We start from the raw sequence: 142,931 nt of genomic DNA on the forward strand, positions 1-142,931 counted from the left end.
TCAGATAAGTTTCCTCCTCCAATACTGGCTTCTCATCTATTGACACAGAATATTCTTTAAGTTCTTTGCTATTCCTTTTCCCAGCTGCCGAGTTCTTATCGTTTACAGTTCAAGTTACAACAGAATATGGCAGGATTTCTAGCTCTTTCTATCAACGTGCTTTTCAAAGGACTTGTTTCTTTTTGTTAGACTTTTTTCCTTACCCTGATGAAACTAGGTTCTACATTCAATGTGATTTGTATTCAGTTCAAGAACTGAGGCCATCGGAGGAGCAAGTGATTCACCAAAAATGAAGTTAGAACTGTGATCTCCTCTGTATTGTGGTGCTTTATTTATACATTTGTTATAGTGTAACCCAGTTCAACCTGAGGGTTGATATGAGGGTCTATGTCATGACTATGAGTAACATAAGAGCATCCTTAAAAGCTAGAAAACAGACTACTCATCTGATTTTGGTTCCGGTTTGTATCGTTCTTCATTTGGCATACACCCATATACAGATTGACAAGTGAGGCTTAAGGGCCTTGCTCAAGGGCCCGGCAGTAGTAGTCTGGTCATCCTAGGATTCAAACTAACAACCCTCCAATCAGCAGTCCAACACCTTAACCACTGAGATACCACTTCCCCCACATCTTTATTCTCTATGGATAACCCAAACTGGCACAAACTCAAAGCAATCCCTTCGAACGCTGAACAATACTTTCCTCTGCAATTTTGTTGCTATTTCTGAGTTTTGTCAGGTTTGCAAAAATGAGCCCTATGCAGGATGACAGGGTGCTGTTTTTCCTGGCACTATCAAAAGAAGCTAATTTTAAGACACTATTTTTAGTAACTTTCCTATCCCGCAGGTCAGCCACACAGAGTATTACATACGTCTCTTATCAGCACTCCATTAATTCTGTGTGAAAAATATCTCTAAAATGAATGTTTCTGAAGTCCAGACAAATGGATATAGATACACTAAAGCTAATCACTTTGTCCAAATCCATGTAAAGTTGGTCTGGAGTATGCAAGATACAGATTAGAAATTAGATAAGTGCATTTACTCTACTGAAGCCTCATCCTGTGTCCCTTAAATACAAAGACACACTCCAGACAACAGTTATTAGTTTAGTACTTAATGCTTTTAGAAATGGCCAAAGTCCTTGTAGCAATTTGGGTTGTGATGTAGCATGGGACTGCACCAGGAGAGATTTTTTTGGGGATGAACTAGAATGTGGATTTGGCCTTGAGTACAAACTGCACCAGTCTGAGTATTGCACAAGGAGTTTTTTGATAGCAGCAGAAAACAATAACCAAGATGAAAAAAGAATTATAAAAAAATTCCATGATGCTACTGATTGCTTAATAATAAGTATGAATGTTACTTTCTTTTGTGTAAGTACCAGGAAAAGTAAAAAGCATTTGCTGATGCTCACACGTTGTCTGAAATGAAAAAATGACATATTGTTATTGTGACATATTGGATCTTTGTAAATCAATAGAAAGAACATGAGTGTACCTTTAAATCTGTCTATATGCCTAAGCAACATATGCCTTAAAGGGATTTCAAGTTGCAGCGCTTGTGCTTATTTAATAAGGACAACCAGGTGGGTTGAAAATAGTGCCTCATGTGAACTAGAGGGAAGGTGAATACACCTTCCTCTTCCCTCCTTTAGTGGATTATTTAGAGTCAGTATTGATTATTGATTGTCTAACTGTATCCCATGGCTCAAAATAAATTGCCTGTCCTTTAAATGAGAAGCCCTTTTGATCCTGAAGGTAAAAATATGAAGATGTGAACTTAATTAAGTGACATAATGCCAATATTCAATCCACCACCCAAATCAATAGCAGAACAACAAATCCATTTCATTTAATGTTAAGTGTAATTAAGCAATGTCTGATAAACTATAGAATATAATATAATCGTTGAAACTCTATTAGAAAGTTTTCATCAGTTAAAGAACCTCAATCTTCTGAACTTGTTCTGATTTTCCAGCTCTCCCTCCATAATTGCATGCAGCAAAGCTTACATCAGACTAATAAATTTTATTATGTCCAAGTGTTTTGTAAGCCGTTGGGCCACTACAGTTTCCAACGCTCCAATGCACCTTAGATACACTCAACACCTCTCTGGAATTGTACTGTATCAATAAATATCATTCTTGTGCAAGATATTCCATCAATCTGTGTTTTAATTATAGTCAGATTGTTGTAGTTGTTGTAGTTAAACAGTAAGTGCTGCCTAGAATATTGCTCCAAAAATCTCCCATAGCTGTTCTACTGGGTTGAGGTCTGGTGCTTTCATAAGGCTTACATCATTTTCTTATTGATCAAACCTTTCAATGAGCCCTTGTGGATGAAGAGATGCATGAGACTACTGTATATGCATCCGCAAAGAAACATTTCCTAATAGGAATGATTTGCCATGACCCTACTCTCTGAGGGCCTTTTTACACCTGGTCACTTCATGTGTTTTCTCTGATCCAATAGCTATCTGATTTGTTAAAACTGTTCCATTTACATTAGGCCACATAAATGCGTCTTGGCGAATCGGATATCAATCCGATATTTCTACTCCCGCCCAAAATGCAAATATATTTTACCTCATTTCCGGGGTAACTGAAATGGAACACACCTTGGTGTATGCGGTTGCTACAAAAAACAGCATTTACTGTGTGCTGCATTTTCGCTGGCGGCAGCAGTGCATTTTAAGACCCAACGAGACACCTGGGTGAAAGATCGGAGCCAGCGCTGGTGGGAAAACATGTTTGTTTCTGGCGCGATGCACGACTCGCGAGTCACCTGCGAGTGCCGTACTTCCGTTTGGGAGGATTACAGCTCTGACGTATGTGGCTTGAACAACCACATGCATTTACACCTGTCCATTTTCATCTGAAATGCGTCCCAGACCACCTCCTGAAGTGGTTTGAACCATTGGATTTATATCCGTCTCAAAACCATTTCAGAGGGCATTTAGACCTGGTCTTTTTACAATCGGATAGCTATCGGATCACAGAAAACGCATGAAGTGACCAGGTGTAAAAACCCCCTGAGGGGACACATGGACATAGACCATGCCAGCAAAATCCTCTACAGTATAATAAAGCCATGTGTATTTGTTTGAGACATCACCTCATCACTGGCTGAGTCAATAAGCAAAAAGCAAAAACTTAGCCATTTGTGCTGAGTCAGACTGCTAAATTTTTTATTGTAGATCCCAAGGGCTGCCAGAACAATGTAATAGTTTAAAAGGTCTTGAAAGAGTGCAGCATTTGGTCTTGCTATGCTTTGTTTCACACATGGTTGCTCTGGAGTTCATTGAGATGGACAGAGCAGAGAAGAATGTGATTAGATGAATAGAAATAGTCAGACAGGATCTTCTTCAGCAATTTAACAAAAGAAAAAACATGAAAGATATGCAGCATAATAGAACACAGTAAAAAAAATTGTAATTTCTCAATGCTGGTCCAAATAATTTGTTCATTTTACATCAGGTTGATGGTCAAGCATTTCAATTCATTTACATTCAATCTCATTATCCGTTCAATAATACTGTCAGCTGCTGGATGTAGCTAGATGTTCTACTGCTGGTAAGGAGAGCTAATCCATTTTATGGGAAGCTAATACAATAGAGCCATCAAATTATTACATAAAGCAAGGGTATTATACTTTGACAACAATGTTAAAGATTTATTTTCTGTGTCAAAAACCAGGCTCAAACATATTGCTTTATTGTTCGTTTTGATTTTTGGATCTCATGCTATATGCTATCATCCAAAGCTCAGCTTTTACTTTTATACCCATCATAAATGAATGCTGAAAAAAAAAAACAGTGCAATTTTCTTTAATCTGATCTCATGCAAAACATGTAAGAATTTGAACATATAAAATCTCATAAACTCCTAAGTTCCTTCAACATGAGACATACAGATTTGTTTTTTCCTTCTGGAAGCTCATCCCTTTTTCAGCCAGTCGTGTTTGATTTCTCTTCTCACCAGTTTTCCCTTGATAATCTCTGTGAAGCCTTTCACGCAGGAACATTCCATAATTAAATCAGTCTGATTTACCTGTCAGTCTCAAATCCAGAACTGACAACAAGAAGACAATGTCATGCTCGTGTGATAATCGCCCACCTCTAGTCAAGGACAGGTTGTAAAAAATCAATTAGGGTTATGTGGAGAAACACAGGGGTTCTTGAGGCAATTGCACAAATTGCTTTATACTGCACTTCATAATTGCTGATGTGGAAGAGGACAGGGAAGGGGAAATCTTCATTGGTTTTCATTTATTTTCGCTTGGCATGTTGCAAATCAAGTCTTCATTTTAGGAAGAAAAAAAAATTAACCAAAGGGGAATTTCTCATCTGTCAGTTGCATGCATTTTTATGGAAAGCAATGCATTTAAATGTGCTTTTCTCAATACAATTTTAAATGTATACAACAGCTTCTCTAAAATCAATCGGTTTAAACTGGCATAGCCCTAATATTTATGCATTGGTTTTAGAGTGTACAGTACAGTATCACAGAGCGAACATTACAGTCAGAAAGCAGCTGACATCCTGGACTTTCGATTATTTTTATAGGCAAAATCAATTTTACATGACTGGCACTTTCTAGAAAGAAACACCTCTGATAGAGCCAAAAGCAAGATAGCAAAAAAAAAAAAAAAAAAAAAAAAACGAAATTTTGAGAATTTTATATCACTTTAATACACTCACTCATATTAACTATGCATTGTATTTGTATTAACACAAACTGACAAAAAGAACCAGTCACCTCCACCAAAAAATGAAGCTATCAGGCCAGACAGCAGTTCGGTCTACTGTGATTTCCTGATTTAGGTATTATTTATAATATCTGTGTCACTCTACAGCAGGAGATTAATGTTACCGTGTGCGTTCCCCTCCTGTGGAACTTGCTCTGCTGGGCCACATTTGCTTTGTGAATCACCATAACCCTCATGAGGAACTATTTCGTCATTTTAATAATAAGACCACAGGCCTAAGCTTATTCTGAGATAATGCTATGGGGGACATTACACAGCAGAGAGAGTGTGACACCAAAAATCCACTTACTGAATTATAATATACATCCCATAAATTCCCTCTGGCATCATTCTATTCACCAATTTTCCTCACAGCTAACAAGCTATTGCGCCAACAATATTGAAGGAGATGAGCAGGCAATGAAAATTTGTATACAGACTCCGCAAATGAGGCTGCTGTGCACAGAATCACATTTCCTGAACTGAAAACAATCCTGAGGTATTTCTGAGATCTCTTCTCACATCTTAAGGTGTTCCACGCACCACAGATGTATAATCAACTACAATCTTCCCACACTTTCCAAAGCTAATGAGTAGCATGCAAGTGCTTTCTCTGACTCCTATGGCAGCATCCTCAGAAGTCTGTACAGGTATAAATGGTGTTGGTTTCTTTTCTGTTTGATCAAAACACAGCTCTAGGACTCCTGTGAACACTGGCAGAAAAAAACAGCTGATCTCTGTGAAAAGAAAAACTATATTTTGTTTTTACTAATGTTTTGATGTAAAGTAACAGGCAGGCCTGAACTCACAGGTGCTTTATTCCACTCCAACACAACTACAGGAATATAGAATAAGCATTAGGTTTAACATTTACCAGCTTTAAAGTCTGTTTTATTATACAGAACTTTCACTGCAGCGACACTGCAGAATCACACAATTTAAAATTGTATATTTTACAATAAACTCAAGTCACAAAGTTTTATCCCTCTTTTAGTACAGTAATTTGACAACAGTTACAATACTCTTATTGATTAATGGATGACAAATCATATTTTTGAACTATTAACCTATCTAGACATACAGTAGCACGTATACCATCTATAAACAATGGTCCTTTCACCAGCCACTCCCTTTTATTAATAAAACAAATCTCCTGAAGTTGTAAAAAAATTGTAAAAATCCTAGTACTCTGTACACCTCCTGAAGACCTTGCCGTGGCACAAAACATACTGACCGTCTCCTTACAAAAAGCTTCACAATATCAGTGATCATTCTTACATTTTGAGTGCTATGTACACTCTTCCACATACATTAGTTCAAAGATGCCCAGATTGACCAGTGTCACTCTGACTGACATGAGAGAGAAGCAAGAACAGTTTTGCTGTCCTGGCCACAAACATTTCTGGTGATTGCATTCTGTTGCAATCTATTATACTTCTGTTGTGCCACTCGTGAGCCAACAATTTATTATTAGTAGTTTTTATATTATGTTGCACATCTGTCATACAGGTCCTTGTGAATTAGCTGTTATAATAACACACTGTAATATAAATCTGTAATTTGAATTATGGCCTGACCAATTGACAGAGTTGCTGTGTATGGCAATATAACATTTATTAAGTAGGCCAGAAAATCTGTCACTACATTGGGTCACTGCCTTTCTGATTTTCAATCTCAATTCATTGTTCATATTATTGAGAAGAAACAATATTATAGCTGCTTTTACAGTCTTATTATATTGTATAATGTTTTTGAGTTGGCAGTTGTTCCATACAACATTCATGACAGCATTTTTATTTTTAACAGTGAGATATTTTCATTTATGATGCAGTTATTGCCACAGAGAGAACATGCCATAGCAGCTGACATTCCCGTTCCACTATAATACTGTCCTATCATCTAACCTATGAGCTTCTAAAGTGACACTTCTATTAAGTTTCAGTTGACTCAGTGAAATTACACTATCAAAGCTGCGTTGACATGGTCATTATTTTATCTTTCTATATCATGCTCTGCACTGCTCTCTGTAGTGACTGGTGCAGACATATTAAACCTGAGACCAAGGTGAACTCCTGATAAGAATGATTATCATATTAGTCCCGTAGTGGCTTGGGGAGCCTCCGAGCAGCAGTACAGCTATGCATAGATTTGAATTACATAGAACACTCACATGAGTGTTTCACTTTACAATTAGTTAGATTTCTCCCAGGTATATACTTCCTGCCCACTTTAATAGGAACACCTGTACCACTGCTCATTCATACAATTATAAATCTGGTCAATCATATGGCAGCAGTGCAATGCATAAGATTATGCATGCAGGACAGGAGCTTCAATTAATAACCATCAGAATAGAGGAAAAAGGACTGATCTAAGTTATTTTGACCTGTTTGTTGGTGCAAGATGAGCTGGTTTGAGTATGTTTCTGTCTTTGGAGAATGACAGAGCAGCAGAACAATGGATTGCTGAGGAGAATGGCCAGACTAGTTTGAACTGAAAGAAGGAAAAAACTCAAATAACCACTCTTTACATCATTGGTGAACAGAATTGTATCTCAAAGTGTGCAAAATATTGAGATTTGACATGAATGTGCTACAACAGCCAAAGACCATGTTGGATTCCACTTCTGTCAGGAAATACAAGAGTCTGAGGCTACATCAGGCAAAGGCTCTGAACATGGACAACTGAAAACTCGAAAAAGTCCAGGCAATCTTTTTCCATTTTTCAACCGTCTAGTTTCGGTTACTGCAGATTTCATGTCAGTTTGAACCAGTTTGGTCATTCTCCTCTGACCTCTCTCATAAACAAAACATTTTCACCCACAGTAATGTGATTTGCTGGACTGAAACTCTTGACCTGTATTTCCATGATTTTATGATTTTATGCATTGCACTGCTGTGACGTGATTGGCAGATCATTTCTGACCACAGCACTGCTGTTAGCTGGATATTTCTGATTAATGAATTCTCAATAAGGCACTGAGATGCTTACAAACTCTAGCAACTAGCAACACTGCTATTCCTTAAAGACTTCGTTACCACTGCCATGTCACTTGTGGTCATCAGCCTTACAGTGGTCCCTTTCCACTGATGTAAAAATAGGGCTGTTTATATTTTACCCTGGAAACTTACTTCTTATTAAAGACTTCTGATAAATATGCAACAACTGCTAAATATTCAGCTAGGGCATGCATATGACCTATTGCAAATTTAGCTTGATTAAGTGTCAAAATTTAATGAGATGAGCTATTATCAGCCCAAACTTAATCTAATGTGATTAGGAAAACAAAATGTAAATTATGCATTTATGTTTATATGCTGTGAGCATTTGACATGGCTACTGATGCAAGGGATTACTTCAAGAAATGATTAGAACCTATGGCCAATGGTTATCGCCAGATTTCTAATAAGAATGCTCTTGGGAATGCACACATCAATAACTTTCTGAAGTATTCCTGGCTACTCTCGTTTGACTGACAGTTGAGTTTACTAGCTCCCCAGGCCAGAATTAAATCGAGTTGAGTGCTGGAAGACTTGCAAGGAAATTGAGTGTAGATTCAGCCGGAGATTTATTTCAAGAAAAATATCTGAACATTAAGGCTCAGTGTTCTATCATGTGCAAAACATCGGTTCACAATAGATCATAATGTCATTGGCCTTCACACTCACTTGTTCCAATGACAATATTTTTCAACCAATGTGGTGGGAGGAGTTGAATGTAAACTATACATTCAACTGAAAATCTTCTATAAAAGATCCCTCACTAGGGAACAAATATATAGCAAAAGAAGATGCACACAGTGATCTCCTTCCCCAAATTATTTCTTCCTTGAATATCTATACTAGATTTTTGGATTTTCAAAAAATAGAAATAAAAAATGTTTAAGACATTCATGATGAACCACTTTCAATTATTTGGAGGGCAGTTAATGGAACAAATAGTGGACTTTGCTCTCACTTAGATAAAGTTGCTGTTTGAACAGAGAGCAGATAGCAAAGTGCCAGTGATTAATGAGAAACATTCTTTTCTACATTGACCCAAAAAGGCCATTAAGATTGTCACCCAAGCGTTTAGCATTAATTATGAGAATCCCCTATAAGCTTCCTTGAAATTCAATGACCAATGCAGACTCTCAACTGTAAAATGAAGCAGGGCAATTCAGCAGGGATGCTGAGTCAACTGCCACATCTCATTTGTTTCTGCTCATTTCCACTTTTATTTCATACATAACCTGAGATGTTATGGTTCCTATCTCCAGACTTTCATATTTGAAAGCTAAATATAATTAAATCTGTAGATAGTCCACGTGCAGAGTTCTTAATGTACAAGTAAACACACACACACACACACACACACACACACACACACACACACACACACACACACACACACACACACACACACACACACACACACACACACACACACACACGCATACACACACACACACACTAATCACCATCACAGGGATTAGTAGATGACCATGTGCTGCTTAACTGCTCTCTGTGCCATCTGCTACATGAAAAACAACACAGAGACAGTATTCTAAAGTGAACGCTGTGAGGATTAACCCAAAAAGCAAAAGGGCTGTGACATGAAGGACACTAAACAGCCATGACATTCAGAGTTGAATAGGTTTTCGTGTAATATTATGCACTAGGAATCTGTAATCTAAAAATCCAGAAATCCAGGGGGCTTCTAATGTAACTCGTAGTAAAGTCCTATCTGCTACATTAAGAACAATTTGTGCATCAAATGAAAAGGACTTGAGGATATTAATTTTACAAATAAGAACAGAATAGAATGAGAAAGATTAGATTAAAGATTGAGAAAGTAATTAATCTTTAAAATGATCAAACAGAGCAAATAAGTCATTCCTGTTCTTTAAATGTCCTTCTCGCTGAGCTAAAAGCAGACAGCATAAAATTATCCTACTGTCTGTCCAGCATACACATGCACTACAAGGCCAAACGTTTGTGTACACCTGATTATCAAACTTACATTTTGGGTCTTCCCCAATCTGTTGTTACAAAGACAGAAGTACAAACATGTATGGATGTATTTGTATGATAACAAAGCATAACAAAGCATAAACATTTCCCTAAACTAAAAATAAGGAGCCTAAACATGGTAATGGTTCTGTGCAAAAAAAAGTCCATGAAGATACTCTCTGCCAAAATTGGTGTAGACGGACTCAAGTGTCCTGCACAGTGCCCTAGCCCCGGAAGACCACATTGAAATACAGCCTGCAAGCCAGAACTCTTCTCCCATCATCAGTGGGATCACTTTCAGCTACATCACTTTCAGTTGAATGGTCAAATCCCATAGCCATGCTACAAAATCTAGAGAACTTAAGGGGGACAACATCTGTAATGGGATGATCAAAAACATATGGTGTGTGATGGTCAGGTGTCCAAAATCTATAAGCCAGAAAGTGTACCAATGCTTAGAATTAAAACATCATATAACTGGATTTAATCACAAAATAAATGATTATTGAATCATGCTTTGATTTGATCTTGAACGGACAGATAAATTTATCCATTTAGCTCTGCTTAATAGCTTCAAACTTAATGTCCTCCACGTCCGTGCTCTTTCCTGTTAAATTCATCAATGGCCAATGTGTCTAAACTGATGCTTACTTTATCAGTCAACATTTGACGCAGTGAGGAAATTACTGTCATGAATCACTTGAGACAAGTTGTAAAGTAAGTGGAATGTCTTGATGCAGCGAAGTGTAGAGTTTAAAGCTATCAAAATGCACTTTACGTGAACTTATCTGCTTAATGTATGCAGATTTCCCTGGGGGAGAAAAAAAAAGCTGCAACTTTAGAAATAGATGCATTTGAAAAAACTCATCACTGCAGCGTATGAAGAATTTATGTGACCAATAAGGAGCATACGATGAAGAAAAATGATACTTGTTACTACATTAAGGTCATAATATGGTCGTTATGCCATTATATTAATAACAGTCATTAATTAAGCCACTTGTTCTGTTCACTAGAATGGATGCACTTTTCACCAGGTCATCTATCTCATTAGCTCCAAAAACTGCAATGTATTTCATTACTCATATATCTCAATACATCATACGTTTGCTCACTTTTTTTTTTTTTTTTTTTTTTACAAAACCCTTTTCTCATGGGGGATTTTCCTGTTGGCAGGAGTGTGTGAACAGGTGTGAGCACAAATTAGAGCTGGAGGGAATGTGACAGGAACTAAATATCACATTTTGTCTAATATTTAAAAAGAGCAATAATTAGTGAGCATGCTTATTTTGCCTTCTTACAATCTGCACAAAATGACCTGAACAGTCTCAGTAAATGATTCTGTTATAAAAGCTCTAGTGGTTATTAGTAAAATTGTGTCCAACACATAAAAGATTGTCTTGTTAAATTATGGACAGAAAAAAAAATTATCATGCAGAATTCAGTGCAATCAAAACTAATGCAAGGAGGAAAATGAGAGAAGAATTGGGTCAGGGGGAATCTGAAAAGAATTAATGTCACTTTTATTTAGATTTAAAAAACAAAAGATGGTTCTTTTTTAAAAAAAAAAACAAAATATACTTTAATTTGACACAATTTGATCTTTGATAAACAGATGCTTTTCATTCTCTCATTCTTAATGTCTGTAAAAGGTGAAATGCAAATACAACATGCTTTTAAAGAGTCTCGTGTTCTAAAGAATACCCTCGGCTTGTCTTTTTTTTTTTCCAAAGGTGTTTCCTAGCGTCCCACAGCGATGCTTTCAGTATGCGCTATAATGAGCCTGGCTTTTGGAAAAGAGCTCCTTGAGAGAGTATGCCTGGAGACAGAAAGAATAACGCTTTGTAAAAGAGTAGCTTAATAAAGATCAAAATGTGAACTCATTGTGCCTGTCACTGCATAAAAATCAACCCATATAGTAGAGGCAACCGTTTGCTCAACACCTTTAAGTGCAAACGTATGCAGGATTCATATTGACTTTGCATATGGCTTAATGATTTCCTCTGATTCTTGAATGGGTGTTTGCCATGTTCAAACTTATCCAACAGGCTTTTGTTTTACACAGAGACGATTGTATCACAGTGCTATACCTCATATGAGGCCTACATTCCTTTAACATGACAACCCAAGAATGGCTCTCTTTGAGTCTGTGCTGAACTGCCAATTTCTGTAACCCTGTGTTATTAACCCACAGTCATCGACTGATCACACAATGGTACAGACGCCTTTTAAAGTGTCTGCTAAAACTTCACAGAAATGTCAGAATAGTTTCTTTCAATGGGATGAGCAGATGTTCCCGATCTTTAATAATTACTGTTTTGAGCACTGGCGCATTATAATTGTACTATTTTGATCAGTGCACATTGAAAATGTTTCTCACGAAACTGTAATTCTCAATTCTCTGTGGTTTTCTAAACCACAGAGAGGAAAGATTTCAAGCTAAAGCTGTATAGATACAGAGGATTTCACAGTAATCTTCAAAGAGGGCAGCGTTCCTCCAATGGACAGTCACACACAGGATTTAAGGTCACAGCATGTATATACTATATATATATATATATATATATATATATATATATATATATATATATATATATATATGTATATTTATATATGTGTGTGTGTGTGTGTGTGTGTGTGTGTGTGTGTGTGTGTGTGTGTGTGTGTGTGTGTGTGTGTGTGTCTGATGTGAAAAAACAAGAGCAATGGATGTACCAAATCTGTCACTAGATATGACCCAGCTTAACATATATTCTGCTGTGCTGTGCTTAAGATACAAAGCAATGCATAACAACCTTCAGTGAGGTTAAGGATGCTGTCTCTTTTCAAAGGATAGTTCTTTGTCAGATAAAAGGAATGAGTGTGCACATGAGCTCATTATTATATTGTTTTCATCAATGCACACTGAAAAAATAAATAAATAAATGATTCCCACGAGACGGTGGCTCTCTAATGGAGACCACTGAGGGGAATTCAAGGCTAAAGTCTAACTGAACACAGTGGTGTACTAGTTAATGGTCCAAATCCCTGGCGGGATAGAAGGCAACTTACCACATATTCTGCTGTGCAGTTCTAAAGATGCAGAGCATTTCGGTGTGGGAAAGAGTGCAGCTTTCCTCATGCATCAGATGAAAGGAAAAGGGGTGCAAATGTGGAATAATCCTGTTTATTCCTTGGCGCTGTTGAATTCTCAAATCTGATTGGTCAGTAGGTTTTTATTCATTTTCTATAACAGCACAGCTCTGAGAGGAGTGCCAGCTGTGATTCCTGTAATCCCAGGTTTATGTTCATGCACTTGTCCTAATATGTTATTGTTTCTATAGTAACGTCTCATTCAAGGGATTTGTGTCAAGGGCACTACATAATCTAACACTATTAATAACTGGATTAAAAAATGTGTTATTAAACTTTTGAATCTTTGATAGCTGGATACTTTCTTTTATTTAACATTTAGAAAAGGCTGCTCAAGTGTCAGTGCTTTGTCTGTTTTCTGAGTCCTAATGGGCCTAATTTCTGTAACAACACAGCACGCTGTGTCACTCTAGGACAGTGGAACTCTCTGCTGTGAGAATTTTCTGAGTCTCCAGGACATACGACTGTCAATAACATGACAAATGCTGCACCAGCTATAAGGACATTATAGGTCATACATAGGTCTTAGGTATAATATGTTATACATAGGATCTGTTTGTAATTGAAGAATGTGGTATCAGAAGAATAAAACACTTTAGGTGGTGTTATAGGATTATAATCAGGTTTGTGGTGGTAACAGCTCTCTGCTTCACATCAATTATTTTCTAGTTACAGCACACTCCAGTGTGTTTTATTCCTTATGTATTAGCTTCACTGTCATTAGATAGACAGTTGTGGAGCGTAAAATCAAATACTTTTTTCACATGGCACTGTGTAAGGAATCATATGGCAAACCAGGCATGGGTAAGGAGAAAGCACCAAACTGTAACAGCATGGTAGCTCTAGTACTTGAACTCAAACTTGACATTTGAATTTCATTTTAATTTGCATTGAACTTACCTCCTTGACTCCTAAGCCGCTGCTGTCCTACAGACACTCTATACCAGTCTGGGTTAAAAATAAATTCATACTGAAAGCAGAGAACATGCATTTGTACATACTAAATGTATGTCAGCTTTTACTGATTGTTTCATCTTCAATATCCAAAAACTTGTCAGGACAATTAGAGTTACAGGAGAGAAATAGGCTTACATACTTAATCATATTTTACAGTGTTTAATATTATACTATCATACAAACAGCCTTTAGTATTTTTTTGTTTCTATATTATTGAAAATATTAAGATGCAAAGTAAAAACTTGCTTACAAAAGCTATAAAGCTGTAAGGTGATAAAAGTTGCTGAATGTATATATAACTTTAAAAAAAGTAACTAGAAATCTGTGTTCCTATTTAAAAAGTTTCCTAAAATAACCGGTAGCATGCTTGCAAATAATCTATGCTTGAGCAAGTGCTTAACTCAGTGAAGGGATAATGGCTAAAAAAAAAAAACATAATTATAATTCAACATAATTGTTGTAAATGAACTGAAACAAACTAAGGAAACAGCATAACGATTATTCTAGTGTAATTTTTCCAAAAGTATCGCTAAGTATTTGTTTTTCTATGAGAGCATCATAACAAGCTCTAACACACCATTGGGCCACTCGAGAAAATTAGTGAACTCTCTCATCCTTTTGATTAAATTGAGAAAGTAGCTATTTCACATCTGGGCTGATACTGATGTCAATTAGTCACAGTCATCCTCTGCTCCTAATGGGCCTAATTTCTGTAACAACACAGCACGCTGTGTCACTCTAGGACAGCGGAACTCTCTGGGGAAAAAAAGAGCAAAGCACTTTCAAGCAAAGGATTCTACAGAAATAAAATTTAAGTACAAAAAAAAAAAACTTGCATGGATTTTCATGCGGCTCACTGTACCATTGTTTGTTTGAGAATGACACACAAATTGATGAAAAGCATTCTAAACAAGGGAACAAGGTGTTTATCACACAAGTCCCTGGGCAGAATCATTCTTTCCAATGAACAATTTGAACAATCCAGAAATTATCATCTATGCTAAACTCTCTCCTCTGGTCTACGGATGAAACGAAAGCACAGCTGTGGATCTAAGTTGAAATGGAACCCCCTATCTTTCCTGCGTTAGCTCAGAAATGGCTGGAAGGAAAAACTAAGGGTACAATAGGTTGGCCGAAGGGATGTTGGCTTGAGCGTTGCAGGTGGATGTGCTGCAGCCTGGCAACACAGACATACTCTGAGTCTCTCTCTCTCTCTCTCTCTCTCTCTCTCTCTCTCTCTCTTTCTCTCACTCACACACACACACACACACACACACACACACACACACACACACACACACACACAAACACACACTTTTGTTTTGCTATCTTTGTGAGGACCTTCCACTGGCATAATTAGAAATGCAGCTAATTGAATCTATGCCTACACAAAAATGTAACACTAACCTTAATCTCAGTAACCAAAAGGCTCTTCTATTATATTAAAATAAGTATTCTATTTTAAATTTAAAAATGTACTCAATATGCATTTTCTATGATCGAATTACTATTATCGAAACATTTAAAAACATGACGCACTCTTATCCTCCCAATACCCACACCCTGCTCCCCCCCAAACACACACACACACACACACACACACACACACACACACACACACACACACACACACACACACACACACACATTGCCATCTGCACTCTCTCATTCTTTCAATTTTTGTCTCCCTGTCTCTCACTTTTAGTCTAATTATCTCATTCACAGTATACAAGCAACTCCTGAACACCTGACAATCAGTTATTGTCATAATAGCAACACCCTTACAAACATATCCACACATAACGTACACACACATCCATGTTTAAACCAGGGGGTTTCACAGACAAGGATAGCAGAAAACCACCAAGGACGCACGTCTGGGCTCCATTCACTGTTCTAAATATCACAAGTAAACTCAATCATAGACTGTAATAAAACATTACACTATCAACAGTTTACAACACATGTTGGACAATTAAGGCATAACATACCATTGATTACAATACAACTATGAATCAGATTCAATGCAATTCTGAAGAAGAGGTATAGGTTAATATTCATTCATAAAAACACATCCAAGTTCAATGAGTAAATATTATCAGGATTGTTTAGTTTTGATGTCATTCATATATACTATGGAGTGCATTTTGGTTCGTGTCTACACGTCCTGCTTTAAGTCTTAAATAGGACATTATTTTTGACAGCTATGTAAGATATTATTATTATTATTATTATTATTATTATTATTATTATTATTATTATTATTATTATTTAGGGTTTTCTCGCAGTTACTATTATGTACAATGCACCGGAAAGTCGCAAAATAAAAGCAACAAGTAAATTGTCACGTCCTTTAGATTGATAGTTTCAGGAAGCATTTGTTAAACTTTTCCTGCAGTATGGAGCACACACACACACACACACACACACACACACACACACACACACACACACGCACACACGTACGCACGCGCGCGCGCGCTTACACACACACACACACACACACACACACACACACACACACACACACACACATACACACACACAGCGGATAAATTCCCGACATGTGAAGCCGCATCACCTTGGAGTGACACTCTGCTGATCTGAGCTCTGCCTCTTTAGTTACAAAGATCTCCCAGCATGAGATGTTCAGGGTCACACACACACACACACACACACACACACACACACACACACACACACACACACACACACACACACACGATGCGTTTTAAACCTAAAGTGACGGTTATCTGAAGTAACGGTCATCTCCAAACCCCTTCCTTACCTCGTTGTATTAAAGCGATGGCCATTCCGAACAGGACCGCCCAGTACGCAGGACTCTTCATGGTGGTTTCAAGGAGACGGCAGGAAAAAGCGCTGTCTGTTTGTTTTGTTTTAAACAGCGGAAACTGGAACACAAATCCTGCTAAGAGAAGAGCGGAGCGCAGCGCAAAATCCCAGCTCGCTTTGACTGTGAAAGGGGACAGAGAGGCGCGCGCGCCGACAAACTCGCTCCGTGATTGGCTGCGACGTGCGCGCGAGCCTGCTTGCATTCGATATGGTCTTCCTCGAGATGACAAAGGCGACGCTGTCTAAGAAACCGAGTGCGCACTCAGTGCCAATGACCTTAATTGACAAAAGAACTTATTCGATTTTAAAACCAGCAGCACGTATAAAAGGTTACTTTTATTTATTTATTTATTTTTCTTTTAGAAAACTTCAAAACTTATTTCTGAGTACTGTATTTATTGGCAAAGCTTGCACGAGATGTTCATTCCCTGTTATTCTGTCCATCTTTAATAAAGCTTGAAAATCTGGAAATCAGGGAGTCTGTACGGTCATGTCATTATTGCAAAGAAACTAGCTTAATGCATTTTCATTGCAATATCATTAATACTAATGCAAGTAGTTGCATAACTAATCTGATTGGATGAGCAGTGTTGCAATACAACAAGTCTGAAAATGAAATGTTTCATTTTCCATGAACATAACTTAAAAGCGAAGAAAACTGCTGCAAGCTTGTTGGATTAAAAAAAGAATGTACTCTGGTTATCTACAAATCTTCAGTGAGTGTGGCTTTTCTTCTGGCTCTTTTCCATTCTCAAAGCAGAAATAAAAAATTATTTGGCATGAAAAAAAAATGCCATTTATTCAATCTTACTATAGTATGTATTATATTGTGGCATGAATTCGAGGAACACTGGGTGCAAGAAAGAAATTACACCCCGATTGTCACAGTAGTCCATCACACAGAACTATGCAAACATATTCACATGCTCATATACACATAGGGGCAATGTTTCATAGCTAATTCACCAATATTCTGTGAAGGTGGGAGAGGACCAGACAACCCAAAGGAAAACAAGAAATAAACTGGGAAAGTGTGTGAAACTAGTCAGGCTCAGGATTATACCAAGGACCCTCGTGCCATTAAGCAGGAATGCTACCTGTTGCATTGCCATACCAGCCCCCTAAATGACATTACATTTCAAACAAAAAGCAGCATTAATTAAGTTTATCTTCCAAACATGTTATATGCTAATAAATTAATGTCTGCTTTGTTATAGGACGTATTGTCAAGTCAGTTCACTTTGCATCCATGTTGTGCTAAAAGGTTCCTCATTAGTAGCAGCTGTGGGAAAATGAATGCTTAGGTTCTAAAGAATATTAAGCCAATTAGAGTTTCGACTAACTAACGCACAAACAGCTCTCCAAATATAAAAATGATACGATGTTTTCAAAATGCTCACTTAACATGTCAACAGAGCGCTGCACAATGGACACCGCTAATCAGTTGCGTTAGTGATGCACACTAATGATTTGCTTCTGAGTCACTTATAAGCATAGCATGAACACTGTAAAAATGTACTTTGAATCATTTCCATTGTCCTTTGAACAATTTTATGGAAGAGAAAGCCAGAATGAATGCATCAAAGGATTAACAGTATAGATGGGGCCAAAGCAAAGAAATGAGGCTAGCCATCATTCCACACTGTCATTTCATTAGGAATTCAGGAGATCATAAACCAATTAGTGGCATAAGTATTTAATTAATTAACTAATTAATTAATTGATAAATAAATAATACAGGGATTTAACATGATTATTATTTGAGACTGCTGCTCAAATGTTAATGGAAAACTCTGGAGGTCTAAATGAGACAGATGCCAGCAGAAACCTCGAACTATATTGCAGAAAATGAACCACGAAGAGAACATTGATTATTTGAAAGTCCTGCTCAACAGTGCATGTCAAGGCAGGCCATAACGATGATTATATTTATTGACAACTCGTTGACACAAATACTTTGCCAAAACCCCTAGAACGAGTAGTGACTTTAGCAGACAGACTTTAGCAGAGAAGACCTGTCACTTGGGGAAATCTCTAGTAAAGTGACAAAATCTGTAAGAAGTAGTATAATTTTTGTCAAAGCATTGAGTCACAACCTGATCCCCAGCTAAATTCTGCAGCATGAATCTCCTATACTTTAGCATAGGACTGCATTTTTTATTAAACTATGTAAAACAAGTAAAACAGCCTGTTTTAGTAGACATAAATAGCTCTTCTTGGAGCAGCAGCCAGTTCTTTAGTAACGTAATTGCTGCTTTAGTGTGTATGCAGCAAGTTGATGACAGTCAGATGAGCTTATACACTCAGTATCCTGCTGTTTAAATGAGACTGCATATGTGTTAATGGAGTGCATATGTCTGCTAACAGAATGCCAAACCTGAAAGCTTCTGTTAAAGTGTGTGTAAGATGCACAGTTTGCTGCTGCTGCATATGGATACCCTAAAGATTTGTGCAGTTTTCATAATCATTGCCCTGTATTAATTCCAGGACTCTTACTTACTCCATGTTTAAACTGCACAACTTTTCAAAACACTTGCTACTTTTTGACTATATAGCATTTAGTTTAAGAAAAGTGATGAGATAAAATTCCACTTTCCAATGTAACCTAAAAGAGGATTGTTTCCCTTTTGTGTCTGATTCCTCTCATACTTTCTTCTTCATGTCATCTCATGGAGTTTTTTTGCCTCTGGCTTGCCCATTATGGCTTTAAATATCTCTCCAGATTTCTGTAAAGCTGCTTTGTGGAAATTTTCATTGTTAAACACACGCAAATAAAACTGAATTGAATTTATTGAATTGATGCAGCACAGCTGCTGGCTCCAGTTCTATTTTGAGTTTGGGTTATGATAGAGTAGAGACTCCCTTGTATGAAATTTCTTATGGGTCTCCAGTTTGCTCCCACCTTCATACACTTTGCCAGTAAGTGGATTAATGAATCAAAATTGCACATATGTATGAATAGGCTTGTAAATGTGTGTGCATTGTGTCCTAGGATTAACAGTTATACCATCCAGGGTGTTTTCTCTCCTTATGTTCCCAGGATATACTGAGGAATACCACAATTAGGATAAAAGAGATTACAAAAGATGGATGAATAGAATAGAATAGAATAGAATAGAATAGAATAGAATAGAATAGAATAGAATAGAATAGAAAATTGTTAAACTTCAGCAACTACTATAACAAATCTCAGTACATACTTAATTATTCTGTTTAAGCAAAAAATCTACTGTGAAATCCCAGAGTTCAGTTCTGGGACACTTGGTGTTCAGAAGGTCACCTTGTTCATTCAGTGATCTGTTAAATCATTTCTGTCACTGCTGACCTGAGCACAGTCCTCCGACACTCTTGAGAGCACCGAGGGCGACATTACTCAGCAACTTTTTATATCAGAGGTAGTACAGTTCAACCAGTCTAGCTGTATGTCTTTTTCTGCCAATAGTGATAGTGGAAAATGTTCAATATTTGGCCATCTGAGGTGACAGCCTACGGTAACACACAGCTTTCTGTGAGACATTGCAAATGTTTATAGTCAGAAAGTTAGGATATTTTCATGTGTATAAAATTTAGCTATAGATATAGAAAGGCATTCATTGTTTTCCCTTTTTTCACTTTATGTTTTCTGGATCAATATTTTGTAGTAGACCTCTACTATACCCACTGACTACTGAATGGAGGGTAATTCTGTATTCATGAGCCATGGACAGAATACAGGACGTGGAGATGTTCTCATTAGCATACCTGAAATTACACTAGATCTCAACCCATGAAATATTATGAGTTACTACAAAGAGAGAGAGAGAGAGAGAGAGAGAGAGAGAGAGAGAGAGAGAGAGAGACAGAGAGACAGAGAGACAGAGAGAGATAGTGGGTAAGTAAGTGAAATAGAGAGACAGAGACTATTTAATAAAGCCAAATGCATTCAATATTAATCAGCAGGACAGCATTCAAAAGCACCGGAGTCCCATTATTCCACATCGAAATGTATGTGCCAGTTCTCTGAGGTTTGTCTGTATGGAAATTGTTAAACCTCTGGTAGAACTCAAAAAGTAGTAGGCCTAGAATCTACAGAGAAATGTGGATTTGCTCACTTATTTATAAGCTTGTAGTGCTAATGTAGGATCAGGTCTTTAAGAAGAGAAAAGTGATTATATTGCTTGAGGTTTAGTAAGTCTTTTACAGGCATGTAAGAAGTAAAAGTATGAAGTATGAGTATGAAGGTGAATGCAACTGCTCTTCATAAACATAGATTTTTTTTAAAAAATAAATGAAAGAAAGAGACAGGCAGACAGTCAGACAGACAGATATAGAGATAGATAGAAAGACAGACAGATATCCTCTCTGTTTAGAGTGAGTAATGCCCTCATTTGTCTGCTGCTGTACTCACAAGCACATATCCTAGATCACCATTCTTCCTCCAAGAGCACTTTCAGATATAAAATTCACCTATCTGCCACTGTGTTATGGAGCATTTGTGATGATTTACTGCTATATTATGTGTCCTGTCTGGGCACATCTGGGGTAAAAAAGAATTTTATATTATCTTCCTTAACTTCTTTTCATTCACTTTTCCTTTTTTAGAATATGTTCCATGCATGTTAGTCTATTGCATCAGTGTAGGTACAGGATCCTGCATGCAGCAGGATTTGTTCTTGTATCCCTTTTCTATCAGCTTCCCAGGAAGTAGATGAAACAGTTACATGTGAAGACACATCTCTGATGCTTGAAGAATGGCAGCTTTTACCCACAGGTATCATGCTTTATGAATCGCAGACCTGGATTAGTGAGATTCTTCTCAAAGAAAAATATCCCGTTCGTGAATCAACTCCAAACTGAGACTACGAATCACTTCATTAAGATAAGAGAATAGAAAAACAGACACTAGTTCAGAACAGCTGCTCCGCCGTACTGTATGAATGCTTGACTTTCTCCTCCTGAGTTCACAAGGAATCCGAGAGCAGGTGAGCTGATGTGGGATCAGATTTTTGTGCATTTTTATCTTAGGCACTATGTGCTAAAAAGAATTCCTCTTAAATCTGTCTTTTTCTCAGCTTTGAGACAGTCACATGCCATGAGTCCCATTAGTGTCAAAAGCGACCCCTCTTTTACATCTTCAATTTGTAAAAAAGTTTCTGAAGTATCTTATTTGCTCTGAATCGCACGTAGTTGTTTTGGGAGCTGATGATTGATGTGGATTCACGCTAGAGAGACTGAGATGTGATTTAATATTTTTATGGTAAATGAATCTGCAACATAGAAGTAGGCATGAGAACTGGCTTGGGAGACATTTCTGATGTTTCTCTTCATTGGACTCTTGAACATGCGATAATTGGCAGTTATATATTAAGACTGGATATTACAGCAACATCCTCGTAGGTCTGCAGGAATCTAAACAGGGAGGTCAGATTAAAATTCAAGTCACTGCATGAACAGGCAACACAAGGCAGAGCAGTGGCTTTTGATTGAATTAGACATCAAATACATAACATATATAACATGTTTGATTGCATTTGATATGAGTACCTCAGCAGTCAATCATGACACATTAAAACAAAGGATGCGTACAATTGACTGATCATGTAAAACTCCATTAGAGGTCCACATGCCGTCAGGGATTTTTTTTTTTGTTCTATTTCACACTGCACTATTATATTGCTCAGTACTTCAGCAAGTCATTAAGGTGTTGGAAGCTGAATAAAAATCCAAAGCTTGGGGGAGCTGAGTGTTCATGTCAACTGAATTGAATTGAATACCTCTGATTTTAGATCATGCTGCAACAAAGAATTTATTTTGGAACCAGAACCCGGATATAAAATAAGTATTTCTGCACAAAGAGAAGCATAAGCCACCTCATGCACCTTTTTCTTAGTCATCTTACCAAAGAGATGTTGTTCTAAATTTACTAAAGAGGTTTTACACAATAGATCTGCCTCACAGAGAATAAGACCACTCAAACTAAAAATACTGCATGACTAAATGCAATATCCACCACCATTAGACTGGGAAAAGATGGGGAATGTGTCAGAAATGCTTTCAAAGGAACTGCCAAAAATCTGTCAGAATGTTGGGCATCAGTGATATATGACACACTTTCTCTCAATAAAAGGACATTGCCAGCTATGGGCTCAAACTCACAGCCAGTCTTTTTTATTAAGAGATTCATTCTGATAGAGTCTGTGCTCGATTTGGTTCAAAGCCTTTGTAATTTTCCATATGAATGATATGAATGTTCATAGAGTGATGTCTTTCTGTGCATTGGCATTGCCACATTGAGTAATGTGAAAGCCTATATCTGCATTCTACAGCAGTAAAATGGGCATTAAATCCAAAGGACATAAAGAATCCCAACCATATTATAGACTAATTATTTCAAACCAAGTGAGCAAATCTAAATCTGTAAATCTGTGCTATTATACGTTTACTGTAATTTTATGACATTCACATGTCATTACCTCTCCATCCATCTGCTCTGATTATTTACATCTATTACAATTAAAATACTGTCTTTTATTTTGTGTAGAAAAACTTTCTTTGCGGATTTTATATTCTTGTGATCTTATAGCACCCTCTGCAGGAAACAGATAGGAACATACCAGGAACATACACAGGAACATACACAGGAGCATAATATCCTGTATTAAGGACCAAGGCAAACGGTTCTTTTAGGTAAATCTCTAATTTTGCTTTTAAATATTCAGATTTCGACTATTATCTAAATTTGACGATTTTGCTGTTCATCACTTTAAATTGATATGTAATGGGTGTAAATTGTGGACGTTTAAAAGCATGTTAATTACATAATTGTTATACACTTACAGTTTGCTTTATTATGGATACCCTGCTCATTCAAATAATCAGGTGGTCATCTGTAAAATCATGCAGACACAGATTAAGAGCTCCAGAGTAAACTGAATTTGGAAATGATGTGTTCTCTCAGACTTTAGCTCTGGTGTCAGACAGGCTGATTTGAATATTTTTGTGCACAGCAGCCACAAGGGTTTATACAGTATGGAAAACCAATAAGCATCTATGAGAGGCAGTTGTATGGGTAGAAAGGCCTGGTTGATGAGAAAGGTCCTAGGAGAATGGTCAGACTGATTCAAGCTGACAGGAAGTCTACTGAAATTCAGAGAGCATAGCATGGATTATTAAAACTATGGGTGTAAGAATATAACATACCAGTAAAAGAGTAATACTTTTAATATTAGCAGCATAGGTAACGCTCTCTGTAAAACTGACATTTCCATGCATCTCTTAAAAATATGCTATGTATTATTAAAGAAATGATCTTACCTTTTATTTAATTTATAAACTGCTACAGGCTTATACTGTTCAGCAAATTGCATGTATATATATATATATATATATATATATATATATATATATATATATATATATATAGAGAGAGAGAGAGAGAGAGAGAGAGAGAGAGAGAGAGAGAGAGAGAGAGAGAGAGCAGCCGTTCTTTATTTGTGCACCAGTGTTAAATGTTGTTTAACGAATTCCCTTTAAAAATAGAAAGTGTTGCAGGTACTGCACTACACTGAACATCAGGATAATAGACTATGTGATTACCATATTGCAATTTTCTTCCTGTCATGCCCTAATTACCACATAGACAAGTTAAATATCATATCAAGTGTAATGTTCAACCTAGGAAATGAGCAGAAAACAAAACCTTGTGTTTTTTTTTTTAAACCTAATAGAATCTAATGTAACAACAGTAATTAACAGTTATTATTATATTTATCAATTAAATTATAGTTATCAATTAAAATAATGATCATTAAAACATTATCACTAACGCTAACCCTTACTCTAATCCTAATTTTTCATAGTACTTTTTTAATTTACTTTTACAGTTTTTAGCAGACACCCTTATCCAAAGTGACTTATATTTTTCTTACATTATACACTCTTTCTGAGCATCTGAGGGTTAAAGGCCTTGCTCAAGGGCCCTGAAGTGACAGCTTAGCAGTGTTGGGATTTGAACTCATGACCTTCCAGATCCATCAGTAGTCCAACATTTCTAAGCACAGAGCAATGACTGGCACTTTTTCAAACTGTATTAGTTTTACAGGTACATGCAAAAAAAAGTATAAATTCTGCTTTTAATGAAGCTTTTTTTGCAGACGCAGGGCAAGCAATGAAATATGCCAACTTAGCTGTTAAGTTTTAGGAGCTGGTGTGTGAACGAGCAAGTGAGTTCAAATATCAGGGCTGCCAGTAGCCCTCTTGAGTAAAGCCCTTAATCCTCAATTTCTTGACTATATGATTTGATTGTTTTCTTTCTCTCTTGCCACCGTGTCACGCCGGCTCTGCCAAATGAATAATGCACATCTAAGCATCACCAGTCACGGATTCTCAATTCACTCAGTTCTGCAAACACTTTGCTAATTGCACTGCCTTCAATAGACTTGCACTAGAATTTCACTAGACTAACATCTTTTCAGAAGAGCCGATACACTGTTTAGTGTTTGAAAGTGTAAAAACTTTAAGGGCTGTCAGCACAAAATACTGCAAAAATGTGAAAATATTAAGATGACATATTACAGCAGAGTCCAAGAACAGCCTTGTGCACAGAGCATTACTAGCAATAAGAATGATTACAAAGTACTATAAAGTGCCAAATATAAAGGTCATTTTGAGTGTGGAAGAGTAACGTGAGCATACAGAGAACACATGTGAGAGCACTTTAGTTCTATAACAGGAACGCTTCCTTTCCCCTTGCACACTAGGCCCTATGCCAGCACCTTGCGTTCATTTTTCATGATCTGTTTGTTGATTCTGCTCTGCAGGTTAGCCAACCTCTTGCACTCTATTAAAGATACTGTTTAAACACATCTTAATCACAGTATATGGCAGCAACCAACATAAATAGAGTTAAAAGTTTTATGATTACCGTGATTGCTTAATATTAAGTAGGTTAATCGCTTCACTGTCAGTAATCAGTCTTGTTATCAGTGCCTATAAGTACCAGAAAATATGCAGTTGTACTCATACTTAACCTTTAGTGATATAACTAATTATACTTCTAGGATTAACTTAAGCAACTTTCATTAGTTCAGAAATATGGAAATACTTTCAAAACTAATTGCAAATTTTACCTTTAATCACTTAAATTTGTTCACAATATATTTCACAATGTACATGTCCACAAATAGAAAATGCAACTGCAAATAATACAATTTTAAAAACAGTCAGGAAAATACATCCATACACAAAGAGTAGAGCAAGAGAAACTTTTAAATACAAGTCACTCATGGTCTTCTTTCACATTTGTATTCCCGTTAATCTTTTCCCTATAGGTTTTCTCCTCCTCTAGGTTTAATATGCATAACAAATCCAATCTACTCTTCTCATCTCTACAGTAAATACTCAAAACTGCTGTTCATCAAAACAGTTTGACACTCATTTACTAATCATAAAATTATGATGAGGCTTTCTGAGGTGACACAGACTGTCTACTTTTGTATATTTGGAAATTGTGTAGAGGTTGTATTTAAAGACCGATCTGAAAATGTTTCCAGCTCTGCATAGAGCAGTAAGGTTATAAGGAAGAGAACGATGAGCTGAATATGAGCTCCCAGAGTGCTGGGCAAAATGCTGCCAAACTATTTGGTAGAATTGAATCTGCTGCATGGGCACTTTAAACTATGTGTTTGAGGGACATCCTGCTGAGACCATAGCTCAGTGGCAGTCGGAGGGCTTTTTAGAGCAAGAGAAAAAAGAGCAAGAGAGTCGGGTTATTGGGGAATAAAATGCAGAAAAGGCCTGTCACAATGACTATGCTGGATTTTTTAAAACAGCCTAAATAATACAAACTAGAGTTCTGGGTGTATATAACTGTAGACATGGCATAACACTTAACCTGCCACTCTGTTTATTTCATTGGAAAAATGTCATTCAAATTATCTTTCTAGATTAAAATATCTCAAATATTTCCTACCTTAAATATTTTACATGCAGATCTGACTGAATATCTGACTGAACTGAATATTTCAGCATTTAGAATATACTGTTTCTTAAAAGAAAATGGCTATAAAATCTATAATAGCCAAAGATATGGTGTTCGTCCATACCACAATTCATCAGGTTTGAATATGTGTGTGTGTGTGTGTGTGTGTGTGTGTGTGTGTGTGTGTGTGTGTGTGTGTGTGTGTGTGTGTGTGTGTGTGTGTGTGTGTGTGTGTCTGTGTGTCTGTGTGTGTGTGTGTGTGTGTGTGTGTGTGTGTGTGTGTGTGTGTGTGTGTGTGTGTGTGTGTGTGTGTGTGTGTGTGTGTGTGTGTGTGTGTGTGTGTGTGTGTGTGTGTGTGTGTGTGTGTGTGTGTGTTACCAGCACAGACCATTAGACCATATGGCTCCAGTCCTCATCAGGATGAAGCAAGAGGAACAAATCTACAGTGATTACCTCATACATCTTTTCTTCCCAAACAGTTGTTTCAAAGCACCTGCCGCTGCACCCCATGATCATCTCCCTGTCTCCCGTCAGATTCTGCCCATTAATTCCAGATTAACTGTGGAAGCAAACAGGGTGAGCACTCTTGGCCCCATCCTTAATGCCTACAGGAAGATTTGGATAGAGAGAGAGAGAGAGAGAGAGAGAGAGAGAGAGAGAGAGAGAGAGAGAGAGAGAGAGAGAGAGAGAGAGAATAATCTTTGGAGAAGGAGGGATGAAGGAAGAGGTTAAAGGTTGCTCTGCAGAATTAGTTTTAATAAGGGGCTAAGTTTAACTATAAATATAGTCAAAACAAAGCAGCATTAAGGAGAACGAGAATGTTGAGGGATAATGGAACAGGGACAGAAGGTGAGAGGTCAGTGTGGAATTAGAAAGAAATTGAATTAGACAGGATGAGTGTGAGTGTGGGAGAAGATGACAAGAATGGCCAGAGGCCAGAGTCCAACTTATTCACTTCAAAGAAAAAATTTCTCTCTCTCTCTCTCTCTCTCTCTCTCTCTCTCTCTCTCTCTCTCTCTCTCTCTCTCTCTCTCTCTCTCTCTCTCTCTCTCTCTGTCTCTCTCTCTCTCTCTCTCTCACACACACACACACACACACACACACACACACACACACACACACACACACACACACATATGTATATATACTCTGTCACAAGAACCTTCTTGTTTTGGAAGATATGTGGGTTCAATTATAAAATTTATGGATATTTTTTGCATGTCCACTAGAGGGCAGTGACTTTTTTTTTTATTTAAATCAGCATGCCAGTGTACTATACTGTACTACTTTGCTTAATGATAGTCAAATGTTACATTTACACAATATTCTCTTACACCCAATATTGTCAATCACCTACAACATGTTTGCTCTTTACCAGTGCACATAGGACACAAGGCTAATTTATACAAGTACCCATGTGACATAGAGAAAACTGAAAAACTGCATCCCTGTGGCATTCCTTACTCAAACATCACACTGTTAAAATAACAGTGTGTAGGATTATTTTTGTAAAAGATTAAAACCTTGACACTCATGTAGTAACTGCTTCGGGTCTGAAAAGGTGGTAAACTTTTGCTCCTATTCACTTCAATTCAATTCCAATTTATTTGTACAGCGCTTTTAACAATGGACATTGCCTCAAAGCAGCTTTACAGAACAAAAGAAACATAATACCAGAAAAGTAATATTATACAAAAATAAATATGATTAAAAAAAATTCAAGATTAATATTAGACATATTATATTTTTAAATGTGTTTGTATTTATACCCAATGAGCAAGGTTGAGGTGAGTGAGTTGACTGTGGCAAGGAAAAACTCCCTAAATGGAGGAGGAAGAAACCTTGAGAGGAACCAGACTCAAAAGGGAACCCATCCTCATTTGGGTGACACTGTAGGGTGTGATTATAAATATACAGTCCCGCAATTGTGTATTGATGAGGAGGTTGTTGTCCTCAAAGACCACATGGAGTTGGCATCTCCTCTTAGAATATCCAAATACTTCATGAAGCAGAGTCCAACTGGAGCTGGTGCATCTTTAGATGCCTCAGGATCCTTACAGGGTTGGCCTCATCTAAATGAAAGTCCAAAATCTTCATGACCCGGAACACAACTGGAGCTGGTACAAAAAAAGAAAGCTGGGTAGAAAAAGAAAAGCAGTGGAGAGAAATTAATGTAGCTGCTATTCATAATATAAGCAAGCACTAGATGATAATGTGCATTTAATCAGATGTACTAGAGCACAAGATTACAAGAAGTATTATGTGAACGCCTGACTGAAGAGATATGTCTTTAATCTACATATAAATTGGGAAATATGTGCCAGCTTCAAGCATGAAAGTCATCAGACTACACAACAGTCATGAGTCAAACAATTGAGAGAAAGAGAGCGACAAAGTTTAAGAAGATTAAGTGGATTCCTTTAGTTAAGTAGATTAATGCAACAGGATTCAACAGAATTGAGTTGAAGAAGTTTTAGCTAATTTCTCGACAAACATGAAAAGATATTTATTTGTTCTCTAAATTGCTAGGAATGGAGGGATTGATACATAATATTCAGATGATAATACTCTTGTGCATAAGATGTATTTTTGTTTTAACTTCATGTATATTGGGTGTGATTGTGTGTGATGTGTGTGTATATATATATATATATATATATATATATATATATATATATATATATATATATATATATATATATATATATATATATATAATTATATATATAGTAAAGTAAGTAAGTAAGTAAGTAAAGTTTATTTATATAGCACCTTTCACAGATAAAATCACAAAGTGCTTTACAAAATATAACAATAAAACAAATGTACAACAAAACAATCTTACAAAGTAAAAAAGAGAAATTTTTAGAGACGATAAAACTTCAACTCTAAAATATTAAAATACACAACAACAGAGATGAAACCATAAAAGCCCAGTCAGCTAAAAGCTTGTCTAAATAAGAGTGTCTTCAGTTGCTTTTTATATATAGTAACTGACCAGGCATTATACTTTTGGTTGTTATCTACACTATATTTTAACTTGCTAGTTAGAAATAGTGAGCTAGTTGCATCATCAGCTCCCCCTAGTGGAAAGAGCCCAAAAAAATATTTTGACTACTTTATGTATGCAGCACCAAAAACATTTGAACTAGCTAGCTAGCATTAACTTGGTCACTTTGTAGTTTCTGTGATGAATAAGATCATAATGAGCCGAGTTACACTGCAGCAGGTCAGAAATCTGTGCTGCTAATTCATTACACAGTCACTGTGTACACTAAACTATTTATACTAAAATACAGTACAGTACTTGGACTAATAGTCATGCATTTTCATTTTCTTTTCAAATAATGGCACCTATTTATTTATTTATTTATTTATTTATTTATTTATTTATTTATTTATTTATTTATTTTATAGCTTATTAACCTCTGGCTTAAATAAGAATGCTGTACGCAATGTACCAAGCACCATTTTTTTGTTTGCTACACACTTTTAGCTGCAGTTTAAAAAGAAAGAATGTGGTATCATCAATCCTAATGCGTGTATTTGGAGATTTAGTTGATACTTAGGGTTAGCAATAAAGAAAACAAGAACCCCTTCAAAACTCTTTTTCTGTGTGTCTGTGTTTTTGGGAAATAGCAGCTTAACCTGACCTTTATCCCTTATGTTTGAGAAGACGTTTTTGTCCTAACTGTGAAGTTAAAAAGCTTTTTGCACTAGCAGTGTCCCCCTTTGTCATCAAAATACATCAACAACTAACAAATTTACACCACAATCACTAAGTGCATCACTGACATTTACACAAATATATACAATTGGTCATTTGAATTGTTAGAAATGTGGAAGCTTTGAGGGCCATGTTGATTGAAAATCCTGATGCACTTCTCGGTTTTGACACCAGAGGGCAGGCTTATTGTGTTTATTATCTGGAAGTGCATGGACTTACCTTGCTGAGGTTCTTCGTTCAGAGTTAATAATAAACAAATGGATAAATAAATATATGAGAGAGATAGTGCAAAGTAAAGCAGGTGAATTACACAATCAGGCATACAATCAGAACTTGTTAATATAAAATTTTGGAGATTATACAATGAAATAATTTGATTTAATTTGCTTAGACAGTTGCAGTAAAACACGCCCTATAGTGCTGAGACTAATAAAACGTGTTGCATGTCATTATTCCATCAGTTTCAGCTACTATCTTCTAGTTAGAACAGTTTGTCTTAGTCTTATGTCAGAGTTGAAACTTTAATTACCTTAGGTTTTAGTAAAGACTCGATCAGGAGTGACTCAATTTAGTTCAACTCAGTTTTATATGTATAGTGATTTAAGCAATAGAAATTGTTACAAATCAGCATTCCAGAAATCTATAAATTCAAAATTCTTCTATCACTAATGAGCAAGCGACACTGACAAAAGTGATACGATAGGAAGAAGAAACCATGAGAGGAACCAGACTCAGAATTTGGGTGACAGCAGATTGGGTGACAGTGCAATAATAAATAAATCCCTTATAACTGTGTACCATATGGTCAAGTGCAATTGTGTAACCAGGATAATTATTCTAGATTTAACATTAGTTTAACCTTATTCACACTGTAGATATCTCCTTTTTTTAACCATTTGTAGAAAAGTAAATGATGCTTGTCAGTGGATCAGTAGATCATCTGTTGTGTGTGAAGACTCCATTGCTGACCGCTATAAATACATGAATGAACACATTGGCATTGTATCCATTGTGTTGTTGGTATTAAACCAACTGTTACAGAACAATGTACCACACAGCCTGACTCACACCAATGAAGCTTGACACTAAATAGGCATATATTTACAAACAACCACTTAAGTCTAATTGAATTCATTTACATTTTTATGAGCTGTTCCATTCCGGCAACAGGCATCTGGGGAAAACAGATGGGACGAGAATTAAAGAGTGAATAGCCACATTATGAGTGTTCAAAGGGAATGAGTCTGGGTTCATTTCTGGCTTGCCTTCATAAGGACACTAGATGTTGCTGATAGTTGTCAGCTAATGACTGAATCATATGGACATGGAGAAGGGATGCTGCCAGCCTCCATCCTACATCAGTCACCAGTCCAGAGTGGTGGTTAATGCAAAGGAGTGGAACTGCACACAAAGACGGCAAAGGAAAGGGGTAAGGGGGAGTCAGTGGGCGTTCAGGCCAGGGCAGAGGTGCATTAGAGGGAGGGTTGCTTTCTGAGAGGGCACTTAACTGGCTAAGAATGCACAGGAGAGGAAAAGGGTGGGGGATACACCAGCAAAGAAAGGCAACAAGTACAAAGACTAGTAATAGGCATGAGTTTTTGCTGTCTCCTACTTTGAAAGCTTTACAGTACGCGTATTTGGTCCAGAGATGGCTTGCATTGTATTGAAATAATCCACATCAGCAGGACCCATATGGTTCGGCCATTTAACTGAACAGATTGGCGCTTTTTGTAGCACAGACTGAATGCTAATCCCTTGCTTTTTGAGCCTCACATGGAGTCCAGACCCTATTAACAGGAATGTGCCTAGTGTCGGCGGTCTGTAGCTCCTCAGGCCGCAGGACGCGATGATGGGCAGCACAGCTGATCCCCACGTGACCACCTCACTCATATTGATTCCCCTCCAATGCCTAATTCTATTAATCAGAGCAATTTCCCTGTGGGCAGTGGTTTATTTCACTCATCAAATGCCTGATGAAATCTTTAGACACCATGAATTAGGGCCAATCACAACAAATAGCTGATAGTGTTAACCAGTCACAAGCTGAGCAGAGGCAGCGGTCCACTCTAATTTGAAAGCTAGTGAGGTGATAATGCGGTGTGTCATCCTTTTGTGGGCACGCATTAATGCAGCTGCCTGAGATGGCAATTGACAGCAAATCGACTGCTTCCAGAGCCAGAAGAAGGAGATAAAATTGGAGTGATGCTGAAAATAAAGAACATTGACTGGCAAACTGTGGAGTGACTGTGGACTTTAATCCATTATTGCTCCAGATGGGGAGGGCTTAATGCATCCCTGTCTTACACAGCATTTACATGTCGCGCCGCACTCCTCTCAGTCTCCGTGTAGAACTAAAGTCGACGGCAGAGTCACAGCATTAAGTGACTGACTGCATCTAATTGATTAGCCAGTAGAAGGGTCAAAGTTGGCTATAGCTTGTTGGAACTATAGATTTTTTTTCTAAAGAGGATATTTGTACAACAAGTATGCATAGACATACCCAGATGTGCCCAGGCATGCTATAAATAAATATCAAATATAGTAATTTCCAAACAATCTGGTGTGGGTATTAAATGTGAAAATCCCATTTTTGGACAGACTGATGTAAAGTCAGAGCCACCTGTAAACACAGAACATAAAATATGCCTTATCCAAATGTATTGTCATATTTACATTCACAAGGGACACCAATTTAGTCTGTTCCATCTTCAAACACTACTTCAATATTCCATAAATACAGTATGAATATAAAGCCTGAATAAGAAAGTGCAGCAGGCTCTGGCCTCCACAATACAAAAAAACAGATATAGAATATCTAGCTGAGGATTCTGGGTGATGAGCTTCAATCAAGCTAGAAGATGAACTACACACATTTCAAGAATCTCACAAATATACTTTCATTACTACATTAAACTATGTCTATCTTATGATTGCTAAGGTTTAGATAGCATATCCCTGTCCTAAGAATCCCTGATGCACACACAGGTTCCTTATTTGCCTACAAGGACCACCTGTGTAATAGGCAATTGCTTATAAATCCCAGCAAATAAACTACAGGAGCCAAGAAAGGCTATTTGCCTAGAGTGGGTGTATGCCTCATTGTCTTCCTATATCGAGTACTTCTAAATACATAGCTGATGATTGGGCAAGCTTCAGAAATAATTGTGTGTAGAATGGAAGAGATATGCAGAGGTCTTGCCCCCAGTTGAACATGCATACTTTTGCATCAGTGTGAGAGGGAGGGGATGCTGTGAGAGCTCTGGCATGCCTGTGTGTGTGTGTGTGTGTGTGTGTGTGTGTGTGTGTGTGTGTGTGTGTGTGTGTGTGTGTGTGTGTGTGTGTGTGTGTGTGTGTGTGTGTGTGTGTGTGTGTGTGTGTGTGTGTGTGTGTGTGTGTGTGTGTGTGTGTGTGTGTGTGTGTGTGTGTGTGTGTGTCTTCTCACTACATGTTGTTAGCAGGAAACAGCTGTTCATTTGGAGCTGCCTGCACCTTTCCTTGACCCCAGTTTGGGCTGCGTGGAACAGGAATTAGCCGCATTACGCCGGCCCTGCTGCATGCTGCCTCCGTGTGATTCTGGTCACATTCTCTCCATTACCAAGGCCCCTCTCTCTGATTAAGCATGACACACTCACTAACATGCCAAATCACTGCCTCAGAGTCCTGGGCTGTACACACACACATGCCTGCACACTCAGCTACTCCCACACCCACCGTGGCACGCGTACAGCACTTGCCAAATCTTGTCACAAGCCTAAAATACCAACCTGAATAGAAAACAAGCTATTACTGTCTAGTCATTTCATTTACTTATGTTTGATTTGAGATTTATGGCTCTGTACTGATCTTGCAAACTTGTGAACCTACAAAATAGGCACAGAGAAATTCAACAGGAATACAGGGGATCTGGGGAAAATGTGCCATATTTTGAATGGGAAAGAATGATATGACATTGAGAACTAAAGATCTCTTTTTCTGAATAATATTTAAAATATGATTTTGTCTATAACTAAAGATTTTAGAACATAATGATCGCACCAGTACTAAATTTAAATATCAGTATGACATTTGTAGACGCTACTCTCCTATAATTTCTCCTAGAACCTCAGAATACAGAAAACATATGCTCAGCTATTTTCAAATAATAATAAAATCTTAACAATGATTTGTTTCTGGTTTATTAAATGAATTTTAGTAGTATTTGTATTGGGCAAAAACTGTACAGTGGCTTTATACATTCATAATTCATGTTTCTAGTGTTTATTAAAGACAGTGTATGCACTTGTTCTCTCCTGCCATATTACATACATCTGTGTGTCTGATGAGGCAAATGTTGTCTGTTAAACTGCTCGTGCAAGACAGCACCCCTGCACCAATACACAGTAAAAATATATTTAGAAAAATCCATTCACACACTTTTATTGACTTGCGATTTCAAAGAATAAAAAAAAAAAATCCACAGAATCACGTATTTCCTTTTTAATATTCCCTTAAACAATCGCCGGCAAAGTCTTATTGATTGGGCTGATTTAAAAGTACCTGAGGCAGGGTGTCTTTAATCTGAGAGCTCTTTTAAAAATCACCTGGTCCGACAAATGGGACCTTTTAAAGGAGTATAATGTGTTCTTAAATTATTTTATTGATGGGAAGTGGTATGGTCGCTGCAGGTACCTATACAAATGCCCATGGCATGCTGTGAAAGGGTCAATTTGTGCTCCATTTTCCATTTCTTCATTATCTGCCTTTAAAACCATGCTGTGCGGCTCAATAGGGCTGCAAGAAACTTCAACCCTCACGCATTTACTACTGCCTACAACTACTTGAATGCAGATTATGAAACATTTCAATGTTAAATAATGATTTAGCATGAATGGGTATGGTGAAGTGGGTGTAGTGGTCTTTTATAATAGGAAAGATTTTGAGAAATGTGTAGATGGTTATGAAGGTAATTAAATATCTGGAGGCAATAACAGGTATGTGTATGTTTCAATTGACACTATAATACTAATTCTTTTATATAGCAGAATAGTAATTTGGACCTTAGGAAAAAATTGAACTGGATAATTAGCACAGTTTTTGCTTCTGGATTTGCGCACAAGGTTTACAGGGTGTATTGACATTATTGTAACTGTTTTTTTATAACTAGAAGACACGATTCATCGTGCATTTGCTTATTTTAAATTAACTGCATCAAATCTCATTTTGAAAACAAATGAAATGGTTTGAAATTTGACATGTGTGGGAAATTAGGACTAATCCTCTAATTAGCAATGCTGCTTGTCAAATAAATCAATTGCAAAGCACAAATAGACACAAAACCATTATGCCAACCTCATTATCCAAACAATGGTGTTGTATCTATGTTAATTCTTGCTCACTTGCCACACACAGTGTAGCTGTCAGCTGTGTTTTAAGTAAGTGTGAAAAAGGGCAGTTTCACAATCTAGCATACATTACACCAGGCTAGGAATTGTATGTCATTTTCAATTTTATCTCAAGCTAATCTATAAACCATCCTTACATCTGCTGTAAATTTGCTATAACTGTATTGTAAATTTGTAATAACACACATCATAGCTAATGCACTACATGCTTTAAAATGATGGAGTTGAAGCAAAAGGTTTATTAGTGTAAAAGTCAGCAAGGCCTTTCTACATCAGTGTGAATAAAAGTCTAAAATGACAGGTTAAAATGCTCTTTCACTTACATTTAACCCTGCAGGCAAGCACTTCAATTTAATAATGCAGTTCATGTTGGTAAATGAGTCCTCTCTTAGAGTGCATTAAGGAATCAAGCACGATGCATTCTCTATTTTTTCTATCAAACTGAGAATCAATAGGCATGTGATAAGAAAGTGCAGTCCATGCAATGAACAGTGAAGGGCGACTAATAGGCCAGACTGTTTTACGAACTGGCTAATTAACCGCCGCTGTCCCTGACAGGCACTAAAGTGGTGCTTTTGTGCTTCAGCAGCCGCCATCTCGGGATTGACAGAGGAACGCACTGCAGATCAGAGGGGAAATGCACTCTCGAGTAGGTGCTAACTGCAGGTAACACTTACAAATGAGGAACAAGTTGGCCATCACTTAGTGACAGTTAAAACCCCCATTTGTTGCCATGGAGGAAAAAATCTGCATTGATGAATGATGAGGAATTTTTATCAAAATTAATTTCACCCATTAAATGATTGCATAGCATTTTATTTATAATGTGTTGTACAACTGACATAACTATGCCACAGACATCTAGGAATTATTGACATCCTATGTAACTGGGAAGAATATTTAAAATAAAGACAAACAAATTACCCTCGACAATTTTTTTCATCCAACACAATGGAAAAGGTTTTAACAATGTTAAACTTTTAATACAAAACATATATATGATTATTGACCTGAATATAATGACTCAATAAAGCTATATAAACGGTTAGGTGTACAATCAAAGTACAAATAGGATCATAGTAAAAACGTTTATGCTGATTGAGGGGGTAGATAAATAAATATAAAAATGGCAATAATATTGTCAAAAGAAGAACTGCAAAAATAATGCATTACTTGACCATCAATAGTGTGTTGTGGTAAGAAAATTGCAAATATTCTTGAAGAAAGGGATGCAATGTAAAATATGACGGCAGGTAAATGATGCTTTGGGTTTGTTCGTGAACCTAGTGGTAAAATGTGTTGAGGTCACATCAAACATCGGAAAGGAAGAGATTGTGAGTTCTCTGTAACTTTAACCATGGTATGGGCTGGTTTGGGTATTCCAGAAACTGCTGAACTCCTGGCATTCAAAACTGACTATTTTAAGCAGTAACTCTTTACAACTGTGGTAAGGATTAAAGCATCTCTGCATGCACAAAACATGAAACCTCGAGGGGGATGGGATACAACAGTATAAGATCACATCGAGTTACACTCCTGTCAGCCAAGAACAGGAATCTGAGGTTATCATGAGTACAGACTCGCCCAAACATCACCAGTGTTAGTGAGTCTGTGCCCAGTATATCCTCAGGACATCAGTTCTGAATATCTATGAGTTTGTTGTGAACAATAACTGAAGCTCTTGACATGTAACTGCTTAATTTTGTTTTTTGCATTATGCTGCAGCCATATGATTGGCTGATTACATAACAACATTAACGTATATTAAACTGGGTACTGTGTGCATAAATAAACGCATATCATCACATATTGTATATTTATAAAGTGGTTCTTCCATTTCTATTATATTTTAACATTTACTTGTAAAACAAATACTTTTTCTTCACAGGGTGAACGGATGGCTTTATTCTTGCCAGATCAGTACAATATGCCCATAACAATTAGTTCATTTTTGACCTGCTATATTCAAACAGCTTAATAAAAATGAATAAATGCTACAGCAAAGGCGGAGCATGGTGAGCAGTTGAGACGCTGCACTAAAGCACTGGTTGGAAAAAGCACAAGCAACATTGACTACACTGTTCCACCATTGCAACAATGGTCTGAAGGTAATTTTCCTACCGTGAAGCTGTTGAGGCTGCACCGGAGTTCAGTGTGCAGGGATGCAGCATGTTTGGCTGTGAGAACATGCTGCACAGCAAGAGATTGAGTGCTAAATGGACTGCAGTGGGCTCACACAAAACCCCAGCCTGTTGGGTGGATACAACCAGTGACCTGTGACGATCTTTCTTTATTCTTTTTTTTTTTTTTTTTTTGGACAAAGATAAAAGGGTGGCAACAGAAGCCAAATCTGAATAAAGCAAGAAAGTGCTCACTTTGGGGTTGTGCAATCCTTATATACAATTATATGAATGGGAACTATCTGGAATACTAAGATTTTAAACTGGATTTGGAGAGCGGTTTTGTAATTAAACTCATATCTTGAGTTGAATCATTTAAAAAAAAATTTTTTTAGTCTAATTTGAAGCTGAGTATGAGTTTCATAAAAAGGTTTGTGTTTTTATCTCACAAACTATGGAATATGTTACTGAACCATGAAGGTGAGTGTTTCTCATCAAGCACCAATTCATTCGGACAAAATAAAAAAATCAATACGCTGAATGAAAATATTGATGTTCGCTGTGCTGTAATTCTCCCCATAAATGTTTGAATGTTTTATGAGGCAAGCGCCTGTATGAGAACCTGCACTATGCATTTTTCCTCTGCTTGGTGACAGAGTGCTTTTATAGCAATAACTCAACGTGGCATGGGGAGTTAGCTGAAAGAAAGGTCATGCAGCTTTGCATGAGGCCTGCTGAAAGGCCCACCGGTGCGATTCTAAGCCTTGTTTGCTCTCTGCTTCCTGCTGGATTACTTGCTCCTCTGGACCAGACTGAGAAAGTCCTTTCTCAAACTCCACATCAACAGATGCAGCCTCTTTTTTTATCTTGCTCACTTAGAGGGATTAAATTGACCAGTGAGAATTAGCAACATGTCTCCCCCAGCTAGGAGTCCATGGTGAGGTATTAGTTCGCCTCCATGCGTGACCTGGAGCTACACAGAGCCAAGATTTACTTAATTGTGTATGACACTAACTATTAAAGGAAGCTGCGACCATGGCAGTGTTTCTCTGGTCCACTGGCTGTACTCCAACTCTAACTGCTGCTAGTGAATAAAATGCTTATAGCTGCTTAAGCAGTCTCTTGTAGGACCCCATGAGTCCCCAGGATCAACAATGGCAACATTAATGGGTAAAGCGCAATGAGAATGTCACCATGGCAGGGGGCAAATGCTGAACAGAGGGCTGTTCCTGAGGTGATTTGTGTTTCTCAGCATCTAAAACAAGGTCGTGTTTGTTTATGTGCACTTTCAAGTGAGTCCATTTTATTTTTTTGATTGCCAGTTGCTTTTTTTTAATTCAATGTCTACCTTTTCACTGTAATATGAGAAACCATCATTAATACTATGAAGTGTTTCAAATATAATTAAAAGTATGTATTTGCATATACATTCTGTATAATTCAAACAAAAATGATTAAACCCTGCCACTGTGACCACTGTGAAAAACACTGAAAAACAAACAAATCTGAAATACCAGCTCTGTGAGCATAATTGGCCTTGACTTAAGATGTGCTCACACAGATAATATTTTTGTTTGTACTTGGCTACAATATTTTCAAACATAAATATTTTCTATAAAAGCAGCCTAATGTAAAGCTCCACAACTCTGACCAAGACCATGAATGAAGCTACACCGTAAATGTAAGTGCACTCTATGTTGATGAATTTTCCTGCAAGTTTCATATCTGATTGCATGCTTGGCCAAATGTAAAAACATCCAGCTCACATGAATTTATTTTGGCACACGATCCTGATACATACATCCCACCTCAACCAGATAAACAAACAAATATGAAAAATAACTAATACACCTCGTATTCATATCTCTATGTCTTTTAAGAACTCATAATCGATTCATTCCAAATAATGGATTCATATTTGATTATATACCTTTATTTCATAAATCAAATATATCTGTACTAAAAGTAATCGTTTTATGCTGTAGTACAACAGTGCAACATGGTTAAGCATGGTACGCTGCTGTGTTAAATACACCTGATTCTATTCATTAAGCACCATTGTAAATCACCAAGACAGCAGTTCGATGAGTAGAAATGAAAGTCACACCAGTTTTTCTAACCATATATAAAACTACATGATGGCATAAGATGACGCACGTTCTCAGACAGACTCTCTTTCCAGACATCTCTCAGACTACAGCAGAAAAGTTGCCTAACTGCAGAGAACTCCTAAGCATCTGTCCATCAGACCTAGTTATCTCCTAATGATGTGTCCATTTTGACACTTCAGAATCAGTCACAGAAAATAGCTACAGCGAGAGGGAACACATAGAGAGAGATAGCTTCCCCTCTGATATAATTTGTTGCTGCAAATTACAAAACAGAGGAGGGAATAATGTGCAAAGTCAAGTTTAGTGAGAGAGAAAATGGAAAAATTTAGGGCTGTGAGCCACCTTAATGGATATCCTTGCAGCTGCCGGAGAATGGGCTTCAGTAATGCGCCCTTAATGCGCCACAGCCGTATTTCTCGGAGTGTATCAGGAGAAATGTGCCCTGTCATTTCAGCTAGCAATCACTTAATGGCCCTGCTAAAGCTCAGCAAAATGGACAGGCACTGCACTATTTCTGGCTTTGGGAGATGGAATAAAGCTTTAGCAACTGTAAGTGTGAGGGGAAAAAAATAAAAAACAAACAAGGTAAAAGTAACTTTAAAACAAAAACAAAAAAAAATAGAAAGTAGAGAGAGTAAAAGGCAATTCCTTCCATCTCTGGTGTGACTAATGTTTGTGTTTTGCTAAAGTGTAGAGACAGTGACAGGAATTTCAATTATCTAATTACGGTGAAATGAAAAGACTTAAGTGTTGTGATTTCTGCAGTCTTTCATAGATCAATCTAATGTGCGCTCACATTGGAAATGAACCAAAATGGAAGAGGCAAAGGAAGGCAGCACCTCCTCAAATCATGCAATTAAAATGACAAATGAGTTTCTTGATATATTCATCTAAGTGGTTAAGTGGAAGGGTTTTATTCCACATCCACAGCGCTGTCTGGCAGCGACGAGAGGGGGAATCGGCTGCATGCTCTTTTGATTAAGGCCGTTGCTTAAATGCTGGGGAAACGCTGAAAGCACTTGCTGTACAAATTAGCCAACCGATGGATGCAAAATGAAATTCTAAAGAGTTGATTTAGGCATTTAGGGGGGATGCGGCTGGCAACTTAAAGGCCTCAAATACATTTTTGAGGCTGCATGCATTATGTTTAAGAGGTCAGAGTCTGGAAACAGGTTTTTATTGTGTGCTCTAATGAAAGTGGTACTGAAAGGGGCACACAAAATAAAACACAACAATCAGTCTGATATCCATTCTGACCTTTTGGGGAAACTTGTAGACATGTTAGCTAAGGATAGTAAGGCAATCTGCAAAGGAGGGGTAGACTAGAAGTCAGCAAATGATAATTATTTCGAGCTAAAAAACATAGCCTCAATTAATCGTATTCGGCAAATAATTTGGAAAGGTTGTCTTGTTCTGATTGTTGGCAGCTAACAATAAAATGTGTTTTTCCCAATGTAGGGTGGTGAACCTACACAGAGTGCACCACGAACTAATATTACATTTTAATGGTTATCTTTACTTTATTGTAGTAAGGCAATCTGTAAGCTTGCAAATAGTTTGACTAGTTTCAAATTCATGAACCTATTCAAAGAAATTACCAGTGTTTATAAACAGAAATCTTACCAAGATGAAGTACTAGCTAATTACTGGTTCCCAGTTTGTTAGGGTTAGGTTTATACTGCATTTATGGGTTTTTAAATGTCTTAATACCTTGGTCACAATGTATTAAGACACAATGTTTACATTGCTAAAAAGACAACATGTTTGTTTAGTCAGAAATCCTTATTTATTTATATATAGTGCTCTCATTTTGTAGAACCTGTTTACCATTCCATAGGTTTAAGTTCTAGAAATAGATCTACATCTTGACTACTATTAGACAAACAGCCTCGATTTCCATTTTCAGACCTGGACTTAAAACCTACTTTTTAAATGTCTCAGTAGGAGATATTTGTTTCCATTTTACAGTTGTTACAGGTGCTGTAAGGTTTGTCTAGTGTTTTCTGTTTTATTCTATGCACAAACACATCAGGAAATATTTGACTGGCCACATAAGGTTTTATAGGAAAAGGAATTTGACTTGCAATTGACAAAGTAAGGCTAGAAGTAAAAATAGACAAAAAAAAACCTGAGGTTTTGAGGTTATTGAGGTCTGAGTTATAAAAAAAATCTAAATCGATTAGGAAAAAAATAACTAAATCAATTTCTCAATTTTGAAAATGCAATTAATTACTTAAAAAATATATTTAACTTTTTTATTGGAAATAACTTTATTTATTTAAGTAACTATGTAAATTGAACCAAATCTATTGATGTGCATCCAGTGACAGGGATTTAATCCAAACTGGATCATTTTCATAAACTTCAGCAGATCCTGTGTCAGCTCTTATTGTTATTATAAAGTACAAGGGATATGTACCAAATACTACAAAATGCTGACATTCAAGTAAATATTTCTAAGATTCTAGTTTCAATTATTTTTTTGCTGATAGTAAAAATTGTATTTTGTAGCTAGATGTTTTTGTAACTATACAGTGTGAGCAATCTGCAAAATACTGTGCTGTTTAAATACATTTTACTTTTACATTTTACAAAATAAGAATTTACAAATGAATTCAATATTGTAGGAGACACTCCAGAAGGTTTTTTGCACCACTGGGGGAATTTGTGTAAAATATGTATTATTTATATACAAACTGCAGGTTTTATTGCTCTTGAGGACTTTTCAGGGAATATTCTTAACCGTGGGAATTAAAGTGCAAAAATGCAGCAAATAACCTGACTGGGCAATTATATTGTAATGGCTAACAAAAATGAAGAAAGTAAAAGATCCTTCGCTAAACCTATCTAGATGTGATTTTTCAGAATGTGCATGCATTCTTTTTTTTTTCATTCCATTAACGTGCTTTAATACACATGCGGCATAACAAATTCATCTTTGAAAAGCCAGCTGTATCGGGGGAAGAATTGCTCCTCTCTCTAGTTGAGACATATTGCCCACTTTGATAGTTCGGGATGATATCAAATGCCTCTCTGCCAGCTCAGTTGAAATGGAACAAAATAGGCGGTGGTCTATAAAAATGAAGTTAGACGCAAGTACGCCACTCACGTCCCTGGAAGGGAAAAAAGAGCCTTTCCTGTTGCATTTTGTAGTCGTCAATTGGTCCGAGAAACTTGCTCTAATGCAGGTAATGGAGCCACTGAGGTGCTTTCATCTTCAGACCCTGTGAGCAGAAGAGAGGACAGACTCCCCCAGCCCACCCCACTAACACACAGTCTGTAACACACATAAGAGCTAAACCAAGCATAGCTGAACTCCCTTGAAGAGGCCAGTTTTTATGGAAGCTTATTTGCTATCCAGTGTCTAATAAATGAGGGGCATTTTATTCTATTCTGCATTATCTACTACAATGGTTGCTTATGCTGTGATTTATTGTTCACTGGATGTTATGTGCTCAGGGTTGAGAATATTGAGAATGCTTCCAAACAAAAGGAGACAACACTGTAGTGTCTACTTCGTCTATCTTTTCTATCTTAACTCCACATCTTTGTCTTTTTCCTTCTATGTTCTTCAATTCACCTGCTGCATAAAGCTATTTTTGTCTGTGTGCTTATTTCATTATTTGTTAGTTTATTTGCTTGCTTATTTATTTATTTGATTGTATCTTTATACACATTTGTATGTAAATGTGTAATAAATACATATTTTTTATGTATTAGAATTTATTTTTAAAATCATTCCATTTAAACATTTTAGCATTATTGAATGACTTTTATTTTGAATAATTTTTTTCCCTTAATTATTTTATTTATTATCTAAATTCAATTGATGAATATGTATCCTGCAGCTTAAAAAGCATTTTAAACAAATTGATGCACAAATTACGCTGCAGGCTGGAATCTGCCCATATTTTGCCTGTGATGATTGGGTGGCTTTGCCTTTGTCTCTGCACTGTATTTGTGTTTGTTACTGTTCCCTGACTAATCACATGTAGTAAAAAGATGCTGGGATCTCCACCAGCACTGACATTACTAATCCTTGATGGTGTTTGACAAATAATCCACACGTTCTCTTTTAGCACAGAGTTGAAAAGTGTTACGAATAAAGGTAGGTCTGATCATTTCAAAAATTGTTTATTATCAATAAATCATTTGTAGTTACTGTAAGTTATGGGAAAAACTGAACTTGATGTGTTGTCAGTTACGTACAGAAAAGAGACAGTCAGTTGATGTGTTGTCAGTTACGTACATGAAGAGAGGAACAGATACAAAATATAAGTATGGCCACATTTTAAAATTGTTTTTAGAAAAAATTATGTGCCATTCGGTCATTTATTGTCATTTAGTGTTTTATATATAACAATATATTGTTATACAAATCTATAACCCAGGGTCATATAAATTTGTTATGAAATTTTATGAAATATTAATTATGAAAGCATGTTGTGGTCCTGAAAAGATTTTTTTAAATTTTTTGTCTTAATTCATAATTGTTTAAGTAACGATTGATCAACTTGTTTATGCTTTTGTATAAGCAAATGTACTGGATTGGAGATGTCATATCTCTTAAATGAATGCAAGGTTAATAACACAGCATATATATATATATATATATATATATATATATATATATATATATATATATATATATATATATATATATATATATATTAGCATCAAACACTTACTCGAGTGTGGCAGGCAAAAATGGGATGCCCCCTCCTGGCAGTTGACTACAAGGTTAAGACTTTCTTCTGCCTTATGTGACAGTGGGTGTGTTCTGAGGAGTCTGAACAGAGCACCAGGGCTATTTTAGTGTAACAGAGTAACTACACCAGCCAACTAGATTTAATAATAGTAAGGCATTATTATGTGGAAGTGAAGTTTTGTCTGCTTTGTGGTCTGTAAAATGGTTTTTACAGTAAAGTAAAATATTAAAATTGATATAATTTTCCCCTTTTTTCATAAATCTTATAGCTGCTAATGGTAATAGGCTATATGTGCTCTATGTTTTTCCATCCAGTGCAAAGTCATTTTATAGGAGAGGCAGAAATATGGACATAGAGACAGAAAGATGAGATGAGATTTCATGATTGTGACCTCTCGGTTCACTCTGTGGAAATAATGTGTTCATTACAACGCAATTACAGACACTTAGGCCCCTCAGAGTGAAGAGCTGAGCTGCTGAGAGAGGCCAGCGCTGGCCCTTGATGCCAACGTAACCTGCGTGTGTGCATGTGTGTGTGCACATGTTATTTTGTCTGCGTATATACCTCTGTGTGTGTGTAGAGTTTTTCTGCAGTCACAGAATGTGCAGTTTTATGGGAGGGCTTTTCTGTGCCGGAGTGAGGAATATACTCCTGATCGTTTCCACAGCAACAGATTATTGGATGCAGTACCATCACTCAAGCAGCTACAGTATATGCACCAGGGTCTGGGGAGATGCTACACACATGGGAAATGCCTCACACACACCCACACACACACACACAAACACAGGGACAACACTGGTGAGCTTTACACTCTTTTTGATAAACAGAGAAAAATATAGAAAAATATACTAAAATATTGTGTACGTATAAAAACAAATACTCATAATAGGATTTTTTTGTTGTTAATGTATTGTTCTTTTAGTTTTGTCTGAAATTATTAAAACTGAAGCAATTGTAATTGTATGTTTCTGAATGATAAACAAGCATTTTGCTTCACCTTAGTTTTTACACGAACAGTCTCACTTAGACTCACAGCAGCTTTACACAATGTTTCTTCATTAACAAACTGTGTTCTACACTTCATTCTCTTAATATTTTCCTCTGCATTCTGGCAAAGATAAAGGTACTGATTGTGGTTATGTGTGGTCATGGTATTTATAATATCTTAAACATTCTAGTGATTAAATACAATATCTGATACAACATGCTGTAAAAATTGGACTAAAAGTTTCAGTTGACCCAAAGAGAGTCTTAAAATTGAACTGAAATTAACTGACTTCTGTGTGTCTTATACAGAAGCCGAAAACAAGGATATATTATCGTACCTATTAGGATTCTCTTTCGTGGCATTATCCTGTCTATCATTGGATTTTCTCAGTCCTTCTTCATAGTTCTCTGTTAATAAATTTTTAAACCTCTCCCTGCAAACATGCTTATCTTAATAATGGAAATGCAGTGATCTTTTAAATAATAATAATAATAATAATAATAATAATAATAATAATAATAATAATAATAATAATAATAATAATAATAATTCAAAAATTGCATGTATGTGTACATAAATTACTATGCCAGGTGCTATGTTCATCAGTCATCCTCTTTGTCCTATATTATCAACTGCCTGACATTCAGCTTTTTTTCAGGTGTCTCACACACAATTATGTATTTATATTTATATTTTATATATATATTTGTGAAAAAAATAAATAAGTAAAACTAAAAAATAAGCATTATTGATTCAATATTTGCAGTATTTTAAACAGGTCCAAGTGGATACAAATGATCATTCGCAAGTGTTCAAGGTTTACTTTTGGTGTTTAATCAAGATTTGTTTCTTGTAGTGTGTATGCTATAACTGTGAAGTAGTGTCTGTAATGTTGGCACTTTTTTCACTGACTGTAGAAAATGTTGTCGTATCCTCTTCATGATTTAAAGTCTCTTTTATAAGATGTGTGTGCATATAAAATATAATATTGTTCCAGAACCCAGTCTCTCCAGAGAAGTATGAAATAACAAAAGTGTCAGATAATACAATAACTATCGCATTTTATAACAGCTCCAAATTAAGCCATATCCATATTTTATTCAAGCACTAATTTTGGTAACATGACTACGTTTATGACATAAAAGACAATTAATTTTTTAATCTAATTTCCATGTCAGTAGGTTTGTTTAATGTGATGTGCATAAAAAATACCTGTGTCAGATCCTTAAGGAAAAGTTCTTTATGAATATGGGTACTATTTTAAATGATTACAGAGTTTATTTAAGGCCAGTACATTTAATCAAAGTCCATGAAACTGGGTGGTTCAAGATCTGAGGCTCATCATAAGATTAAACAGCCATGTTTATTATTCTCCATTTGATGTTAATGAAATACATAATGGATAAATTTTGAGATCAGCAATCTATCAAACATGATTGCTAATAGAAATTTTGAACAATTTTTTATCTCATAGCACATTTTTTTCTTTTGTTTTTCAGAACAGTGCCAATGAATAGCCATTTTGGTTCATTGAAGAACCTTTTGATAGACGAGACGGTCACCATTTTTGTTGATGCAACAATGACCTGCATTCTCTCAACATGTTAACACATAATGGGATAATGTACTCCTGCAGTTCTTCGAATAAAATCTTAACGAACAATTGATCTTCTCTAGATGGAATTTTATTTTGATTATTTGTTTATTAATATTTGTTTATTACATCTGTATTACGCAAAATGTCCCATAAGCATCCAGATAAACAAGAAAACGATGATCAGGGACTTTTATGTGTTTCTAGGACTCTAGGACAAGTAAAACCATGGGTGTCAAAGTGTGCCGTGTTGTTCTCAGCATATGCGTCTATGCGTAATACCGCAATCCTCTTACAGCAGCGCGCCGCTCAGGTGGGTCGCTGCAGTGAGCGCGCTTCCAATTTCACTTGATTAAATGGCTGTTTAAAAGCCGCTTTACTGCGCCGATTCCATCGACCCGCAAAGCAAAGGCGATTTCATCACCATTAATTCATTTACTTACTCAGATTGTCTCAAAAAGCAACTAGTTACCACCTATTGTCTAATAAGCAGCTGCAATAAAGGTAGCGGTTATACGAGGATTGGAGCTCATGAGTAATTATATGTACAAATCAAGCCAGTTAATTTTTTTTTATTTATTTAACATCCGTAACTTGTGCTATTCGTGTGCACAACATTTCTGTTTTATTATTATTATTATTATTATTATTATTATTATTATTATTATTATTATTATTATTATTATTGTTATTATTAATCCACCAGTTGCGTCATTGGATACTGCGTCATAAGTAAGTGTGAAACAGATAACAGGAGTAAATCTACTGCTTATATAAACACAGCTCCACTACTTTTTTAATGGCGAGCTTTGTTTCTGAAATGCTGTCAAACAAAACAGACAAAAGTTGAGCTTGTAATGATTAATTGAACGCAATGATTTTTTTCGCTCTACCCACCTGATCAGATGAAAATCCTTTAGCGCGCGCCTGAGGATTACAACTTCCGCTGTAACATCTTCCCTAATTACCTAATAGCATTGCTGCAAGACTCCTGCCAATAATGAAACACTTTTGAGCGTTAACCGCAGTGATTGGAGATGTGATGACAACAAGATAGCAGCAAATTACGCCCCCTCAGCTGAGACGCAGCTCAAGCACACTTGTCTCTGCGCGGGTTTCAATATCTACAATTAAACCCAATCTCACAGTGACAAACCACGGATTAGGATCTCAACTGTGTGCTTTGTAGAAAAGAAGAACATTTTCACCAGGAAAAAAAACCCCTACAATGGATGCATTCTGTAACTGAGAACACAAATCTCACATGAAAGCAACAGGCTACATTAATGATTGCGCATTTATTCGTGTAATTAAACTACATCACAGGCTTTTCGGTTTTCAGCACAATAAGTCTAATAATTGTATAATAATTCTAAATCTCTCTCTAAATCATTGTACTAGTTGAAGAATAAAAATGGTTGTCCCTACATTGTGTATCAGACATTTTAAAAACGCTGGGGAAATAAATCAGGTATATCTTCTACAGTCCACAGTAATAAATCAGGTATATCTTCTACAGTCCACAAAAATGATCGAAGCAGCGTTTTAAAAAAAAATAAACACGGCCTATCTAACGTGCAAAAAGCTGCAGAAGTCGAGTTGTAGTACATGAGCTTTTTTCGGCCTCCCTTCGCGCTGCCACCCCTCTAATTAATCCATAGAGGACTAATTCAATTCTCCGCCCCGCGGGCCTCTGATTGGCCGAGCGCACATTCTACACCACAATTTGCCGCTTGTCACTCACCTCCCAATAAATAGTAATGCACCTGGCATTGGGTAGACGGAGAGATTTATGTTTCTGCGTTTTTTTCTCCTACGGTTTGCAGACGAAGGTAAGCGGCCTGGAGGTTTTGATTTTGCCCAAACAAGCGGCAAGAACTGCGTTCCGGCCGAGCTCTTTCAAGATGAACCTGAACTACACGTCTCCGGGCGCGCAGATACCCACCCAAAGGTCAACGTCCTTCTTCATTGAAGACATTTTGCTCCACAAGCCTAAGCCTTTGCGGGATGTGTTTTCGTCGCCTTTCTCCAACTCGCTCACATCCCGGATGCCTCTGCTTGAATACGGATACCCCCTCATGCCCACCCCGATCCTCGCCTCTCATCCACACCATCCGCTGCACAAACCAGAACATCACCCATACTTTTTCACCTCTGGTAAGAACTCTCTTTCTGCACCACACAGTGTGCATCAAATGCGGGGTATTAAATTCATGCTTGGGCGTTCTTCTGTTTATTAAAAAAAATTCTACTTTGTTCTTCTTGTGGTTTGTAATTTTAGTTGTTTCCTGTAATGCAACGAATTCGAATTAAATCCCACATGTAAATGATACAAGGTCGACATCATTTCTAAATGAAGTCACGATATGCAGATATTTTTTTCTGTTTTGAGGAATATTGTGTGCTGGAATACAAGGCCTTGTAGAAACTTTGCTTATCATATCAGTATATTAAAATATTAATATAATAAGATATTCGAATTTCAAATCGATTTATCACAAAATACAAATACATTTTAAATCTTTATATTTTTACATTAAATCCTTTATTGGAAAAGAACTTTAAAATAACTAAACTATCAAACAGTAGTTATAGACTTTTGTAGGATACTTATATTGAAATATCTGGTTTTATTAATGTTAAATGTTTTACCCTCGTAAAGGAGTGCAGATGCCATCGTTGTTCCAGCATCACCCGGAATTGCCAGGGAAACACTGCCGGCGCAGAAAAGCGCGCACCGTTTTCTCGGACTCGCAGCTCTCCGGACTGGAAAAACGCTTTGAGATGCAGCGGTACCTCTCAACACCAGAACGCGTGGAGCTGGCCACAGCACTCAGCCTCTCAGAAACACAGGTAAAACACGAGAACTTAAAAAATCACCTTGATCTTATATGTCCCTGCAGTCTAAACCGCATAACGTGGTCAGAATAGTATATAACGACTTTCTCTAAATCCATTTGCGTAGGTGAAAACCTGGTTTCAGAACCGGAGAATGAAGCACAAAAAGCAATTGAGGAAAACTCAGGAGGAGCAGAAGACCCCAGGGGACTCGGACAGATCTCTGGAAAATTCCAGCGCCAGCGAGCTGCATGACCGCGAGACGCAAGGAGACGCAAAAGACGGAATGAGTCCGGATAGATACACGGTGGACGAAAACGAAGATGAGGTCGACATTGAGGACGACATCTGCTCCCCTGAACATTTACTATAGACCCAAACACATGAACTAAACCACCAATGTACATACCGATTACTGTATTTTAGATAGGAAATTCTATTTAGTAATTTTCTTTTTATATTTAATGACCATCTAAAATATACTAATCAAGCGCTTATGACATGCGTTTTCAGCAAAAAGACTCATGTATCCAGGTTCCAGGAAGAATTTCGATTCTAAAATAATGTATTATTATTATTATTATTATTATTATTATTATTATTATTATTATTATTATTATTATTATTATTATTAATACATACCGCTCATACCGTGGACTACAATGAAATGATCGGATTTGAAATATCACTCCACAATGACTCTTTTTTGTGAATATGGGAGGGGTAGTAAATATTGTATTTGACAATCTGTAAATATAATCATGGTATATAGCACTTGTTCAATCCGATAATTGAGCAAGAGCGCGGCAATGATTTCGGATGTTGTTGGCGCATCGTGTTCATCAGCTCCAAACCTGTGATGTGTCTTTTGTTAATGCGAAACATGTTCAAAATAATGTACAGTAAATTCATTATCAAAGAAATTATGATTTGGTCAAAGCAAACTATGATCACTTTGAACTCTTTTGGCATCTTTTTTGTCATTTTAACAGTAAAACTATAAAGGAAAACTATTATTATTATTATTATTATTATTATTATTATTATTATTATTATTATTATTATTATTATTACGGAATTACGGAAGTACTTAATATTTTGTGCTGGAAAAATTTTTCTAAATTCTAGCTGACATAATTGCTTATTATTTACGCGTTAATGCATTACGCGTGCGTTTATTACGACCCTTAATTATTTAGTTTTCAAAAATACTTCCAAACATAATCAGTAGATAAAAAAATTCAAAAGCAAGTTTTTAAACAAAAATAACGTTTTCGTCGTTTTTGTTTGTGTATTTATATTAATAAACACATAAAGCAATATTTAGATAAATTACTTATAAGCTTGTTTTTTTTTTTTACTGCTGAATAAGTACACTAAACCATGAGCAATTATACACACATATTTCTCTCTTTTAAAGATGTATTTTGTTTTGTTTTGTTTATGCTTTACTTAACGACAGGTCTCAGATATGAAATCTTTAAGCAGGCCAAAAGGCCAATCATTGCGCATCACCCACTTGTACAGAAGTTTACACTCCTCTAAGCAGAATATATCTTATTGTGCATTGATTTCTTTCTTTCTTTCTTTCTTTCTTTCTTTCTTTCTTTCTTTCTTTCTTTCTTTCTTTCTTTCTTTCTTTTGAATCAGACAGCTATACACAACACGTCACCAGAAAAATATCAGTAAAATCGAATACATTTACTCATATCCAAAAGTTTAATTTTAAAATAAAAATAGCCATCAATATCAACCAGTTAATGAAAGTAAGTGCAACAGGCGGAAGTACGCACTCATTTCAAGGCTTTAATGGGGATGTGCGCTATTTCACCCTTCGAAAAAAAATTTTTTAATGCCGTTTGGATTCTAAAAGATATAAATAAATTGGTAAAAGCTGGCGGAGCAAAGCAGGCCGTGCGGAAGGTGATCAATTAAAAGATTAAGCGTTCGATTAGAGCGCCGCTCTCTCTAATGGCGGTCTCATCAGCTCATTTGCAAAGGCCGTGGCGCCGCACGCACATCAAAGCCTGGGAGCAAAAAAAAGAGGGGGATGCTAATGCAACCTCCTTCATGAGAGAGAAAGATAGAGGGAGAGACTCCTTCAATTAACCGATTTCTATGGCACGAAAGAGAGTGTGTGTGTGTGTGTGTGTGTGTGTGTGTGTGTGTGTGTGTGTGTGTGTGTGTGTGTGTGTGTGTGTGTGTGTGTGTGTGTGTGTGCGCGCGCGTGTGTGTGTAAGACAGAGAGAGAGAGTGTGTGTGTGTGTGTGTGTGTGTGAGAGAGAGAGAGAGAGAGAGAGAGAGAGAGAGAGAGAGAGAGAGAGAGAGAGAGAGCGCAACGTAAAGAGAGTCGGTCTGGAAAGTCTCATTAATTCAAAAGGCTGTGCGTTTATGAGGCTCGCGCACGGAGGCTTGACGCCGCAAACAACACAGCATCAAAGCGGACATGATGGGTTAAATAGAGGCTATAATCTAATTAAAATATTACATGCGAGCAAATAGCTCTTTGATAACGATCTAAGGCTTCCATTAAAGGGGTAGGTGCTCGAGATTGTTTTAAGGGGGAGGGAATTATCACTTTCAAAATATAGACAACAGGTTTACAGGCTCTAATCAGAGGAGGCTTCAAAGTGGCTTCTTCTCTTTTTTTGACCCTCTTTTTTTCTCAGTTAGAGAAAAGGAAATGGGTAAAGTAGGAATAATCAGACTAATGGGCAGGAAGTGACTGAAAAATCAGCACAGTGGTGGGATCAGTGCAGCCAGGTGTCTTCACAAAATAACAACCGAAGCAAAATGCATGATGCTATAATCTGGAAAAATTGCATGTCCACTCACACCTGTTATTATAGAAAAAATAAATGCATATATTATATATGTTTAATCATTTATTCTTATCAGTTCAGTGGCTGCCGACAGAGTGTGATGAGCTGCCATTGATGTTGGTAAAGCGGGCCACATGCAGTTTCTCCTGCTCATGCCGTTTGATCAGCATCTCTACAATAGAGAGCTGGGTGTAATCCACTCTTAACTGGAGATCAGCAGAGTGCTCAAACTCTCTATCGCTCTTATATTTGTCTTTGGGTCTCTCCTTCAACTGCTGAGATGACTTTGGTTTTGAAATAGTTTTGGCATACTCTAGGGCCTGGAAAGAGACAAAGATTTAATGGTAAAAATGTAACACTGTTCTAGGTAGGAATTTCAATAAAAATTCAGCAAATACTGTGTAAAAAAAATACCTGCAGATAATGTCTATTGAATTAACTCTTACACTGTAGACTAAATTAACACCTGTATCAACTTGCAAGTAAGGGAAAAATTGAATGCGGATTAATTATAGGAAAATACATTTCTATTATTATATGATTGCATAATTATAGGAACTACTTGATGATGTGATATGTTCTGAGGTGAAGTGAAGTGTTATTGTTACTAATGGTTTTTTTTTTTGTTTGTTTTTTTATTATTCTGCTTTCATTGAATCCAGAGTTAATCTTTTCATGCAAACTTATAATTTGTTGCTATAGAGCTAATAACATTAGAACGAGTGCATTAATATTATCAGAATTACATCTAAACTGTGCTGTTAAAATTAAATTATGTACATCTATTATTGCATTATTTTCATAATGCAGCACCACCTGGAGTGTGTTATTTCGCGTCTACCACAGAGATCTGCTGTGTTTATCTATTAATGAACGCACATTTTAGTGGTTTTTAAAGTTGTGGAATGTCCGAGACAAGTTCCTGATCTCACCTACACCTACTTGTGATAAACATTCATTCCCTCACTAGTACCACACTTTTTATCTTTTGTCAATGAGTTGTTACTATAGAAACAAATTAGAAGAAGTGCATTAATATTAACCTATGGAACACGTTGCAATCAAAACTATTTTCCAAGCTGTTATGGGAAAATAATGCAGGTGTGTCTGACCAATCAGATCAAAACACGGTAGTATAAAAATAATTCATAAATACTTTCTGACCAATTTCCTTCTTGGGATAAGGACATACAGAATAGGTATCACAATAAAGAACCAGACATGAGAATAAATATATAAATATATATTATATATATATAAGTATAGATAAATCTTTGAGAGGTAATGATGACATAACTGACCAAACGTCTGAGAAATAGAGACACTACCAGCTACATGACAATTCCAGTGTTGTTTAAGGCTTTCTTCACCTTGTTCCTGGGAGTGTTGCTCTTGTTGTCTCTGCCCACCAGGTTCCTGGTTGGCAGAGCGGGAATCTTACTTATCTTCTTGTTCTTCTCACGGACCACATTTGAATACAGCTTCTGTTGACTAATTTTCTTAGCCTGACAGCAGAGAGAGAGAGAGAGCAGCAGCAGATTACAAAAGAGAGGTTTAATTACCTAAGCCGTTTTCTCCCTTAAGGCCCCTCTGCCCTATTGTGTCTCTCTCTCGGTGGCCACTTCACAGCAGCAAACAAAACTAAATAAATCTCATCATCTCCCTGGAACCTGTGTCAAACACATATAACTGTCTGCCTTACCAAAAAGCCTGAAAAAGAGATTCATTGAAGGTTTTGCTATTGATGACAAAAGAAAAACAGGAAAATGCCCCACTCCTATGCGTGCACTTATTAGGTTTGTAAATTCCTTTCTGTTCTGTTTGTAGTGATGTCACATTCATGAGAACGACAGGAGGAGACCATACAACATTTAATAGAAGGTAATAGTTGTTCAGGATTAGTTAAACCAACAAAAAAAAACAGGGAAGGCATGATTTAATTAAACCCATGTAATTATAGATCTGCGGTTTCCCCCCAGATGTTATGCTATTACAGCACTTACCACATCTTCAGCAATAATGTTGGATGGTCCGAGACCTCTGAGCTTCACATCCCGATTTAAGCTCTTGTAGTCTTTCAGCGTGTATGCCTAAATGGAGAGAACAGGTGAAAATTGTCAATATGCATAAAGTATTTTTTAAAGCCAGATAAACCTAAAAGTTAACACAGCTTTGATCAATATGTTGCATTAATACAATGATAATCATTAATACAATGTTGCATTAATACAATGCTAATCATTATAGAGATTTAAGAATAAATCAGTACTCAATCAGTATATAACAATAAATCAGTATATATTTGCGTAACCATTCCCAGAAGAATAGAAGAAGAAATTGAAGCTAGAGCACATTGAAAGAGTAAGCAGTTAATCCTTTATAGATGTCTAAGATGCACTCGAGCAGCAATCCACAAGCTCTTCCAAAGAAAAAAGGGCTAATCAGGCCAGATCAAGCCGGCTCCTTCAGGCCCTATTGCCTGTCTCGGATCAGCCATTGGTCATGGACACTGCAGGATGCTTACTTTCTCCACTGATCTGTTCCCCCTGTTTTACAAATTTATCCCATAATCCTATGAGACATGATGGCAGCTATGGTTGCGGTGAAGAGAAGAGGCAATCTGTTTTATGGTGTAAAGATGACTTAATCCTGAGACGACATCAAGTGGATGTGCTACATGACATAATGACCCCTCACTGGTTCTATGTATCTACCACTGAGCTGTTTGTATGGCTGTTGTCGCAATGTTCATATTATTTTAGAAGCACTCAGGAGAAAATAGATGCTCCATGTAACTTTTTTTCTTCTTAAATTTGTCCACAAGCCAATTCCTCCAGATGTTTTAAAAATAAAAGCATAAAAATAAATAATATTAAATGAATTAAAATAAAGTATACAAATAAAAACATTAGTTTTTATTAGCTCCACTAATTTAGAACCTATTAGTTTCTTGAATATAATGTAATTATGTTGGTTTCTTGTGTAAAATGTTTCTCTAGTTTGTTGTTGTCATCCTTGAAAATGAAAACCTATACTATGTTATCCTTAGAATTAAAAATCAGCTCTATATCTTTTATGCCTATATGCTTGTGAGTAGAAGTTAGCAGATGCTTGTTTAGGAAGGCAGATCTGATCTGATTTTCAGCAGGCCACACCTGCAGACCTCATGCTGCCACAGGACAAAGAGGCTGTGGTTAAATGCAAATGAGCATCCCAGCAGCCCAGTGTGACACATGGCACATAATCACATCGTACTTGAATTCAGTTTAGCATCATTATGGTTACCGCCCCTCATATCATCATGTCAATGCAATTAACAGCATCTTCAATTAGTTGTACAATTAACCTAAAGATCTACACACAGCATAATAATCATTACACCCATCAAGGAGGAGGAGGAGGATTTTACACCATGCTAGGTCTGCTAAGCCAACTTTCACACCAATTCCAATTTAGTGCATTAAGCAATTAGGACAGATCTGGTATATTTGGCGTTATTATCAAAAATCTGATTCTACAATTATAAAGGTAGCAAATTATATGCAGAACTGAATTGGGAGACCATAAAGCAATGTATAAGAAACAAATTACACTCCATTAGACAGACTTCCACAAATATATTTGCAGGTACACAAATGTTTGCATCTCAAAATAGTAATAAATGTATTATTTTCCTTATTATCCAGTTTCTCCAAATTTAACCTGTCTCTCCCCATCCAGCAACAATTAACAGCCAATTATTGTGAGTGTTAATAAGTGCCTTCTTTCCAGGACACATAAAGCCAGCAATTGTATCTTTTTCCAACTGCTTGTTCTGTGTCTCTGGGCAGCTGAACAATAACTGCCCTTTTCCCCATGACTGGCTACTATCATAGTGATTGACAGGGCAGACATCAATGTCATTCATTTGACCCAGTGAGCATGGACAATTTGGAGAGTTAAACGCTACAGAATCCAGTCTAATTGGTGGGAAATGTACTTGATCCCACTTCTCTTCTAATTTTAACCATAATCCCTTACCCCTAACCTCTAATAATAATCCACAAGACACAATGCATTGATGCCACCACCAGGACTTCAGGTTTGACTCCACTTATGTAGGATGGACTGGAGCTGGTCTGACTTAATTTCACTTTCGTGGACTAGTGATACACCAGTGATCTCCTGAATGTATTTATACAATTAATCTGACATTTAGGCTTATAAATGGTTAAACACACATAAGAACATGCAATATCATATTGGTGGGATATTTCAGTAGATTTGCATATTACTGTTACTAATGGTGTTCCCAGCGATATCCTAAATCTTAAATAAACTGCAAATAATAGCCAAATTATTTAGCTTTTTTAATTTTCGATCACACAAACACCACTACAATATTGAAACTGTTGTGCATTCCTTTCAGAGGATAAATCCATACCCATTCCATTTCACACACATATACCTTATAAGTTGTTTTCCCATTTATTTGTTTTTGCTTCATTAGCTGTGCCAGGTACCCCTCTGAACTGCTCCTGTGTATAGTATTTGTAGCTTCCTCTGGTCTGCCACTGCATAGTTCAGTGTCACTGGTGTTAGAGACACCTATTGGAGGAAGCACTGGATAGACACCAGTGTAAATTTGGCGTGCATGAGCAGGATTACTACTTTCCTCCCCATGCTGAGGGGCATTCAAGGTAAAGCTTTCGTGAAATGGTGGCTGTGTTGGAGGAATCCTTAAAAAAAAGAAACAGAGATAAGCAATGTTGTATAGGGACCGGAAGCAATGTAGTATAACTTGTTAAATAAGGCATATAAAAGAAGCTAGCTGTCATTTTCATGTTATACATCTACAGTATATAAAAATTTGTCTGTTTAAACAGGACTGAAAACTGACCTGATGTTGTTCTTATTAGTCATTTTTATGCTCTCATGGTCCACAGTACCACCAGTAGGGACAGGAAGACATGAAGTATAACTGGACCCTTTAAAGCGCAAGTTAAGCTCATCATTCCTGATCTTCCAGTGTGGTGAAGGAGAAAGTGAATAGAGCTGCTTCTGTGGCTCATGGTCGATAAAAGTTTCAGCAAGTGTGACTGGAGTGAGGGTGTTGATGTTGATGTTAAGGCTGACAGTTGGAGCTGATAAGAATGAGGAATGTGAGCCACTGCCAGAGTCAGATGGGCTGACACACTGTTTTTCAGAGAGAGTCTGTGAGTGCTGTTTCTCAACTAGTTGATTCAGGTGACCTCTGGGTTTGGTTCGGTGGTGGGGAGGTCTAGCTCTGTCCAAGTGCTTACTCTGGTTGTGCGTCTAATTGGGTAGAGATTAAGAAAATGCAATTTTACATTTAAACTCAAACTGAAGCGTACACCGGTTATTAGTCTGCTTGTGTTCTGATACACCAGGCTTGATACAGTGCACTCGAAGAAATTATTACCTTGCTTTCCCTAAAGAACTCAATGTTAACATGAATAAGATCATTACAGCAAATATGATCAGGATGCTGAGCATATTTATTTCAAACAGACGCTAAGAGAATAAGAGTCCACATGACATGAAGTCTAATTAAAAATGTTTTAAGGGCAGGAGCTGAAACATTCCAACCTTTTGTATTGAAACATTTTATAAATGTCTTATAAAACAGCAGCTTTGTGGCTATTGTCATAGCCTGAAGAGGAGCAGGGCATACAGATGACGATTTTGTGCTGTAGGCCTGGCAATGCACAGCGCTCTGCCACACATTATTCGGTGAGGTCTGGGGCTGTGTCGCAGCATGTAATGCCTCTGATTTAGCCAACACCAGCTTTCACCATTCTAATGGGAAAATATTTACTCTCCTCTGCCTGCCAGCATTAGGGGGACCGCTCAAGTGCTCAAAATAATGATGCTTCTCCATTCCCCCTCTCTCTGCAGCACGGGCTCCTTTTCAAGACGTTTCAGAGGCTCCATTGTGCCTGAACAACTCTATCAGAAATTGCGTCCATCACAGGGAAAATGAAATCCCGGGTGACAGTGCGCCCACTGTGTAGACATTTTCATCTTGAGAGGAAGCCCTTGCTGACAGTTATGCATTAGGGCAATGGATTGTGCCAAGCAACCCTACCTATATCCACGGGACGAGAGGAATGAGAGAGAAAGAGAGATGGATGAAATCAATAAAGTGAACAAGGGTCCTACCTTTAGTTTTTGAGTTTTTTGTATCCACATCAGCTCCAGGTTGAGGGCATTGACTGGGCTTCCTGGGCTGTCAGTGCTTGCATCGTCCTCAGGTGACTGTAGGGGCTGGAAAGGGGAAAAAGAGAGAAAGTAAGAGAAAGAGAGAGAAAGGGGACAAAAAGCAAAGGAAAAAAGGGGACTAAATAAATGATAAATCTATTCAGAATGGTGGTTGATAGAAATGCCCAGGATTCACTAATTATAAATTGTGAAGCCCATAAAACATCATGTCTATTTTTTTTTATCCTACTAATATTAACCTTAAAGAAATTTACTTAACCATGAAACAAATTACTACTCAAGACAGGTTATGTACATGTAAACAAAATTGTGTTCAACTTAAATAAAATCACAAGCTCTAGTTTACTCTAAACTGTCTAACCTACAAACTGCTTGAACACAATTCTCTCATATCTGTCTCTGGCACGTTTTGGAGGCCTATTGATCCTTTTTGCCACAGTCCTTTCAGAACAATTTGAGGATAATTACATCAATTCACTCTTCATTTTTTTAATGCACCCATTCAACGAGAGCATATTTGCAGCTAATACTGTAATGAAAATCATTTAGTAAACTTGGAGTCACTTTGGCTTCTGAGGACAATCCAGCCTGATCGATGCTATTGACGGCTTGAAGAGTCCCCGAATGAATGTGGCTAATTCTGAAAGCGCAAATAGAGGAAGGTCAAAAAAGAAGCATGCTGCAGTGAGTGGATTGAGTTGTAACATATCCATCAATAAACACACAGCCATGCTGGCTTATCTGTTCACTGAAAGGCCAGGAATGCAAAGAGATGAATCTCAACACTGCACATAAGAGCCACCATTTACAAGAGCAGTGTCTGAGCAGGCAATTTACAAGCTGTTGCAAAAAAGGTTCTGACAGCTCTGAAAAGTCTGAAAAGACAAAGACAAAAATCCTTAAATATGAGTCAGTTTCTTTTAATATGATGATCTTTATAATGAAGATTTGGTCAAAAGTAGGGTGTTAATGGTAGATTATACCAATTAGCAGGATTTTTGATATATCGTATATACTATATACTGTGCGACATTGCCATTGTGCAGTAACAGGTGTGTGTGTGTGTGTGTGTGTGTGTGTGTGTGTGTGTGTGTGTGTGTGTGTGAGAGAGAGAGAGAGAGAGAGACAGAGAGAGAGAGAGAGAGAGAGAGAGAGAGAGAGAGAGACAGAGAGAGAGGGGCAGACATCACAGACCAGCACTTCATGGTCTCTCTGAGGCAGCAGGCCACAGCCTCTGCCCGAGCTACTGCCACTGCCTTTTGTCCACCATTTTAATAATCTCAATCAAATTGAGAAAATGATCAAACAAAATTGCATTTTGAGCTTCATAAGCTGTGTAATATCTATTCTGTTAAATTGGGGGTCCATAATTGCCTCTTGGTGAAAGATGAGGCAACAACAAAGTCAGGCGATCTGAGCTTGCCATTTTCCTCAAGACTGAGAAACACAGCTTTTGCAATGAGGACTTCAAAGGCTTGCAGTTCTTGAATTGCATTTGGTTGCTATTGTGGCCGCCCAGGCAATCTTGATTAGGTGTTTACTCTGAGGCAGGGTGTACAGTGGCAGAGAGCCGTGGAGCCACAGTCTAGAGCTATTAAGAGATTGTACATTATGTTCCTGGCTTTGAAGTGAGGGTCTGGGAGATGACGAGGGACTCTGGCTGAGTGCAATGGCAGAAGATTGCTCTGCTACTTCTGTCTTTATCAAAGGAGCCTCTGAGCGGCCTCGGGCTTTGCTTTGCCACTCGCCAACACAAAGTTGGCACATTATGAGATTGTGTACGTTTAATAACATGGCTAATTGTCAGCAGTAAGAAGCCCATTAAACAGAAAATTGTGGCTTTTTAAAATGAACCAAAAACATATGCACCTGAGGCCAGATAATGAAGCAGAAACTGATGTGATTTAATAGGAGCCTTTGTCTTCCTTTGAAGAAAAAAGGAAATAAATAAAAAGCACAGTCAAGGGCAAATATCAGAATATGTGAACGGATAGATGGGAGCAGGGTAGGGTCTTGTGATCTTTTTTTCAGGTCATAAAAAGACTTAAAATAAACAAACAAAATATAGAATAAATTGTGAATAAAAGAGATTTAGATCATCATAACATCTTTCCAGAATACCGATCTTACCTGTAAGACTTGGGACTGTGTTACAATTGGCGCAGCGTTTAGGGAGGAAAACCTTCCCTCTGTTTACCGTGTCACAATGCTAACAGCTCTTCACTATGCTAATGCGGCTGACATGAGAGATTAAGGTGGGTATGGGCTCAGATGGGCCAGGAAAGGCCTGAAATGTTGCAAATCCTCATGTAGTGCAGGCCACAGACAGGCCGAGGCTGCCAATTACACGGCAGGGCCAGGTGCACTGATAGCTAAGAGCCTATTGGTAACCATGCCTCTCTGATGTTCTTAATAGCTACTGTTGTGCAGATCAACTCATAATAGGCACTACATAGCCAGACATGCTTCCTATTCCCTTTTCTGCTCCCAGTGGTTGCCAAATTAATTTCTGAGCTATAGCTAGATTAGGCTGCTTATTCCCTTTCACAGTGAGAGCACAACAATAGCGAGGTCACTTGTAAATTCTGATTTATTAAAAAAATAATAATAATAAAAAAAACAGCAACACTAAATGTCAGGTCATGTTAAATATGGCACATTCGTTGAGAGAAAACAATGTAGAATTTTGCTTACAATGGATTTAATAAAGAGTGCTGTAAATTAAAACATCTCTTAAAAAATTTTGTAATGTTATTAATGATAAGATATTGTGGGCTATTGTTTTACATACACAGTGTCAGAAACTTGAGTGAAAATGTATTATTTAAATGTATGGACACTATATGAACTCATACAAGTTCATTCTCAAATGTGTGGCCTTATTATTCAATTCATCTTCAAAAATTGCTTTATCCTGGTCATAGTGAAATCAGAGCATATCCATGAAACCCTGGGTGCAGTTTGCAAGAAGTCACCCTAGATGGGATGTAGGACACCTTCCGCACAGACATTTACACACTCATTCACACATAATGGCAATTTTAAGCCACTGATGGACTTACTGGCATGTTTTTAAACAGTGCAAGGAAACACAACCCATTACAACCATGTTATATGTATACTAATATGCAGCACCAGAGAATAAATAAGGCAATAAAATGGGATTTAAATAATCCTATTTGTGGTCTTTCAGGCTAGAATGAAAACATGGAGTAAGAAAACAAAAAGAGGTTGGCTGAGAAATGCTGTGTTATTGCATCCCCTAGTGGTTTACTGAGAGAATACATACAACATAGTTGTAGTGATATATGTATTGTACCTCCAAAAGTTTTATTTAATCCTGAACTTTCCTATCATTAGTCTGTTATTTATAGGCTCATGAATGCTTGGATTAAACCCATTCATTTCAAATGACCAGTCAAAATGGCTGCTACCAATGCAAACTCAAAAGTAAATAGAATAAATTGAAGTTATCAGTGAACACTTACCTGATTTGAATCATCTGATTTTCTTCCTCTTTGCTCATATGCCTTCAGATATGACCCTTGTTTGTGATTCATACCCAGAGAGGCTTTATTGCGCTCCACTATGTCTTCTTTCATCTTGGTTGGTCTGACTTTTCGGATGAGTTTCCTCTGCACAGCTACTGCGTTATGGTTGTTTCTGTTTTGTTCCTGAGCAATGCTTTGCTCCTCTCCATCATTCTGCCTCTCGTGTGGAGAAGAAAATGGTAGAATTCCAGCCTCACCTTGCTGATGGTTAATTTTGTGCTTAACATTCATGGGTTTATCTGAATTTGAACACGGAATGGTTCCTAAGGACACAGATGTGCTTTGGGGTACCGGATGTAGGTGAAAGGAGGACTGTGGAAGTCTGTTGTGAACAGTGTCTTTTTCAGATAAAACAGGACTATGAACTACTGCATATTCATGCCTTCCCCTTGGAGACACATGTTCTGTGTGTCTCAGTGTGACTGCAGGATCCTCATTGGTGTTAAACAAGACGTCCGTCTGCAGAAACTCAGACCTTGGCAGCTTCTTTCTCCAGTCTGGATCATAGCGCAAGTCAGCATATTCATCCAAAGGAGACATCTGTCTGGAAATATTGGAAAATAACTGTTTATATGAATTAAAGAGACATATATAACTTAAACCTGAACGAGAGATTGGAGGCTGAAACAATTATGCAAATATGAATGAAAAGGTCTGGCACATCCGACAAGATAAGCTTGTCGATTCTTTTGCCTCATCCTTGTGTTTCCCCCAGCTTAGCCCCTAATCACTAAGGGTCTAGAGCCCACAATTGTGCTATAGTATTGAAAATGGCAGATTCAAGAGTATAAAATAGGTTGAAATTGCTACCTAATGTGTTCCTTGCATCACCAGATGAAAAGATCTCATTAAAATAATTAGAAGAGTGCCTCTTTGTTGCACAGCTCTGAATACTACAAGATGCTCTTCACGTCTCATGATGCCAAATACAGTGTTGGCGAGGCGTACGGCTCTTCAGCCAACGAGGGCAAGGGGCATCGAATGACTCAGTAATGACTCAATGAAATGAGCTTGAGAATGCAGTGTGGGCTCACAACTGGGGAGGCTCCTTAACATACGAAAACCCACTCAAAGCTTTTTGAGTTACAATAAAATCTAGTCGTAGCTGAAACACTGCTGTTTGCTTCTTTCAAACAGGTTCCTACTTCCCAAACATAGGAATCTCCAATCACAACAAATATGGTGTCCTACCGTGTCAATGTAATGGATAGAAAGTAAGGTTTAACATGTAAAGCCACTACCAAAGATTATATTCATATTCAGTCAGTTACAAATTAAAAAATTGCAAATTTGTATAACCCCACAAACATTTTTAATGATATGGTTGGGATGGACTAATAGTCATTATCAGGTAAAATACAAAAATGACCACTGTGTTAGGTGAAAACATACAACTAATAAAACAATGTAGTTTATCCTAACATCTTTTGGTTATTTGTGGTTATTTGCTTATTTATTTTAATAATATATTAAGATTTATTAAATCCATTAAATTAATTTAATAATGAAATAAAAACAACCTACTTGATAGTAGACCATGCTAAATCTATTTATTTCATATTTATGCTTCTTCTCTATTATTACAAAATGCACCAACATGACAAGACAAATTCCTATACATGTAGACCCTACAATACCTGGCAATAAACCTGATTCTGATCTGTTTAGGAATGTGATAATTATGTCATTTGAGAATATAAAAATATTTGCAATTTTTACAATGTAAACAATGAAGTGAGATCAGTAGTATATGGCTAATAAATTTACTATGTGAACATTCATTGCCTCCTCATAGTCCAAAATTAGGAATGTGTGTGACGGCCTGCAATGGACTGGCATCGCATCCACAGGGTATTTTCCCCTGTGCCCAGTGTTCTGTAGACCCATGCCACTCTGAGGAGGATAAAATGATTACTGAAGTTGAATTAATAAATGTAAAAAATAATCTCATTCTGTGTAAACTGAAGGTGGACGAGTTGAGACAGATGCTGCAATGAACACTTCAGATTCCAGCATCTGTGCTTCTGTTGCACACAAAGGCCTCCTATTTAATGCACAACAAAGCATCCGCTTTTTTTTAATGGACTTCAAAATGAGGCCTTATTGTGATAACCTTCTGCAGAATAAAAATCTAATTTCCTTTAAATGAGGGTAGTTATATGGAAAGTGGCAAAATTAGAGGTCTTTCAAATTAATTAGAATGCATGTACTCTAACATCATTTTCAAAGACTGCCATTATCTGTTAGGCAAGTGAATACAAGCTGTTAATCATTTCCATTATGTTTCCCAGGCCACTCTTCAATAAAAAGGCTTCATCGTTTCAGGAATGATCTAGGCTGTTTCAGAGAGCCTAATTACTCACATCCACTAATAATGGTACAGTATTATACTCAACAGGGCATTCAGGTTGATGGAGAATTTTAAAGAATGACATGAATATTTAGGAATTAGTCTGTCCACTGTTGTCATTAACCATTTCACATCATCCCATACTGTAAACAAAGGAGTGTTAATAAGACAGAGAAGGAAAAAAATAGAAGCAAAGTACATTCAGGTGCTTTTGGAGTTTGAGCCTCAGAGACTTCCATATGGCAGTGAGCTAAGTCTGAAGGCTAATAAATTGATAACAGATTAATCTAAGGCACAAAATATGACTCATAAGGAGTTATATGTCATACATGTGGCTATAATCAATAACAGTGGTTACAGGGTACTAAACAGATTATGTATAGGGCTTTTTAGGTTAGGCTACCTTGAATAGTTGATGTTTTGCTCTCCAAATGTTTCAGTGATAGCAGGTTTTGGGGCAAAGGCAAAGTCCTCTTCATGCTTCGATCTCTCGATGTTGTCATCATAAGAGGAGCTGCTTTCACCAACACCGTTCAGTATGCGCATCTGAAGCTCTCTGTGGTGAGCTTTGTCCTGCACCAAACTCTCAGTGTCTGAGTCTAAGGAATCTAAAAGATCATGAGATACATCTTTATCGCTTGGACTACGGTCACGGTATAAATATATACGTTCTGTGTCTCTATTGTTCATTACGGAAAATGCATCGACATAGCATTCACAAATTACTGGTGATGTACACATTCGGAACACTGGTTCCAGAAGCTTTGAGTCGTTTGAACCAGGGATTCGGTTCGCGTACCGAATGCGTCACGTGATTTCATCGAACGAGGCTTCGTTAGGTGTTGATCTCAAAGTGAACCCGTGAACCACTGTTTACTACGGTTTTCACTGATTTGAGTCAGTTATGAAATCGGAATGTGTCCATTTTGTTTGTGCTAATCCAGGATCAGTGCACTCTTCAGCCAGGCTAGTTTGAATTTAGCATTTTCTAACGTTAGCTAGATAATAGAGAATTGTCATAATATACTAACCAATTTCCATTACAATGTACTGAATACATCAAAATGTCTTAAATACCCGATAGCTAATTAATAATGTAAATACTGTAGCCGCTCCAAAGACTTACCCACTTCGTCTGTGCTTGTGAACGTTGCCATGGTGACGCAGACGCAATGATACCTTGCACACGCGCACTAAGAATGGGAGTGTCTATTCAGTAATAGTGTGTAGGCTTACTTATTTTTAATCATATGCCTGCAAGTATACACACACACACACACACACACACACACACACATTAAAATAAATGTAATTTTTTACATGAATTTAAACAAAATAGCCTAGAACATTTAAGGGAAATCTATTTATCGATTGATATATACAAATTAACACATTTATAAATACACTGCCAAAAAATTAAGAGAACACAATCATCACAGATGATATACAATCAAGTCAGTTAAACCTCGAGAACATCAATCCATCTAGACATCCTAATTCCTATTACTAAAATCCTATTATTTGTCTCTAGTTTTGTCTTTTGTTAAGGTCCTTGTCTCTGTTTGTAGCATGAGGCAGTACCAGCAACCCAGTAACATTGCACAGGTAGTCCATATGTCACCAGTTTCAATAGCATGGAGAAGATACTGGGAGACTGGCTATTACACAAGGATCGCTGGAGGGGGCCATAGGAGCAGTGGTCTACGTAATACGCAGGTATACGCCGTATACCCACTAGGAAAGGCCAAGGATTTCCGTATACCCACTTAAAAAGCGTGAGGATACGTAATAATATCGTTTTGTGACAGAACTTTCATAAATTCAACTGTGGTTGCAATTGCGAATCAATAACATTTTTGGACTTCCGTGGCCTGTGACCTGATCTGATGTCACCTAACGAGGAGGAAAATGAGTTGCTTGGCGGTGTTTTTTGGCGCAAATTTGAAATTAACTAACTACTGTAAAAGAAGATATGAAACGAAAGCAGACTCAAACTACACTCTGAGTGTTTTCGGAAGCCTGCGCCTAAAGCTACAGCAGCTTCGGGTGACATTTCACCCCCAGCCCAAGTATAAATGTATTTGGAAAGCTTTGTAAACTACCAGTTCATTCAGTTCATAATATTCTGCAATGAAAGAGTTTTGGTGATAGAACTGAACAAATGTTTATTGTTCCCTCTTAAATGTACATTGAAAATTGACAGCTGATAAAACCTGTGCTCCAGGTCCCATATTCATATAACATTTAAGGCTAAATGTAGCTCTTAAAGGTAAAGTTCACCCAAAAATGAAAATTGTGTTATTTTTTATAAAATATCAAAATATCATGCGTTGTGTTAAACAGAAGAAAGAAATTCATACAGTTTTGGAACAAATTGAGGGTGAGGAAATAACACAATTTTCATTTTTGGGTGAACTATACCTTTAAGAGCTATATTTAGCCTTAAATGTTATATGAATATGGGACCTGGAGCAAAGGTTTTATCAGCTGACTGTCTTTTGTTGCTTATAATAAATTGGAATGTTGATAACACATAAGCAGTCTTTAATAATGCTCTAAATTACATGTAGATGCATATTTTATGCATTAGTGAGTGTGGTGGTGCCTATGGGGTGTCGCTCTAGGATGGGTGCGTAAGAGGCTGGGAGGGGGGAAAAAATCACAGTATACTCACTACAAAAAACTAGACTACACCACTGCATAGGAGGGCAACAACCCAGCAGCAGGACCTGTATGAGCTTCTTTGTTTAAAGAGAAACAGGAGCACTGGCAGAGCCCTACAAAATGTGCTCCAGTAGGCTACTGGTGTACATGTTTCTAAACAAAATGGTCAGAAACAGATTTCATGAGGGTGGCATGAGGGCCTGACAGCCTCTAGTGGGACCAGTGTTTAAAGCCCAGCACCATGCAGCTTCATTAGCATTTGCCAGAGAACACCAGAAGTGGTGAACAGATATTAACAGATATTCAGTTAACTTTTGAGCAAAGTACTTTCTCACTTTGTTTCTGACCAGCCATTTTAAGCAATGCAGTGCTTTTTATTATTATTATTTTTTTTTTTTTTTAAGAAAAACTAATGACTTTCAGGGAAGAATAAAAGCTCTATATGTTCTTAATTCAGCCAGCCCTGTATAGGATGGATGGGATATTGGTCATCAATCCTAGAACAACTCCAATACATCAGACCCAACGTGAAAGAAGTTTAATTGCATGTGTGAAGGAGCCTTCTCAAATCAGAAGAAAGTATAATTAAGAGCTGGTGCATGGGAAATAATTATTTTATACTAAGAAAAGGAAAAAGAATTCAGACATGAGAATTTTTCAGTGTTGTAATGTAACGGAGTAAAAATACTTCGTTACTGTACGTAAGTAGAAATTTCACGTCGCTATTTAAAATCACTTTCACTTTTACTCCACTACATTTCTTAGATAAAATGTATACTTTTACTCCGTTATATTTCCACTAAGCATATTCGTTGCTACAAAATAAAATAAGAAATGTGTGCGACTGCAACAAGGGAGGTTTGGCCAATCACTGCTCCTAGATTGCATTACGCTCCGCACGCTCTACGGAGCACAGGTACACGCAGCGTGCACGCGCAGTCAGAGCTGGGGGCCGAAAAGACGGCAAACAAAAGCAGTGACTTTTCACTATTCTTATTACCAGAGTTGAAGCACAAACAAAATATTAATGCAAACAATCCATTAATTACTAAATAAAAATAACATTTATTGATTTGGTCTTGTGAATATTTGTTTATTAATGACTGCATTCATTGGACACACTGTAGAGAATGCACACATACATGAACTGATTTTATTCAGGACTGGCATCATTACATCATTCATAAAATTTGTGCCCACTTTTGCCATTTAATACCATAACATTTGGCTTACTATGTAGTCATATAATAAAAAACTCTTCGTTTTAAATTCTCACTGAGGGCTAAAACTCCCTTATGCCTACCGAAAATCACAGAAATTTTATTTTTTACTTCAAATACTTAAGTACATTAAATATCAGAAAATGACTTGATACTACAGTACATAGATACTTTAAGACTTACTTGAGTAATATTCTAAAAGGCAACTTTCACATACCAGTCTTTTTCTCGTACAATACTTATATTCACGTATTGCTTTCTAGTACTTTATACAACACAAGTTTTCCACTAAGCTGGTAAGATGTAATTTGGTGGAAAGATGATCTACTAGTTAGAAAATTTACATCACTGATCAATAGTATTACTCTGCTAGTTAGTGAACTTCTGCTCAATTGTAAAGTTCATTTCAGTATAAAAGAAGGCTGATCAGCTTTGTTAAATTGACAGATCTACAAGAAGTCTAGACCCACTAAACTTGAATGCCAGGAATTATGGAAAATATTCAGACACCTTCATAGTTGCAATGTTTACTTTGAATTAAGTAAAATGTTTCCTTAATACCCCTTCCCTAGTAGTATTAAATATTGCAAGATATGTTGACTTAGAACAAGCATTACTAATGTGCACAAACTAAATCATGTGGAGATGACAACACAATGAAAGCACACCTACAGGACAATTAAACAATAGACAGGGATGGGAAAAAGTGCTCACTTTATTTCAGATTTACTTCAAGGCAAACCAGGCATTTGCAAAAGGCTTATGCATCATTTTAACAGTTGATAAATTGTGCATTCAAGTAGAAAAGAAGCTGTTCCCTGTGATGATCCCTTAATCCCAGTTTTTATAAATATGTAGTCACTCCATAGCAGAAACAACCAAAACCCACCAGTCTCAGCTATTCTGCTACAGAGGGCACAATAGTAAACATTGGAGAGGTAGAATGAGTTGGTATGGCTTAATCAACCTCCTCAATGGTGGGACCAGAAGATCCACCACCAGGAGCAGCTCCAGCTCCTGGAAAGCCACCTGGCATTCCATCAGGCATACCACCTGGCATACCGCCAGCACTCTGGTACAGTTTGGTGATGATTGGGTTACAGACCTTCTCCACCTCCTTCTGCTGGTGTTCATACTCCTCCTTCTCAGCAGTCTAATTAAAAAAAAAAAAAAAGTTGAATGCATTATAAAACCCTAAAATAACACTGCACACATTTGTAGTACCCATACAAAAACTTTCCTGTGACCCAATTAAACTACTGCTTTACATTTATGTAAAAAAGGCTTACCTGGTTTTTGTCAAGCCAGCTGATGACTTCATTGCATTTGTCCAGGATCTTCTGTTTGTCCTCATCACTGATCTTTCCCTTCAGCTTCTCATCCTCTACAGTGGACTTCATATTGAAAGCATAGGACTCCAGACCATTCTTGGCAGACACCTTGTCACGCTGAACATCATCCTCAGCCTTGTATTTCTCAGCCTCCTGCACCATGCGCTCAATGTCCTCCTTACTGAGACGACCTAATACATAATAAAAAGAGTCTAAGAAACCAGAACAAAACTAAACAGGCACTAAATCTGCAGAATAATTCAGGCAAAATCAACCCACCCTTGTCATTGGTGATGGTGATCTTGTTCTCTTTGCCAGTGCTCTTGTCAACAGCAGAGACATTAAGAATGCCATTAGCATCAATGTCAAATGTAACCTCAATCTGAGGAACACCACGAGGAGCAGGTGGGATTCCAGTGAGCTCAAATTTTCCCAACAGGTTGTTGTCCTTGGTCATGGCACGCTCACCCTCATAAACCTGTGAGGGGGAGGGAGAATTATTTGTATGCATGTGTAAGGCTTTAAACCATGTTTAGCAGTTTTAAAAAAAATCACTCAGACATCCAAGGAAGGTACTTGGGCCATCTTTGGTTTTTCAACCTCTGGTGGAAACTACGAATGGCAGGAATAAACTTCATCATAGTGATAAATTAAATAATATGCTTTATAAATTTGATTCCAACCTGAATCAGCACACCAGGCTGGTTGTCAGAGTAGGTGGTGAAAGTCTGAGTCTGCTTAGTTGGAATGGTGGTATTACGCTTGATCAGAGCAGTCATCACACCACCAGCAGTCTCAATTCCAAGAGACAGAGGGGTGACATCCAGAAGCAGCAGGTCCTGAACATTCTCAGACTTGTCCCCAGAAAGGATGGCAGCCTGGACAGCTGCAAAAAGTAAAAAAAGGATTAAAAGCTGCAAATGGTAATTGGCAAGCAATTCTATCCCTTGCTGTCGCTCAGACATCCAAGGAAGGAACTTGGGCCATCTTTGGTTTTTCAACCTCTGGTGGAAACTACGAATGGCAGGAATAAACTTCATCATTGCGAAACCATAAATTTGAATTAATAAAATCTATTGTAACCAACCTGCTCCGTAAGCCACAGCCTCATCAGGGTTGATACTCTTATTGAGCTCCTTGCCATTGAAGAAATCTTGGAGAAGTTTCTGGATCTTAGGGATGCGGGTAGAGCCACCGACCAGGACGATGTCATGAATCTGTGCTTTGTCCATTTTGGCATCTCGGAGTGACTTCTCAACAGGGTCCAGGGTTCCACGGAAGAGGTCAGCATTGAGCTCCTCAAAGCGAGCTCTTGTGATGGAGGTGTAGAAATCAACACCCTCATAAAGGGAGTCGATCTCAATACTGGCCTGAGTGCTAGAGGACAGTGTGCGCTTGGCCCGCTCGCAGGCAGTGCGCAGACGGCGAACAGCTCTCTTGTTGTCACTGATGTCCTTCTTGTGTTTGCGTTTGAATTCTGCAATAAAGTGGTTCACCATGCGGTTGTCAAAGTCTTCACCACCCAGGTGAGTGTCACCAGCAGTGGATTTGACCTCAAAGATGCCATCTTCAATTGTCAGAATAGAAACATCGAAGGTGCCACCACCAAGATCAAAGATGAGGACATTCCTCTCAGAGCCAACCTATTTAGAAAATGGAGAGAAAGGAGAGAGGTTACACATCTAAACAAAACACAAGATAAATGACAGAAAAGCATAATTTCGCTCAGACATCCAAGGAAGGAACTTGGGCCATCTTTGGTTTTACAACCTCTGGTGGAAACTACGAATGGCAGGAATAAACTTCATCATAGCAATTTCTGTACAGAAAAGCAAAAGCAGCTTCAGAACCTACCTTCTTGTCCAGACCATATGCAATAGCAGCAGCAGTAGGTTCATTAATTATTCGGAGTACATTCAGTCCAGAAATGGTGCCAGCATCTTTTGTGGCTTGACGCTGAGAGTCGTTGAAGTAAGCTGGCACTGTGATCACAGCATTGCTGACAGTCTAGGGACAGGAGGGAAGGGTGAGTCAAGTAATTATATAAACACAAATAAAAAAGCCTCGATATACAAATACACACTTTTCCAAGGTAGGCTTCAGCAATTTCCTTCATCTTCACCAACACCATGGATGAGATTTCCTCAGGATAGAAGCTCTTTGTCTCTGCTTTATATTCAACCTCCACTTTCGGCCTTCCACCATCACTGATAACCTTGAAAGGCCAATGTTTCATGTCAGCCTGAACAATGGAGTCCTCAAACCTTCTTCCAATGAGGCGCTTGGCATCTGAAATGAGACCAATCAGACAAACAGCAAATTACTCAATGTTATCAGAATGAATTTACTTGGTGGAATAGGTCTTGCTCAAAACATGAATGTGGAAATAGATCAAAAACATCCTACAAACCAAAGATTGTGTTGGTGGGGTTCATGGCCACTTGGTTCTTGGCTGCATCACCAATCAACCTTTCAGAGTCAGTGAAGGCCACATAGCTTGGTGTGGTCCGGTTTCCTTGGTCATTGGCAATGATTTCAACTTTACCATGCTGGAAGACTCCAACACAGGAGTAGGTGGTCCCCAGGTCAATGCCAACAGCTGGTCCCTTAGACATGGTTACTGTCTAAACAGAACCACAGGTTAAACATTTTATTGATTAAACCATTGTTGATGTAAAACATTCAACTGAACGGTATTGCACCACCGTAATACCAAAGCTATAATGGCCGCGAGACTAGACCACGTGGTCCGGCCTACCAGAACGTTCCACGGCACGCAACTTCCGGGAATATTAGCGAGCTAACAAAATGGCATTCAATTAAAAAAAAATATATACACACACACCTCAATATTTGAGACATTATACCAACGTTAATTTGAGACATTATAGACGTTATTTTCGTATTATCACATTTAAAAAGACTCAAACTACAAATAGGTCTAATCTTTCACAGTCCCTTAAATATGTAGATTGTTAATTGTCTGACAAATAGCAGCCCAAGTGTCCATGAGGATTATAAGCATTAATCTCAAAGCGCGTTTTAATTTCCTTTGTTTCAGCCAGAGAGATTACTCTCGCTAGCCTGCTAGCTTTGCTAAAACCGCAATTAAATTTTAGGACACGAGGAAACCGATTGTGCCTCAAAATTAAAATACCTCGATATAATTACTATTTGACGAATTATTTTGACAAATAATGCTCCAAGTAAAAAAAAAAAAAAAACCGAACTACAGGCCAGAACGAGGCCAGTCGACCCCAGACCGGGACTCGTCCATAAAATAGCAATAGCATCTTCATTTACAGCTTTCCGTAATTTAATTAAAATTAATAAAGCACTTTTAAATTAGAATTTAAAAAAAGTATTTTTTCCCCACTCACCAAATTTAGCGAAGATCGATGGAAGCTGGAGCTGTTACTAAGACGGTCTTTGTCTTACCTCGCCGTTGCAGAGAGAACGAGCGAATCTTCTAGAACGTGTATATATGCGAGTTGAGCCGCCTAATCACGTGCTCGAAAAAACTCCGTCTTCACCAATAGCGCTCGATTCCGTTCTTCATACACCCGCCCCCCAAAAAAGAAGCTGTAATTTGATTGGTTTGAGGTTGTAGCCTGCTTCCAATATGTCTGTTCAACGATAGATCTGATTAGAAAAAGCCGAGAAACCGGTCTTAGCAAATTGGCGCCCCAAACGACATGTATGTGTAAATGTAGAAACATCTAGAACCTTCTAGAACATGAGGGTGTAGACGTTTAACCAGACAGGTTGGATGCCAAGGAAAAAAAAAAGGAAAATGATGCAACTCAAAGATCTCTCAAAGATCTCATATGACCTAAAAGTGTCAGTCGACAGTTTAGTGCTTGGTTATGTCTATTATTTAAGATAGATAAGATAGATATGTATGAAACGATTTCAGCTCTGAGCAACTCCTTCAGTGACAGACTGTTACATCCTCTGAAGGAGCGATACAGACGCTCTTTTCTCTCTGCTGCTATTAAACTTTACAATCAAAGGTGCTCCCAGTGAACCAGTCACCATAATACAAACTAATACACATAATACACATAATACACACCATAATACACATAATTCACTGCAATAATAAACAATAACAAAGTAAAAAAGTATTTTAAACATGTGCAATAACAAATTTTGTAAACCGTGCAATATTACCTTTGTTCAATATGTCTGTTAGTGTAAATACTTACTCGTGGTCTCTTTTTATACACTATGTTTTGTATATACTGTATATTATATTATGTCTCTATTCTTTTTATATATTTGCATTTTCTTACTTTTGCTGCTGTAACAGTGAAATATCCCCATTGTGGGACAAATAAAGGTATATCTTATCTTATCTTATCTTATCTTATCTTATCTTATTTCTATTCATTAAAAAAAACTTTTTTTTTTACAAAATAAAAGCCTTTGTTTTACAGTGTGAAGTGATATATGGGGTTTTATTATTATTTTATTTACTTGATTTTATTATATTAATGCAATGTCTGTTGTACTGTAATTACGTAATTATGTCTATTATTTCTATTAATTAAAAAAAAGAAAAAAACATTTTTACAAAATAAAAGCCTGTGTTTTACAGTGTGATGTGATATATGGGGTTTTATTATTATTTTATTTACTTCATTTTATTATATTAATGCTATGTCTGTTTTCTAATTTTCACTTTTTAACAAAGATTTTGATGTATACATGTAATCCAAATTAAGCATACTTACTTGTTATCCTGCAGTTAGAGTTCAATAAAAGAGGATAAACAAGAGGTATAACAAATGTACATCTTTAATGTCACTCAATAAAAAAAATTATATATTATATATTTATATAAAAAATATAGTACACATTACTTTATTTACAAACATAATATACATACATTACAACATTAAAAGCAAACTAAGATTGTGTAACAAAATACATGTAGCTTATTATTCAAGCATTCAACTCGTCTTCAAGCACCAATAGGCTACCATACCCAGCTTGATTAGGTATTTTTCTCAAATTGTTCACAGTTCAGTCTCTTTGATGCAAGATCTAGATGTAAAGGGCTGCGGGTTTTCGTTAACAACAGAAGTAGGTGTGGCCTGAGCCTCTAGTGCTTCCTCTGCTTTGTACTTTGTGAAATTGGTGTTACAAAAGCCTAGAGAAAGAGAGAGAGTTTTCACTGTTTGAACAAAGCCGTTTAGATATACTCTCTGATTTGACAATTGTTTGGTAAATTAAGACTGTACCTTGTCCTCTCTGTTGCTGTTTTTGCTTCTCCTCACTGCTAGTCTTAGATCTGCTGCTCTCTACAGACTGATCAGATTCTTCATTCTCTGTTGTTAGAAAGCATATTGTTAGCTAACACATATAAATATATAAAACATGTAATAATTTATGGCCTCTTTTGAATTTCAGTGAATTTTGCATATCAACTGTTACCTTTTTTCCAGGCAATGTGTGCTTTCCTGAGGCGAACCAGGAAGAAGACAAGCACCACAAACAGGCATATGATGAGGCATGTGACCAGCAGCACCAACAATGGAGAATTTCCCCTTTCAATTCTTGTGTTCAATTGTGTGTGGTTATTCCCTAAAAAACATACATGTGATTAGTTCTGTTACCATTAAAAAAACCGAAAATACCACATAGTTAGATTTCGAAAGAGGAAAAAACTATTAATACTTAATACCAAAGGGGAGGTTTTAGGAAATAAGTGAATAAAATGACTTATTTAGAGCAATGTAAATTTGAATAGTTTTAGACTCTTTCTCACCAGTATTGTTGCTTGATGACTCGATGCTGGTATTTGACGGTGTACCATCTGTTGTTTCAGATATTGTTTTATTTGTCTCATTATCTGCAATGAAAAAATTTTAATAAGTAACAGACTCATTACAGTGTATGTCTTACACAGTGGTCAAGGAGTGGACAAGATACAGATTGCGTACATCATTACTTCTGATATACTAAATATACATCTCTACTTCTGATATACCAAAAGATTTCCAAAACAATGAAGAAATGCTTTATTTATGTTCTAAACTTGTCTAAGCTTTCTGTAATGATCATGTTGAGTAGATAAAGGTACATATAAAGACATATATAAGACTGTACAGTATATCCTCACCAGTAGTGTTGCTTAATATGTTTGTTCTCCCAGAAGTTTCTTCTGTAGATTTATTTACTGCAACAAGACATTCCAGAAATAAAAATATTATATTAACATTACTGAACAATTGTGACTAGTATATTAAGCTATTGTTAAGCTTTGGTTTTGTGTTAACACAAGGTATATTCTCAGTGTATATGAGTTTCTTACCTGTTGTATTATTGTAATTTGTGGTTTCTGATGCTGAATGACTATAGGTGAAACCTAAAAAAAGGAGAACATTTAAGAATCATTCAGGTGGAAAGAGTTCACTTTTCACCACTAGGTGAAGCAGTAATCAAAATTCCTTTTCAAGCCTTTCCTTTTTTGTGTGTGTGTCTAACGGAGTGAGTGAGACAATATTTGCGCTTACTTGTATTGCTAAAAACTGTTGGAATGACCGTTGTGTCTGTTGATCCAAGAGTGGTACTCGATGAGGTTGTATCTTGACCTGCTCAAAAAAAAACCCATATATTTCTCTGTTAGAATTTCTTCCACACAAGGAAAAACTGTGTTTGTGTGTCCAGACAAGAAAAAAACATTTCAAAGAAGTTGTGTGATATTTTGTAAGCAAAGATAAAAAGGGAAATTACCAAAGAGTCCACTCTGAGAACTGTGCTTTCGTTAAAGCCCAAAATCCCCCAAAATATTTCATTTCCTACTAATAGTAACATGCCTAATAAGGTAAGGCACCATGTCATACTAATCTCCTTGGTTGTTTTCACTCATACACATGTACTCACTTTGGTCTCCTAAGTGGATAAAGGTTTCCAGTTCAGAACCATGCAGAGCTGAGTGACGGACCAGGCACTTCACTGTAACTCTCTTCTTAGGAACATTTAAGGTCAGCTGGCTTACAGCTGTGTATTTGTTGGATGCATTTTCAAACTCATAGTATGGGTGAGCTGGGAATAAAAAAATTAAACATTTTGAGAAAGAAAATCATGCATGCCATGCCTATATGTTCAATCACTGCACACAAATATAGGTGTAATTTATCACTGTGATTTTTATGAACAATTATGCCATAACAATACTTTCCAAAAATAGGTTTGAGTTAAAACCAATTTAATAATATATGACAATAGTCTGTAAATGTATAAATCAAACAGTAAACACACTGGCCTATGACATTCTATAATGAATTCATTTAAGATTGTACACAACCGTGTACTTACCAGCAATCTCTAGGCCGTTGTCCATTAGCCATGAGAGTCTGGGTGGATGCTCATTTGCTGAAGCAGAGCATTTAAGCAATGTTTTATCCTCTTGCTGATCCATTTCCAGTTTTGGAACTCCTGAAATTTTATCAAATAATTGCTTTTCACATTCAGCAAGCCAGGATCTTGTCAAAAGCATGATTATGATTAAGAATTATAAAGTAATGCAGGGCAGTTGAATTACGGCCCTGGAAGGACAATGCATAGTTTGTTCCACTCAGATTAAAGTTTTAAATCAGTTAAATGCATCAATTCATCAAGCCTTGTGTAATATTACAAACTTTGGCATCACATTTTGGTCCTATTTTTTAATTTAACTGTGTTAATAAGAAAATGTTTCTACTCACCTATAACAATGACTTTATATCTTTTTGTTGAGACTTTCTTCTTGTAACGTAGACATTTGTAAACACCTGCATCCTTGAATTTGATACCAGTCAAACTTATTGAAGACTTTGAGGCTGTTAAAGTGACAAATGCCTTTCTTTTGTCTTTCAAGACTGCAAATAAACATGAGAGACAAATAAATATTTTATTAAACTGACAAAAATCACAGACTGCCATTCCCATACAGGTTAAATGTTTATGATTAGTATTCCTGTCATTAGTACCATTAGTTCCAATAGTCTAGTGAACCATTAGTAAGTGAAAACTACTAACTATGCTTAGTATTTTCCCTCCTAATTAGTAATAATACATACACTAACCCAGGCTGCATGCTTACCTCTATGTCTGTTAAAGAATAAGAGAAAACCGTCTGGGTTTCTCCACTCCACAGCATCCCTCATATTAGTGTTTTTGATGGGACATGTCAATGTCAGTGTATCCCCTTGTACTACTGAAATCTGCTTTAGTGCCAAACATTGTGTTAAGCCTGTAAGACAAAGAGCACATACAAGTATGTTTAAATATTGAGTCTGCAACACAATGTAGCATTCCAACTGTAAACCAACAGCATCTCTGCTGCTGTTGCTGTTTGTTCAAAATAAGCAGAATATAGTCAGTGAGTGGAATAAAAAAGAGTGTAAAATTGCCATTTGTAAATGGAAGAAAAGGGGGCAGATGAGCCTGTGATCACCACTCACTCACTTACTCACTCCACAATGACTCATAATGTTACTTTCACATGGCTTAGGGGGGCTGCAGAGACAGGAAAGTGACAGTACGGTGCGTGAGTGTAAACTAAGCGGGGTCGATATATTTATGTGCACCGAATGTCCTGACTGTTGAACAGGAAACCAAGTTTATATATATGCAGAGTATATATACCTCAGCCTTTTGTAGGTGTAATTTTTTAGTCATATGCTAAAAGATGTGGGTGATCAACACCTCTGCTAAAGCTATGTCCAGAGCTGTAGGTGAGGGTCTGTGGAGTTTTTACAGGAAATTCTATGATTATTATTTTCTTTTTTCCTTATTTAAATAATATTACAGAATTCATTTTAATGGATACACACAGGTAATAGTTTTAGTTCACCATTATAAGTGTTAGAGAGAATAAATACAGTCTTTTAGGTTTTTTTTTCTTTACTACAGTATTAGTACAGAAGTAGAAAAAATATCTATATTCACTTATAATTCACTTTGTTTGTATGTTTTATCAAGATATTATTGTAACGTACATTTATATATATGTATATATATACACGTATATATACGTATATACATATATACGTATATATACATATATACGTGTATATATATGTATATACGTATATATGTATGTATATATATATATCACACATATTGAAAATTCTGATGTTTACACCTAACTACAGCAAAAGTATACTGCTTTCTGTTACTGTATAGAAAGAAAGAAATCTATTATAACCTTATAATTTTAACTGGAATACACTGAGGTCCAAAGAGTTTAGCACAGAAATAACAGAAGGTATTTGAATAAATACTATTAGAGCAAGAAATATATAAACTTGCATTTCTAATTGTGCACACTGTTTATATGGTCTAAATAACACAAACCAAAACATAAAAAAAAAATTAACATAGTAATGCATTACACCTGAACAGGTATATCGAATTAAATGTAAAACTTTGTGTTTTTGTAATGTATAATATATTAATTATTTTACTCACCTACAGTTATCAACAAGAGAATGCGAATGCAAAAACTCTGTGTGTTCAGCATAGTGCAAGAATGAGGTTTGAAACTCACTTCCTCTCTCACTGCTTTTATAAACACAACGACTTCCATGACATCACTTATATGTCATGGAAGTCCCACTTCACACTATTATTTTTAAACTTTCAGGGACATTTTGACCAGTCATTACTTCTCTATTTTCATCAACTGACCAGTGACTGCATACGCAATACTGAATGGGACACTCCAAGAATAAGGACAATTGATAAGAATCCAAAGAAGGTTAAAAATAACTTTACACAATAACTTCTGACCTGCAAAGTGAAAGTGTTTTCATACAACCATTATTTATCTGTTTGTTTGCTTGTTTACTTCAAACTGCATAAATGAACAAACAATCACAAAAGAGGCCTTGTTTATATGTTAACATAATTTATTTGTAATTATTAATTATTTATCATTAATTATTCACAGTAATCTGTGGACAAGTAAATATTGCCTATAAGGGCCTTTTTAAAGAGAAATCAATATAGGCAAATATATAATGACAATGCTGGGAATAAAGACAGGTTTTAATTTTCATTCTTGACACAGATCCATCTTAGGAGCCATTTGATTGACATATTCCAGCTTGGCAAAACACAAGAATCTTATTTTCTAGGCTCTTAATACTCTTCTGCTACTTCTAAACAGCTTTTATTTTCATTTTACCTTTCATGTTTTCTAATGGATTTATTGTTCTTTGTTTAATTGTTCTTTCTGCCTTTTCCATCTTTTAAATATGTAAAAGATCACAGCGTGAGAAGCAGCTATATGTTGACCACTATTAAAGAACAGCATGTGGGTGAGCGGGGGTAATTTGAGGTCTTTGCAAGTTGCATGCATCAGTGTGATAGGTGATAAAGCTCTGGTAATGGAAGATTTGATTGTTTCATAGATGCACTGACAGACAGACACACACACACACACACACACACACACACACACACACACACACACACACACACACACACACACACTCTCTCTCTCTCTCTCTCTCTCTCTCTCTCTCTCTCACACACACACACACACACACACACACACACACACACACACACACACACACACACACACACACACACACTCACACACACATGTACAGTAGATAGCCCATGTGGGTGTGAAAGACAAGCAAAGAAGTACAAATGAATCGTAATGTGTTGGTATGTTTGTGTGTAGGTGTGAATGTTGGTTGTTTGTTTAGTTATGTCTTAGTAATTAATTTAAAGTATTAACATTCATTAAAAAATTGGAGTGTCTTATAGAGCAGTGACTGTGCTTTCTGATTTAAATGAATAAAACAGGAAAAATGAACAGAATGTAGTTTTGTTATTCCCAGTTTTAGTCAGTTTAGTCTATTAAGTGCTGCCATAAATGTAAAAATGTTAATAATTATCATATATTTTATGCAAGCACCTGGTTTATGTTGACTAAAAACAGGAATACCCATGAACTCATTTTGACCGCACAGCTGGTGAAAGATTTCAAATGTTAGATAACCAACTCTTGTTCCAGTTTCAATGAAAAGTGTCATGGACTGTAGGGTGAATTTACGCAACACAGACTACTCTTTGCTAATCTCATTTTATAAATAGACTATACTGAAGAATGCATCAGTTAAATTGTAATTTGCTTTATGTAAGAGATGAAAATCAGATAATTGTGTAAAAATATTGATTAGACATGTTTTGCATTCTAGTCTTTTAGTATCTAGGCAGTCCACATTTCTATATCTCACTGTTACCAGTTAACACCACATAAGAACCAGGTTTTAACTGTCACTCATTGCATGCTTCATGTAAGTTGAAAGCTGATGTGGATCATCTTAAAATGTTCTAAACGATATTTGAAATCACATGTTTTCAGGTAATGTGGGCCAATTTACCAAAATAAAACACCTTCCTTAAGGTTACTTTTATTCACTTCTCACTTCACACAATCCGTTTTTCTGTTTGTTTGTGATTCTTAGGGAATGTCTATGTCAATGTACTTTTAATATCTGCTTTATAATAAAAGTAATAAATAAAAGTAACCTTAAGGAACCTGTTTAATACCTTCTTTTCACCCCACTGCTCTCTCTCTAACAGCTTTGACCTCAGATCCAAGTTCTTTGTAAGAACGTGTATAATTTTTATATTTTATTTTATTTGAACTGCTTACACACTTTATAAGCAGGTATTAAGAGTACATTGACATTGACATTGCCCAAGAAAAACAAACAAACAAACAAACAGAGAAACTGATTGTGTGAAGTGAGAAGTGAAAAAAAAGCTTAAGGATGGTGTTTAATACCTGCTTTTCACCACACTGTTCTCTCTCTCTCTCTCTCTCTCTCTCTCTCTCTCTCTCTCTCTCTCTCTCTCTCTCTTTCTCTAACAGCTTTGACATCAGATGTTCTCTCTAAGAACTTTTTATGTTTTATTTCCTTTGAACTGCTTACACACTTACTATATGTAGCCATATACATAAATATATACATGTGATTATTATCTCATGGCATAAATATGTATAATTTGTATTTGGTATTGGCCATTACATATTAGTAGACTTCTCCATGTCTCACTTAACCTGATGGCCTGTATTAAGATGAATTAATCCAGAATACAGTAATTAGCTAAATACGTATTAAATAGGTTTAAATTTTAAGCAGGCTAAGTATTATTAGAATAAAGAGAACTTCTCTGCATTATGGACAAATCTGTTACAATCTGTTAAAGATTATAGCTAAATTTAGATAGCTCAACATTTGTAAGAAGAAAAAGAAGATGACAAACAAATGACAAATATATAATAACCATAATATACAACAGAATATTTTAATATGCAGATTCGCCTGTCTATACATAAAAGAATTTAAGTTTTAATTTGGAAATTGGATTAAAATTTACTGTCATGTATAATTCTTGTTGTTAAGGTGGTACAACTGTTCAACTGAACTTTATCTCTCAAAGTAAAAACCGAATATATCCTAAAAATCTGTTACAATCTGTTAAAGATTATAGCTAAATTTATATAGCTCAACATTTGTAAGAAGAAAAAGAAGAAGAAGATGATGATGATAATGATGGTTATTATTACAAATAAATGAAAACCATCATATACAATAGAATATTTTAATATGCAAAACCACTTGTCTATACATAAAACAATTTAATTTTAATTTGGAAATTAGATTAAAATGTACTGTCGTGAATAATTCTTGTTGTTTAGGTGGTACCATGTTCTTTTGGACTGAATTTTATCTCTCAAAGTAAAAACTGAATAAAGATACCTAATTTGACCACTGAAGATTGATCTAAAAGCTAATTAAAGGAATATGATTTGCAGCATTTCTTAATAACAAGCTACTCATTAAAGGAAATACCCCAGATTCAAGGAAAAGTACTGAATGTGCTTCTTACATTCTCAGGCAATGTAGTGTGAGAATCTCAAGACTTATTCCACGACTTGCAAATCCTTGGGCCTGTCGGAGTCATATGGGTTTGAGATCGAGTCTCAGATTTGCATGTATGCTTTAATCCCTGATGAGCTCGAAGGCACCAGAATGTTCCATCTGCAGGAGCGGCGCGTTTTCCATCATGTGTCTGCGCGGAATCTGATTGGCTGTCGGCTGCACAAGGAACTCTAAGGAAATAAGCGGCTCCCTGCAGCTTTCACACGCGTTTGTCCTCTCCAACACACGCACAGAGCTGTTTAACCAGCACGGCAAGGGAAAAAAGCATCAGGTAATATTACTCACATCATATTTTGGGGTATATTTGCGCACTGAATTTGTGCTGGGGTAAAATAGAATTAGCCTGTAATACCAGCCCAAGGACGTTAAATATGTGGTTGTATTTTTATTATTATTATTATTATTTTATTTTATTATTATAGCCTATACTAAAAAAAATAGTGACGAGAGAAGCTGCATTTGACATCGAATGTGATGTTTATTATTATTAGCAGCTGATGCGTGATTCTCCAGTTCAGGTCATACCGGTGAAGTCACAGGATGTAGGCAGTGATGGCGCTTGTCTCAGCACTGTAGCTTCCCGCAGTCCGACATTATCCTTCAAATCACCGGATGGGGGAAGGGGGGACGAATTCTTTTTTATCCCACACGTATTCTGGCAATAAGGTTAAAGCATAGGGATGGATAAAAATTTCAATGGATAATAAAATGGATAACACTTAAAAGAGACTTTCCAATACGGGTAGAGAAAGAAAAAAACCCACAAGTACAGATGAATGTAAAAAATTTCAGATTATTTATCTTTATCAGAACGACTTCTAAGTTATACACATTATTCGTCTTGTATTATATTGTGTTCATAAGGATATTTTTTAATAAATGTTAATTGTGTTCAACATATAATAAGGAAATACATTATAAGTTCAAGTCTGTTTAAAAAAACCTAGTTAGGTTGTTTCCTTGTAATGACTTTACCTGGCTGTCTAGGACTGCTGTACTTTGTACTTACTTTAATTAAGGTTATTTTTTATGCATGGAAGGTTCTGGAAAACCTATCCCTGATTAATATTTTACAGCCAAACCTTATCCTCGTTCTTTATGTTATCTGAGATCGCTGACACACTTAAGAGTCGAAAGACTTGTCTTCAAGTTCACACACTGAATCTTGCTTTTTAATAATAGTAAAAATAATAACAATATAATAAAGCTAACTAAAACACCAATAAAAGTAAACTAGAAGCATGTAGCCCCCATGACTAGATTGTGATGTCGCATTTATAGACATAATAATGTTGGTCTCACATAGTCAGTTTGTGCTGTCTTGTCATTACATTGAGGTTTCAAAGTACACTGTGGCATCAGGTTTATTCCACCATTTAAGCACATGATTCCTCTATTTTTTTCACAGACACGATGTCAAAGGGAACTGCAGTTGGCATTGACCTGGGGACCACCTACTCCTGTGTAGGAATCTTCCAGCATGGTAAAGTTGAAATCATTGCTAATGACCAAGGAAACCGGACCACACCAAGCTATGTGGCCTTCACTGATACTGAAAGATTGATTGGTGATGCAGCCAAGAACCAAGTGGCCATGAACCCCACCAACACAATCTTTGGTTTGTATGGATTTTGCATTTTAATCCTCCAAAATGTGTACCTGTCTAAACTTGTTTTCTTTGGAGTGGTCATTTGACATCAGATTAATTAAATGTTGGCTCGAGTGACCATGTGGTATTGTGGTATACTCATTTTAGATGCCAAGCGCCTTATAGGCAGAAGGTTTGAGGATCTGGTTGTTCAGTCTGACATGAAACATTGGCCTTTCAAGGTCATTAGTGATGGTGGACGTCCTAAGGTAGAGGTTGAATATAAAGGAGAGACTAAGAACTTTTACCCTGAGGAAATCTCCTCCATGGTGTTGGTGAAAATGAAGGAAATTGCTGAAGCCTACCTTGGAAAGGTGAGTGTCTTAAATAAAAAAAATCTGTGTCTATTGTTGAACATTTTGGGTCATTTTAAATAGAAAAATATTTAAGTACTGAAAAAAAACCTTTTGTTACAGTCTATCAACAACGCTGTAATCACGGTACCAGCTTATTTCAACGACTCTCAACGTCAAGCTACAAAAGATGCTGGTACAATCTCTGGTCTAAATGTTTTACGAATTATTAATGAGCCTACTGCTGCTGCCATCGCCTATGGTCTGGACAAAAAGGTAAAAATTGTGGCTTCTAAATCAATACCAGCTATTTCTTAACCTATGATTGTAAAAGTTGAAGTGTTTGTCATTTTAGGTTGGCTCTGAGAGGAACGTTCTCATCTTTGATCTTGGTGGTGGCACCTTCGATGTGTCCATCCTGACAATTGAAGATGGCATCTTTGAGGTCAAATCCACTGCTGGTGACACTCACCTGGGTGGTGAAGACTTTGACAGCCGCATGGTGAACCACTTTATTGCAGAGTTCAAACGCAAGTACAAGAAGGACATCAGTGACAACAAGAGAGCTGTTCGCCGTCTGCGCACTGCCTGCGAGCGGGCCAAGCGCACACTGTCCTCTAGCACTCAGGCCAGTATTGAGATCGACTCTCTTTATGAGGGTGTTGATTTCTACACCTCCATCACAAGAGCTCGCTTTGAGGAGCTCAATGCTGACCTCTTCCGTGGAACCCTGGACCCTGTTGAGAAGTCACTCCGAGATGCCAAAATGGACAAAGCACAGATTCATGACATCGTCCTGGTCGGTGGCTCTACCCGCATCCCTAAGATCCAGAAACTTCTCCAAGATTTCTTCAATGGCAAGGAGCTCAATAAGAACATCAACCCTGATGAGGCTGTGGCTTATGGAGCAGGTTGGTTACAATAGATTTTATTAATTCTTCAAATTTATGGTTTCAGAATGATGAAGTTGATAAAATCCTCTGTTACCTTTCAGCTGTCCAGGCTGCTATCCTTTCTGGGGACAAGTCTGAGAATGTTCAGGACCTGCTGCTTCTGGATGTCACCCCTCTGTCTCTTGGAATTGAGACTGCTGGTGGTGTGATGACTGCTCTGATCAAGCGTAATACCACCATTCCAACTAAGCAGACTCAGACTTTCACCACCTACTCTGACAACCAGCCTGGTGTGCTGATTCAGGTTGGAACCAGCCAGAAGTTTAAAAACCATTTCAAGTAACAAGTTCTAAAATGCAAACTTTTATATTACTTAAGCATTTGACTATGTTTTTTCATGTTTTCACTGTTCTCAGGTTTATGAGGGTGAGCGTGCCATGACCAAGGACAACAACCTTTTGGGAAAATTTGAGCTCACTGGAATCCCACCTGCTCCCCGTGGTGTTCCTCAGATTGAGGTCACATTTGACATTGATGCTAATGGCATTCTTAATGTCTCTGCTGTTGACAAGAGCACTGGCAAAGAGAACAAGATCACCATCACCAATGACAAGGGTGGGTTGATTTTGCCTGAATTATTCTGCAGATTTAGTGCCTGTTTAGTTTTGTTCTGGTTTCTTAGACTCTTTTTATTATGTATTAGGTCGTCTCAGTAAGGAGGACATTGAGCGCATGGTGCAGGAGGCTGAGAAATACAAGGCTGAGGATGATGTTCAGCGTGACAAGGTGTCTGCCAAGAATGGTCTGGAGTCCTATGCTTTCAATATGAAGTCCACTGTAGAGGATGATAAGTTGCAGGGCAAGATCAGTGATGAGGACAAGCAGAAGATCCTGGACAAATGCAATGAGATCATTAGCTGGCTTGATAAGAATCAGGTAATCTTAGTTGTTCCTCCTTTATGACTATCACAATGGCTTGGCTCCATGACTTAATATCTTTGCTATTAAATGTCTTTTTCCTATAATATTTCCTTGCTTAACAGACTGCAGAAAAAGAAGAATATGAGCATCAGCAGCAAGAACTGGAGAAAGTCTGCAACCCCATCATCACCAAACTGTACCAGAGTGCTGGAGGCATGCCAGGGGGAATGCCAGGTGGATTTCCCGGAGCTGGTGGAGCTCCCACCGGTGGTGGATCCTCTGGACCAACCATTGAAGAAGTTGATTAAAGATAAAATAGCAACTATATTCTGTTTATCCCAGTTAGCCTGATCTGTATGCAGTGATCTATGACTCCTTAATAGTTATTTTGTGAGCTGTGAAAAATGCACTTTAAAACAACAAATCTATGAAAACCCTACAATGACAAATTAAATATTAATCCCTAACTATCACACAGCCCTTTTGTCTTTCCTGCATTGTGAAAAAATCAATTTATCATAATCAGTACTGCTAGTGAGTTGGGTATTTCTTTGTATTATGTGTGAGAGCAGGAGTAATTGGTTATTTGTATTTAGGGGTAGCACAGTCCTACATATTAAATTTGCATCAACAATTCACTTAATGCACCTTGTCCATTACAGCGCACAATGTCTACACATGTTCACACACTTATTCCAGTATGAGAATGTTGAGAATATGGCTCAAAGGCATGTCATATTCTGACTGGAATAACCTACAATGATGTTGTTTTAAAAGTGAAAAATGATAGAAAAATGACATACCACTTCCCAAGTTTTCCAACTTTGAACAATTAAATAAGCTACACCTGGGAATAGACAAAAAAAAAGATTGACCTTGTGTTACCACAGGCTGTAAATGGTATGTTGGTATACAAATTCCTTTAAAATATAAACTGAAAATTTGTTGAAATTAATAGATTCTTCAAGTTTAAAGTTGATTAGATTTAGATTTGCGTTAATGTCAAGTGGCTCAATAGGGAATGTTGCCCCTTCGAAGATGGCGGTGCTTTTAGCGCATGTCTTCGTTTAATACTGCGCCTGTGGGTTAATAATGATCTATTTTGATCCAAGAGTGAGAATATATAAATATTGGCAACACATTTTATTAACAGCTTCAGTTTAATTTCCCGTCTGCTGTCGCTTTTCTTTCTTTCTTTTTCCCTCCTAATATAAAACTCAGGAGAACTATTCGGCAACACGCACCACGTCATCAAATCGCGCTAGGCTCTTAGAGGACCCTTATACGCCTCGTGTTTCGCCAACAAGTACTGTCAACATTTTAGTAGCTCTCGATTCTTCCGACGCTAAAGACCGATTTATTTACTCGTTGGTGTGATCATGAGCTCTCAAATAACGTGTGTTGGTTGGGTGACGAGGGGGGTTTCTAAAGAAACACCAGATAAAGTTGAATTGAGCAAAGAGGAGCTGCAGCGCATCATAGCTGAGGCTAAGAATGAATTAAGGCAAGATGATGAGGAGGAGGAGGAAGAGGAAGAATGCCCGGTGAGTGATCAAGAGAAGACAGAAAGTCGGTCAGCCTCAGAAATGCCTGATGCAGGTGATGAAAAGCCAGCAGATGATCTTGCTGAGTATGAACTGGACAAATATGATGAGGAAGATCTTGAGGCTGCTAATATCGGGGACAGTTTGGCAGGTCTGACAGTGTTTGGCAATAACGAAGAAGATCCTTATGTCACCATTAAAGACACAGACCAGTATGAACGAGAGGACTTCGAGATCAAACCTACTGATAATCTCATTCTGGCTGGTAGGGCTGAAAAGGATTGTTGCAATCTTGAAGTTTATGTGTATAACTCTGAAGAGAACTCTCTCTATGTCCACCATGACATCCTCCTGCCTGCTTATCCACTGAGTGTCGAGTGGCTGAACTTTGACCCAAGCCCTGAGGAAGGCACAGGGAATTATGCAGCCATAGGAAACATGACTCCAGTTATTGACGTGTGGGATCTGGACGTGGTTGATAGCTTAGAGCCTGTGTTTTCTCTGGGAAGCAGTAAGAAGACCAAGAAAAAAAAGAAGAAGAAGAATGCTGCAGAGGCTATAGAGGGCCACACTGATGCTGTATTGGATTTGTCATGGAACGCGATGGTTAGGAACGTTTTGGGAAGTGCTTCTGCTGATGAGACTGTGGTTCTTTGGGACCTCGTGCAAGGAAAACCGGCGACGACACTAAGACGTCACACTGATAAGGTCCAGACTCTAAAGTTTCACCCATTTGAGGCACAGACTCTAATCACTGGGTCATATGATAAGTCAGCTATCCTGTATGACTGTCGCAATCCAGAATCCAGCAATCGTGTCTGGCGTTTCAGCGGTCAGGTGGAACGACTGGTGTGGAATCACTTCTCTCCCTGCAACTTCCTTGCAAGTACAGAGGATGGCTTTGTTTACTGTTTAGATGCCAGATCAGACAAGCTGGTCTTCACTCTGAGGGCACATGATGGAGAGGTGTCGGGTATGAACCTGAGCAGTCAAGTAAGTGGCTGTCTGGTTACCAGTTCTGCTGACAAACAAGTGAAGATCTGGGATATTCTTGGAAACAAACCCAAGCTCATTCACTCCAGAGACATGAAAATGGGAGTGCTGTTTTGTGCAGCTTGCTGTCCTGACATGCCATTCGTTTATGCATTTGGAGGACAGAAGGATGGATTGCGAGTTTGGGACATTAGTGATGTAGCTGCAGTGGCGGAGGCTTTCGGCAGTCGGGAACGTTTGGTTGCCAGCACAGTGTCTGCGGGTTCCAGCAGCAGCATGGTTGACATGGAGGTCTCTTAATGGTACAGCTAGAGACTATATGCGACCAAAGAACTTATTTTTGAAATGCAAAGTAAGCAAATTCTGCTTAACGAAAAACAAATCAGTATATACATATTTGGCATAGATGAATTAACATACAGTTATTATTAAAATATCTGTACATTTCTGTGATTAAATCATTAAACAGATGTTTAATGCTGAAGCCTTGTGTTTTTATGCATTCGTCTTTAGTATTTGCTGTCCTGATCCGTGTCTCTCCTGGGTATGAGATGGGAATACACCCTGGATGGAATGACACATTGAATCAAACACACACATGTTAACATGTTTATATCCGGGGACAATTTAGACTAGTGAATCAAGCTACTGTCATGTTTTTAAGACGTAGAAAAAGACATTCATTATGTGCCTCATACAGTTTTATGGAATGTTTGTATGTATGTAAAGTTCTCAGACCAATCAGCATTTAAACCTCTTGGTTCTTGGCATTTGATTTTGGGAAGTTTTTCTTAATCCTGATTATTTATATATATATATATATATATATATATATATATATATATATATATATAATCTCCTAATTCAATTCATCAGCAAAATTTTCAAATCTGTAGAAAGAGGAGGAAGGAAAATTTGTAGTCCGTAACTAGGTTTGAGATGCACTGATTGGTTTACGTAATTATAACAAATTCCAAGAAGTCACAAAAAGCCTCTACTAAGAATTGAGAGCCAATAATCTCCTGTTATTTAAAAAAACAAACAACAACTGCTATTTACTTTTTTTTTTTTTTACTATTTAAAATATACAAATTTACTATTTGGGGGTAAAAAATAGTAGTGCAATGCTGAAAATGTACAAGATCTTTACTGTGTTTTGCTTGGCCAAGTTATCCAATATCATGTAAAAGTTCATTCACTTAAAGAGGATAGATTAAAAAAAAAAAAAGCTAATACAGTGTCAATATGTGGTAGTTGTTATTATGGAATTATATTAATTCTGTAAAATACGAATGAAAATGTAACACTTAAATATTCTGCATAAATAAAATTTAATAATCATTTATAAATCAATTGATTCATTTAATTTTCTTGTATGCTCTAATGATCTGACATTTGTGTTTCTGCTTCTGGGGATATGAAAATAAGGCATTTTTAAAGTAGTGAAACATTAAATTATGCACAGCTCTACAAACAAAACATCTAATCACTAAAAACAACATCTGTCGCTTGTTGCTATATATAAATTTTGTTTAATTTAAAATGTAGCTAAAATGTCATAATCTTGTCTTAATCTATGTTGTTCTACCTTTGAGAATTTTTCTATCAGTAAGAAATAAAAAAATGCGCCTTTAAATCAACTCGTTGCGTTAAATATTCACTGCTTTAACCGACTTTTACTTTTTTTTTTTTTTTTTTTTTACAGCCCAGTCGTTCTCGGACTTTTACTTTGGCACACTTTGACCCGGAAACACTAGGGCGTATCCATGTGCGTCTCATGCACGTATTTTCTATACAGCTCTTCGTTATATTTATATTTCAGCATCACCTCCGATTTCATTTGTAATTCACTAGAACTTCACCAACAATGTCGTTTAAAGATATCAACGCAGACGACGACGACGCTCAGCCCACTGAAATGGAGAGCTTGTGTATGAACTGTTATGAGAATGTGAGTAGTCAGAAAAACAGTGAATAATCATATTATTATTATTATTATTATTATTATTATTATTAATAATAACATTTAGATGTTTGTGGTGAGTCTAGATGACATGTCTTGAACTCTTTTTCAGGGAAACACTCGTCTTCTCCTAACCAAAATCCCCTTCTTTAGGGAAATCATCATCAGTTCCTTCTCATGTCCACACTGTCACTGGACCAATACAGAAATCCAGTCTGCAGGGAGAATCCAGGAGCAGGGAGTCTGCTGTTCAGTCCACATAAAGACTAAAGAGGTGACTGTGATTAGATCAACAAATTCAGATCCAACTTCCTCCACATGTATGTATTGTATTGTATGTCTTTATTGTCCACCGAGGTGGAAATTTTTCTTTGGCTCACCATCACTTAAATATAAGAAAAACAAAAAGAACTGAAAAATAACACCTATAAAACAAAGACCAATATCTATTAGAATATCACATTATCACATCATCTCAGATTACACTTGATTTATCAATCGCTTGAGGAATTAGGAAATTTAATAGCATTTGGGATAAAGGACATATAAAACACCTTTCTGTGTGCTAAGGGAACCCCATATATCTCCTTCCAGATTTCATAGGCTCAAACTGACCAAAGAGAGGGTGAAAAGCATCTGCTAGAATGCTTCTTGCCTTCTGTCGTCAGGTCTTTCCTTAATGTCTTTCCACACCCAACCTTAACACGGTACCACATTCATACACCTGGAAGCAATTTTGTTCACTAAAGTTATAATGTGCATGTGTAGCTCAAGTAGTAGTAGTTGTTCTGCCTAGAAGTATTTTAGCATGACTACAATGCTTTGTACGTTGAGTTCGGTGTTCATTCTGTTTTGTTATTAAGGCTCTAGCATGTTTCTGGGCCTTAAAAAGTTGCTAAATTGTATATTGCTTTTGTTGTTTAGGATATGAACCGTCAGGTCGTGAGGACAGACAGTGCCACTACTCGAATTCCTGAGCTGGACTTTGAAATCAGTGCATTCAAACAAAAGGGCTGTGAGTATTACTGCATTTATTAGTCATGTCAGGTCAAGAAACTTCATATATGTCATGTCAACCATATATAGCTGTTGCAGTGCACAGTGAAATGAAACAACCTTTCTCCGTCCTGTGCCCTGCTCTGAAGGCAGAGTCTCTAAGCCTTCAGTAGCGCACACACCTTTGCAGTCATTCACGGCTTCTGGTTGGAGTGTATTGTTGGTCTTGGAGACGGTCACGTCATCAATGCACTTAACGATGTAGCTGGTCCCTGATGCCATGTACTGCTCCAAGTTGAAGGAATTGCATTTGATTGCAGCCTCCCTGAACATGTTCCAGTCAGTGCACTCAAAACAGTCCTGAAGAGCAGAGGTGGCTCCTGCTATCCAGGTTTTCACCTGCTTCAGAACACGTTTAGAACATCTGACGAGTGGTCTGTATGCCTCACATAACTAGCCGAGGTTGGGGGGCTGGGCTCGGCATGATATGCGCTTGGGATGTTTGTGTTAACCAGATTCAGCGTGTTCGCCTCTCTCAAAGTCCACATACTGATGGAATTTAGGGAGCATTGTTTGGAGATTTGCATGATTGAAATCTCTGGCGATAATGAAAAGTCTGTTGGGGTGAGCATTTTGCGTTCCAATAGCATTGGAGAACACATATAAATGGAAATTGATTTGCTATTCTGTTTGCTCTGTTTCAGGGAATGGTGTGATATGAACTTTATTATACACTGGTTTATATTTTAGAAGAATTTACATTTCTTTTTTAGCACTGTCCACCATTGAGGGACTCCTTGACCGAGCAGTAGCAGGATTAGAACAAGATCAACCAACACGACGGGTGTGTAGGTTTTTATTTTATTTTATTTGGGTTTTTTTAAACCCTGGTCTCCGATCTAACAGGTGTTTAATGATTAACAAAAGGATCAGTTAAATTCCTCTGTGTCAGATATAAAAACCTGCTAATGCCTATATGGATTAGAATTATATTTTAGAACAGTTTTGCATTACATAGACACTCCAAATTTCTCCTGTCTCACAGCTCCCAGCTACCACAACATTAGAACCGGGTATTAAATTGTCTGTGGTTACTGACACCCATCCATCATGGGTCATAAGAGGGTTAGGGTTAGATTAAACATAATAATGTTTTGTGGGATTTGAAAGACTATTTTTGACTTGTGATATTCCCAGAAAATAAGGTGCCAGGAAATTTGGTTCTTGTGGTAAAAATAATAATAATAATAATAATAATAATAATAATAAAAGACTAGCTGGTTATTATTAGTAGTGTGCACACTAGATTTCAGATTTCAGCCACACATCTGGAAACAACAGCATACTGTGCATCAACACATGCTAGGGATTGTTAGGGTTTTCAAATTCTGATTTTCTTACTCTGGAGTTTATATATTACTTTCTGCGGATATAGTATTATGTTGCGTGCAGGGTTTATTAAAATCCATATCATATCACATAGTACAGATGTTTCAATTGATGCACAAGTTAAAATTTTCTTGCATGTCATGCTCAGTCTCTGTTTCTTTTCAGGCCACTGAACCAGAAGTAGCAGAAAAAATAGGCCAATTTATTCAGAGACTGAAAAAGCTGAAAGATGTTGAAGAAGAATTCACACTGGTGACAACACGATAACTTTTTATAAATTTGTTAATGTTAATAGCAAAGAGCTTGTTTTGGGGGAATAGTTTGTGTCTCTGTGAGTAAACTGTCCTGTGTTTTCTCCGTGTTACCTGTCAGATCATTGATGATCCTTCAGGGAACAGTTTCATCGAGAATCCATTTGCACCGCAGAAAGACCAAGCTCTCACTGTATCTTTTTACAAAAGGACACCTGAACAAAACGCAGCCCTTGGGGTAGAGGTGAGAAGACTTGGGATTACTATCAAGCTATTGTTTCTTTTCATGCTTTTATTTTATATAAGTATGTGGAGATGAAGTTCAGTTTCCTTAACTTTGTTATACTTCCCAAAGTTGATTCGTTTGTCATTATTTGCCTTGAGTAACATTCTCCATGTTATTTTTCAGGAAAGTGAACCAGAGGAAGAGGAGAAAGCTGGCAATAATCTGGACACAATGAGGAACGAAGTCCTGGTGTTCAACACCAACTGCCCAGAATGCAATGCTCCTGCCTCAACAAACATGAAACTTGTCCGTATCCTTTGAAGGCTGGTAGCACAGTGAGGTTTTCTTCCTGTTTAATGTGAACAGGTCTGACTTCAGGTCAACTTTGGAACCATGTACAGTAACTGCAGAGAAAGGTTCTCTGGGAGAACTGAGCTATATTTAAATAGATTTTTAATTATTAATAGCCAAGGAGTGTAAAAACACATCGGCTGACACATCAGTGCTCTGTATGTGTGGATACAGGAATGATGAGCAGGCAAAAACAAATTCACAGTGAAAGCATTTCTGGAGGATTTTTGCTCTAAAATACACTTCCATTTTAAGCAAATCGCTAGAATGATATTGATGTTATTTTGAGTGTGAGAGTAGGAGGGATTGATCAGAGGTTCTGTGTAAGCAGACAGGATTGGTTAGCAACATCTGTGGAAGTCAGCAGTATCGGTGAATTAATCCGAAATATACTGTATCATGTAAAACACTAGCTGGATGCTGCTAAAGTTTTTAAGGATTAAACGGTGTGTCTTTAATGGGAGGCTGTTAGAAGAGAGAATAAGTTTACATTCTCATTTACACACTATAAATATGCATTTATATGTACACAGCTATTTAAATCATTGCATTTCGTGTTCATATCTGGCACAACATTATAATGTTTGTTTAATTTAAAAACATTTATAAGATTATAGCCACGAGTGACACACAGAAGTGATGCACAGGAAAAGAAAACTTGCATACTTACTCATGGCAAGGTCAGGGTGTCAAGCCCCAGCACCAACAAGCTGACAATGTTGGGCCCATGAGCAAGGCCCTTAACCCTCTTTGCTCCAAGAGATCATGTCTAACTCTGTGCTCTGACCTGAACCTCCAAAGCTGGTATACGTGAAGAAAAGGATTTCATTGTGCTGTACGGCATATGAGACAAATAAAGGCTGTTCTTCTTCTTTATTTTTTTTTGGGCATTTTATCCTCTTAAATTTGTTCCTTCACTGCTAATCAGAAATTCCACATTTCAAAGAAGTTATCATCATGGCCACGAACTGTGACAGCTGTGGACATCGAACTAATGAGGTCAGAAAAAGCCAGCAATGTTGCTGTGTAGAACTAAATGCATTGCCTGTAGTTGTGTGTAATATATGTGACATCAGTATAATAATTAATAGTATCGGTGATCATTAGTGTGGACTTTCCCATGATAACACTTTGTAAAGCAGTGGGAAATGTTTTAGGACCCTGATTACTGTCACTGCCATTGCAAACAATTTGTAAATGTATTGTGGGTCTAGTATTGTGGGGTTTTTTTTTCAGTACATTTCTTCGCATCGAAGTGAAAATTCTGGAGACAAGAAATTAGAATTCTATTAATAAGATTTCTCGTACTGTTGAACTGTTTGCACAGGTGAAATCAGGTGGTGCCACAGAGGAGCTAGGAACCAGAATCACACTCCACCTCACTGACCCGTCAGACATGTCGCGAGACCTGCTAAAGGTATTCTGAGGCCACGTGAGCCTTTCATCCTTCAAACTCAAATATAAAGCTGTTAGTGATATAACAGTAAACAAAATGGATGTGGTAGCTCAGTGGTTAAGGTGTTGGGCTACTGATCAGAAGGTCACGGGTTCGAACCCCAGGTCCACCAAGCTGCCACTGCTGGGCCCCTGAGCAAGGCCCTTAACCCTCAGTTGCTCAGTTGTAAGTCACTCTGGATAAGGGTGTCTGCTAAATGCCGTAAAAAAAAAAAAAGCCTAAATCATTCCCTTCAGTCTAATACTCTAATGCAGGCTGTTTTCTTTGTCAGTACTAAATCTAATGTTGAAATGTAGAATATTTTACTGCTTTACTGATTTGGTGTGTTTGTGTGTGTTACAGTCAGAGACTTGCAGTGTGCTGATTCCAGAGCTGGAGTTTGAACTGGGTATGGCGGCATTAGGAGGAAAATTCACCACTTTGGAAGGGCTCCTTAAGGACATCAAGGAACTAGTAAGCATCAACAATCATTTTTTTTAAATAATATTTAAAGGATGTTTTTATTTAGAGGATATTTTTATTTACAAAAAGCCATCTCTTGTCTTATTTTTGCTATGTATAATTGGTTTAGATCGTCATGAAAAACCCCTTTGTTTGTGGAGACAGTGCCATCTCTGACACATATGAGAAACTGGAGCGTTTTGGGGAAAAAATCGACAAGGTTTGAACTTTTACTTGTAACCCTGCTGTCTTATTGAGCTTGGTGGACCTGGGAATTTTTGCAACCTTCTGATTGGTAGTCAAAAAAACCTTAACCATTAGGCAACTACATACATACTGTGCCACATCAACATTCCAATATTTACATGTTGGCAAGCCGGTTTGCTGAGGCGATAAAAGATGTGAAAAACACATCTTTTATCGCCTCAGCAAACCGGCTTGCCAACATGTAATTATTGGAATGTTGATGTGGTACATATGTAGTGGTGGTTGAGTCATAAAATAGAGAGTAGGAAAGATTATATTTTTATATAATACAGTGATGCCTTGAGATACGAGTGCTTTGACATACTAATTTTTTGAGATACGAGCTGTGATTCGACCAAATTTTTGTCTTGATATACAAGCAAATTTTTGGGATACGAGCATCCGAGCCGCCGCCGACAACCACGTGTGCTCTGTTTCCCCCGCCTCAGCTTCCCGCGTCTCACTCGGTTAAAGCCGCCTTTCCACTGCACACGACAAACAACGGTCAATAAAACGGAAGTCATTCATTTCCTATGGAGACTCGCAAAGGGGCTGCGTGAGGTGCCGACCGTCTGCGGATCCATAATTTGCGAAGGGTGACAAAAAAGGCCAAAGCGATGAAGAAAATTAAGCAAAATTAATGTAAAGAAAACAGAAATTGTAGCAGTTAAGAGAATTTCAGTTCTGTCAGGACCACTTTGTCAAAAGAGAATTTATTAGATGATATGCATACAGTTAGTGTTGGCCGTATGGTTCTGTTCTGGACAAAAATCCACGCGCCCATCCATGCGCATGTATGGTTAGAGTGCGGAGAGCAGCGACTAGAAAATAGAATAGACCCCCCGTAGAACAGAACCACTAATCATGCATGGTATTAGATATGCTCGCTTACACGTTTTTGGAAATAATTAAATGAATGAATGAATGGACAAATAAATAAATAATTAGAGAGAGAGAGAAATATGTGGAGATTTATGACGTAAACTGGTACAAGGAACGCGAGTTCCGGCATGGTGGAGTCGGGGTTGGAGGAGGGAGTTTAGATCGAGGCAGCAGCGAAGCGCTAGAGTGGCTCTATGAATGGGAATTTAAATTGTCGGGTAATATGGATGTCGTAACCGGATAGGTGCGCATTGTGGACAGCTGATTAATAGCTGATGCACGCTTGACGATGTGGCCTGCCAGAACTAATGCGATGCTTGATTTAAGTTTGTTAATTTTAGTGAAGTTTAGTTAAGTTCCATTTAAGTGTAAAGTAGCATTAAGAGTGTACACCAGCGAGTAAGTGGACGAAAGCGAAAGTGTACGAGCGAGACAAAATTCCTCCTACTCCTCCCTCAACCTCGGCACGCATCTTCCGTAAAGTAAAACCAGTTTATTTTTTTAACCTTCTCTTTTATTACTTATCAAAAATTCAAAACACATAAACAAAACAACTAGAGTGGAATTTTGTGAGCTGGAACAGATTAATGGGATTTCAATTAATTTAAACGGGAAAAATTGTATTGAGATACGAGCAATTCGAGATACGATCAAGGTCACGGAACGAATTAAACTCGTATCTCGAGGCATCACCGTATAGTATTTGAGTAGACAAGTTAGGTTTGTTTCACTTTTTTTTAACGTCAGTACTAAACATGTAAAGACAATCTGGCAAGGACTATGTATTTTATATACTTTATGTGAAACATCTTACATGTTCCTGGCTATCAGACTGCAGACTGGATATACACTTATCTTAATTTTGTAACAATTGTGTAATGTACAGGTGGTATTGTGGCACAGTGTGTAGTTATTATTTCACAACCAGGATCCCCAGTTCTCTCCTGGTTCAAGTTTTACATATTCTCTTCCTATCCCTTTAAAACATGCCAGTAGCTGGATTGATGATTTGCCTATAGGTGTGAATGGGTGTGTGACTGTATTGGCGAATGAACTGGCAAGACCTGCATCATGCATTACATTTATGTCATTTAGCAGACACCCTTTTCTAGAGTGACTTACAATTTATTTCAATTTAAACAACTAAGCAATTGAGGGTTCAGCAATGGCAGATGGTGGACCTGGGATTAGAACTCATGACCTTCTGATCAATAGGCCAACACCTAAACCGCTAGACTACCACATCCCCATTAGATCCACTACAGCTCTGACCAAGCTAAATTACTTATTGTTAGCCTAGCGGTGTCCAGTCTTATCCGGAAAGGGCCGGTGTGGGTGCAGGTTTTCATCCCAAACAAGCAGAAGCCACACCAGAGTCTATTAAAAGCCAAGACCAACTGATTAAACAGGTGGAATCAGGTGTGGCTTATGCTTGGTTGGAATGAAAACCTGCAAAAGGTGCAAAAAATGTCCTTTGTGGATAAGATTGGACACCGCTGGCCTAGAGCAATGCTGTTTTGGTAAAAGTCTTATGTGGGTGATTAATTTTTAGAACCTACTTTGAACACAATAACCAAGTTTATCGGGTTGAGGTCCTTATTTTTTCCCCTTTGTTTGTCTTGTGTGTTTTAACATCAAGATTATGTCAGGAGAAATGGATGTCCACATCATCCTCGATGATCCAACAGGAAACAGTTACCTGCAGGTACACTTATTTCTTTCCATGACTATTACCATGAAATATATAATGCTGAGTGATAAAGATTTAAGCCTGCAGTTTCTCTCTGTAGAACATTTATGCTCCAGACCCTGATCCTGAGATGAAGACTGAAAAGTATGTGAGAACATTTGAGCAGAATGAAGACCTGGGACTGAATGACATGAAAACTGAGGGCTACAATGAGGCTGAGAACTGAGGCTGATTATAAAACCTGAAGGCAGGAGTCTAAATTAGTTAAAGCTATTTTTTTTATTCAGTATGGAGTCAAGATGCCAAGTGGAGTAAAAAGTAGGAAGATGAGCTCATGTGAAATGCCCTAGCTAGTCTTGCTCTTATACTGAAGAACAGTTTTGTTTTGGTATTTGTCTAAACTGCCCTCTGGTGGGCATTAATTCGATTATATCCACCAAGCTGTAATGAAATTAAGTGTAAATATATAAATGAAAAAAATGCTTATTATTTAAACAGCACTTAATTTGTTGTTAGTGTCGCTTCATGCAATGATTTCCTTTACATCCAGGAAACGACTAACTGTACATTGTGTTTGTACAATAAAATGATGTGTTATGGTGGTTGTGTGTGAGATGTTTAATTAGACAGAACAGAGACATAAACATTACAGGTGCACTTTAATTCATGCAGATTTCTGCGGCTCGGAAAAATACACCGAGTCTTTGTGCCTTAATCCGGCTCTGAACATTTATTTAATTAACAGGAGGAAAAAAATTAACAAGGTCATTTAAAAGCAGTGAGAACGACAACAAGCACTGGTCTAAAAACTACCGTGTATACTAAACGTCCAACCCACGTATTTCCCCCATTTTAATCCGTTCACAGTCCACCTTTTGTTCACGGGCAGGTTGAACATGTCCGCCGTCTCGATGCCTCACAAACAAGCATATCTCCGAGAAACAACAGCATAATTCAGTTTCATAACACCTTAAGACAATGCAGAATCAAGCGAGAAGAAGAAAATGTGTTACTTTAGAGACTCAAAATGGTGGCATCGCTGTGTGTGGAGCCGTGATGTGATGTCAGTGTCCTCGGTCACGAAGCTCGTCACTTGCTCTTGGCTGGTTTCTCAGTTTTCTTGGGCAGCAGCACAGCTTGGATGTTTGGCAACACTCCGCCTTGGGCGATGGTAACGCCACCTAAAAGTTTATTCAGCTCCTCGTCGTTACGGACTGCGAGCTGCAGATGGCGGGGGATGATCCTGGTCTTTTTGTTGTCTCTGGCTGCGTTTCCGGCCAGCTCAAGGATTTCAGCCGTCAGATATTCCAGCACAGCGGCCAGATACACAGGCGCCCCGGCGCCTACCCGCTCAGCATAGTTCCCTTTGCGTAGCAGTCTGTGGACACGACCCACTGGAAACTGAAGTCCAGCTCTGGACGACCGAGACTTGGCCTTGGCACGGGCCTTCCCACCGGTTTTCCCCCTGCCGGACATAGTAAAACCACAACAAAGCTAGACAATAATGTAGTTTACAACTAGCTCCTTGTTTCAATTGCAGTCACCGCGCTGTATTGTGATGTAAGCAGGGTTTGATATTTATACCCCGATCCTGACGCGGATTGGACACACTGAAGCTCTACAACGTAACCAATCACAAGACGCGATGTGTAGCGCGACAACACGCGAACATCCTATCAAAGTGAAGTCTGCGTATACCCTAATTTGCAAGCGAATTCTATAAATATAGGCGAGACGACAGCGCATAAAGTATACAGAGGCGAACAGAGGAAATTTGACGTTACGTTGACAAACTAAAAAAATGCCCGACCCTGCGAAATCCGCCCCAGCACCTAAGAAGGGCTCGAAAAAGGCTGTTACCAAAACACAGAAGAAAGGGGACAAGAAAAGGCGCAAGACCAGGAAAGAAAGCTATGCCATTTACGTGTACAAAGTGTTAAAACAAGTCCACCCGGACACTGGAATCTCATCCAAAGCAATGGGCATCATGAATTCATTCGTGAATGACATCTTCGAGCGCATTGCCGGTGAAGCTTCACGCCTGGCTCATTACAACAAGCGCTCCACCATCACGTCCAGAGAGATTCAGACCGCTGTGCGCCTGCTTTTACCAGGAGAACTGGCCAAACACGCCGTGTCCGAGGGCACCAAGGCTGTGACCAAGTACACCAGCTCCAAATGAAGGTAGGAGCACAAGATGGACTGAACGGAAGAGGCGCCTACGGCAGACGGAAGTGATCCCTGATTATTGATACGATATCGCATGTTTATTCCGGGGTTTTTGATCATCCTGCGCAAAATTACTGCCTGAAATGTGCTGGAAGGACGTTTAAAAATACCGTATAACTGCAGCCATTGGTCATTTGTTTATTGCTTTTATTGAATGTTCCTCTTAAAATGTACTTGTTTGCATGTGTGAAAGAAGTTTCCTCATTTGTAACACTGCTGGTGCTTTTGAGCTCCAGAGTCCACTTCATAACATCTCTGTGGTTCCAGCCAGAAATCCTGGGGACAGCTGGTGGAGAACGATTCTATGTACTGTATGGATTTAAAGTGTCTTAATATTGCACATTAGTTCACAATGAGTTGTCAACTCACACAATAAACATGTTGATTCATGTTGACACCAATGCATTCGTGAAGTTTATTGATATTTGGTTAATCATAATGGTCTAACAAGCATCACCAATGACATTTAACAAGCATCACCAATGACATGACTGCAATCAGGAGTTTTGACTGTTTTAAACACTATCCAGTATTTGTGTGGATTACATCTGAAACATATTCCAAGGTGTGGCACATCAAATATCAAACATGCTATAAGGCTAAAAAACACCCACACAATTGGAGTACTGTCTATAATCTTATACCATTATAAGTGTAATATTAATTTGCATTGTTATCATTTTGTAATGCCTTAATAATATTAAAGCACATGTGTGTTCTTAAGTTTTGGGGATCGGCGCACTAGAACACACACACACGAAGTAAACTGCACCTTTCTTTATATCTTTACATCATTTGTACATTTTATATGTGTTTATATAGTGTACAAATTATGTAAGGTACATATAAATGTGCACTATTTTGTTTTAAAGGGACACTAGAGGCACTTTCTGTTTTATATGCAGAAGGTGTACACTTAAGGATACTGCCCTAGTGACAAGAAAATGTACAGTGTATTAGCCTTTTTCTTATAATCGTATAGTGATTTTACTCACATGGTTGGTAGACTTGGATTTAATTGTAAGCTAAAGTTAGGCCTATATAACAACCATGTTATTATACTACTTCCAGATAAACGAGTGGCTATTTTAGGTAATTCTACTTGCATTTTTCTTTCACAAGACATTTTATAATTCAATAATATCAACTTTCTGCTCACTTATGGTGTCTTCAACAACACAAACAAAAATACTGAGGTAAGTTTCTTAAATAATAGTGTTATAAATGACTATGCCATTAGTTACATGTTGATTTTATCTAAGCAATATGTATTATGACAGATTATTATGACAAGCTATGCTAGCTAAAATTTGGGGTATTAATGACTTATTAGCTGCTGTTAGCTAGCTTTTGATGATGTTTGGCAAGGTTACTTGGAAAAGCTGCTAATTTAGTATCAGTAATCAAAACTGGTGTGTGATACAAAGTGCAGTCTTTCTCTTTTGTGACATTTTTCTTGCACTTTTACTTTCATTTTTTCAGATCATACTTTTGTTTTTGAAGTCATACTTTTACTTTAAGTCTTTATTCCAGAATATATGATTAGCGCCTTTAGTTAAATAACTTAAGACAGGAATGCGTGAACCTCTACCTCATCTTTATATGTTTAACTTTGTTTAAACAGTAGATATTTATACCGGTAGAGAAGAATAATACAGACTTTTATTAATAATACTTACTTTTTTCTCTCTCTGTGTTGTCCTGCCCAAGTGAATCGCAGCAAAATTTATTTACATTTGTTTTTCTGTTCATCTGACCTTTTCCTTGATTAATGCCTTTTTATGTCATTTCTAACTTCATCACATTTTTTTGTTAATCATCAGATTTGTTACAATTTTTATTTTATACTACTTTGTACATTTTCTAATCTTAATTGTAATGTTAGCTGTCACAGGTAAAAGTCTGTCATCATATTAGCAACTGGTAAAAAATATCTATATTAGTGACTTGATGCTTTTTTTAAAATCCCATTTTATGTGAATTAAATGTGTTCCAGAAGAAACAGTGGTGTGTTTGTTGTTAGCTGCTGGTATTCTTGGCATGTTCTGCATCTAACTCCTAGCTATTATTATCATTCTCAAGCACAAGTTTGCTACGAAGAAAAAAAGGCAGACACCTTTATGCTTTGTAGTCTCAATCAAAAACATGTCCTTATTCTAGTACAAATAAAGGTCTAATAATACTGTTAAAAATGTTTGGACTGCTTTAAATCTCATGCAGGCAGCTACAGCAAACCATGAGAGAGAGAGGCACAGGAATGGGGAAGATGTTGGCGAACGTAAGGGACTTTCCCAGGTTCAGTTATTTAGAAAAGACTTTAATTAATTTGAATTTAGTTTGGAATTAGATTACATTTTGTTCTAGTGACTGCATATTAAAAACCAAAAGCTTTACAAAAGATGTACAAGTAGTTTTGAAGCATTAATAAATACTGAAAAAGAAGCACAAGTGACAAAAAGAGTGTACAAAAAGGAGTGTTAAAAAAATTGAACAATGTATTACTCATGGTATCTTAAGTATGTAACCTAGTGAACCAGAGTTAATGTATCCAGTGATAGAGACTTCTGTACGTTGCTCTGGATAAGGGCGTCTCCAAATGCCGTAAACGAAAGACGTTTGTCTGTCACAATTATCTACACACACCATTATTTTTGGTATCCTATTTTTTTCTTTTTTTGCATGTAATGAATATTGTTTTTTACTCACCAAGCACATTATTAAGAAGACCTCTTCACCTATGCATTCATGCAACTAATATGAGAGCAATGAAGTGCATAAAATCATGCAAATATGGGCTAGCAGAACATTCACATCAACCATCAGAATTGGAAAGAAACGTGATTTTGATCATGACATGATTGTGCCAGATTGGCTTGAGTATTCCTATAACCATGCCAATGAAATCAATGTTCTTAAGTTGTCTTCTCATTCACCTGATATGAATCTATCAGAACAGATTTAGAATATGGTAGATCAGGAGAATTATAGATTTCTAGTACACTAGAAAATTGTGTCATCATGGAAGAGAGATTTGTTTGACCTACAAGGTATTTAAGCATTTTTTTTATTCGGATGAATAATGAACCTTGGTATGTGTACATTCTTGTTAATATTATATTCCAGAAAAAAAGATTGAAATACATGACAGAAAGAGATTTAAAAAAAGATTTTATTAACAGCTTAGAAACAAAATATCCCTTTCCCAGACATTATATACTCTTTTCTTAGTAGACCAACAATATAAAGACAATGGAATGGTGAAAAGAATGGGAACGGACGAAAAGGAGGAATTTGCAACTTTTACTTTCTTGGAACAGCAAAGGCTCTCATGGGGGGAAAAATGTTCCTTAAATGTCAGTGCAGTCAAACGAGTCCCTAAAGAGTTCACTGGTAATATAGGAGAGTGGATGTGGTAACAACCAAAACCTTTATTTGGTTTTAATCCAAACTGACTGTCACTACATTAGCTAAATTAGGCAATTATGAAATCAGCCACATAATGCATAAAATCATGCATGTACAGATTAAGAGCTTCAGTTAATGTTCACATCAAACAAAGAGGTGGCAAGGGCTTTATGCAAGCTCACATGTTGCTGCCAGGGACTAGGGTGAATACTTCAAAAACTGCTAATCATCTGGGACTTTCACAACAAAAAAAAAGTCCCCAAATTTTATGTAGAACTTTACAACCAACCCTTCAGTCAGAGAGATGAAAAACAGGAAAATGGATAGACTGGTCCAAGCTGACAAGAAGCATCTCAAATAACTCTTTACAGCCACAATTATAACAAAACATGTCAAACCTACCAAACAGACTCCAGTATTGGCATTACAGTACATTACCATCAGCAGAGAACGATACTCTGAGGCTACAGTGGGTACAGGCTCACTGAAACTGAACATTACCTGAAGCTCTTTCCCTATATCTACAAGACTTTATGTGCTGTGGCCACATGATTGGCTGGTTGGATAAATAGATGCAGGCTCAGATGTAAGAGCATTCCTAATAAAGTGGTTAGTCAGTGTATAACGCAAGTGATGTAAGACAGTGATGCTGAATACTGAAGTGACATGACTCGTACGCAGAAACTGAATTTGAACAAGGGCAAATTTCACTTTTGGTTATCGTATCCTACTGATACAGAATTCTGCATTTCATCACATACACCAAAGAATAGGAAAAGCCCAGTAAAGGTGTGGTCTTAAACGTCTTCCATTTTACATGTTTGCCGTCTTGTTTGTTTATGCAAATTACTAGAAATGTTATTGTAGATGACAAACTGGTGTTGAAAAATTTCTTCATATTCAAATTCATCTAGCCTCTGTCAAATGAATCTAGAATTTACATTGTGCTCAATCCAGCACAGAAATGGTAAAATATTTAAAGACACAGTGAACTTTACAAGGAGTGAGCTCATTTTTGTATGTATAATCCCATAAGAAGTGCACACAGACTGAGGAAAATTCTGTAAAGGTGTACATTCCAAACAGGTAGACAGGATTAACACAGACTGCAGTTGCTTGTAGACTTTCAAGTTGAAATGTATTCAGTGTCAGTAGAGCACAGTTAACAAAGGAACTAAAGGAAAATGATGACATTACCTAAAACTGTCTGACATGTTCTGCTGTGATGTGAGAACAGATGGTGTGTATAAAAAAAAAAGAACCTTTCATCACAGTCAATAAATACAACACAAAATGAGATGTTCCAGTTGTTATAATTCATCTCCTATATGGTTTTGTGACTCATCCTCCTCTGTCGTTTCTGTAAAAAAAAAAAAAACACAAACATTTTCACAGGTATAAATTAAAACGTAAACTCAAGAACTAGCTTGCTTTTATTCTGAAATTTCTTTCTATAATCAGACATCAGAATGAATGAAAGCCAAAATTCACTGTCCAGTTTTTTTTGAATGCTTATGTATTTGAGTTGAGCCTAATTTACAGTAGATTATTTATAATATATTTCCATATGTATAAACAGCAAACACAATACTGCTGTCATGTTTTGCTAATAGGATGGTGCTCTCGGTGCTGTGCTTCTGTCAAATATAGCAACATGACTTCTCAGACTTTGTGTCTTCTGGCAAATTTAAAAGATTTGATATGGCTAATCATATTTCCATAAGTTTCAGCTGTGTGCAGTGGTATGGCTATGGTAATCCTCTAAACAGCTTCTTGAAATGAAAGTGATTAGTTGAAAGTCTAATCACTGTTCCAGTTTGGAACACTATGCATACAATGAAAACTTATTCAACACACTGAAGGGTTGCATAATAAGTAAATTACCTTTTTCTTCTGTTTTTTGTGCTATTGTTGGCTCGGTCTCAGCTTCTTCTTTTTTATTCTCCTCAGTGGGAGGTTCCTCTGCTGGTTTCACCTCCTCAGCTCCATCTGGAATATTATAAAAAAGATTTTTCAGGATGCACCAAATTTATAATAGGCAGAAACAGCAACACCAAGAGTTTAGAACAACAATGCAAGACCTTACAAACAACCGGAAAGGTTTTCCTTACTGGATTTGCCTGTGGGAGGGATGACTTTCTCAGACTCTGTGCTGTTAGTTTTACCATCAGAGCTGGTGGAGTTCTTGTCTTTAGGTTTTGGTTTGGGCTTTGGCTTGGCAAACTTGGCTTTGTTGAGCAGGTAGTTGACTTCTCGATCCAAGAGGGAGAGTTTGGCCTCAATATCTTTAGATAGCAGCACAGGTTTCTCTGTAGGAGAGCGTTTTTCCTGCTCAGCCACAGTTTCATTCTTCCAGGTCTACCAATAATAAAATGAACACAGACAGACAAAGAAGAGAACAAAAAAAAGTTATATTAAAACCATCAACTAAGTAATTTAAAGGTCATATTTGGAAAAGGAATAACAAATATTGCTTACTGCATACCATAGTCTCATTTATGACTCTCTCCAAGCTTTTCAGCTCAACTTCAGTAAAAATCTGGTCATCTTCTGAGATCATTTTAGCACCCCTATACAGAAAGCCAATACAATTGATTACATAAAAGCCAAACGGTTCAATGTCCTGTAATGCCTTAATGTTTTTTTAATTTACTGAAATCTAGACAAGGCTCTATGGGCATGTTTAAAAATATGAGTCTGTAAATCCACATCTGGAGCAATTCAGGTGCATCTACCACCTATAGTTTTAAGCAGTATGTTAGCAAAAGACTCACCTCAGAAACATGGCAGAGTGGTTGAGCATGCTTTCAAGTGTTGCTAGTCTGTCTGGCCATTTTTTCCTCTCGTCCACTCGAAAGAACATGGCTTTGCACAGCTTCTTCAGCTCGGTCAGCTTCTCCTTCAGTTCTTTGGTTCCTGCTGAATAGCCCTCATCATCTAACCATGCTGAAGCCTCACTGAGCTTGCTGGAGATTGCCTCCTTCTCCTCTTCAGTGACCACAACCTGGTACTCCTCCTGGTACAGTTTATCCTGTAGAAGGATGAGAGAAGGGTCACAAAGGCCAGTTCTGAACTAAGGACAATTTTATACGGTTTTGTCATAGTACAGCATCTATTCAGGTCAGTTTCATACAACATACAAATAGATAAAAGGTTGAGAAGCATGACTTTCATTCCTTTTTTTCCTTTTCATTCCAGAACTATCTGTCTAATGCATTTAGAAATAACAAAAATCATCCACGCATACACGTGGACCAAGATTCTCATCCAAACATTGTTATTTTAGTCTACACCACAGCATGATTACCATGTTCTCACCTGCCTAAATGAACTGCACCAAAGGTGGCAAATACAACAATGGTTTAAAGCTAAAACGCTGCATAAGAGAAAGAGAAATCACCCTAAATTACTCAGGCCATAAAATACAAGACTATATACGTCTGGGTACAAAAATACTGGAAAACAATTCTGAAGCTCTACCATTAGATCCTGAGCAGCAAAGCAAAGATGCAAATTACAGTATTTTCCGCACTATAAGGCGACCTAAAAACCTTAAATTTTCTCAAAAATTGCCCGTGTGCCTAATAATCTGGTGCGCCTTATGTGTGCACCGAGTTCCAAAAATCTGTAAAAATGTTGTTGTGCGACTTTGGTAAACGCTCTGCTTGATTGACTGTCGGACACAGGGACGTAATACATATACTACATACGCTGGCAGCGATACACCAATCAGATAACATTACATAATATGTACAGTACGTACGCTTATCTCCCCCACGCCTCCGGTAGGTTTACTACCGGTATGCTGCAAAACAACATTAGTTTCTTCCTAACCATTATGCGCTCTACACTCCAGTCCAGTAGGTGGTGGTAAATGCACCTCAAGTTGGTTTGCCATCAGTCAATAAAAATCAGATGCTTGCGAGGCACAATTCAAACTACAGGCTATCAGTTACACGGATGTAAATGGGAATAGAGTAGCTGAAAGTACATCAATGTATCGTTCAGAAGTGGAGGAAGCAAGAAAATGAACTGCGCCAAGTTAAGAAGACACAGGAGATGAGGACTGTGATGGATTTGTGGGAGAAGATTGATTAAAAAATAATGTGTGTGTGTATTGTTAAATAGTAGACTAAAGTTCAACTAAACTCACTGTTTTGCTTCCGTTACCTTTTTTGTGGACCGTATGTTTTAGCATGCGCCTTATAATACGGTGCGCCTTATGTATGGGTTAAGTACAGAAATAGACCCCGTAATTGAGACTTTGCCTTATAATCCGGTGCGCCTTATAATGCGGAAAATACTGTAATACAAGTTATACCTGAGTTTCAAAGACAAATGCCTCCAGGCTGTTTAGCGACTTCTCCCTCTCCAGTTTTTCCAGATCTCGGTCTGTCAGATCCTGCAACCTGATGTGAAAAATCAGGAAACAGTGATCATATGATTATAAGCTTCATAGAAATGATCACATTATCACTTTCTTGTCCATGGCACACAAAATTAACATCCACTCGGCTTGTACTAGACACTTTAAAACGCATACTTCTTTTTGGAGACTTCAATGTCTTCTGGGCTAGGATTAGGTACATCGTTAACCTCCAGCTCCATTCCAATGTCTACTGAGATTTTGCTCTTTTTCTGGGGTTTAGGTATCTTCCCTGCCTCCTTCTCTTCCTCCTTGGCTCCAGCTGCTTTTCCGTCATCAGATTTCTCTGATGCCTCAGATTCCTTCTCTGCCTGTGTAATAAGGATTTTGTATTTTTAGAAGAAATATTTCTTAAAGCAATCAGAAGTGCTTTAAAATAAATGTACATGCCTTTAGCAAAGAAATGCACTATATGTAGAGAAAAAGAATCATTACAGATAAAATCATGCTTTCTTACCTGAGGCTCCTCTTTTTCAGAGCCCTCTTCAGATTTCTTGTCCTCATTCTGAGACTCTTTACTTTTCTCTCCCTGGCTTTTCTCCTCTGTCTCAGATTGCTCTTTGGCAGCCTCGTCAGTCTTTTCCACTGTCTCTTCCTGGTCTTTTCCAGCTTCAGGAGGAACCTCCTCTTCATCCTGAAACACATGATGATTTTGAATAACACTGTTGAGACAAAGGTGGACCAAAGACTGAATGGAAAATGGCATTTATTCCCAATGAAAGGTTAATTTTGGTTAAATTGAATTGAGTGGCCATGTTGAGGGAGTCTGTGCAGCAAAACAAAACTGGACCCAGGGCATTAGAAGTATATATGGCTGGTCAGAAATAGGTTACTTTCCCAGTGGGCTAGTAGCTCTATGCATAGAGTTGTTAATTTTGAACTGTACCTGTACTGGTTCTGTCATATTGGCTGTAGGCTCTGTGCTGCCACCTCCAAACAGGCTGGAAATCGTGTTTCCCAGTTCTTAAAGGACAAAGAAAATTTTTGTAATAAGCATAGAAAAAGATGTATACCTAAAAGGAAGGTTGACAGAACAGGGGACAAACACCAGAATAGACCAAAACCTACTAGTGAGAGTTGATTCTTCCTCTTTTTCCTCTACGATAGTTTCAAACACTGACTCAACCTGCAACATGTTTCCTGTTGTCAGTATTTACGACTCCGTAAAACTGTTATTACAGAAACAATATTAATAGGAAATGTAAAAGAATGAAGTGAGAGAAAAAGAGCATAGTTTAACTGACCCGGTCTAGAATGAGCAAACCACTCTCATCCATGTTGAAATGGGCCTTGATGCCTTTGGACTCCGCGTCAGTGTGCTTCTTAAAGCTGTCTCCCACTCCAGACAGCTTCACCGTGGTCAGGTTCACTGAGCCAAACATCCTAATAAAAAAATAATTGGAAATCTAGCTTACAAAGATCTCTACTACAATTTGTTTCTTCTTGTTGTTTAAAAGCCTCTATAAACATAAAAATACATTTACAAACTCATTACTAACTGTTAAACAACTAACTATTGTAACTATTCTTACAACTTTTTAATGTTAGCTGCTCTTTAAGATTTTCCTAAGTAAGGAATTTTACATAGACAAATCAAATTTTAGTTATATACCCCTGCTATACTGAATTATACATCTATATATATTTTTTGAATGATCATGCATTGAGTTGCAATTGCTTTTCTTCCTAATGCAGTAATATATATATATATATATATATATATAAAATAAATAAATACATACTTCTGATCATCTGGGCTGAGAAAGCTGAGGTCACCGTAGTTAATGTTGAAAGTGAAGTCGTCAGTGTAACGGTTGAAGGTGATGACTTTACGCTGGGGATATGGCGCCATCCGCTGAAACAGAATGCGCTTGTTGTGCTTGACTCCCTTTGCTCCTTCATCTTCATCGGTTTCACGGCTAAATTCCACCTAATCAGAGGTAAGAAGGGAAATTTAAAGACTTTTTTTTTTAATAAAAGCACCTCAAGCATCATTCAACATCAGACTTGTGACATTGTTCGTTTACCTGTATTGGAAAGATGGCTGCGTCTCGGACCAGGAAGGGTTTGACTTTAAATGCTTTACTCAGGGCTGCGGCCTGGTACACTGCACCCATAGCTGCTGCCTCATCAGCATTTATATTCTTTCCCAGCTCCTCTCTGCAGGGAACAGAATGGGTTAATGGTTCCAGCATGACAGAACTAAACAATGTTTCAATACTCTTGTCTAATGGGCTTTTTTTTTTTTTAATTTTATTTTAAGATCAGTAACTTTTGCCCACGCATACACAAAGCAGACCTGTGCTACCGTTAGTAGTGCAAGTTTAGGAAAAACCCTTTATGTGGAGAAATTCTGCTATATTCTATTATAAATAGATCTGAAAATGCACTACACTTTTGCATAAATCTCAAGTACAACAGCATTTTTAAATCTGTTTACCTCTAAATGTGGTGCAGTGCAGATACTTTTTCATTCAGTATCTGATTATAAACGGAATTGTTTAGACTTGTGTCCTTCGTGCTAAGGTTGCTAACTATTCAAGAATTTGATCAAAGCCTCTCATTCACACTTGGTAAACTGGATCAGGTTGTTAGCCTAGGCAAGATTAAAATTAAATGAAAACGATAGCTAAAAAGCCCATGGGGTTTTGGGAAAACCTATTTATGTTAGGCCGTTTGCTAGAATTAATGTCCAGTAAAACCCACTTTTTTGTTGCTTTAAGAAGGACTTCCTGCACCCTGGGAACTCGAGTGGCTCCTCCAACCAGGATGACTTGTTCAATATCATCCTGTAACATCAAATGAAATGCTCACATTAAAAGCATGATCTGAAAACACACACACTTTACCAATAAGTAGCTGGGTTGACAAAAAAATGTTACATAGATGTTCTTACCAAAGACATCTCAGAAGCAGACAGTGCCTCCTGCACTGGTACTGCCACTCGGTCAAACAGATCAGAACACAGATCCTCAAACACGTCACGGGTCACCTTTGCCTTAAAGTCAATATCGTCCATCAGCCCCTCAATCTGAAAGGGAGAGAAGAAAAAGCTTCAAAGTCTACTCCTTTGATTATTAAGTACACATTGTGACAGTTGTAACAACATAAAAATTCAAATCAATTATTTTATATTTACTAGTTTTTCTGAGTCCTAAAATTTCAGAGACTTTTCTTTATTAGGACCACAGCAAATAGTCTGAGTACGTGTATGTATTTGCATATCTTGCATATGTATAATGTATACAATGCAGAACCCCTTTGTACCTGAGCTACATGTTCATTATTTGCGCTCAGCACTGTCTTGAGTCTTTGTGCCTCCTTCAGCAGCTTGGCCATGGCACGTGCGTTTTCCTTTACATCTTTATTCGATTTCTTTTGCTCATTGAAGAGTTTGGCGAGATGGTCCCTCAGTCTCAGCTCCATTTCAAAACCACCAAGAGTCCTATCAAAGCTAAACAGAGAGGACCGACAGTACTGTTCAACAGAGGAGCATGTACATTAAATCAGTCAGAGGAATGTATATGCCCCTCTCCCACATCTGCCAGACTGAATCAGCCGTATTAACCACAGCATTTTTGTTCTGTGCTTCTTTCATCAAAAAAAAAAAAAAAAGGTTAGCAGTTTGTGTGATGACCCAGTAAGTTGAAGATGAAGTTGAGCGTTTCAAATTTAATGATAAGTCTTTAAAACTATGAGTGTTCTCATTTCAAATTCATTATACACCAATGTCAGTCAATTTATGTCACCAATTTCTAACAATGTTAGTCAATTTCCTTAAATTCTTTCCATACCCAGTGGCATTGCTAAACACTGCATGGTTTTTTTTTATTAGTGGACATAATATTTATTTACATTTACAGCATTTGGCTTATCCACTGACATTTTTATACAACTGAGCAATTGAGGGTTAATGGCCTTGCTAAGAGGCCCACTTGCTGGACCTGGGATTCAAACTCATGACATCTGTGATTCCAATTATTTTTTGGTAATAATCCGACATAACGATTAATCACCAAAACAGACCTTAGCAATATTATTGCTAGCTGCAGTCCTTAAAAACCTAAAAATATTTTAAAGCAATTTGCACATCTCAAATTGCCCCCTGCCTACCAAGGTTGTAGTGCAATGAAATGTCAGCATAGTGTGAAACACTAACCCAACTCCACGGATCTGCAACTGAGGCTGCGTGCCTGCCTCTTTGGTCTTTACTGTCTGGTAAGTGACAATAGTGGCTGTTGTACTGCCTGATCCCATGTCATAAAACATCACATTCTGTCAAGAGGAAAAAAATTAGACAACATTAAGAGAGCAAACATCAAAATTACATTTTCATTTTCTCTTCTGCCTGCTTCATATGATGTACCTGGGCAGTTGAGTTGATGTCTTTTCTCCTGAAGAGTCCATAGTTCAAAGCTACAGCTGTATTGTCATTAATGAGCTGAAGGACTTTCAAACCTGCAATATGAGCAGCCCGCAGGACTGCCCTACGTTCTGCCTGGTTAAAAAAAGCTGGAACGGTAATTACTGCGTCTTTAACGATTTGTTCTGTGAAGATAAAATGTACAATGTGCCATTCTTAGGTTTCTGTAACATGGCACACAGTATTTTGCAGAAAAACAAACACAGAAGTCCGATTTGAATAGGCAAACCTGCAAAGTCCTCAGCCAGGCCACGAGAGTAGTTCAGCACCATGCCCAAAATCTCCTCTGGTGTGTACTGCATCTCTCTGTTGAATACAAAACAAGCAATACAGGCAATAAATGCAATATATGACACATTTAGAATACTCATCAATTCCTATGATGAGTAATTCTGTTAATATACTCAACCAATTTTATATAAACAATCGGAAAAAGTCTCCAGTTATAAATATTTAATTACGGAAATAAATATCTGAGTCAGAAACTACAGCACAATAATGATTCTCATTAAAACAAGTCCACCAAATAATTACTCTGTGTTTATCCATCCTAGGTATCAAATGAATGCTGTTAGTTAATTTAATACCATGTTATTGCCTGTATCTTGAATCCTTTAGTATTCTAAAATCACATGCACTGTATTATAACAAGACTGCAAATACTTCAATTTTGTCATTTACTGCTGACTGATGATATGTTTGTTTAATAGCTTAAAGGTATACTGATACGGGATGGACATGTTTCCTTTAATATACACTCAAGGAGTAGCAGTAGTGAACTTCAGAAATAAAAGGTATACAAATATCCTAGCGAAACAGAATGCTACAGATTTTTTTAAAACCCACATCCATTATAGTACTGTACAGTATGATAAAACGGTATTAATTTAATTTTTTTTATGATTAAATACGTATATAGTGATCATCATCACTCATTACTGCTTTTATTTCTACAATGCTACTTATTGTAAGAATCGTGTAGACATTTTCATACCAAGATTTTTTGGCTCTGGTTCTCTGGTTAATTTAATTCTTTTGTAAGCACTAACTAAAAAAAATTGTAAGCCTAAATGTGATGTTTTTTCTGATTTTGCACCATCTCTGCATAAACTTTAGAGATAATCCCAAGAGAAATATACTCAACATCCTCTCTGGCACCAACAGCCATGCCACAGTTACAGAGCCAGAGATCACACCTTTTCTCTATTCTGAGGTTTGATATGAACATAAACAAGTTCTGCATGATTTTATGCATTGTGATGATGCCATATTATTAAATGATTAGATAACTGCATGAATGTGCAAGTGTTCCTAATAAAGCCAACAGTGAGTATATATTCAAACACAGTATAAACAATCCATATGAATGAGAATGAAATTACTCACTCAGAGTATTTGAAATAAACTGTTCCCTTCTTTTCCTCTCGGAGTAGCTGGTGTTCGGGAAAGTGTTTCTGATACTGCTCAACCTGTAGGTTATCTGCAGTCTTTCCCAAGAGGCTCTGGAGATACCTGTACACCACTTTGGGATTCTTCACCGACTGAAATGAGTGAATATTGAAATTCAGTTCAACCGTGAGACCTGCATTTAAACTTAGAAGTTCAAAAACTGTCTGTAATGGACTCACCACTCCTATAGCACTGTCTCCAAAAAGTCTTTCATTTTCCTTTAAGCATACAGCTACTGGAGTTTTCCTTCTGGACTCCCTGAAGAAAAACAAATGACACAAATATATTACTGACTTAAGGAGAAAAGGAAAACATGCTGGATGATGGTCTTCATTATCAACAAAGTGGTTTCATACTTGTTCAGAGCAATTTCCATTGGGACACCGGGCTTAACTATAGCTACTTTCATCCATTCACTTCCCAGGTCTACAGACATCACAGCAACTGAACCTGTTTAAGAGAAATGGGTGATGATTACGAGAGATTAGGAGGCAAAATATAAAATCTGAGTTAGTAAATCTTGTAATGCAGCTTGTGACCAGAACACATCTTTTAAGCAAAACTACTGACATCAGAGTTTATTTTCTAGTATGAGGAGTTCTTCTTCATGTGTACATTTACTGACAAAATAAGATAAAAATCTAAGCCTTAGATGTTTGTAGATCGTGCTTCACCTGCTGGAGAAGGAAGGAGTGCTATAGCGAGGCAGAACAATGTTAATAACGGCAGCTTTTCCCTCATTGTAACCTGAAAGAAAAACAAAAACAAAAAACAAAACAGTTCACGTTTTTGGCCGTTTAAGGCATGCAAATAACTCAAATGGTGATCAGAGCGACTCAGACTTCCATGAATATAAATCCTTAATAAACTGATTACATTTGTAAATCTGTAATGAAGTGACCAAGGAAATCTGATAATAGACAGATCACTTAAAACATAAAAATACCATTCTGTGCTAGATTTGATCTGAAAACACCTGCTTGAAGATGAAGATCTGACCATGCAGAATCACTACATGGAAGCTATTCTCACATGAATAAGCAAGAGCTTCTTCCTCTAACTATTCTGCATACAAACACGTGGACTTGATCACAACGTTATCCTTATTACACGAATGTCGCACTGATGCACGTGTTCACGTCTGCTCATTAATACACAAAATTGCTCACTGTTCACTAACAGATCTGATAGCTATTAGTAAGACAGGTCAGTAATGGAGTGAGGAAACTTCTGGTATTGGTGCCTTTGTCTGATATGAGTGACGCACACAAAGCTGATAAAACACCGGATCCTGAAGGCAGGAGCACCACCAAATCTCATCATTAAAACCGGAGGATTTAAAGACCATTTGTGATTATTACACGATCCGTATATAGGTAGTTAGATACAAGCAGCATGCTGGAGTGACCTAATGTTACTAAGGAGCAGGAATCTCTTGCTAGCAGGTTGCTTTTAGCTTGCTAGCTGGTTCATGTACCCAAAAAAGGCACAAGCAAGCCTGAGATCATATAACGCTGAAGATGGAAACCGGAGATATATATATATAAATAAATATACATAAATAAATATATAGACACACACATACATATAGCTCTTAAGCTAAAGTAAAATGTGCTGAAACTTACCTTGAGTAGGAGAAGTTTTTATATCAGAACTGAATGACTGAAGATGATTTGACAGCGTGGATCATAAGAAAAGCTCTTCGTGCACTTCCGGAACTTGAATACTGCTCCCTGGTAAAATGTCAGATTAATGCCGAGTGAATGAGACACATGCGACGGCGGTGTTTTAAAGTCACGCCGCACACACAGCGTTGTCCTGATATCAATGCTACAGCAGTCACCGGCTCGTCGCGGCCACAGAGCCCAGGACGCGGCGCGATCTCATTGGATCCACACGCTTTGCTGTTCTGCGAGTTAAGCTCTGACCCGGTAGGCTGCTCTTCCCGCCCCTTTAGTGATGAATAAACCTTTCTGATTGGTCCACGTTCCAAACACGCTTTGAATAGTCAGGTATTGCACACACAGGCGTATTTGATTGGTCCACGTAAAATAAATGGGCGTGGAAATATCGTCACAAACGTCTTACTTGTTATTTATGCGACAATTTGTAGTTTATAAACGGTGCGTTGATGTAGGTCATCATATTGCATGGTAGCTACAGTACACAACTTTACTCCATAGTCATAGCAACACATTTAGAATATTTCTGGGTTCAATAACCAATGCAGTCAGAATAAAGAAAATAAACCAACGAACCAATAAGTTATTAAGGGCGTTTTTGTATACAAACGGAATGGCCTCCTGGAAAATAACACCTTCAGCAGGCCCTCCATCCTTTCCCTCTTAAAGCCCCTAGTAAACACACACTGATGATGAAATCCAGTGCAATGATGAATTAAGACTATTTTTACACTACACACTATATATTAGATACCCCTATAAGAAGTAAATGACTCATTTAAGTAATGTTAAATAAAGGGATTCTTGAAAGTCTCTTATGTTTTTATTGTATCCTGGAAATTAAGTTTCAAATAGATTTAAACAACCAAAATCCTTTAATATAGCATGTGAACAGAACACTTGTTTTATTTATTTATTTAATATGATCTGTATATTGTTCTGGTGTGCATGGTACTGACAGAACTCAAAATCTAAGCCTCAGATGATTGCAGTTTGTGCTTAAACTGTTGGAGAAGAAAGGACTGCTATGGTGAGAAATAAGAAAAAAGAAAGAGGAAAACAGGAGAGCTGATAGTCTTCAGTACAGCAGAAGTCCACGTTGTTATGGCAGTTTAATCCATGCAAATATCTAGGACTACCCATGGTTCTTTTATTACATTATTTGGTTCAGGACTTGTTTGGTGATTTCCCAAGTAAACGTACCATTAATGAAACAGAGACACACTGATGGGGATATGTAATTTAAAACTACTACATCATCAATTTTTTTTTTTTTTTTTTTTTAAAAGATCAGAATCAGAATCAGAATCTGAATCAGGTTTATTTGCCAGGTGTGTTCACACAAACAAGGAATTTGGAATTTGGAATTTGGTGACTCTCAAAAGTACAGACACAAATAACACTATGCTATAAAAAGACAAGACAATACAGACTATAGTAGACAATACAATGTGATACAATATAGACAGTATGAGTATTTAATATGAATTCAGAATATATGACTGATCAGTTATGTACATAAAGTATGAGAAGTGCATGGTTGTGCAAATAATATGCTTTTGTGCAATATACAGCAGTAGTATGTGTGTAATTTATGTGGATGATGTGATGACTGACAGTTCTGATAATGCAGTACTTGTAGATATGAAGCAGGGAATATAATTATTGTTAATCAGGGTGATTGCCTGGGGAAATAAACCATTCCTTTTGTCTGGCAGTTTTAGTAAGCAAAGCTCTGTAGCACCAGCCATAAGGGAGGAGCTGAAAGAATTGTCCAGGGTGTGAAGGGCCAGTAGTGATTTTTCCTGCCCGTTTTCTGATTTTTGTATCGTACAAGTCCTGGGGAGTGTGCAGGGGGGCAGCAATTATTTTTTCTGCTGTTTTTACTGTGCATTGCAGTCTGTTCTAGTCCTGTCCTGTTTTGTTGCTGCTCCAAACCAGATGGTGATGGATGTGCACAGGACAGATTCAATGACTGCAGTGTAGAACAGCATCAGCAACTCCTGTGGCAGACCTTACTTCCTTAATTGACATATAAAGTACATCCTCTGCTGGGCCTTTTTGATGATGGAGTTTATGTCAGGTCTTGGGAAATGGTAGTGCTCAGAAACTTGAAGGACTCAGGGCTGTGTGTACATTGTGAGGGGGAGTAGTGTTGAGGGGTCTTTCCGAAAGTCCACTATCAGGTCCACAGTTTTGAGGGTGTTTAGCTCTAGGCTGTCCTGACTGCACCATAGCACCAGCCGCTTCATCTCCTGCTGGTATGCAGACTCATCGTCACCTTGGATGAGACAGATGAGCGTAGTATCATCTGCAAATTTCAGTAGTTTAACAGTTGGGCCACTTGAAATGCAGTCATTATTATAGAGGGAGAATAGCAGTGGGAAGAGGACACATCCCTGATGAGTGCCAGTGCTAGTTGTCTGAATACCACCTCCCAGTTTGTAATGTCTTGCAGGCCTTTCCACACTGATGCAGGATTGTTAGCTGAAAACCTGCTTTTCACCTTTGCAGAATAGCTTCTTTTGGAGATTCTGGGCTCTTTTGTCAGTAGATCCCTGGCTTGCTTATAAAAGAGCTTTGTCCTCCCCTCTGTAGACATCTTCCTTGGCATGTGAAAGTTTTTTCAGTTTGCCTGTGAACCATGGCTTGTTGTTACTGAATTTGCAGAAGGTTTTGGTTGGCATACACACGTCTTCACAAAAACTGATGTAAGATGTCACAGTGTCAATCAGTTCATCCAGGCTGTCTGTTCCAGCCTCAAAGATACTCCAATCAGTGCAGTCAAAACCGTCTTGTAGCTCCTGCTTTGCCTCACTGGTCCATCTTTTCAGTGTTTTGACTACAGTCTTAGTAGATTTTAACTTTTGCCTGTATATTGGAATAAGATGAACCAAGCAGTGATCAGAGTTCCCCAAGGCTGCCCTGTGTACAGAGCGATATGCATCCTTAAGAATAGTGCAGCGATGATCCAGTGTATTTTTCTCTCTTGTGGGACAATTAATATGCTGTCTGTATTTTGGAAGTTCAAGTGTTAGTTTTGCTCTGTTTAAGTCTCCAAGGATAATAAAAAAGAGAATTATCCTAGCAAAAATATTTGATAAAATAACAGAACATGATGCATAATTATATATATATATATATATATATATATATATATATATATATATATATATATATATATATATATATATATATATAAAAGAACATTTAAAAGGAGATCTAGCTCTTTGTTCAATCTTTATTATTGATGAAAATAGGATGCTTGTGCTTCTTTTTTCACTTATTCCACTTTATTTATTTGTTCATTCTGGAAATCATTGTATAAACATCTGTTGTATTCCCATAGACAGCGCATTATATAATGATGATGATGATAATGATGATGATCTTATCTGATGATGAAGTTTAATATTCGTTTAATCGAAGTGGGGAAAAAACATGGATGTACTCAAGACACCACTAAACATGTGAAACCGACAGTGATCACGTGACCAAAAACCTGTCACATGATCTGACCTGGGCTTGGTGATAAAATGGCTGCGTTCTTGCAGTGGAGACGATTTGTGTTTTTCGATAAAGAAACAGTGAAAGATCCGAGCGAGAATGGAAAAAGCTTTGCGTTGCCGATGGGCATATCAGCGTGTGATTCAGGCCGGGGACATGTTGTTCTTGGTGATATCCTTTATGTTTGTTGTTGTGCTCGATAGCTTCCTGTGGCTAACTAGTGTCCTGTTTCAGGACCAGTTACAGTAAATGTTCAGTTTTAATCCACAACATCTACTCTTTCTAATTGATTATACTATTTCACACTTGGTTTGTATAGTTGTCAAAAATGTACCTGGTCTTTACCCAGAAAGTGATCTGCGAGCTAGATTAGATTAGCTAGCTACATGTCTTTTTTTTAAAGTTTCAAATCAGAATTAGAATCCGGTTTATTGGCCGGTTTATCACACACACAAGGAATTTGGTTTCAGCTGGTTGTGACTCTCAAAGTTGTGCAAATAATATTGCAAATAATAGTAATAATAGTGCAAATAATATTATGCTTTTGTGCAATAAACAGCAGCAGTAGTGTGTGTAACGTATACGGATGATGTGATGACTGACACTTCTGATAATGCAGTACTTATAGATATGAAGCAGGGAATATAATTATGGTGAGTTGTTAATCAGGGTGATTGCTGGGGGAAATAAACTGTTCCTGTGTCTGGCTAGTTTTGGTACGCAAAGCTCTGTAGCACCTGCCATAAGGGAGGAGCTGAAAGAGTTGTGTAAAAGGTGTAAAGGGCCAGTAGTGATTTTGTCTGTCAGGTTTCTGGTTCTCATATCGTACACGTCCTGGGGATTGGGCAGGGGGCACCAATTATTTTTTTCTGCTGATTTTACTGTGCATTGCAGTCTGTTCCTGTCCTGATCTGTTGCTGTTAATGTTAGTGTTCTTTTAAATCCTAATGGTTTTCTTAACTCTTTTGGTGTACATATGGACGGTCAAATTTGGTTTTTATCACGATCGTTGCAGCTGACCTCCTTCCAGGCATATAAACTACGGGTAACACACCTGTATCAGCTGAAACAACACAGCATCCTGGTGTCAGTGGGTCAGGACGAGCATGGCATTAACCCACTGGTAAATCTTTTACTTATGACCCACTTAAATCCACTTGCTTAGTAAGAGATTGATGCACATGCATGTCAATGTTTTATTTATATAAATCTGTGAATTAGGTAAAGGTGTGGAACACGGATAAGAGAGACAGCGGCAGTCCTCTGTGCACTCGTATATTTCCAGCCATTCCTGGAAACAAACCTGCAGAAGTGTCTTGTCTCAGTGTACATGAGAACCTCAATTTCATGGCCATAGGTACTTTACTGAGTTTTTATCTAATGTGTATTTTTTATATTTAATAAAAAAAAATTGTATACATTGTGTGTAAGGTGTCAGTGTTAGAGGGGTGTTTTTTATTTTATTATTTTTGTAATAACTTAATAAATAAACTTTTATCAACTCTAAACATGATTGAAGAATTTTTTTATGCAACTTTTCTGTTTAGCTGATAGTTTGTAACGGAATGCCTTTGAGTATCATGTGTTTTTTTTTTTTTGTGCAATTACGGTAAATGTCTTACAGGGTGTATGTCTTGCATTAAAAAGCATATAATAATATTTAAGTTAAATCTAAATATAGAGAATGAAAATATTGATGGTTTAAATGTGATGTGGTTTCAAGGCTTCACAGACGGCAGCGTAGTTTTGACTAAAGGTGACATCACCAGAGACAGACACAGTAAAACACTCACCCTACATGAGGGAAGCTGTCCTGTCACAGGTCTGGCTTTCCGTCAGGCAGGAAAAGTCACCCACTTGTTTGTGGCTACACTTGAGAAAGTACAGGTATGCCTTATTTGTTTGATTGATTGACAAGTTCTTCCCTTCATTTATTTAAGCTTGTTCTGTGCAATGTGTAATCTAAATGAAGAGAATTATTTTTATTTTACTCTAAATGAACTGTTTGCCCTGCTTTTGTTGTTTTGACAGTGTTACACCTTGTCTGTGAAGGAGTATCCTCGTGTGGAGCTGGACACTCACGGCTGCGCTTTGCGCTGCTCTGCCCTCACAGATCCCTCCCAGGACTCGCAGTTCATTGTAGCAGGAGATGATTGTGTATATTTATACCAGCCTGATGAAAGAGGTCCTTGTTTTGCTTTTGATGGACATAAAATCCTGGCACACTGGCACCGGGGTTACTTACTTCTGATTTCTCGAGACATCAAGTCACCTAACAAGTAGGAGTCACTTATAATGTATATTTTTCGCACATTACCATCCGTTTCAGTTTCTGAAACATTTATAGTAAGACCACATATGTACACATGCAGTGGACAAATTGAAAAGCACTAAAAATATTCCTTTACATAGTGTTTTTTTTACTCTCTGTTGCAGGCCTGATTTTGGACCTAGGCAGTTATCTCCAACAGAAAAGCAGGTCTTGACCATTTATGACCTAGACAATAAGTTCATCGCCTTCAGCGCAGCATTTGATGACATTATAGACATCCTGGCAGAGTGGGGCTCATTTTATGTACTGACAAGAGATGGAAAGATGTTTATGCTGCAAGAGAAGGACACCCAGACTAAACTAGAGGTACACTTATTGTTAAATTGCTCTGCTTGATCTTGTTAACATTGTGTCTTGTTACAAATTCAATGGTACATATTGAGAGTAAGAGTGAATAGCAGTTACTTCAATAAATCCTGATCACATGATGATCAGTAAGATTTGTTGTGGTAGATGCAAGTTCATAAAAACTGTTCAGTTACATCAATGATGCTAAATTCATTAATTCAATATTGCATCCTCTTCCTTGTAGATGTTGTTCAAGAAGAACCTGTTTGTGATGGCAATTAATCTTGCAAAGAGCCAGCATCTGGATAATGACGGCCTTTCTGAGATATTTAGACAGTATGGAGATCACCTGTACATCAAAGGAGACCATGATGGAGCTATTCAACAGTATATTCGGTAAGATTACTGAGAACTGTTATAATTCCTAAATTCACTAAGTAATACTCCATGTACGAGTAACCATAATTACTTTTCTTTTTGAAGAACCATTGGGAAACTGGAACCCTCCTATGTCATCCGTAAGTTCCTGGATGCCCAGAGAATCCACAACCTCACTGCATACCTGCAGGCCCTCCACAGGCAGTCCCTGGCCAATGCAGATCACACCACTCTTCTCCTCAACTGCTACACCAAATTGAAGGACAGCTCCAAGCTGGAGGAGTTCATTAAGGTTGTCAAAACAGAGTTCACATTGATGTGGCGTTAATGGTAGTATGGAAACCCAAAAATTGCTTAAAATAATTGGATATATATTATAATAACATTGAAAGGATGGTATTACTGGTTGCTGTCATGGATGTTGAACTTCTGAATGTTACTATTGTTTACGATTACAGGTAATGATTCCTTTAAATTAGTATATGTTTGTTTTGCATACACACTTAACACTTGCCTGCTTAAGTGTTGTTTTCTATTCAATTCTATTATGTTCTGTTTCAGACTGCCATTAGTACAAAATCTAAAGAAGAAATGTTTGTTTGATTGTAGATGTTGTATAAAATGATTATTTTAATAGATAGGTGAATGGCTTAGATTTTGGAATTGGAATAGTCATAGACACAGCAAGGTCAAAAGTCTAAAATAGTTTTTATTCAGTAGCTTCCTTCATATATGCAGTATATTTTATTACTATTTAACAATGATAATAAGGACTAGACTTGTTGCTGGTAGAGGTGTCCACTCATATGCTATTGCCTTTACTTTCCGCTCGCTCTGTTCTATTCTACATTACTCATTTGTTACCCTAGCTGTATTGTGTTCTGTACTATCTTACTTTTAAAGAAAGAATAAGCCTTGTTTTTGTCACATATAAATTAAAGCACAGTGAACATTTTTTTGCATATCCCAGCTTTTGAAGGTTGGGGTCAGAGTTCAGTCAAGATACAGCTCTCCTGGAGTAGAGAGGATTATGGTCCTTGCTCAAGGGCCCAATAGTGGCTGCTTAAACCCTGATCTTCAAGTCAACAACCTAGAGCTTTAACCACTTGAGCTACCCTTGCTTATTGACATGATTTAAACACCTGTGCTATACTATTCTGTTGAAGGATTTTTCCAAATGTGTCTGGCTGATCACTATTTACATTTCTCTGTGCCCTTCAGAGCAGTGAGAGTGAGGTGCATTTTGATGTGGAGATAGCTATAAAGGTGCTGCGCCAGGCTGGGTACCATAGCCATGCTGTGTTCCTGGCAGAGAAACACTCCCACCATGAGTGGTACCTGAAGATTCAGCTGGAGGATTTAAAGGTAAAGGAGTTTCTCTCAGAAATCAACCATTTCAACACTGTCGTGGCGAATTGAATAAATTACTGGTGTTTTGATCTGTATGGCCAAAAGTATGTGGGCCCCTGGCCATCACACCCATATGTGGTCTTTTCAATAATGGCAACATTGGAAGCACACAGTTGTATAGAAACTTTGTATGTTGATAAGATTTCCTCTTTCCCATGTCTTTGAAATGAACTGGAATGCCAACTGAGCCACAAGACTTCTTCAGTGCCTGATTTTACTAATGCTTTTGTGGCTGGATGAGCACATCTCCACAAACCAGACTGGAAATTCTAGTATAAAACCTTTCTAGAAGATCAGATTGTAACAGCAAAAGGAGAGTACATCAGGGATTTATAGGACGAGTCTGATGGTCACGTGTCTCTAAATCATTGGCAATATTGTATTAATGCAGAGTAATTTGGAAGAAATCATAAGGTCAAATACAGCCCAAATTACTATAAAGTATACCATGAAATTTTAAATATTATGATTTTTTTCTGAATGATTAAAATGGTTAGCAACTTCAAACCTTTTAAAACAATATATCAGAAATTATTAAAAGCTAGTTTCATGTAATTCATATAAGTGTGTTTTATCGTTCTATCGATCTGCACAGAACTACCAGGAGGCTCTGCGCTATATTGGGCGGCTGCCGTTTGAGCAGGCCGAGACTAATATGAAGCACTATGGGAAAACTCTGATGCACCATGTTCCAGAAAGCACCACTGTGCTGCTCAAGAGGCTTTGTACCAATTACCAACCCATTCAGGACTCCACTGATCGGGACAGTGTGGACAAATTAATAGTGGACAAGGTGATCTTTGTCATGTTTCAGATTGGGACAGTAGTTGCTCATTGGGTTCGTGCTCTGTCCTGAAAATAGTACTGGGTTATATATTTAAGTTAAGACAGTATAAGATATTGATCTGGCACTTGAAAGTATCACAAGTCTCTAAGAGATAAAAACAAGTCTCTAAGAGATAAGTAACTATAATCTCTTTTTTTTTGTGTATAATTATAACACAGATTGATTGTTATGAGATTAATCCAGCAGCGTAAATATTAAGAACATTGGGAAAATACATGTTGTTGTTTTCAGGTCATCTACATCATATTTTTGTTACATATCTATTATTTTATCCAGACTTTTGAATCAAAGAATGCAGAACACAATAATTTGATGGACATTTTAAAATATTAAAATTAAAGTGAGCAGTCAATATGTCAAGCAATTCAAGTAATTATATAATACATATAACAGTGCTGATTGATGTGAACTTGTATGACTAGTATGGTCTTTCTCATACTCTCAACTTATTCCTCTTTCTCAGGCCAGTTCAGAAGAATTTATCCCTATCTTTGCTAATAATCCACGAGAACTACGAGCATTCCTTGAGCACATGATTAATGTGGAACCATTTTCACCTCAAGGAGTGTACGATACGCTGCTTGAGCTTCGGCTGCAGGACTGGGCCCATGAACAGGATCCTGAGGTAAACACAATGTATTAGTGATATACAGTACATCATATTTGCTTTTTACCAGATTACCAATCCCTGTAAACCAAATGTTGCTACTGTATAATGTTGTAAATAAAAGACTTCTTTTTTTATTCTCACCCAGAAAAAGAAACACCTGCAGGGGTCAGCATTGTTACTGCTGACGACTGAAAACACTGTGTTTGATAAAGCGCTTGTGCTCTGCCAAATGCACAACTTTAAAGAAGGAGTGCTCTACCTGTATGAGAAGGGCAAACTGTATGTAATACCATAACACTTATGCAGTTCTGTATATTTTCTTATTCTGTTAGGAGAAAATATGACAGGGATGGTTAATGTCTTATCAGTCCTTTTTTTCTTCTTTTTGTTATTTCGTGATTGTGCTCCACTATATACAGCAGCTTGTTTAAACTTTCAAATAGACAAACTGAACAGACAGTAGCACTAGTTTTGATCATCCGGATGTATTTCTGTAGGTACCAGCAGATCATGCACTACCACATGCAGAATGAGGAGTACCCTAAAGTGGTCGAGGCATGTAAGCGATATGGTGATCAGGAAGTGTGCTTGTGGGAACAGGCCTTGGGCTACTTTGCACGCAAAGAAGAAGACTGCAAGGCATACATTAGCGAGGTTCTACATCATATAGATCAAAATAACCTTATGCCACCACTGCTGGGTAAGTTTCCACTAAGCACATACATTGTACTTTATAATCTGATTTTCACACCTTTTAGGTGTTGCACACAACTTGCAAAAATGATTTGCATCTTGATTTATTTGTAGATACTTTACCAACTTGTATGGTACCCTATGCCATCATAAAACTCAGCTCAGCGAAATGCGGTTCTTAATTTATATTTATCAGGGCCTAAACAGTTGTGTGGTGCTCACCAACTGGTGACAAACAAAAAAATTAACCTCATATGACAACACAAAAAACATCAGATTTCAGTATGAAGTTTGTTTTCCACAAAAAAATAAACATTCTGGAACCAGGTGAGGGGGCAAAAATAAGTACACAAAAATGGAGGTCAAAGTCCAAACCCGAAAAAAACAAATGCCCTTAAACATCAATCAATGAATTGTTGTACAAAAGAGCAGGCAAACAATGAGAGAAAAATTCTTAAGGAAAATGTTTACATCAGGATTTTTTTTCCCTACCTGGTTTGTGAATGATGTTTTCCTGTGTACAAGGAAGCAACCTCTAATGTCCCTAAATACAAAATGTTTAGCTGTAAATTCTACTAAATGTATGAATTATTCAGGTATTGATCTTTCTTTCTTTTTTCTTGGTTTCAGTGGTACAGACACTGGCCCATAACTCCACTGCAACACTGTCAGTGATCAAAGATTATCTGATTAACAAACTGCAAAGGGAGAGCAAGCAGATTGAAGAAGATGAGAGGAAGATTCAGCAGTACCGTGAGGAGACTGCACACCTACGCTCTGAGATCCAGGAACTCAGCACCAGGTAACAGTACTAAGGTGTCTTACATTCACACAACTGATTAAACATTATGTCCTCCTCTCATGAAGTTTGTTTGATTATTATTCTAGAATGATTAATATGAAATGTTCATCCTGTCTCCCTTTCATTTTCCTCACAGTGCAAAGATTTTCCAGAAGACAAAGTGCAGCATGTGTAATAGCCCTCTAGAGTTACCATCGGTGCATTTCCTTTGTGGTCATTCTTTCCATCAGCATTGCTTTGAGAGCTATGCAGAGAGTGAGGCTGAGTGCCCAACATGTACCCCTGAAAACAGGAAGGTGATGGACATGTTACGGGCGCAGGAGCAGAAACGAGATCTGCATGATCACTTTAATAGACAGGTAACGTGATATAAACAGATACATCAAATCAAAATATCATCACACATTTTCCTAATCTTGTGTACCATTTGGTTTTTGGGAATAAAAAGTCTCCCTACATTTATTTGCAGTTGAGGAGTTCTAACGATGGCTTCTCGGTGGTGGCAGATTACTTTGGCCGTGGAGTTTTCAATAAACTGACACTGATAACAGATCCTCCTGGGGGCAAGGCCGGGTCTGGAAGTTTAGAAGCTGATCTACAGAGAGACCTACTCATTCACACTAAAAGAAATGCCTGAAAATCACATTAAATGGAAAGCTATGGTCATTTTTATTTGATTATGCTCTTACGACCATGACTGAATTATTGGGCAATGATTAGTTATTACTAAATCCTGTTCTGCTACTCTTGTTCAAAGTACATTGCCCTGTCCTGGTTTTGCAGATGAGTATCATCTGGAAATTCAGGCCCAAACTGGTTTATACCACCACTAATGGTCACTTTAGTATAGCTTTTGAGCAAATATCCCCTTAAAATGCAGCTGCTTGTAACCCCATACTGGGGTAAGCAACATTTTTCATGTTTGTAAATGCACTGTGATTAAAAAACTTTTGGTTGTTTTTTATCTTGTATGCATTTAATTTGCACCATATAATGATTAATAGATGTTTCGTAAGCAGTCTGTGCATTTGCTGATTTCTCATTGTTACAAAATGCTGTTCAACAGCCAATATTTGCATTCAGCTTATCAAATTTCTGGCATTAAATAAAATTCAGTGAAGCATATTTTGTTGAAATCTGCAGTTATTTGTCACATTTTCAAAACTGGCAGTAACTTGTCTTTACTTGTAGAAGACCTAATGCATCTGTCTAAATAAAATCGTGTGTGTACGTACATTATATACATGGTTACATGCAACTTTGGTTATAAAGTTCAGTGTAGCAGTATAGCGATTTGAATGCAGCCACAAGCATTGTCGACTCTTTGAACCGACTCTTTCGGAAGAATGTATATTTGTGAGTTTTTGAAGAACAAATGCTTTCATGTTTTTGAGGAAACTTTTGCCAGTGTATCCTATGTACTGTAGAGGTGTTAAATTGTTTAACAGAATGTAGTGTAACAATTTGAATGAATTTAAGCGACAGATGCAGGAGTTTACTGCAAAAGAAATGTTTTTAATCATTTAAAGCATAATCTGTTATTACAAAGCATAATCATAATTTGTCCTCCCTCTCCTACTGCTCTCTGACATCCACCTGTATTGTATGAGTGCATCACACTTGCAAATTTAATTGTACAAATCAAGAACACATCATTTTTATTTTCCACTGCTAACACAAAACATTTTATACTCCAGTTTGATGTGCATCGAGTATTTCAGACCACGGCCAAGACAACTGTTGAAACCTTAGAACACACACTGTTCTGGTTTCTGGTCGGAATCACAGTTTCTGGTAACTGCTCTTTGGCTGTTTTAAAATGTGTGAAAATGGTTAATACTTGTTTCAGCAGCGGAAATGTGTTCACGTGCTTTATAAAATGCAGAAGTTATGCTATAGATCTGTAGAAGCTGAGCAGTAGTATAGGCATCCATCCCATTACTTTTTCATATAAGCTAAATGAAACATAGGCTATATCTTTTGGCTTGCCTACAAAGCCAAAAATGGAGCAGCACCCTCTTAACTCAAAGCCCTCATCACTCCTCACACTGCACCTCGCACCCTCAGATCTACCAGCACTGCTCGACTGGTCCCACCATCTCTCAGGGTAAGAGGTAAGTATACTACAAGACTCTTTTCTGTTCTCTCACCAACGTGGTGAAATGAACTTCCCAATAGGGTCCGGACAGCTGAGTCACTATTTTCAAACAGCGGTTGAAGCCCTACGTATACAGGAAACACTTCAACTAGCACTTCCTTCTCTGTTTGTTGCATATATGTTTATAAAAAAAAAAAAATCCAGTCTCTCTACATCCTGTTCACCTTCTATTCTTAATAATTAAAAAAAAAACAAAAAAAAAACTAGGTTTCAACTCTCTGGACTTCATGAGCTCTTCTCTGAAATCAGATTTATTTGAAATGCTATAATTATTTTAATGTCAGACTAAACAACCTCTGATACAATGGATGTATGCAATGGTTTAGTGTCCAGTAGCAAATCTGTTATAATTGTGGTGTGAGAAAAGGCCACTATATTTAAGATTGGTAACTCCTTTTTGTTTATAAGCTCTTACACACATCACAGCACCTTTACTACACATTTAAACAATTAAAACATTTTCAAGATAAAATTGGCATCTGGTTAGTCATGTTATTTTGTTGGGTTTTTATGTTTTGACGTATTCCATTACCAATAGCATGTGTGATATGTAAACATATAATTAAAGACATTCTTCTTTTTTTTCTTAGTATCGGTCTGTGTGAAACCACATGATGCTGACACTTTGAAAAAGCACTTTCGAAAGAACTGTGCTCATAAACGTCAGTAGTGCAGTAGCAGTGCATTTATCAAATTTTTCACCAAGTTTCATTCTTACCAGAGTACTAAGTGTTATATTTACAATGCCAGGAGTTGACTTTATTATTGAGATATTTCTTCTTCTGACACTTGTTGGTAAGACTTTTTTTTATTTCTTCATCACTTAAACAAAAATAAAAGATAATATCTGTTATAGTTTAGATTAACACATGCTACCAGCATTAAAAACCTTTTTTGCAGGCAGGGGGGTTGATGGTGAGACAGTGACTGGAGTGTTACATGAGCGAGTGGAGCTTCGAGGACGTTATGGACAAAATCCAGATGTGGAATCTGTGGAATGGGCTAGCTATACTGTAAATTCAACAAGGAAAGTGTTATATAGCGTTATTAAGGCAGGAAATGTTACATGCTTTTATCGCTGCCAAAATATTTCTTTTAATTTAGAGAATATGAGTCTTATTTTGGATCATATCACAAAGAAAGATGAAGGCAATTATGAGGAGAAAACTCTCTTTAAAAATAAGACCATTCTATATTTTAATATCACATTATCTGTACCATGTGAGTACCGTATTTAACCTGTACTGCTATTACTGTACCTATATGATTACAATTCTTGGCAGCTGACTTATCCATTATTAACCTAATTTTATATTTTCCATGTAGATTTGAAGCCAAGGATTCTATCTGTATCAAAAATCATTGTCTCTTCTTCTTCTGGCTCTCTGACCCTGAAGTGTGAGACCAGCGGGAAGTTTAAGCATCTGCAGTGGTTTAGAAATGGTCTTCCTTTGCCTGATGACCAGAGATTCTCCCTCAGTGATAACAACAAGACCATGGTGGTGTCCAGCCTGACCAGTTCAGACTGTGGCAACTACACCTGCCAAGTATCAAATGCACACAGAACATCAGCAGCGCATGTTATTGTCAGCGGTAAGATATTTGTGTATTTGTTATAAAGTGCTAAAGCTGAATTCATTCCTGGTGTTTTTAACTAAAATTTAATAAAATAAAATAAAAACAATTTAAAGGATTATAGCTTTTATGGACAATTTTTTAATAATCCCACCGCAGGCTAAATCTGCATACCTGGGGGTTAAAACAACAATATTAATGATGTTGTTCTTGTTGTTTCAAACAACATATATTAAATTCTTAATACATGTTTTTTTCTGCTTATTTTGTTTGTAGACAACCAATGATTAGATTGATGTAATTAACACTCCTGGTAAATATCATGTTTAATTTATTTTTTAAAAATTTGATTCTAGGTGATGTTTGTGAACCGGTTTCCTGGTTTTGTGAAGAAGTTTAATCTGTGTGAGCAAATATTATGGTAAATATGGCAATCATTATAATAACAAATATATATATATATATATATATATATATATATATATATATATATATATATATATATATATATATATACACTATCAACTATACACTAATCAATTTACCATTTGTATTATAATTTAATGATACAACAACACATTTATTTTGTGGTTAATGTCATACATTTTCATCCTTGACACACAAGGCTCTCTCACAAGGCTGTCGTTCATGTCTATTTCCTCTTGATCCACCAACTTGACACGACTTGACTTCAGGCCAGATTCGTTCAACTATGTGATTCTGAATTTGCAACAAAGGTTCATCAGTCAATCTGTTGTGGTGGTTAATGAAAAATATGTTATGACCCATTTGGGGAAAAATAATTATGCAGAATTCACAGTAAATCTGTAAATGTATCAACCCAGCAGTCATTATGCACATTTACACCTGGTCCTCTGCTTAAGGACAATTTTCCCAAATGGAATGTACATTAAAAAAAAACAATGTAACTAGAATTTAAAGTACTGAATAAAGTCCAGTGTTGTTGTTGTTTTTTTTATTTCAGCAGTTGTTTAATGTTAAGATGTAACCAGATTTAAAAAAATCTGTTCTTGGCCAAGGTTAATTTTGATTTTAATTTAATGGGATGTTTACCCTAAAATTCCGAAAGCATAGAAATGTAAAGACAGTTTATGTCATGTATGCAAGTATACAGTATACTGCTGAAGCAAACAATAATAGTAATAATAAAAGCAGGCATACAATTAGTGTGCAGCTGAAGCATCCACAAAAACTACTGAACTGTATACCCTTGTGGATGAAGTCTGTAAATAAGGCCTTCTCTCCTGATTATGGCGATGAGATGTCGGCAGCTCCTGCATGAAGACTGTCAAATAAAACTCCTTGCCATGATCTACTCGCACCTGGTCCCATATATTGGGACTGAGAGAAATACATTTTCGATTCTTTTTTGTGTATATACTGTACATGTGAAAGAGTTGACAATAAAGAAAAACTTGAACTTGAACTTGATATACCATATTCCAGGACTGCAGGCCTTTTGGATGAAAAAGTCCATTTTGATAAACTTTTTAAACGTAACTGTTCCAAATCAGAACTGAATATTAGCAAGGCACCGAACCCCCCAACTGCTCCCCGGGCGCCGCAGCATAAATGGCTGCCCACTGCTCCAGGTGTGTGTTCATGGTGTGTGTGTGTGTTTTCACTGCTGTGTGTGTGCACTTTGGATGGGTCAAATGCAGAGAACGAATTCTGAGTATGGTTCACCGTACTTAGCCGTATGTCATGTCACTTTTTTATGTGTATGCAATCCCTTTAGTGTCCACAACAAGACAACAAGGCTGTTACCTGAAAACATCTTCATATATGGCAAGGTTGTTTTTTATAGGCATTGTAGAATGAGCAACAACCTTTTTCCTGAATCCATCAATGGCTAAAACACGGGTGACCCCAAACATAGCCAGTTTTTTGTTTTGGTCCATATGGATCTTATGGCCCATGTAACCATCTTGATATGGTATGGGGCTGAGATTGCGGGCACCCTGAAAAAATAGATAAACAATGTACTGAAACTATTTCATATACAAAATCCCATTAGTCCTTTATACACTGCATCGGTTGCAGGTTTTATAAATCTAACAATGCCTATTTGTGTTGTCCCTGTCAAATCCCTGTCAAATAAATTAATATAAATAATTATGATGAATAAATAAAATAAAAATTAGGGTATTTGGTTTGATTATACTATACAATTGTGTAAGTTTTTTTTTAATCTTAGACAAGCTAAGTAACTGCCAAACAACCATATAAAAATACACATTAGCTCATAGTTGGAATTTTGATAATGTAAAATATTAATGTTGAGACAGTATATACCTTGACGTCCGGAAGTCTAGATTATAACAAATTAACATGATTTCCACTTTCCAATACCAGCTGATATATGTTTATCATGCCATTAGACAGTGCAGCATGTGTATGTCTGTGTTAAGGGATTTGTCACTGTTGTAAGGGGAGTCCCATCAAACTTAAGCCATTTTCAGCGCAAAATCTCCTCACATTTTTTGCAGAACATCCTCTACCCCCCCCCCCCCCCATTTCGTGTGATATCCGCGCATAGATTTCTGCAGATGACAGGCCTTGTTTTGCCATATCTAATATCATAACTGTGTACCAAAAGACATTTTAGTCTGGGCTATAGCAACATTGGCACAATCTCAAATTTGGCGCTCTTGTCATGTAAATGACCACATCCGGTCTCGGAATATAAAAAACGGGCCTTTTTTTGTTTCTGTTTTCTGGTGATTGTATTTTTTTGTTATTCGAAATATAAAATGAAAATCAAACCATTTTTAAAATTTTACTCATCCGTTTTTGACCATGAAAAAGAAAAACGCGTTGTATTTCAATTGTAATTTTTGTATTTTAAAACGAAAATCAAATAGCCACTCCTTTTTTGTTTTTTAATACCCGTTTCTAAATGGAAAGTCGAATGACCAAAAGATACACGGACCCTAAAGCAGTGAAATCTCATTATTCTTATTACCAGAGTTGATAGCACAAACAAAATATTAATGCAAACAATCCATTCAATACTAAATAAAAATAACATTTATTGATTTGGGCTTTGTCTCGTGAATATTTTTTTTAAATTAATGACTGCATTCATTGGACACACTGTTCGTAGAGAATGCACACATACATGAACTGATTTGATTCAAGACTGGCTTCATTACATCATGCATAACATTTTGGTGTCCACTTTTGCCATTTTAAATAATACCATAACTTTTGGCTTACTATGCAGTCATATAATATATAATATAAAACTCTTCTTGTTTTAAATTCTCACTGAGGGCTAAACCCCCTAAAGATGAAATCCTAGAACCGCCCCTGAGAGGCATGTCATCAAAAACCTTTATTGAAACAAACACATTGGACTCAAACAACAACAGGGTAATCAACATCAGTTAAGTACAGAACAGCAGCTGGTTCCCAAAGTTCTTTGAGTCAGTGCATGCTCTTCTTGGCCTGAATATCAGCCCTGCAAACTCTGTTAGCTCATGGTATTTGGGTGCACATAGCTTACAGCGCATGCGCAATGATTTATTTTTCCATCCAACCATTTCACAAAATTCTTCCAAGCCAGGGATGTGTAAGGGTTGGAGTTAGTTGGTCTTCCTGGCTATACCAACTTCCTCGCTGGTGCTGGTTGTTGAGACATTTGGTTTGAGTTTTGAGCCTCTGCCATGGACACCTTCGCACTTGGCTCCGTCTGCTATATGTCCAGCGTTGGGTAACTGAAGTGTGACGTGATTTGTGTCATGTGCAGGTGCGATCGGTTACGTACAAATACACCAATAGGGTGTCGGAATGGTATATGTTTATACTTCTCATCCAACCACAATCAAATTCACTCTATCCGGATGGCACGATTTATCTTAGTAGATTTTTTTTTAATGAAAACAAGCCGGTGGAATGAACTAGGAGTAACGAGGGTAATTTTTAAAATGTAAGGAGTAGAAAGTACAGATAATTGTGTGAAAATGTAAGGAGTAGAAGTAAAAAGTCTGCTAAAAAATAATTACTCCATTAAAGTACAGATACTCAAAATTTCTACTTAAGTAAGGGAATGAAGTATTTGTACTTCGTTACTTGACACCTCTGGTAGCGGCACATCATCACACAGCTTACATGGAGAGGTCTGAGCGACAAAAGGTAACATTACTGCAAATACATTTCAGGTTTCTTTTATGTTTTTTACATTGACCTGAACAACCACGCTGCTGTCTAATTTTTAAATCTTATTTGACAAAGTTTCAACCAACTAACAGTTTATTTTGCTTATAACTAAGTTAGCTATCGAGCCAGCTATCAATGTTGGCTAACTGTTAGTAGCGAGTGTGTTAGCTGGCTAGTTTGTCTCTGAGACGTAACGCTAGAGCAGTAAATAAAAAGTCTTACATGTGTAATGGGGTAGAAGGTGTAGGGCTACATATCGGGTGGACTACAAATCCCAGGAGTCAAGAGAGTATAAAAGGAAGTCAAACTTGGTGACTTTCTCTTTGTGTACCATGTGCTAAGAAAAGCTGTTTGATGTTTTTGAAGGCTGTGTTATAGCAGATGAAAAGACCAATTGATTAATGAACAGTGTAGTAGCCTAGAACTGAATTGTAAAGTGTCCTCATGGGAGTTGTGTTGAGTGGTGCCTCTGAGAAATAAAGATATATTTAAGAGTACAGATGATGCATGACTGCTGTTTACTTTTATCGAAAGCATTGATGGCCTAATGGTTGCTTGAGAAATGACTTTAAATGTTGAATTGGGTTTGGTATTTTGAAGTGGCAAAGTGATTTATTTTGGAGAGTTTTGTTTGGTTATTTGTTTTCTTGTTTTTCATTTATCTTGGACCAACTAATGACCGTGGGGTTTCCTTTACCTTATATATGTGGTGTACTCTGTTAATGTGGGGGGAAACAACTTGTAGTGGTTTGAGGTTATGATTTACTCTTGCTGTGGAGTGCAGATTGAATGGGTTTTTTTGTTTGATTTGTAATTTGAGTGTGCATTTATTTGCAGAGCAGCAACTACCATTAGAAAGGATTGGGAATCCTGCAGTGTTGTATAAAGTACTAGAAAGCAATACTTGAGTAAAAGTACAAGTATCGTACTAGAAAAAGACTTTGGTAGAAGTGAAAGTTACCTTTCAGAATATTACTTAAGTAAAAGTCTTAAAGTATCTGAGATATACTGTACTTAAGTATCAAAAGTAATTTTCTGATATTTAATGTACTTAAGTATTTGAAGTAAAAGTAAAATTTCAGTGATTTTCGGTAGGCATAAGAGGCACTTCATCCAGTAGGAAGAATCTTTCATTCCAATGTACAGAAACATTTCTTGCAAATACGGCCACGGGTGTATAACATTATCTACTTCACCCTGTTCACTGAGTTCATCACTATCGTCGGGGTGGTGGTCTATGATAACGCGAGGTTCACCAATAGGTGCTTCCATGGCGGTTTCAGTTGTGCTTCCTCCTCCTTTGGCAACATTACGCTGAAATAGAGCGTGTGGACGTGCGTAATGCAATCTAGGAGCAGTGATTCGCCAAACCTCCCTTATTGCAGTCGCACACACTTCTTCTAATTTTATTTTGTAGTAACGAGTAATGAAGATGCTTAGTGGAAATATATCAGAGTAAAATTATACATTTTATCTAGGAAATGTAGTGGAGTAAAAGTGAAAGTTGACATAAATTTAAATAGCGAAGTAAAGTACAGATACGTGAAATTTCTACTTAAGTACAGTAACGAAGTATTTGTACTCCGTTACATTACAACACTGGAATCCTGTTGTCTGCAATGGTTACAATAGTTCTTTTTTCTTTCTTTGTTTTTGTTTGGTTGTTTGATCTTTTTGCCATTTTTAATTCTTTGTAATGCTGCTTGTAAATGTTGTAAAATAAACCTTGTCATATTTGAAAAAGAAACACACTAGTGGTTACCCTTAATTTTAAGGTTCTCCTCATCCCAACCTTAAAATTAAGGGTAACCGTATCTTCTGTATCTTTCAGCGGGGTCATGTATGCTCCTCTGGTAGTGGAAGTGTCGCCGGTTCTTTGGGGACTTGGACACTAATTTAAACATTGAGGACTGGATTGAGGAGGCTGAGGCCTGCATTGGGGATGGGAGTAAGACTGTATGAGAAAGGGTAGCATTTTTGTTAGATCATTTGTGAGGGGAAGCCAGAATGGAGATCAAGCTCCGACCAGTAGCTGAACGGGAAACTCCTGAATTAATATTTCAGGTGTTAAGAAGTATGTATGATGTAAAGCAGACATTTGTGCAGATGCAGAAGAGGTTTTATGATCTAAAACAAAAAGAGGGTGAATCCCTGGTTGAATTTTCTCATGCACTTGTGTCTTTGATGGATGCTATTCTCATAAGTCGTCCAGATGGTGTACCAAATGCTGACCCAGTTGTCCGTGACCAGTTTGTAGAGCATGTTAATGATGTAGCACTTAAACACGAACTTAAATGTTTTGTAAGGCATACTCCACAGTGTACTTTACTTGATGTTCGAAGTGAAGCCGTAGGATGGATTGAGGAAGGGAAGAGGCAAGTTAGTCCGTCTGCTGCTCAGTTATGGTGTAATGCTGCTCAAAGTAGAGTAAGGCCCCGTTCACACTGCAGGTAAAAGTGGCCCAAAAAATTTTTTTGGGATCAAGTGACCAGGTCAGACTTCTTCAGGAGTAGTGTGAACACTCGAATCTGGCCCAGATTAGATTTTTTTCTTCCATATGTGGTCCTGAATCAGACCCAAATCTGATTTTTTTCCCAATGTGGCCGCAGTGTGAACAGCCAAGGTGGATTTGATGCGACTTTTACGTCATCTACATCGACATTCGTCACAATTATGCGCCGGCGAAGACTTTTTTCTTTTGCTTAACACACACACACGTTACAAGTCGCCGCGTTTGTGTCACCGGCGCAAACTTTTTTTTTTTTTCACAGGCGAAAACGTGACAGAAACGTGACTGGTAACGTGTGTGTTAAGAGTGTTATATAAAGTGGTTACGTGAACCAGCTCATAATGTTTGCATTGAATACATCACATTATAGCATTACATGATATGTTTGCTTGCACCAGATGATACAATACTTCCTCCATAACCTCGCCAACTTTTTAACGCAACGGTGTGCTACGTGTGACGTCATTGTTATTGTTTGTTTGCGCATGCGGGTCAGTTCGAAACCGCAAACTGTTCACACTGGTATCTGATATAGGCCACATTTTAAAAGGTAATGTGAACAGCCAAACAAAAAAATCAGATCTGAGCAAAATATCTGAATTGAGCATTAAGGCTTGCAGTGTGAACGTGGCCTAAGTGAATCACAGATGCATAAGGAATCTACTGAGTTAAAAGAAATCAAGAAGCTGTTAAAGCAACAAGAAGCTCAAATTGATGATAGATCTGCCTCCCCTGTGGTTATTAGTCAGACAGACTACTGAAGTGAGCAGTGAAGGTTTAAGATCCTCTTGCCTCCCCTGTGGTTATTAGTCAGACAGACTACTGAAGTGAGCAGTGAAGATTTAAAATCCTCTAGCCTTGTTTGTCCTATGGTGATCCAGGGTCTTATTGGCACATGTCCTACTGTTGTCATTCAAATAGGGAGTGTTCCTGTTTCATGTTTACTGGATACTGGGTCAATGGTGACTACAATAGAGTCTTGTTTTGACCAACACTTTCAACAGTTAGCACCAGATTCTTTAAAAAAGTGTGGTTGGCTTCAGCTAAAAGCTGCTAATGGTAGAAATACCCTGTATTTTGAAATGGTAAAGTGATTTATTTTGGAGAGTGTGTTTTGGTTATTCGTTTTCTTGTTTGTTTCATTTATCTTGGACCAACTAATGACTGTGGGGTTTCCTTTACCTTATATATGTGGTGTACTCTGTTAATGTGGGGGGGAAACAACTTGTGGTGGTTTGAGGTTATGATTTACTCTTTTGCTGTGGAGTGCGGATTGAAAGTTTTTTTTTTTTTTTGGTTTGATTCGTAATTTGAGTGTGCACTTATTTGCAGAGCAGACAGAGGCTCTTACTGCTATACCATGTAATACATTTCCATCACTGCTAAATTACAGTGTTGTGCTTCCAGTCTTTAGGAACCCAAGCCGACATCAGCTGAAAAGCATGGCCAATAGTGGCAGTGATGAGTTTGAAGATGGTACCAAGGTAAATGAGTCTGCTATGTTTCAGGAGATTTATTACACAAAGAATGATCCCAACATTGGAGTTTGAGTGTCATCAGATACTGACACAACTTTATTACCCAAGCAAACTCTTTGCAACCCTCTGCAAACTAAAGAATTAGTTTCTTATGCGTTCTCGATTCTCATGTTTGACCTGTTGTTTAATACTGTACACACTCATGGCATGAAAGAGTTTAGGCTAGTATCAAACTGTGTACAAAGACTTGTTAGCACATCATGCCTAGATAAGAAGCACTGAGTGTAAGTGCCCGGTAAGGTTTTGATGTCTTTTATTTTGAAATTGCCACTTTTCCTTTGTTACGTCACTTGGTGTCCACAGGTGCATATAATCTGGGAGTTTGCACGTGGATGGAGGTGGAAAGGGGGTGAGTAGCTGGGACACTCACTTTCTGTTGACCGTTTCGTTTCTTTGGATATACATTTCCTTTGAACGGTTCTTTTGATTTACAGTTACTTCCTTTTCTATTTTTTGGAGATTATTTCATCTTGCCATCATTTCTGCTATACATCACAATAAACCACCTGAATGAAACTGAAACGCGTCATCTTTAACTCCCTCTACTCAGCCTCTTAGCGGCTACTGGTTGCTGCTACAGTTTAGTTAACAGAAAACTGACTCGCTGTTGGATTTGATCATTGGGATCGTGGATCATTGGGATCGTGAATCACTGGGATCTTGGATCATTGGGATCGTGGAGCATTGGAAAGGACTTCTCTGGATGCAGAAAAGATGAAACACGGACGCACACACCGAAGCAAACAATGACTACAGAAGAGGTATGTTAGCGGTGTTGCTGTTTTTCGCTCCAGCGTTGCTATTTATTGAATGTGAAGACGCCTGTGTTGCTGCGTGAAGTTTGTGTACCGCGATATTGAATGGATTGGATTGGCTTGTGATTGTGAAACAAGGTGCAAAGTTGTTTCGCACGGTGGTGTTGCGCCCATTCATGAAAATATTGGATTGATTAATGCGCTTTGAGTGCGGCGCTGTTGGATGAATGTGGATTGCGTTGTGGGCGAAATGAATGTAGATGAGCCTGAGAACGCTGCTGAGAGCAGCAAGAGAGAGCCTAAGCCTACTGCAAAGGCCTTGGCAGTCAAAATGGAGGGATTGCAAAAGGATCGCAAGGCTATGGTGAATAAAATGAAGAGCATGATTTTATCTATGAAAGACCTCATGAAATGTGATGACAATGCTCCACAAGTGCGTTCAATGTTGATATCTTTGAAATGTTTAAGGGATGATGTATCTGTGTTGCATAAAAAGATACTTGTGTTTCTCCCTCCTGATGAACTAAATAAACAAACGGAGTGGTTTGAATCAATATGTAAACGCAATGATGGATTTGTGGAAGATGTGGAAAAATGGATGAATGAAGTGGAAGATTCCATGCAAAGTGCTCCAAATACAGAATCAAGTTCTACTCAAGGCCATGCAAATCTTGGCTCATCACTCTCAGTTTTACATTATACAAAGCCATTGGATAATCCTCTTATACCTCCATCTTCAGTTGAACCAGTATCATCATCTCACAGTATGCAGGATCCAAGTGAATATCAGAACCTTAAAGCTGGCCATGATGAAGTACAGTCTCAAATACAACCAACAGACAGTGTTTCTAATGTGAGCAGGAAAATGTTGTCTAGTAACACAACTCATGGATCTCAATGCAGTCGATCTTCTATTGCATCTGCTCGTCTTAAGACAGAGGCCGAAATGGCAGCCTTGTTGGCACGTCAGAAAATGTTACAGCAAAAACATGCACTGCAGAAAGAAGAGGAGGATCTGAGGAAGAAAAAGGAACAAATGGAGCTTGACACTGAAATTGCTGTATCAATGGCCAAGATGAAAGTATATAACGACTCGAGATCGAAATCGAGTATATCTACTACGCCTCCTGATACCAATGTTTTAAAGAAGAAACAGACTGGAACTGAATCTTTTATTCCTAATGTGGAATCATTTTTACCTTTAAGTTCATGTGTATCGTCACAACATCTACCTGTATCATATTCACAGACTCATGCTACTCAAGAGGATTTAATGCATTTCCCAACTCTCAGTTCAACAATCGCAATATACTGTTCAATCTAATACAAGGCAGACACATTCTGCACCAGTCATGATAATGCACATGTACAAGGACCTAGAGTGCAGGGTGCACATGGATCAAGTTCACATGATGGTTTGGAAGGACGAGGTGTTTTCGAGCTTATTGATAAGCAAAATGAAATCGCTGCCCTATTAATTCAGCAACGTAATTCGGCTTCGCTTCCACCAAGGGAGGTCTCATTTTTTGATGGCGATCCATTGCTTTACTATGATTTTATACGGACATTTGAAGAGGTAGTGGAAAGGAAAGCAGTTGGTGACGCAGATTGTTTACATTTTCTGGAGCAGTACACTAGAGGGCAACCTAAGGAACTTGTAAGGAGCTGTCAGCACATGATTCCTTCTCAAGGGTACATAAGGGCCAAAGCTTTGCTTAAGGAGCATTTTGGCAATGAGGTAAGGATAGCCTCAGCTTACATGGAGAAGGCATTATTATGAAGAACAATAAAGTCTGAGGATGCTAAAGCTCTGCAGGATTATGGCTTGTTTCTCAGAAGTTGTTGTAATGTTATGCAGAATATTCATTACATGAATGAGTTGAATCTTGCCACCAATATGCGAGTCATTCTTGCGAAACTTCCTTATAAGTTGAGAGAAAAATGGAGGATAGTGGCATATGATTTACAGGAGCGACGTAACCACACAGCTTGTTTTTCTGACATTGTGAATTTCATAGAAAGACAAGTGAAAATAGTTACAGATCCAGTATTTGGAAACATTCAAGATGTTCTGCCTAGTGGAGGTAGAAACCTGAATGTAAAGTCACCTCGTTCCAAATCTAGAAGCAGTTTTGCCACCAGTCACTGCAACAGATGTAAATGAATGTAGTGGGAAGACTGTAAACAGAATCTGTCTTTTCTGTGAAGGGGAACACAAATTGGATTTTTGTAAAAGGCTTGCTGAGAAATCTCATGGAGAAAAGATGAATTTTCTGAAGAAGAATGGGATTTGTTTCGGTTGCTTATGTACAGGGCA

At 37.4% G+C, this 142,931-nt stretch overlaps 13 protein-coding genes and 3 non-coding genes across 26 annotated transcripts in view; 7 read left to right on the forward strand and 9 right to left on the reverse strand.

Annotated features, from left to right (window-relative positions):
* ntm (neurotrimin) overlaps positions 1-16,862 on the reverse strand; it is a 367,086-nt gene extending 350,224 nt beyond the window's left edge. For 2 of the 7 annotated variants that reach the window (XM_027150958.2, XM_027150952.2), the window contains exon 1: positions 16,618-16,862. In XM_027150958.2, coding sequence (XP_027006759.1) covers positions 16,618-16,678 — 61 coding nt within the window. In that variant the 5' untranslated portion in view covers positions 16,679-16,862. The remainder of the gene's footprint in view (positions 1-16,617) is intronic. The other 5 variants (XM_047805062.1, XM_027150997.2, XM_027150968.2 and 2 more) reach the window with 4 other exon arrangements.
* Positions 16,863-49,007: 32,145 nt separating this feature from the next.
* Positions 49,008-51,130, forward strand: bsx (brain-specific homeobox). The gene is made up of 3 exons (XM_027156994.2): positions 49,008-49,430; positions 49,936-50,126; positions 50,239-51,130. Exons 1-3 carry the CDS (start codon positions 49,034-49,036, stop codon positions 50,482-50,484), a joined length of 834 nt encoding a protein of 277 aa, XP_027012795.2. The 5' UTR covers positions 49,008-49,033; the 3' UTR covers positions 50,485-51,130.
* Positions 51,131-52,983: 1,853 nt separating this feature from the next.
* Positions 52,984-66,323, reverse strand: jhy (junctional cadherin complex regulator). Of its 3 annotated transcripts, none has more exons than XM_027160631.2 (9): positions 66,183-66,323; positions 65,460-65,664; positions 62,644-63,250; positions 59,096-59,200; positions 57,813-58,228; positions 57,381-57,651; positions 54,937-55,023; positions 54,304-54,438; positions 52,984-53,253 (listed from the first exon to the last, which is right to left on the reverse strand). In XM_027160631.2, the coding sequence occupies exons 1-9, from the start codon at positions 66,211-66,213 to the stop codon at positions 53,011-53,013; spliced, it is 2,100 nt and encodes a 699-aa protein (XP_027016432.1). In that variant the 5' UTR covers positions 66,214-66,323; the 3' UTR covers positions 52,984-53,010. The 3 variants fall into 3 exon arrangements, with proteins under 3 accessions (XP_027016432.1, XP_027016437.1, XP_027016424.1); XM_027160636.2 differs by lacking the exon at positions 66,183-66,323 and adding an exon at positions 65,856-66,046; XM_027160623.2 differs by lacking the exon at positions 66,183-66,323 and having other exon boundaries at positions 65,460-65,833.
* Positions 66,324-69,637: 3,314 nt separating this feature from the next.
* hspa8 (heat shock protein 8) lies at positions 69,638-73,808 on the reverse strand. Its single transcript, XM_027150928.2, has 9 exons — positions 73,652-73,808; positions 72,682-72,895; positions 72,355-72,560; positions 72,126-72,278; positions 71,359-71,914; positions 70,955-71,157; positions 70,551-70,749; positions 70,230-70,462; positions 69,638-70,093 (listed from the first exon to the last, which is right to left on the reverse strand). Exons 2-9 carry the CDS (start codon positions 72,884-72,886, stop codon positions 69,899-69,901), a joined length of 1,950 nt encoding a protein of 649 aa, XP_027006729.1. The 5' UTR covers positions 72,887-72,895; positions 73,652-73,808; the 3' UTR covers positions 69,638-69,898.
* Positions 70,823-70,917, reverse strand: LOC113652099. The gene has a single exon (XR_003442811.1). It is a non-coding gene; the product is annotated as a small nucleolar RNA SNORD14 (small nucleolar RNA).
* On the reverse strand, positions 71,225-71,319 carry LOC113652091. Its single transcript, XR_003442808.1, has one exon. It is a non-coding gene; the product is annotated as a small nucleolar RNA SNORD14 (small nucleolar RNA).
* Positions 71,993-72,087, reverse strand: LOC113652106. Its single transcript, XR_003442813.1, has one exon. It is a non-coding gene; the product is annotated as a small nucleolar RNA SNORD14 (small nucleolar RNA).
* A 1,245-nt stretch (positions 73,809-75,053) lies between the features above and the next one.
* LOC113644500 (cytotoxic and regulatory T-cell molecule) lies at positions 75,054-79,827 on the reverse strand. The gene is made up of 12 exons (XM_027149412.2): positions 79,734-79,827; positions 78,364-78,513; positions 77,987-78,139; positions 77,598-77,717; positions 77,163-77,324; positions 76,793-76,870; positions 76,591-76,644; positions 76,399-76,455; positions 76,045-76,128; positions 75,711-75,860; positions 75,518-75,604; positions 75,054-75,426 (listed from the first exon to the last, which is right to left on the reverse strand). The coding sequence occupies exons 1-12, from the start codon at positions 79,783-79,785 to the stop codon at positions 75,293-75,295; spliced, it is 1,281 nt and encodes a 426-aa protein (XP_027005213.1). The 5' UTR covers positions 79,786-79,827; the 3' UTR covers positions 75,054-75,292.
* Positions 79,828-83,354: 3,527 nt separating this feature from the next.
* On the forward strand, positions 83,355-87,461 carry LOC113645341 (heat shock cognate 71 kDa protein-like). Its single transcript, XM_027150882.2, has 9 exons — positions 83,355-83,504; positions 84,642-84,851; positions 84,990-85,195; positions 85,298-85,450; positions 85,530-86,085; positions 86,169-86,371; positions 86,484-86,682; positions 86,771-87,003; positions 87,111-87,461. The coding sequence occupies exons 2-9, from the start codon at positions 84,647-84,649 to the stop codon at positions 87,294-87,296; spliced, it is 1,941 nt and encodes a 646-aa protein (XP_027006683.1). The 5' UTR covers positions 83,355-83,504; positions 84,642-84,646; the 3' UTR covers positions 87,297-87,461.
* A 764-nt stretch (positions 87,462-88,225) lies between these two features.
* On the forward strand, positions 88,226-90,878 carry pwp1 (PWP1 homolog, endonuclein). The gene is made up of 3 exons (XM_047804816.1): positions 88,226-89,877; positions 90,039-90,338; positions 90,382-90,878. Exon 1 carries the CDS (start codon positions 88,368-88,370, stop codon positions 89,823-89,825), a length of 1,458 nt encoding a protein of 485 aa, XP_047660772.1. The 5' UTR covers positions 88,226-88,367; the 3' UTR covers positions 89,826-89,877; positions 90,039-90,338; positions 90,382-90,878.
* A 378-nt stretch (positions 90,879-91,256) lies between these two features.
* zpr1 (ZPR1 zinc finger) lies at positions 91,257-100,018 on the forward strand. Of its 2 annotated transcripts, XM_027150898.2 has the most exons (13): positions 91,257-91,476; positions 91,601-91,762; positions 92,413-92,503; positions 93,258-93,328; positions 94,039-94,125; positions 94,246-94,368; positions 94,534-94,660; positions 95,630-95,700; positions 96,029-96,118; positions 96,500-96,610; positions 96,729-96,818; positions 99,366-99,431; positions 99,517-100,018. In XM_027150898.2, the coding sequence occupies exons 1-13, from the start codon at positions 91,393-91,395 to the stop codon at positions 99,640-99,642; spliced, it is 1,299 nt and encodes a 432-aa protein (XP_027006699.1). In that variant the 5' UTR covers positions 91,257-91,392; the 3' UTR covers positions 99,643-100,018. The 2 variants fall into 2 exon arrangements, with proteins under 2 accessions (XP_027006699.1, XP_047660773.1); XM_047804817.1 differs by lacking the exons at positions 91,257-91,476; positions 91,601-91,762 and adding an exon at positions 92,142-92,195.
* Positions 100,019-100,056: 38 nt separating this feature from the next.
* Positions 100,057-100,985, reverse strand: LOC113645374 (histone H2A). Its single transcript, XM_027150907.2, has one exon. The coding sequence runs from the start codon at positions 100,890-100,892 to the stop codon at positions 100,506-100,508; it is 387 nt and encodes a 128-aa protein (XP_027006708.1). The 5' UTR covers positions 100,893-100,985; the 3' UTR covers positions 100,057-100,505.
* Positions 100,986-101,142: 157 nt separating this feature from the next.
* On the forward strand, positions 101,143-102,040 carry LOC113645379 (histone H2B 3). The gene has a single exon (XM_027150916.2). It carries the CDS (start codon positions 101,218-101,220, stop codon positions 101,596-101,598), a length of 381 nt encoding a protein of 126 aa, XP_027006717.1. The 5' UTR covers positions 101,143-101,217; the 3' UTR covers positions 101,599-102,040.
* A 2,756-nt stretch (positions 102,041-104,796) lies between these two features.
* On the reverse strand, positions 104,797-117,308 carry hyou1 (hypoxia up-regulated 1). 2 transcript variants are annotated; one of them, XM_047804815.1, is made up of 24 exons: positions 116,974-117,308; positions 116,023-116,095; positions 115,705-115,798; positions 115,528-115,606; positions 115,286-115,440; positions 114,129-114,205; positions 113,843-114,024; positions 113,636-113,751; positions 112,744-112,930; positions 112,373-112,507; positions 112,183-112,265; positions 111,504-111,636; positions 111,219-111,406; positions 110,721-110,859; positions 110,545-110,602; positions 110,363-110,439; positions 109,934-110,110; positions 109,594-109,787; positions 109,372-109,459; positions 107,825-108,081; positions 107,536-107,620; positions 107,171-107,408; positions 106,935-107,039; positions 104,797-106,410 (listed from the first exon to the last, which is right to left on the reverse strand). In XM_047804815.1, the coding sequence occupies exons 2-24, from the start codon at positions 116,087-116,089 to the stop codon at positions 106,361-106,363; spliced, it is 2,964 nt and encodes a 987-aa protein (XP_047660771.1). In that variant the 5' UTR covers positions 116,090-116,095; positions 116,974-117,308; the 3' UTR covers positions 104,797-106,360. The 2 variants fall into 2 exon arrangements, with proteins under 2 accessions (XP_047660771.1, XP_027006673.2); XM_027150872.2 differs by having other exon boundaries at positions 107,162-107,408; positions 116,974-117,306.
* Positions 117,309-120,521: 3,213 nt separating this feature from the next.
* On the forward strand, positions 120,522-129,022 carry vps11 (VPS11 core subunit of CORVET and HOPS complexes). The gene is made up of 16 exons (XM_027150862.2): positions 120,522-120,708; positions 121,512-121,660; positions 121,759-121,894; positions 122,261-122,424; positions 122,569-122,816; positions 122,974-123,175; positions 123,402-123,553; positions 123,641-123,827; positions 124,757-124,900; positions 125,541-125,738; positions 126,256-126,417; positions 126,548-126,681; positions 126,900-127,102; positions 127,726-127,897; positions 128,034-128,256; positions 128,367-129,022. Exons 1-16 carry the CDS (start codon positions 120,567-120,569, stop codon positions 128,532-128,534), a joined length of 2,784 nt encoding a protein of 927 aa, XP_027006663.1. The 5' UTR covers positions 120,522-120,566; the 3' UTR covers positions 128,535-129,022.
* A 1,653-nt stretch (positions 129,023-130,675) lies between these two features.
* LOC113644656 (HEPACAM family member 2-like) lies at positions 130,676-132,664 on the forward strand. Its single transcript, XM_047804730.1, has 5 exons — positions 130,676-130,850; positions 130,935-131,276; positions 131,382-131,648; positions 131,987-132,051; positions 132,258-132,664. The coding sequence occupies exons 1-4, from the start codon at positions 130,799-130,801 to the stop codon at positions 132,028-132,030; spliced, it is 705 nt and encodes a 234-aa protein (XP_047660686.1). The 5' UTR covers positions 130,676-130,798; the 3' UTR covers positions 132,031-132,051; positions 132,258-132,664.
* The last annotated feature ends 10,267 nt before the right edge of the window (positions 132,665-142,931 follow it).

Source organism: Tachysurus fulvidraco, chromosome 20 (genome assembly GCF_022655615.1).
Source record: "Tachysurus fulvidraco isolate hzauxx_2018 chromosome 20, HZAU_PFXX_2.0, whole genome shotgun sequence".
In the NCBI taxonomy this organism is placed as follows: Eukaryota; Metazoa; Chordata; class Actinopteri; order Siluriformes; family Bagridae; genus Tachysurus; species Tachysurus fulvidraco.

Coding starts and splice junctions, on each gene's coding strand:
- bsx (XM_027156994.2), top strand. CDS start 49,034: ATGCACCTGGCATTGGGTAGACGGAGAGATTTATGTTTCTGCGTTTTT. Junction 49,431..49,935: donor CCCATACTTTTTCACCTCTG/GTAAGAACTCTC, acceptor ACCCTCGTAAAG/GAGTGCAGATGCCATCGTTG. Junction 50,127..50,238: donor TCAGCCTCTCAGAAACACAG/GTAAAACACGAG, acceptor CCATTTGCGTAG/GTGAAAACCTGGTTTCAGAA.
- jhy (XM_027160623.2), bottom strand. CDS start 65,797: ATGTGTACATCACCAGTAATTTGTGAATGCTATGTCGATGCATTTTCC. Junction 58,229..59,095: donor AAAAAACTCAAAAACTAAAG/GTAGGACCCTTG, acceptor CTACCCAATTAG/ACGCACAACCAGAGTAAGCA. Junction 53,254..54,303: donor GCAACACTCCCAGGAACAAG/GTGAAGAAAGCC, acceptor GTCTCTTTCCAG/GCCCTAGAGTATGCCAAAAC.
- hspa8 (XM_027150928.2), bottom strand. CDS start 72,886: ATGTCTAAGGGACCAGCTGTTGGCATTGACCTGGGGACCACCTACTCC. Junction 72,279..72,354: donor CTGAAGCCTACCTTGGAAAA/GTGTGTATTTGT, acceptor TCCTGTCCCTAG/ACTGTCAGCAATGCTGTGAT. Junction 71,158..71,358: donor GGCTGTGGCTTACGGAGCAG/GTTGGTTACAAT, acceptor TACTTTTTGCAG/CTGTCCAGGCTGCCATCCTT.
- LOC113644500 (XM_027149412.2), bottom strand. CDS start 79,785: ATGCTGAACACACAGAGTTTTTGCATTCGCATTCTCTTGTTGATAACT. Junction 78,514..79,733: donor TCTCTTGTTGATAACTGTAG/GTGAGTAAAATA, acceptor TTTGTCTTACAG/GCTTAACACAATGTTTGGCA. Junction 77,325..77,597: donor CAACGGCCTAGAGATTGCTG/GTAAGTACACGG, acceptor TTTTATTCCCAG/CTCACCCATACTATGAGTTT.
- LOC113645341 (XM_027150882.2), top strand. CDS start 84,647: ATGTCAAAGGGAACTGCAGTTGGCATTGACCTGGGGACCACCTACTCC. Junction 85,451..85,529: donor CCTATGGTCTGGACAAAAAG/GTAAAAATTGTG, acceptor TTGTCATTTTAG/GTTGGCTCTGAGAGGAACGT. Junction 86,683..86,770: donor CACCATCACCAATGACAAGG/GTGGGTTGATTT, acceptor ATTATGTATTAG/GTCGTCTCAGTAAGGAGGAC.
- pwp1 (XM_047804816.1), top strand. CDS start 88,368: ATGAGCTCTCAAATAACGTGTGTTGGTTGGGTGACGAGGGGGGTTTCT.
- zpr1 (XM_027150898.2), top strand. CDS start 91,393: ATGTCGTTTAAAGATATCAACGCAGACGACGACGACGCTCAGCCCACT. Junction 96,119..96,499: donor TGTCGCGAGACCTGCTAAAG/GTATTCTGAGGC, acceptor TGTGTGTTACAG/TCAGAGACTTGCAGTGTGCT. Junction 96,819..99,365: donor TTGGGGAAAAAATCGACAAG/GTTTGAACTTTT, acceptor TTTAACATCAAG/ATTATGTCAGGAGAAATGGA.
- LOC113645374 (XM_027150907.2), bottom strand. CDS start 100,892: ATGTCCGGCAGGGGGAAAACCGGTGGGAAGGCCCGTGCCAAGGCCAAG.
- LOC113645379 (XM_027150916.2), top strand. CDS start 101,218: ATGCCCGACCCTGCGAAATCCGCCCCAGCACCTAAGAAGGGCTCGAAA.
- hyou1 (XM_027150872.2), bottom strand. CDS start 116,089: ATGAGGGAAAAGCTGCCGTTATTAACATTGTTCTGCCTCGCTATAGCA. Junction 110,111..110,362: donor ATATGACAGAACCAGTACAG/GTACAGTTCAAA, acceptor CATGTGTTTCAG/GATGAAGAGGAGGTTCCTCC. Junction 107,040..107,161: donor CCCTCCCACAGGCAAATCCA/GTAAGGAAAACC, acceptor ATAATATTCCAG/ATGGAGCTGAGGAGGTGAAA.
- vps11 (XM_027150862.2), top strand. CDS start 120,567: ATGGCTGCGTTCTTGCAGTGGAGACGATTTGTGTTTTTCGATAAAGAA. Junction 120,709..121,511: donor GGGACATGTTGTTCTTGGTG/ATATCCTTTATG, acceptor CTTTTGGTGTAC/ATATGGACGGTCAAATTTGG. Junction 121,895..122,260: donor CCTCAATTTCATGGCCATAG/GTACTTTACTGA, acceptor TGTGGTTTCAAG/GCTTCACAGACGGCAGCGTA.
- LOC113644656 (XM_047804730.1), top strand. CDS start 130,799: ATGCCAGGAGTTGACTTTATTATTGAGATATTTCTTCTTCTGACACTT. Junction 130,851..130,934: donor TCTTCTTCTGACACTTGTTG/GTAAGACTTTTT, acceptor ACATGCTACCAG/CATTAAAAACCTTTTTTGCA. Junction 131,649..131,986: donor AGCGCATGTTATTGTCAGCG/GTAAGATATTTG, acceptor ATTTGATTCTAG/GTGATGTTTGTGAACCGGTT.